General features: G+C 45.0%; 2 protein-coding genes and 1 long non-coding RNA gene across 9 annotated transcripts; 1 reads left to right on the top strand and 2 right to left on the bottom strand.

The window, feature by feature from the left end:
* Positions 1-39676: 39676 nt before the first annotated feature.
* Positions 39677-42199, bottom strand: NKX3-2 (NK3 homeobox 2). The gene is made up of 2 exons (XM_035004432.1): positions 41734-42199; positions 39677-40206 (listed from the first exon to the last, which is right to left on the bottom strand). Exons 1-2 carry the CDS (start codon positions 42197-42199, stop codon positions 39677-39679), a joined length of 996 nt encoding a protein of 331 aa, XP_034860323.1.
* A 21679-nt stretch (positions 42200-63878) lies between these two features.
* Positions 63879-117047, bottom strand: BOD1L1 (biorientation of chromosomes in cell division 1 like 1). The gene is made up of 26 exons (XM_035005292.1): positions 116714-117047; positions 110619-110743; positions 107191-107381; positions 105863-106477; positions 105097-105246; positions 102644-102810; positions 101248-101359; positions 100451-100589; positions 99426-99498; positions 90922-97045; positions 88795-88859; positions 87814-87898; positions 83372-83418; positions 81893-81953; positions 80327-80397; positions 79650-79722; positions 78334-78413; positions 76378-76462; positions 75936-76009; positions 74608-74683; positions 74380-74414; positions 73298-73343; positions 71188-71237; positions 71006-71090; positions 70439-70592; positions 63879-65163 (listed from the first exon to the last, which is right to left on the bottom strand). The coding sequence occupies exons 1-26, from the start codon at positions 116942-116944 to the stop codon at positions 65046-65048; spliced, it is 9132 nt and encodes a 3043-aa protein (XP_034861183.1). The 5' UTR covers positions 116945-117047; the 3' UTR covers positions 63879-65045.
* Positions 117048-117144: 97 nt separating this feature from the next.
* On the top strand, positions 117145-143651 carry LOC118010702. Of its 7 annotated transcripts, none has more exons than XR_004679305.1 (7): positions 117145-117519; positions 123758-123871; positions 137541-137732; positions 137821-138284; positions 139905-140026; positions 140836-141463; positions 143298-143651. It is a non-coding gene; the product is annotated as an uncharacterized LOC118010702 (long non-coding RNA). The 7 variants fall into 7 exon arrangements; XR_004679302.1 differs by adding an exon at positions 119798-119876 and having other exon boundaries at positions 137541-138284; XR_004679299.1 differs by having other exon boundaries at positions 137541-138284.
* The last annotated feature ends 528 nt before the right edge of the window (positions 143652-144179 follow it).

The raw sequence follows: 144179 nt of genomic DNA, 5'->3' as shown, positions 1-144179 counted from the left end.
TAATGATACATTTAATTGCTATTTTTAAAGCACTTGGAGTTTTTCTTGTGTTTCAGTTTTTTTTCTCTCTCTCTGTATCAGGCCAACTCATTACATGCTGGAACTCATACCACAAAGCATTTTTGCCAACTATTTATGTTCTTTTCTTACTTAGGTAAAGTAAATCCCATACTTTCTCAGTGGGGTTAAGGTCAAGACTCGGAGGGGAGCCACTCCTTCCTAATTAGTTCCCCAGACTCCTCTCTTTTTTTTTCCCCCCTTTAAATGGCCACAACAGTTTAGAAAAATGTTTGGAGTCATAATCCTCCTGATAAATGAATCCTTGATCAAGCAGCTGGTTTCCAGAAGGGACTCCTTGCTGTGCAGCAATTATGTTGAATCTGAGCTCTGGTAGTTCAGGTCACAGCTGAAGTACTTGAGGGAAAAATACCTGTCTCGGAGCTCCACTGAATGATACACTAAACTAAGAGACTCCAACTTCTCCTCTCCAAAGCCCTCACTCAAAATACCAATTTTTCTTGTGAGCAAATGAGAAAAATACCTTACTAATATGAGTGCATGTGAAGATCCTCTACTGGTGACCCAAGGTGGAGGGACGATCCATGCTTTTACAGATAATGGCAATGCAATACCTTATCCTGAAAATCTTGAAAATAATTTACTATGTAGATAATGCACTTAATTCTTGAGCTATTGAATAGTGATCTATGGATAGTGGTGGCGTAATAACTATTAGCAGCACCGTATTATCTCCTGAGACTTTCTAGGTTTAAGTCATTCTAAAGGGAAGTATTTATAAAAACAAAGTTATATCTCAGACTAAGAAAAGAAGGTCCAGGAAATTACAAAAGGCTACATCTTAAATACTATAAACAATGACACACACGCACACACACAAACACACGCGTGCACACACACAAAAAAGCACACCGAATTTTTACCTGAGTACATGCTGAATGAATAGATTTCAGCTACTTTTCCATAAATCTTACAGATTTATTTTCCCTCTCTGATTCTCCTAGAATAACAAAAATACCGTCTTCATGTTCCATGTGAAAGTACAATCCTACCTTATTTTGGTACCGTCAAAAATAACAACTTCAGAGTTGATTTGTTTTCGCCAAGAAACTACTCTGCTGTCAGTGCCTCTAATAAGAAACATACATTTCCATGAGACCGCTATGACTCCGCCTTTACCTTAATTACAAATAAATAAATAAATAAATAAATAAATAAATAAATAAATAAATAAATAAATCTTTCTGGGAAAAAACCTCAGAGGCATTTGAGAAGACAATGGATTCACTGTGTGAAAAGAGATGATGATCACCCATATTCATTTAAAAAAACAAGAGGTTCGGGCGCCTGGGTGGCTCAGTTGGGTAAGCAACTGCCTTCGGCTCAGGTCATGATCCTGGAGTCCCGGGATCGAGTCCCGCATCGGGCTCCCTGCTCGGCAGGGAGTCTGCTTCTCCCTCTGACCCTCCTCCCTCTCATGCTCTCTCTCTCTCATTCTCTCTCTCAAATAAATAAAATTTTAAAAAAATAAAATAAAATAAAATAAAAAACAAGAGGTTCATGGAAGTGGTTTGCAACATACAAAAAAGAGAAAGAATTAATAATAAGAATAAATAAAGAATCCCTACTCTATTAGTTTCCTAGGAATGTCATAACAAATTGTCCCAAGAGAAATTTATTGTCTCACAGTTCTGAAAGCCAGAAGTCCAAAACTAAATTGTCCATAGAGCTGCACCCCCTCTAAAGACTCTAGTGGAAAAAATTTTCTGCTTCTTTTGTTTCTGATGGCTCCAGGCAGTCCTTGACTTGTGGCTGCATGATACAGAGAGAAGCAGAAGAAGGCCATGTAGAGAATCCACCTTCCTCCTCTGTATGTCTCTTAGAATGACACTTGTCATTAGATTTGGAGCTTACCTAGATAATCTAGAATGATCTCATCTTGAGATCCTTAACTTAATAACATCTGTAAAGACACATTTCAAACAAGGTCACATTTATGGGTCCCAGAGGTTAGAATCTGGACATATTTTTTTAGGAGCCACCTACTACACCTATCAATCAGACTTCTAGTTAAAATAGTTCTATAAACTTTCACTTTCAGGCAATTTCCTATACTGTGTACATATAAAATTGAATAAAGCATGAAAATAGAATTCAAGATACAACCCGTGTTGCATCAGAAGATTAAAGCCATAGACAGAACTGAAACTATGGGCATAAGTGACTTCAGGTCTCGAAAAGATAAAAGAATTTATATCTTTCAATATTAGAGAGACCAGGGGCGCCTGGGTGGCTCAGTCGTTAAGCATCTGCCTTCGGCTCAGGTCATGATCCCAGAGTCCTGGGATCGAGCCCCGCATCAGGCTCCCTGCTCGGTGGGAAGGCTGCTTCTCCCTCTCCCACTCCCCCTGCTTGTGTTCCCTATCTTGCTGTGTCTCTCTCTGTCAAATAAATAAATAAAATCTTTAAAAAAAAATAAAAAAATAAAAATATTAGAGAGACCAAAAGTGCATTCAGCAAGAGTCCATATTAATGATTTTTTAAAAGAAACTCTTAGAAAATGAGGAATAGAAGGGAACTTACATAATCTGATAAAAAAATAACTCTCAAGGGGCGCCTGGGTGGCTCAGTCGTTAAGCGTCTGCCTTCGGCTCAGGTCATGATCATAGGGACCTGGGACCGAGCCCCGCATCAGGCACCCTGCTCCGCGGGAGGCATGCTTCTCCCTCTCCCACTCCCCCTGCTCGTGTTCCCTCTCTCATTATCTCTCTCTCTGTCAAATAAATAAATAAAATCTTTAAAAAAGAAAAAAATAACTCTCAAAATCTTCAAAACTCTTACAACCTTCATCACACTGAATGGCAAAACTATTGAAGCATTCCTAAGTTGGGAATAAGCAAGAATGCTTACTATTCAATACTTCAGGTGTAATAAACATTGAAAAGGAAAAGGCAAAACTGTCTCTGTAGATGATATGATCAACTATATAGAAAAGTCAAGGAAACATTCTGATAAACTTCTAGTACTAAAAAACTTCTAGTACTTAAGCATTCTAACAAACTTATAGTTCATTAAGGTTGCTGGATACAAGATCAACATACAAAAACTAATGGTATTTTTTTTTTTAAAAAAAGATTTATTTGTTTGTTTTAGAGAGAGAGTGTGTGTGGGAGCAGGGGGGAGCAGCAGGGAAGGGAGAGTGAAAACAGACTCCCTGTGGAATGCAGAGCCTGACCTCCCACCCCAGAGATCAAGACCTGAGCCACAACCAAGAGTCAGATGCTTAACCAACTGAACCACCCAGTCGCCCCTACTAATGATATTTCTAAAGACCAGCTAAATCAAGTAGAAAGTATAAATTTAAAAAAACACCATTCATAAGCAAACACAAAAACTATAAAGGTAATGAGGAACAGAGGGTGTTCAACAATTTTGTTGAGAATATTATAACAGATATAAAAAAATCAGTATCATTGAAGAAATAAATGAAGATATATACTATATTCATAGGTAGAAAGACTCATACATTTTAAAAATTTGTTACTGTAAAATAGACCCAAATCTACATAAATTCTACCCAATCTCAATTAATTTTCAAACAGGTTTTAATGTGGTACTTGACAGGCTGATCCTAAAATTTGGTAGTCAAGTAATTTTGAAAAAGAAAAACAAGTTAAGCAGACCGTGTGGAGGGAAAGGCACAAATGGGACAGAATAGAGAACCCAGAAACAGACTCATACATACACTAAAACATGTTACTTTAAATCAGCAAGGAAAGGATGAACTATCTAGTAATTGGCACTTGGACTATTGGATATTTATTAGGAAAAAAAAAGGTTCTACCTTACACTATAAATAAAAATAATTTACAGATAGAAAAATCAAATTTTATAGTATTTTAGATAAAAAATATATAGAACATATGACTTAGAGTAGGGAAGGACCTCTTAGGAGTAAAAACAAAATGACAAAGGAAAATTTTAACGCTCTCCTTAAAATTAAAAAAAAAAATCTTTAGTTCAATAAAAAGACACTGTAAACAGGGGTGTCTGGGTGGCTCAGTTGATTGAGCATCTGGATCTTGATTTTGTCTCAGGTCATGATCTTGGAGTCCTGGGATCAAGTCCCACATCAGGTCCCTGCTCAGCGAGGAGTCTTCTTATCTTCCTCTGCCCCTCCTCCCACTCATACTCTCTCTCTCTCCCTCTCTCAAATAAATCTTTTTTTTTTTTAAGATTTTATTTATTTATTTGACAGAGAGAGACACAGTGAGAGAGGGAACACAAGCAGGGGGAGTGGGAGAGGGAGAAGCAGGCTTCCTGCGGAGCAGGGAGCCCGATGTGGGGGCTCAATCCCAGGACCTGGAATCATGACCTGAGCGGAAGGCAGACGCTTAACGACTGAAGCCACCCAGGCGCCCCTAAATAAATCTTTTTTAAAAAAAACACTGTGAACAGCCCCGCATCGGGCTCCCTGCTCTGCGGGGAGCCTGCTTCTCCCTCTCCCACTCCCCCAGCTTGTGTTCCCTCTCTCGCTGTCTCTCTCTGTCAAATAAATAAATAAAAATCTTTAAAAAAAAAACAACAACACTGTAAACAAAGTTGAAAGGCAAGCTATGAGGGAAGGTGTATGCCACTTATATAACTGGTAAAATTCAAGCCATGAATTTAGCTTAAAGTGGATCTCCAACCTTAGTGCTCTTAGGCACATGGAAAAAACAAAAACAAGTCATTTCTGGAGGTAGACACCCATACCCTATGCCACAAAGCATCCCCACAACTAGTTTTCCAAGAAAAATAAACAAATCATAAAGATATCTTGCAACACAAAGAAAGAAGCCACTTTAAATGACAATCAGCTGAAATAACAGACAGCAAAAACAGACATACATGACTAATATAATGGAATTATTGATACAGATTATGAAGAAAATCTGCTTGGTATGTTTAAAGAGCTAAAAGGTAAGCTTGAAAGCTGGAATATATTTGCAGGAAAGAGAACTTTATTAAAAACAGCATAGCAGATATAAAAAAATCAAATAGTATTTCTTAACATGAGAAGTAAAATAATTGAGATTAAAAACACAACAAAGAGATTTGACACAGATGATAAAAATTTGTGAATTAGAAAACAGTCCAGAGCGCCTGGGTGGCTCAGTCGTTAAGCGTCTGCCTTCGGCTTAGGTCATGATCCCAGGGTCCTGGGATCGAGCCCCGCATCGGGCTCCCTGCTCGGCGGGGAGCCTGCTTCTTCCTCTCCCACTCCCCCTGCTTGTGTTCCCTCTCTTGCTGTGTCTCTCTCTGTCAAATAAATAATAAATTAAATATTAAAAAAAAAAAGTGATAAATATGTGGGTAAACAAATGAACGTTGAATATATAATCATAATAATCATCATCATATCTTATAGAATTTAAAAGGGTAGGATTAAAATACATGACAATAATAGCATATAAACCTGGGAATGAAAGGCATAAATAGAGTAAAGTGGTGTCAAGTCATGATGAAGTAGCACTTATCACAGAAATATAAGGTTGGTTTGACACAATAAAATTAAATAATATCATATATTACATTTAAAGATTAAAGGAAACAAATTATGACCATCTCAATAGATGGAGGAAAAGATTTTAATTCAGTAGAATTCAACATCCTTTCATGATTTAAAAAAAATCCTTTTAGGGGTACCTGGCTGGCTCAGATGGAAGAGCATGTGACTCTGGATCTCAGGGTCGTAAGTTTGAGCCCCACATTGGGTGTAGAAATTACTAAAAAAAATAAATAAATAAACTTAAAAAAAAAATAAAAACAAAAGATTAAAAAAATCCTTTAAGCAAACCAGAAATAAAAAGGACTCTCCTATTTTGTTAAAGGGATTTACAGAGAGCCTACAGCAAATTTTTTTTTTAATTTTTTATTAACATATAATGTATTATTTGTTTCAGGGGAAGTCTACAGCAAATATTGCACTTTGTGCTAAAATATTGAAAGTTTCTATTTGAGGTTGGGAAGAGGATTCCCACTATCATTGGTATTATTCATTGATATACTGGCAATCTTACTTAAGAAACTTTTTTTTTAAAGATTTTTTTTAAATTTATTTATTTGAGAGAGAGAGAAAGAGAGAGAGCACACAGTGGGGAGGAGCAGAGAGTGAGAAGCAGACACAGGGTGCTGTCCCAGGACCTGAGCTAAAGGTAAAGACTTAACTGGCTGAGCCACCCAGGCGCCCCTTACTTAAGAAAATTAACTATGAAATTTAACAACAAATATGTGCTCTTTATATTTTTATGTAAAATCTTAAGATACAAAATACAAAATTTTTAATTCTTAGCTTAAATTTTAGTGCCCCACCACATTCATATTATAACCCATTAATGAGTTGGGACCCAGCATTCCAGCTACTGTTGCTGCATAACCAATCACCTCAAACTAGTGGCAGGAAACAAGCACCATTTTATTATATTCAAGGTTTCCGTTGGTCAGGAATTTGGGCAGAGCACAGCAGGGGTGGTTTGTCTCTGTTTTGCAATGCCTAGGGCTACAGCTGGGAAGAATCAAAGGGCAGAGAATGACAGAAAGGCCTTGGGTCTGGAGTAATCTGCAGGCTTCTTCATTCAATGCCTCGATCCTACGCAAGGGTGACTTGAAGACTTGGCTCAGCTGAGGCTGTCACGGGAGCATCTACTTGCAGCCTCTCACTGCGTCTTGGGCTCCTCACAGGATGGTGGCTGTGTCCCCAACGGGGAGCATCTTGAGAAGGTGTGACCAGAAAGCATGCATTCCCAAACACCTAGACAGAAGCTGCAAAGCTTCTTCTGGCGAAGCCTCAGAAGTCATAGGATGCAATGTACTGTATGGTGACTAGCATAGCATAATAAAAATAAAAAATAAAAAAAAGGAAGTCATAGGATGTCACTTTTGCTGCATTCAACTGGTTGCAGCAAGTCACTAAGGCAGGCCTGTATTACAGGGAGGGGGATTACACTCCATCTATCCATGGAGGAGTGACAGGCACAGACTGCAGGAGAGTACCTAGAAAAGGAGACATTGTTGCTGCCCTTTTGGGAAGATACCAATATCCACAGTTTGAAAAATATTTGTCTACTGAATAATGAAACATGTATTTACACACAACCCATTTGGGGTTGAGCGGTTTCCCTCCACCACCAAAAAGAAAAAAAAAAAAAAAATGAAGTCCTAACCATCCAGCTCCCTGCCTCCTCCCCACCCCCTGCTGCACCTGTTAATGTGATCTTATTTGGAGATAGGATCTTTGCAGATGTCAACAAGTTAAAATGAGGTCATTGGTATGGGCCTTTAGTCTAATAAAACAGTGGGTAACTTCTTATAAGAAGAGGAGAGAGCAAAGAGAGAACGCCATGTGAAGACACTGAGAAAAGAGACAGGAGGAGGCCACTTGAAGACAGAAGCAGAGACTGGAGTGATCTTGCTATAAACCAGGGAACGTCTGGAGCCACCAGAAGCTGGAAGAGGCAAAGGAAGGTTCTCCCCTAGAGCCTCCAGAGAGAGCGTGGCCCTGGGGACACCTTGGTTTTGGACTTCTCACCTCCAGAACCTTGGGAGAATAAAATCCTTTTGTTTTAAGCCACTCCGTTTGTGCTACTTTGTTACAGCAGCCCTGGGAAACTAACACACAACCCCTCCATTTTTTGACACAAATATGGTATACCATTCTACATTTTACTTTTTTCATTTGTAAGTGCTCATATGTAGTCAAATTTAAATGTAAAATCGGCTTTGCTTCTTCCTAACGTTTTCTTCATCTAAAGACATAAATATTGTTATCAACTCACTTCCTGAACACTTTTACCTGATAAACACTTGATTTTCCTTTCCATGCTCATTTCTTTTCTCTAGTGATCTCTAAGGGAATGTGTGAAATGGTTTTCCCTTGGCATTTTTCCTCTTCCCACCGCAATCATTAGCCAAATTTGTACGGTTGCATGTAACAAAATCAAGCTACCTTCCCCTCCCACTCTAGAGAAATCTTCATTATTTACCTCATTTTATATCACTTCAGCCAATTCTACATGTTCCCTAAAGGACTATTGTTTGCAACCCAACTTCTGGCACCAACATCTTTAGTTAAGATTTTTTTATTGAGGGTGCCTGGGTGGCTCAGTCATTAAGCGTCTGCCTTCAGCTCAGGTCATGATCCCAGGGTCCTGGGATCGAGCCCCACATCGGGCTCCCTGCTCAGCAGGGAGTATTCTTCTCCCTCTCCCACTCCCCCTGTTTGTGTTCCTTCTCTTGCTGTGTCTCTCTCTGTCAGATAAATAAATAAAATCCTTAAAAAAAAAGATTTTTTTATCGATATATAATTGACACATAACATCATATTAATATCAGGTGTAAAAGAAGATAGCCACCACAATAAGTCTCGTTATCATCCATCACCTCACATAGCTGCAATTATTTTTCTTGTGATGAAAACTTCTAAGATCTACTCTCTTAGCAACTTTCAAATACACAATACAGTATCATTAACTATAGTCACCATGCTGTCCATTGCATCCCCAGGACTTATTCATCATCTAACTGGAAATTTGTACCTTTTAACCCCCTTTACCCATTTCATCCACCCCCACCCCCCACTTTGGGCGACCACCAATCTGTTCTCTGTATCTATGAGCTCTGTTTCTTTTTTCTTTCTTTTGTTTAACTTTAGATTCCATATTCCACATATAAGTGTGAGAGCACACAATATTTTTCTTTCTCTGTCTGACTTATTTCACTTGGCATAATGCCCTCCAGGTCCATCCATGTTGCCACAGTGGCAAGATTTCCTTCATTTATATGGCTGAGTAATATTCCATTGTGTATATATATACCACATTTTCTTTATCCATTCATTCATCAACAGACACTTGGTTGCTCCCATGTCTTAGTTATGGTAAATAATTCTGCAATGAACATGGGGGTGCATTTATTTTTTGAGTTAGTGTTTCCATTTTCTTCACATAAAAAACCCAGAAGTGGAAAACTTTTTTTTTTTTTAAGATTTTATTTATTTATTTGAGAGAGAGAGAATGAAAGACAGAGAGCATGAGAGGGAGGAGGGTCAGAGGGAGAAGCAGACTCCCCGCTGAGCAGGGAGCCCGATGCGGGACTCGATCCCGGGACTCCAGGATCGTGACCTGAGCCGAAGGCAGTCGCTTAACCAACTGAGCCACCCAGGTGCCCCTGGAAAACTCTTTCGATTAATGTAGTAAAATGTGACTTGAACTAGACTTAATTTGTTATCAGGATACAGGAGTGTCTTATAGAAGAACCAAAGGACAAGAATGGAGCTGAGCCTTCCAGAACACTTTAAGCAAGACCTAGAAATCCATAAGGAAGACAGAATATTCTGCCTATCTCTCATATTTATTTCTCTCTATGCATATAATGTATTTCCCTCTAGTTAGCCTGGTATTCTTTTCTTCCTTGTCTGGAAGACAGCCATGCCTCGGCTCCTGAGCTTACATTATTGTAATTCCAATTGCATGCAGAGATGAATTCTCTGTCTCTGAATCCCAATTCCAAATTTCTTTTTTTTTTTTTTAAGATTTTATTTATTTATTTGACAGAGAGAGACACAGCGAGAGAGGGAACATGAGCAGGGGGAGTGGGAGAGGGAGAAGCAGGCTTCCCGCAGAGCAGGGAGCCCGATGCGGGGCTCGATCCCAGGACCCTGGGATCATGACCTGAGCCGAAGGCAGACGCTTAACCGGCTGAGCCACCCAGGCGCCCCTACCAATTCCAAATTTCTGACTGGCCCATTTGGGTTAGGGGATCTATTACAAGTCTAATCAATGGAAGCTGGGGAGCAGGGTCACTAGACAGAGTCCCTGATAGGGGAGGACACTTACCTGAGAAAGGGTGAGAGGAAGCTGTCTTGAATTGCATAATCCATAGGGAACAACTTCACAGAAATCCCTTCAGACTTTCTTATCCTTCAAAGTTATATTTCAGCCTCCTTTCTGCCCAGGTCCCTCCTGTTTGTCTTTTCTAGGCAGCACCAGGGACCCTCTCTTCATTTGCCTTCTTCCTGATTTCCCTTAGAACTTTAGTTGTCTCCTTCTCTATCCTCTGAGCTCTTGGCACCAGCCTATGTCTGCATATTCGGGTTGAGTGGGTTGTGGGCAAGGTTGGGAAATGGGAGAGCATCACACGAATCTCTGCATTATCCTAAAAGATAGTCCTATCCCTAAACATGGTACGCCGGTGAACAAAATTTCTCCATCCTATTATGTCTATTTATTAATGTTTATCCTCTCTCTTCCCAAAAATGACTTAAAGAAGCTCCTCTCAGCTCTGCATCTCCCCCTTCATTCCTCTTTTTGCACCTTTCCTTCTAGAACGATTTCTGTGCAATGCTTAGCCTTAAATGCTTACACTTAGTCTTAAAAATTACAGGAATCCCAGATCCTGTTGACACTCCCTAGTTCTGAACATTATTTCTCGTCCTGCTTCTGAACTTCCACATTCATATTTTGGGAAGTCAGGATTAGGCAGCATGAGAAGCTGACCCTGAATACGGTTGTGACTGAGGCCTCAGCCCACTCCACACGGTGCTCTGGAGCTGGTGTGGCTCCTCAGAGTTGTCTCAGATTGAAAGAGGAGAGCCAGATTTTTGTATTCTCAAATCAGCCAATCGCTCACCATGAGACACTCTCTGGGAGGGGGCATAACCTTGGCCAGAGCAGTCTCCTGCAGCCAAGGGCAGTCCTCTGTGAGGAATGCAGCTGTGAGCTGCAAGAAGCCGCTGCCCCAGCCTCTGAGGAGGGGAGCATTTGCAGTGAACAGAGGATTCGGCAGAGCCTCCGAGGACTCCATATATGGTGTCACAGAAAAGTCATTGAACACTAATCAGGAGACCTGGGCTTCGGGCCTGGCTTTGCCAAAACTGTGGGTCCTTTGGCAAATGAATCCATCTCTATGGACCCTGGGGGCCACAATTATAAAATAAGAGGATTTTGACACAGTCCATACTTATTTACTCCAGAGCAATAATCCCGCATGTATGTAAAGAGGGGCAAAGGACATGGTTATAATAATGAAACACTGGGAGGTGCTTAATAGGATGGATTTACAAGCCTCAATCAAAGAGAATTAGATATATCTATATGTACTAACATGGAAAGCTTTTTAAGTAATATTACAGGGTGAAGGGTTGCATAAAGAAGTATGGTATGATTCCGTTTATGTCTGAAATAAATCACATAAAACAAAATGATATATGAAAATACACTTGTGCCTGGAAGGACCGATGCCAAAGTAACATCAGTAATCACCCCTGGGAAGGTTCTAGGATTGAGAGGGATGAAGGGAGAGTAAATTATTTTACTTTATATAACTCATGTATTTTTAATGGCATATATTACTTATGTAATTTGAAATAAAAAAGAAAAAAACATGAAATAGGTTAAAATAAGGCAGCTGAATGTGAGCCTTGAAATTCCAACTCTGACATTCCATGATTTTAAGGCCACTTGTCCGTGTTCATTCCATCTCCTTCCCTTGGACAGCGATCTACCCAAATATCGGTAATCCTAACAAGACACAGTTGACCTTGGCAGTAGATCCAGCAAGAAGTAATAAGGCAAGATGAGAAACCAGAAATAGAAATACTCTCAAAAGTAACTGCTTCTCAAATTTAAACATATTAGCTAAGGAAAACTTAAGAACCATCTGACTGATAGGTACTCCATACTTAACTCTAGTCTTGATTCAGTAGATGAAGCAATAGCAAGAATTACTAAAATTGGAACAGCTTCACGTAGGATGTTAGCTGATCCACACCGGTCTTGAAGAAAGGATTTTGACTTTTAATACAGAAAGGACAGTTAGCCTCCCAAGATGTGATTACTATCTTGGTAATCGCAATCTTCAAATATGACTAAATTATTATCATAAAGCATTCTTGATTTCCACCACTTTAAAAATGAGCTATTGAAACTCCGAGATTAAAATAACTGCTTTACGTCATCCCTTAAAGTACCCTAAAAGCAAAATCTTTTGAAGAAAGATTCTATGCACTCACCAAATAATGTTTATAATTTAGAAACGCTTAAATGTCTTCTAATACTTACACATGCACAGTGTTGAAATTCACCCTTCACTACTTTGATCATGTACAGAACATCCTAATACTCTCAGAAATTTAGTCGAAGAAGGGATGACTGTCTTCCCTCTTTCTGCCAGGATGGGAATGTTTGGGGGGCAGGGGGGGAGGCTCCCTAAAGTGAAGAAAAGGGTCAGACCCAATTAAAACTGCAAAGGAAACTTCGAAAGGACGAACGCCATTAGCCCAAACTGGAATGTGGCCAAAACACGGGGTAATACTTCAACTCTTAGAAAAAGTACCAGGGGGATATTTAACAACCCCAGGTGGCCCAACGCCTTCTCATAAGTCTCATCAGAAAAGTCACTTATGGCAACACTATTCACCAAGGTAAAATAATATTATTTGACAAACTGCATATTCAAGTACTATGTTTAAATTGTGACATTTGTCAGGTTATCAATTGAAACTATTTCTCTATAGAACAACAACCAGAGAAACAAAATGTTTCTGTTAAATAGTGGGGTTAGAACATAAACAATTGTTATTTAAATCTAGCATCAGACTTCCTTAAATCAAACACCAATCATCATTTTGTCCAGTAAACTGAGCCTTGATGCATGCATGTTTTTGATTTTCCTTCCAGGTTTTAGAAGTCCTCAGGACATTTTAACCAAGATTATATTCCCCACAATATTTTCTCACTGTATGTTTATTTTATATGACTTCAATCGGGTTTATATTTTCCATAATGTCCATGAGAAGGAGCTTGGCTAGTTTTTAAAAAACGCATCAATTCACATTGTGAAACATTAATATGATGCACTTTCTTATATCCTTCTTAATTTATCTTTCTTTTTCTTTCTTTAATTTCTTTATTTCCTTGTAAGCACCCACCCCCTCTTTTCCTCTCTTATCTCCCTCCCTCTCTCCTAAGGTTGCCAGGGAAACATTTTGTGAACTGTGATATAAAAGCGGTGGAAAATGCAAGCCTGTTAAGTGACATAACACATCCATTCTTGAATCCTGCAAAGGATATTATGTGAGCAAATGCACATAGTGAAACCTGAAAGAGTTTCCCGTTTTAAAATGCTGAATGCTTGAGAGCTCTGCTTTTACCTGCTGTGATTTAAAAGGCTAGAGGCCTCATTTTGAGCCACTAAAATTCAAAGTGACAGAAACCTACAAATTTTTATTGCTGTGCATTTAATAAAATTTACATTTACAAGCTGTCAGTTTGAAATGTTGGATAACTGGTACTTTCGCATTCAGAAGAGCAGATTTGGTTGTACTGGGGGTTCATTACTACCTACTTACACGTTCTTGAAATGCTCAGAATAATCCTTCAATCTATGACTTTTGATATCTCTTAATTCAACACTGCACAAAAACACCATTGAGCTTGCAGTAAGGTCAACAAAAGGAATTTATTGTGCTCCCATAAAGCAAGGCGTAATTAAGAGCCCCCTTTCTGCTTGTTTTAATGTGCTAATACGAGAACATTAGAACCAAGGAACAGCCAATTGCTAGGTCTCTGCAACAGCTGCCTAGGTTTTTAGTAATTTACTTACTCAATTATGTCGACTCTCTTAAATCCACAACACTGGTGGGTGGTAAGGTAGAGGGATAATAAAAAAACATGGAGTAGGAAACGCCTTTAATGCATGTTTTATGTGCATCTTGGGTAACATTTTTTGTTTGTTTGCTTTTGAGAACAAGAATTAAAGATTGTAACTTTAGGAAACCCAGCACAGGAATAACCATGCATGGGTTTAAGACACCTCTAAAAATTATGACATGTCTAATAATCCTATGATTATGTGGTCTGTTCTGAAAAAGAATATTAAACCAAATGTTTGACTCAGTATTACAAAAACAGATTATCTAATGGCTTCCAAGGGGGAAATATGAGAAAGACCATTCATAAAGTTCCTTAATAGTAATAAATTACACACACTTCCTTATTCTCCACGTAAATGGAAAGACAAAGAGAGACTCTGAGAGAGAGGATGTGTTCTCACACTTTTACAAGAGCCACACTGTAATAAAGTCTCTTAAAATTGTTTGTTATTGATATGAATCTGATATTCTTTCGAAGTGAACACCAGAAAAATGCACATTACACTTGTAAAGTATCTCATTTTTTTAACATTCAAAGAAGCCTTGAATGCCAACCTCAAAGTCTTCTTTTCTTTTTTTTTTTTTTTAGAATGCATTTCTGTTATATGCAAATCAAAACACAAACGGGGCGGGGGGGGGGGGGGAAGGCCCAAAGTGTAAAATTCATCCTGATTTACCCTGGCATTATTCAAATACAAAAAAATTAGTGAACTAAATTCAAATCACTGACAACAATGTAAATTCAAATGACCTCATTTTAAATTCTCTTTAAATTATCTCTTTGTGTCATTCATGAAAAAGGACATATCCCTACATGTCGGTATAAATTGATGCTTGGAGGAAAAAAGTAATTTTCTTCAAATGTCAAAATTTACCTAGCATGCATCACCTATTTTCTTTTCAATTTAAGTTCCACAAAATGTCTTTGATAAATCAAATAATCTCCATGTTACAGCTCAAAAACTGCAAAAGAATTTCCAAATAGCCACCTACTAGTTTTGATTGCATATTAGATATCCTTAAGCTTTCCTCCCTGGAACTTTGCCTTCTCTCTTAGACAAGGAGACATAATTTTAAAAGAAGAAAGAAGAAAAAATACCGTATTTTAGTCATTGTGTTTAAAATCATTTTTATCTTTTGCCTCAAAGAGAACATTTTTTCATTTTGGTCTCAAAGGAATTGAAGGTATAAGATATTATACTCAATTAAGTCCTATACAATATTATGTTCAGTAATGCAGGTAACTTGCTAAGGTTTCAAAAGCAATTTATGCTTCATTTTTCTTTTTAGTTGCCAGCAGTGAATTAAACAGTTTGGAAGGGAGCCTATGAAACTTTGTTTTTAAAATGAAAAGTGAAACCCGAAAATGGCTGGGAGGCTATAAAATGACAGAAGAATGTATAAAGGTCATCTTTTCTCTTTTTTATTTTCCTAATAATGAAGTCACTGAGCTAGAGGGACCCACTGAGTTTTCACTGTGCAAAGATCACTGAACTAGCCTCTGTCTGAATTCTGTATGTCCAATTGAGCCACTCGATTCTGTGCTGATAAGTCTGTTCTGAAAGATTACACCCTGTTCAGAAAATATAAACAAATATCGTATCTCTAACAGAGCAAAACAATTTCACCTCTCAAAAAAAAACCACCTGACAATATAATAATTTCACGGTAAACACACCAGTGACACATCTAAGATAACACATGCCAAATAACCCACCTATTACACTTTAGAGTTTTAAAAAAAAAGGATCTTTTGCCCGCATTCATCAGCTCAGAGCAAGCTCAGGCTGAACATGAATACTTACATGCTCTCTCTTCCTCAGACACTTAGTTTCAATGTCTGCTAAAATGCTAGGGTTATTGGTGTAACGTATGGATTGAATATATTGGGTCTATATTAGTTTACTGGTTGCCTTCAGATAACTGAGCTCTTAGTAACTAAAATAACACCAATATTAATATAATTGTATTTACTAACCTCTTGCTCCACCCTCCTGCCTGGCATAAGTGTTGGAATTACAAGTCAGACGGCGCTCAGCAGCAATCTTCAAGAAAATTGCTTTAAATTGACCTTCATTAGCGCTCATAGCACTGAAAAACAAATCCAAGTGCATGCCTTATGGAAGGTAAGCCAGTAGCAACAGCTCCCTATGAAAATGGCAGCACGTTAACCTGCTCAGCCAGCATGCACCACATTCTATAAATATGATAAAATAAAGAATCTCTAACCACAAAATAATTCTGCTATTTCTAAGTATTGGGACAATTAGGACCAAATTTAAAATTCCAGCCTTCGATGGTGTGTATGTTAATTCCAGTTTACTCTTTCTCCATTTTAGAGAATTGGATATTGCAACTGAAATGTTAAATTTCCTTTACATGGTATTGTTGCTGGTTTATAAAAAATCAATACCACGCAGTAGCAAAGAATAAAGAAACTAAACCTTTCAGAAGACATTCAAACTTATTTAGATACCAACAGCAAGAAAATAGGTTTCAAAGTGAAGAAAAATTCTTCTGTTTCATAGCTTTGCTTTGAAGAGCATGCTCTTTCTTGACATCTGCATAGTAAAAGGGAGTGTAATTTCCTTGGTCGACTATCCTTTCTGAAAATCCTGCATTGGCAGACTTGGAAATGGAAGGAATTTTTCCTGGGGATTAATTCCCAACTCTTCTTAACACTCAAAATGCTGAATATCTTCAGTACACAAGCCAGGGAATTTGGCACTTGGAGTTACACTTTTTAGCAAACAAATGTTAAAGAAAAATGTTTTCAACAGAAAGAGGCCATGTGAAGTCTGTCAGATATATGAAATGGTCAGATATGAAATTGATATACATATTAACTCTGCCACTTGAGCTCCCTCTGGGAAGGAGGGTGGAGCAAGAGGTTAGTAAGTACAATTATATTAATATTGGTGTTATTTTAGTTACTAAGAGTTCAGTTATCTGAAGGCAACCAGTAAACTAATATAGACCCAATATATTCAATCCATACGTTACACCAATAACCCTAGCATTTTAGCAGACATTGAAACTAAGTGTCTGAGGAAGAGAGAGCATGTAAGTATTCATGTTCAGCCTGAGCTTGCTCTGAGCTGATGAATGCGGGCAAAAGATCCTTTTTTTTAAAACTCTAAACTGTAATAGGTGAGTTATTTGGCATGTGTTCAAGTTTTCAACTTGAAAAGATTCTACCATTTCATCCTTTATTGGCATTTCCATTTCTGAACCTTACCACTGGTTTTGTTCCAAAAAATAACATTTCAAAACAGAACAGTAAAGTAAAACACTGTAGGCCTAGCAAATAAGACCACCTTCTGGAAAGCCAGGTAATATTTCTCAAAGCCTAAGTTCATAGCCAATTCTTTCATTTCAACTTGAACCATTTAATTTAGTAAACATTTTTTTTTTAATACAAGTTTCTGTGAATTCATGTCTGTTCAGTGAAACATGGCTACTCCTATCAATGGAGGAAGTAGCTTAGAGTAGTGGCTAAAATTTGGATCTTAAAGTCAACTGATCCCCCTTCCACTTTTTACTATCCATACCACTATAAGGAAGTTAATTATACTCTCAAAGGCTAGACCTTCTCATCTGCTAAGTGGGGATAATATCAAAGATTTTCATAAGCAGGAAATGAAATAATGTTTGCAAGGCATCAAGCATAGTGCCAAGCACATGGGAGGCTCTCCAAAATGGTAGTTAGCTCCATGCTCAGCTTGATCATTTTTAAAAATTAAATAGAATAGTTTTAGACCAAAATGGTCAGTCACATCTTTTAAAACCTTATTGGGCGCCTGGGTGGCTCAGTTGGTTAAGCGACTGCCTTCAGCTCAGGTCATGATCCTGGAGTCCCTGGATAGAGTCCCACATCGGGCTCCCTGCTCGGCAGGGAGCCTGCTTCTCCCTCTGACCCTCCCCCCTCTCATGTGCTCTCTGTCTCTCTCAATCTCTCTGTCTCAAATAAATAAATAAAATCTTTAAAAAAAATAAAACCTTATCAATGCTCAGCTCAGATTTCAATTGACCTATCACAGACTGCATATATCTACCAGATAAAATGTGAAAACTTGGATCATTCATAAAATATTCCTGCCCCCTCCACACACACACATAAATGTCAAGTTTTTCCATCCAAAATATCTGGCTGTTTCTGTAAATAGGACTTAAAGAGACAAATAACATTTTTCACTTTTCTCCAAAGCCTTTTGCCATTTTAAAAACAACTGTGTTGTTTCCCTTCTCATGTCATTTGCATGTAAACCAAATTGTATTTTAAACATTCATTTCAAGATTTATCTTGAAGCTGAGTTGAAATTTCTTCCCATTGTCCACTGTCAAGTAGAATTCTCAAGCCTTGTTCTTTATTCTAATTCCAGATTCAAACAAGCTACTGTTTTTGCTAGAGTCTTGATTTTTAAAAAACGTACGTGTGTGTGTGTGTGTGTGTGTATTTGGAAACTAGGGGTATATAGTTGTTGTTTTTTTTTTTCCTTCTCTTACAGACACAAATAATTCTTTTTCAAAATGGGTAATATAAATTGACTCTCTTACATTGCAACACCTACCTATCAGGACCCAAGATTCTTTATTTTTATGCCAATCTACCTGTTCTTTACTGGGCAACCCATTTCTAGAGCTCTAAGTATCTTATGAAAATTATTTTCAGTTTTATGATTACAAATAAAGGAGTAGAGAAACCCACAATAAAAGCCGTAGGTGGTTCACTGTCTACACGGGATGTGACAATTATTTCAAACTCATTTGCTCTAAAGAAAGGAACTGGGTATCCTGTTAAGGGGGCAGGGAAGCTTCAATTTAGGCTTCCTATCTGTAAGGTAAAGTTGGGAGGACAGCCTCGGCAAACCAATGGCAAAACAGAACAAACCAAAACAAAACCCCAAACACCACCTCCAGTATAATGATGCACTTGCCACATGGTCTCTGAGGAGAGGACTGACTTCAGAAAGGTGCCCAGGCCCAGTTTCCGGAGGAATCAAGAGCTTTCTCCTGTCCCGGGGCCTGGGCCACTGTGGGGGTGGCAGCTTTTAGGCATCTAGGACATCACAGATTTCGCCAGCTTACACCTAACCAGGCCATTTTCTACTTGCCTCCCTCTGTCCGTGGAGGTGGGGACGAGAGAAGTCAATGGGAGTTCAGGGCATGTGAGCCTATGTAAAGCAAGCCCATACAGCCCAAGCAGGCCCATAAAAGCCAGGAAATGAACAAGTTCAAGTTCTCATAGTGTGTTAATGTGCCCACAAATGTACCTACTTTATACATTTAACAGCTCATGTAGTAATGAAAAATGCCATGTAGAACATATAGCTGCATGTGCAAGGTGGGGTAATTAATATGCCTATATGTGCTCCCTAATTGTTTCATTCCCTGTATTTTTGGTTAATGTAACACTCTGCAAACTTTTATATAAATAGTTTGTGTTTTATATGGAATTCCAAGTAAAAGAAACCAAGGGGGAATGACGAATAAGGAAAATTCTAATGGTATTCTTACTGAATTTCATTAGCTCAATATTCTACCTTATTTTTTTTCCCTATAAACTGCCAATACATTGACACAAAATTTTCAGTGACTAGCATGGTCACTCAGCAAGGCCATGGCCGGCTTAGGAAAAGAAAAAGGAGAGGCCCTTATCTGTCTGAATTAACATTTCACGTTTTCTGCCATTTCTCAGCCAAACCATCTTTGTAAAACAGCCAAATATCAAGTTTGACATTTGAAGTCCAAACATGTTTGAGTTGTCAGTTGAAAACTGGGGAAGTATGGGATAAAGGGCTGAATTTTAAGGTTTTCACTATTACTAGTGAGGTCTGGGTTTGGGTTGTTTTTCTAGGAGAACCCAGAGGCCACTGAAGATGTTTTTCCATCAATTTTTTCATAAGCATTTAAGCTAAAAGGGAAAAAAAAAGGTGGAAAGATGGGAGGGCACGGTTTTCTTTGGGGGAAGGAAATTAGAAGTCACCGCAAATAATTCACCTGGATAGGTAAAGGGGAGCAAACACTGTTTGCTTGTGAATCCCTGACAACTTCATTGCCTTGTACCCAAGGGAGGAGGCAGAGCCTCTCGCTTCATTTCAGACCAGCCGGGAAAGGGCTTTGAGAAGGGAACTGGGGAGGGGCACGTTCCAGGTGTGGGCTGAGCTCGGCGCTCGCCAGCGGCCTCCGCAGGTGGCTCTCCTTGGCAGCAAGGCCAGGCGCAAACCGGCTTTCTTGGGAAGCCTGACATGACCCCCGCCCAGGCTGGCAGGAAGCGACGCTCCTGTCTTCTGCAAGGAGAATGGGCCTCCGCGAGTCGTTTGCAGCGGGGCCCAGTCTGCTGGTGTGTTTCGGAGCAAACCGCTGCAAGACCCGAGTTAGGAAAAACTCGACGCCACACTCACCAGCTGGTGACTGCCTCCCACCTCCTCACCCCGCAAGTTGGCAAAGCCCTCGTCTCCGGATTGACTGTCGGCCAGGACGCTCGCCAAAGCGCTCGGGGCTCCAGCAAAGCGGCAGCGCGTGGCCTCTCCCTCCCCTGCCGGGACCTGGGGACGCCCGTGCTGCCCCGGCCCCGCACAGCGTGCACCACGAGACCCAACCGCGCGACAGCTGCTCGGAGGCAGAAGGGGGCCGGGGAAACTGGGGCTGGTGGCGGCGCACTGACGCTGCAGATGGAGCGGCCTCGCTGAAGAAGTGGCCTCTAAATGCACAGTCCTGGTCCCAGGTCCGACTCTCGACTGCTAAACTGTCACCTCCCCGAGGGCGGATCTCTGGCTGTCCCTGTGTCCCCATGCCCCCGGCACCGTGGCTCCCAGGACAGGCTGACCGACCTAGGCCGGACTGCACTGCACGCGCCTACCGGCCCGGCAGCATGCGGCGTCTCCCTGTGAGGTCCCCGAAACCACGTGCACCAGGACCACCCGTGGGCTAAAAGTGCGGATTCTGGGCCCCACCCTCACCCAGGGAAACCAAGCAAAGTGTGGATTCTGGGCCCCACCCTCACCCAGGGAAACCAAGCAAAGTGCGGATTCTGGGCCCCACCCTCACCCAGGGAAACCAAGCACACTCTCCGGGGAATTTTTACTCGCGCTGAAGTTGGGGGCTTGCTGGACCCTGACGGACCTCAGCCTTTTCCTTTCGGAAGCGCCCGTAGCCTCGCAACCAGCGAGATACTATCAGCCCCATCTTACCGAAGAAGGACCTGCAGCACAAAGGGGGTGGGGCGCCCAAGGCCCCATGTGGGCAGCGGCCCTGCGCGGCTGGGGCCGTGCCCGCTCTTGCGCTGTCCCGCGGAGCACTGGGCTGCTAGGATTTGGGAGATGCCCCGCTCCCGCTCCCGCTCCCGCTCCCGCGCCTGCCGACACTCCTCCACCTTCCCTCCACCTCGGCTGCTGGCGTTCCGGGGCGTTCCAGGGGCGGGGAAGGAGCGCCCAGCTTGAGGGCAGAGGCTGGTTCACCCAACTTCGTCCTGGGGAGTAGGGGAAGGACTGGCCTGGCCGGTGTCTTTGCTTGGGGGCCAGGTGACCTCCGTGAGAGCCGGGCTGCGTCCCTCAACCCCATCCCACCCAACTAAAACTGCGCCTGCGGCGCCTACCCGGTTCCATTCCACCCGCGCGGGGCCTCCGCCCCCCGCCGGGTTCCACTCCACTCACGCGGGGCTTACGCCCCTCACCATCCTACCCCACCCGCGCGGCTGCTCCAGACACCACCCTGGGACCGGATTCCAGGCCTAACCCGTTCAGCCTGCGGTGTTGGGGGAACACGGACAGGATCGCTGCAGCCGCTGGGCACCCCCCCACCACAGGCACACACAACACACGCACACCTACACCTATACACTCCCGGCTCTCGAGCCTCGGCCTCCAGCATCCTGGAGGGGCGCAGTGTTGGCAGGGGGGGCGAGGGAAGCGGTTAGTCGGTGTAATCGGGTGGCCTTCCGACTGGAGCTCTCAAAACTTAATCAGCGTCCTCTGCGCGCCCTAATTCACAGAAGCTCATGCTCCGCTTGGGACCGAAGGCCCCGGGTATTGCATCAGGCTAGTGGCCCTGTTCCAGATCCTGGAGTCCACCAGGGACGCAGAGGAGAAGACACATGTCAGGGTGGCCTCAGACCCCTTCCAGCAGGGGTGGGGGGGGGGTTGGGGGTGGGGGGGTGGGGAGGGGGGCTGGTAGCTCAGCAAGTCTGTCCCCTGCTCATCATGCCTAACGCGTGGGTAACAATGCCTTCCTCTCGGGGCGCCTGGGTGGCTCAGTCGGTTAAGCGGCTGCCTTCGGCTCGGGTCATGATCCCAGGACCCTGGGATCGAGCCCCGCATCGGGCTCCTTGCTCAGCTCCGGAGAGCCTGCTTCTCCCTCTCCCTCTGCCTGCCTCTCTGCCTACTTGTGCTCTCTGTCTCTCTATCAAATAAATAAATAAAATCTTTAAAAACAAACAAACAAACAAACAATGCCTTCCTCTCTCCACAAATATTCAGAGAAGACTATCAGATGGCAGGCAACGTTCTGGGCCCAAGGCACACAAGCAGAAAGCAGCATAGAGGCGTGGTTAAAGACAGAGCCGTCAAGGTTCAAATCCAGGTTCTATTGCTTGGTTAACTATAGGACCAGAGAAAAATTCAGCTCTTTGTACTTCAGTCCTCATAGCTGTAAGTTGGGGATGACAGCAGTACCTCCCTCATGGAATGGATGTGACAAATTATCGAATGGGCATAGACAGTTTGCCAGGGTGACTGGCCCCTGTGGGAAGCTCAACAAATCGTGAGCTGTCATTCCCGTGATCCCGCTTCAGAGTGCAGCGTGATACCCATCAGTCTTGACAATAACCTTTCCATAAGGATCAAAAGGAAGGGATGCAGAGGGGAAGAACACAGGGAGGAGCCTGCGCGCTGGGCGCTAGCCAGGAGAATGCCAACCCTCGGCCCCTGCCAACAGGACCGGAAAGCCCAAAGCACAGAGATCCTGCTCGCTTTCCCATATCTCAGGGTTCTGGTTCGCACAAGCCGGGCACGCGGCCCGGACGAGGTGCCCCGGAACTAACCGTGGCGCCCACGCAGAGCCGCCCAGAGGAGCTGCAGGTGCTGTGCCCACACAGTTCATCCCGGCCTCCTGGAGCACAGCGCCGGGCACCGCGGAGCCGAGCCGGACAGTTGGAGCAAGTGCCACGAGGCCCCGGCTTCACTTCTTCCGAAATGAGTTGCTAGATAGCCTCAGACCTTAGGGAATTCCAGTGGAAAAATTCTCTCAGCCTCAGGATGTCCTTCAGTGAAATGGACAGAAGTTGCACCACAAGCCTCTTAAAGGCTCACTTGGGAAGGCTTAAAAATGCACCGTGAGCCTTCCTGTGAACAAGTCCCCAAAGGTCCTGCTTAGGCCTTTTTACTTCAGGCATTTATGATCTAACTTAATAATAGGGGCTCCCATTTTCCAGGACTGGGTGCTAGGCAATACATTGCCACACATTTTACTTGCTCTAATTCTAAATCTACAAAATAGGTGCTGAAGCTTTGTGGACCTTTTCAAACCTGCAGGCATATTGAAAGTGATTCCTAAGATCTAGTAAGTAATGAGGATTTCTGATCAATTTTCCTGCAGAAAACCAGTCCGTGAATACCAGATGAATTCTGACCTTCCACTGGAGTTTTGTGAAGGATTAAGTAGCAAGTGCCCCTCTCTATCAGACTTTACCCATCCTGCCTGCCCCACCCACAGACCTGAGGGACTACAATAGGGATATTAGCCTAGCATTTTTCTCTTTAAGAGTGGACTGGGCAGCCAGGGGCAGCTAGCACCATGGCCTCAGTGTCTCTTCCAGTGATCCCAGCACCCAATCTAAGTCAAGAGCCTGCTTGTTCTGACAGAACACCTTTAAGACAAACTTCCAACTGATCCCAAGCCTCCACAGCCCTTCCTGTTGGGAAATTCGGGAGTCTCTGCTGCTAAGTGGAAGTTATTATCCTTCTGAGAGAGGTGGCAAGCTGGCTCAAAGAGGCTGTAATGGGTACAAAAGCCACACGACTGTGAGTGGTCATGTCAGCCTTGAACTCAGGTCCTCTCTAAAGCCCTTGTCCCTGAGCAGTCACACCCAGTTACCAGAGCATTGAACAATTACGTCACCTCCCTCTATACTAGGAGTATAAGTGTCTGTAAGGGCACTTCATAAGAGCTAACAATATTGAATTCTTACTGAGTGTTAGGCAGTGAGAGAAATGTTTTACATCTATCTTTTAAAAATCATTTTACACAACAAGAAACCAAGGCACAAACAGGTTAAGTATCTATTAGTTTAAGGTCACCTGGCTAGGAAGTGGCAGGGCTGAAATTTGACATCCAGGCTACCCTACAAACCGCCAAGCTCCAGGCAACACTTAAAGAATCTCTTTGCAGGGCTCCTTAAGCTCTCAGTGAATGGTAGCCTCTATATTTGTTTGTTTAAATCCAAGCAAAGACCTGAGATTCCTTCACATGTGAGCCATGGTGTCTTTGAAAATAGCTAACATGTATTGATTGCTTATCATACCCTAGGCACCAGGAACTGAGCACTTATATACCAGGCACTATTCTAAGTTTTAACACATTTAATGCTAAGCAAACCCCTATGAGGTAGGTTCTATTCCTATCCCCAATTTACGGATGAGCAAACTGAGGCCCACTGTCATACAACCAGTAAAAGGCAGAGTTAGGTTTGACTCCCAGGTACTCTGACTATAAATGACTCTATACTGGATGTGAAAGTGTAAGATCCCTCTGCTTAGAAGCTTCTGCACCACTACGTACCATCTCTTTTCTTTTTAATTAGAGGGATGTCCTCTCTGATGGAGTTTCTCTACTGAGCTAAAGCTCTACCAGCCCAAAGGAAAGGGGAGGGCCACCACCCCCAACTTGGTCTCAGCCTCTAAATTGGTAAAATGAGCAGTAGATGCAGTTTTTGTAGGTTTGAGGCTTTCAGGTTGTTCCTGGAACCTGAAGGACAGGATGGCTGGAGGGGCTCTCTACACCCTCCAGGCACGTCTTTATAGGTAAGGGTGGGTCAGCTACATCCCAGGGCTCTTTGCATACTCTGGGGGTTACCAAGTGCTTTCAAACCCACACTTCCATTTGTGCCTTCCATTCAGGAAGGTGAAGGGAGAGCTGTTACTTTTTTTTTTTTTTTAAGATTTTATTTATTTTTTAGAGAGCGAGCGAGAGAGAAACAGCATGAGAGGGGAGAGGGTCAGAGGGAGAAGCAGGCCCCCCGCCGAGCCGGGAGCCCAACGCGGGACTCGATCCCAGGACCCTGGGATCATGACCTGAGCCAAAGGCAGACGCTTAACCATCCGAGCCACCCAGGCGCCCATGTTACTCTTTAACTTTTAATAAGAAACCAAAACCCAGAAATCACAGTGGACAACACCCACTTTGCCTTCAGGCTGGCCTGAGGCATGAACAAACAAGCTCCCGATTGTAGTGATAGCTAATTACCTTCAGCCTTCCTGCAGGGAAGCCTCAAACTTATTCATGTCTAAAAAAATGTATTTTTTTTTTTTTTAAGATTTGATTTATTTATCTGACAGAGAGACACAGCAAGAGAGAGAACACAGACAGGGGGAGGGGGAGAGGGAGAAGCAGGCTCTCCACTGAGCAGGGAGCCCCAAGCGGGGCTCCATCCCAGGACCCTGGGATCATGACCTGAGCTTAAGGCAGACGCTTAATGACTGAGCCACCCAGGCGCCCCTAAAAAAACGTATTCTTAATACCTTTCTTTTTCATCACAAAGGCTGACTTTGGGGATGGGGTGGGGCAGGTGTGACGGAGAAGGCAGCTGCTTCAGCTTTTACACTGTTTGGTGCACCTGGGCCACATCCTCTTCCCACTCCCTCCCTGGGCATCCCCAAAGTCGTTGGGTCGGAAACAGTGGAGCTTCGGCAGTGACGGAGTGTGGTCCACAGCAGACCTTGGAAGGGGGGGGGGAGGTGCTCGGTGTGATGAGACCCGCGGGATCCGTGGGGCAGACGCCAGGCGGTAGGCAGAGTTGGGAGCCAAGTGCACCAGGGCAGGAGCACGAGTGGCTGGGATGGGGCAAGGTGGAGGTGGAGAACTGCACCCTGCTTTCAGACCTTGGCGTGTTGGGTAGTTTTGTTTTGTTTTCTCTTCCCCAGTTGTTTCCGGAGTGGGTGCGTGGTATGGTTGACCCTGCTGGGTCTACGCAGCTGCTGCGCGCTTAACCCGAGCGGTGTCTGCAAACTCAGGAGGTTCCTCCCAGAGGAGACTTCGCAGAGACCAGCCAGGGCTTGTCCTCTTCTGGGCCCTCGCGCCACCCTTGGCTCAGGACTCTGCGTGGATGACAGATAACCTCTGGGATTCACCTGCACCCCCCAGGAAGCTCAGGGCTTCCTTTCACGACTGGGTTGCGTTCCTTAGCAACAGTAGCGTCCCCTCCCACCCCCGCGGAAGTGGCACAGCGGCTTCTCAGGATTGCTGGAGTGGAGCCCCTGCCAAGGTTGGCACCTTCCCAGTGCCTGGACAAGAGGCCTCTACCAATCTCCCATTCGTTTTCGTAGGTGGGTATTTTCACCCCCCGTCTTACAGAGAATGGATCTGAGGTTCTGTGACATACGTCGAAGGCCTGGCTAGTCCGTTCTGAGCAGACGCTCCTCTCCTCCCTTGGACCTTCGTGCTTCCCTAGAACGAAGTGCGTCGGTCAATATCAGGCTCCTCAGGCCTGTGTGATGAGCTATTGTTACTGCTGAACCTCTGCAGGAGGGGCTGTATCTCTTCTTTACCCTCAGGGTCTCCCTCAGACCCACGCTCGAAACGGGGGAGATGAGAGAAGCGCAAGGGAAGCTACTCTTGAAGCAAACTGGAGAGTGCTGGCCGATAGCGGGGTACGCTGGGTCCACCGGGCCTCTAAAGTGAGCAACACCTGAGACGCGGACAGGAGAATCTTGGTTTCCGCTTTCTGCCTCCTGGCCTCAATTTCTTCACAACCCGAGGTGGGAATAATAATCTGCACCCGGCTGGTATGAGCGATGAATGTGAGGGGTCAAGGTGAATTGCATCAGCCTGGAAAGCGGTCCAGAGCACGGGTTCTGGGCGCGACTCCGTCTCTACCAGCCCGGTCTTCTTGGACAAATTACTTAACCTCTCTGTGCCTCAACGTCTCCCTCTGCATCAAGCTTACCACAAGGGTCCCTAGAAAGATTTGCCTCACTGGTTTTGAGGCTTGCAAATAAAGGAACAAGCCAGGTCTCCCTTTCTCGGGCTGAGGGACACAACAATGTCCCTGCTCCAGACTCCAGAGACGGTCTTGAGAAAAACTTACCCTCCAATTACCAGCCCTGACATCTTGGACAAGATGCACTCCCCTCTCTTCTCCTCCGTGTCCCCATTTGTAAAGTGGGTCCCTAAAATGCATCAGTCTCTGAGGCCCCTGCCAAGTTCCGGTTTTTGTCGTTGGTACTGGGGGACCTCATGTCGGAGGGAGAGGCCGGAAGACTGAGGAGCCAGCAAAGACGGATCCATCCCTAGGGCCCCTCCAGCTCCACCCCTTTGGGTGCGGCTGAGCGGGTGGGTGGAAGCACCAGCCACAAGATCTCTTTGCCCCAGCGGGGAGGGAGAACCGTGGGGCCCAGAGTTCCCGCTGCCACATATGGTCTGTGGATTTAGGTGTCAAAAACCGGAGAATTAGAAATGGTAATTTTCCGTCATTATGGCTGAAACGCGATCTGTCACAACAACTGGAACATGTCTCCGCGCTAGCGAAAATAATGTTCGTGATTAGGAATCATTACGCATGTCAAGCCGAGTCCATTAAGTTGTAGGGAGAAATTAGGCTTGACGGGCGGAATCAAACTACAAATATACAGCCCTCGCCTTCAGGCGGCCGAGCAGCAGCCCTGGGGAGGAGGCGGGCCAGAGCCGGGTGTTTTCTTAATAGGAAACTGCCCAGAGAATTAATACCCCCTTTGTCGGTCCCCATGGGATTCCTCCGCCTCTTCCCACCGCCCAGACCCCACCCCAAGGGAGGGAGTGGGGCGCGGAGGTGTCGCCGCAGTAGCTGAAAGCTTTGAAGTCCCACAGGCCGCCTGGGTGAGCGCCCTGCTCACTGCTTGCAAGCTGTGTGACCCTGCCCTAGTCACTTGACCTCCCCCCTGAACTTGGCTCCCTCGTCTGTAAAGGAGAGATAATCCCATCCACTTCATGGGGTTCTCCCGAGGCTTACATGAGAGCAAATATGGTCACTGGAGCGCACTAGAAATCCTCAGACCCGGGAGATGCCGTTTCCCTTCCTTTGCGCTGCCCCCCCCCACCCACATGCGCTGCTGGGGGTGTTGGGGGGGGGTTGGTGGCGGGAGCTGAGAGGCTCGTGCCAATGAGGCACTGAGAAAAGAATCTAGAATCTCTGAAAATGGCAGAGGGGTAACCTCACAGCAACCCCCCTGCCTTGGGTAGCCCATGTACTCCCTTCCCTATCACCCTACCAAAGAAAAGGGTCACTGAGTCCTCCACCCTGCCTCCCTGGGCCTGCCCCAGCCACCAGCACAGAAGGATCGATGGTGTCACCAGGAACCGCACTGTTAGAAAAAGAAAAGGTCAATGGTAAAGGGAGCCAGGAGTAAGAAACCTTCCTTCTCAGGTCTCCTAAGACGAAAGGGCACTTTACTATCTATCCCCTGATATCCTCTGTACGGAGTTTGGGGAAAATTCTCCCCCTCCTGCAGATGAGGGATAGACCAGTGTGAGCCTAGGTAGGCTGGTTCCTGTTCTGCCACGGACCCACATCACCTCTGAGAGCCCGCCCTGCGCCAGCCACCAACTCCACATCTCGATACTTCCTTCCTGTGGGGAAACTGAGGGTCAGAGGATAGGAAAGTCAACCAAGGGCCTGTAAGCTGGGAGAAGTGGGAGCCAAGCCTGCTCCTCCTCCAAAGCCTTAACACCACGCTGCCATTTCCACATACACCCCCATGGCCCACCACCCCTCCCTTCTCTGGTTCTCTTTCCTCCTTGCTACTGGTTGGGGAAATCCCGCCTCTCAGAAAAGTGGTGAAAACGAAATGAGCTAAGGAGGTAAAACATTTAGTTTGGGCCCTGACAGAGCATACTCTTTCCGGGGCCTCATTCTTCTCCTCTGTGAATGGGATCCGCGCAGCCGCAGCTCTGCGGTGGGGAGCAGAACAGAAATCTGGCCAGCGCGCGTACTGTGGAGCCACAGTCTGGTTCGAACCCCATCTCCGCCAGAAAGAGCCACAGCGAACGGTCGATCCCCAAAGTGGGATGATAGTAATGGAGCTGCCAGGAGGAATGAATGAAATAATTCAAGGAAAGCACTTAGGGAAACAGATTAAGCGCTAAATAAAGCCCTGATTGCCAGAGCGGCCATTGGCCCGCGCAGCCTTGGAGGGCTGCTGCCTGGCCGAGGAGAAGCTGCCCCAGCCCCCTCCGGAAACTTCTCAGCATTTCAGCAGCTCCCGGCGCTAGGGATTGGGAACTGGGGCACCAATTCCCCAGGGCTCCTGGGTCCTGGGGATTCGCCTCCTGGAGGGACCCTCCCGCGGGCCAGGGGTTGTTCAAAAGGGAGGATGGGCAGGAGTGCCCGGCACTGGGAGCTCCCGGCCTATTTGGCCTATTCTCCGCCTAGAAGCACATTCAGAATAGGGCGGACTCAGAGAGGGAATTGAACCAAGGGACACGGCATGACAGAGACTTAGCCCGAATAGAGAGACTTTCTGATGGAGTTGGGCAAAGACACGGCCCTAGTGATCAGCACACACCAAAAGCGCTCTTATAAATATTTAACCCCCTTGGGGCTCCTGGGGGGCTCAGTCGGTTAAGCAGCTGACTCTTGATTTCTGCTCAGGTCAAGATCTCAGAGTGGTGAGATGGAGCCCCAGAGCCCCACATTGGGCTCCTATGTAGGAGTCTCTCTCTCCTTCTCCCCCCTTAAAAAAATTAACATTCCAGTGACCTTCCTTGACTGACCTCTCAAATGATACCCCTGCTTGCCCCGCACTAACCCACACTTACTTTGTTTTCCTTTTGGCACTTCTATCCCTGTCTCCCACTAGATGGTAAACTCCACCAGGGTGGGGCCTTTTTCCTCTGTACCCCTCACACAGAGTAGCAGCCCAACAAATATGCTGAATATTTGGATGAATGAATGAAAGAGGAAAGAGAGAATGTCAGCAGTTCCACACAAAGATTTTTCTCTTAAAAAAACCCCTCCCTTTTTATAATTCCCCTCCCAGCTTTTTGAGGCTTCCCTTTGGCCCTACACCTATGAAGGGTGAGACCCCAGTTCTCCTCCCTGTGTATCCTGTGGTTGTCTTTCTGAGTGTGTTCTGCAGTTCCTTCTCCAGACTGTCTCATAAAGCAGGACACTAGCCTCTCACAAACACAAGGACCAGCACGCGGGGGAGGGCCTTCCCTTAGGCAGCACTGCAGAGAACAATTAGTGTAAATCAAATAAATAATACACATCTTATAAAATAATTATTTTAAGAAACTTTTCTGCAGTTATTGTAAACAGAAGAAATCAACTGGAGGGGGCCTGGCTGGCTCAGTCCTAGATCATGAGACTCTTGATCTTGGGGTTGTAGGTTCAAGCCCCATATTGGGTGCAGAGACAACTTTAAAAAATAAAATCTTGGGGCACCTGGTGGCTCAGTGGGTGAAGCGTCTGCCTTTGGCTCAGGTCATGATCCTGGAGTCCCAGGATCAAGCCCCAGTCCCCCAGGCTCCCTGCTCAGTGGGGAGTCTGCTTCTCCCTCTCCTCCTCCTCCTCCCTCTCATGCTCTCTTGCACTCACACACTCTCTCTATCTCAAATAAATAAAATCTTTTTAAAAATAAAATATTTTTAAAAAAAGAAGGAATCAACTGGAAAGCAGTTGGTGTACTTTTTTTTAAACCTTAAAAGTCTATATGCTGCATTTATTTTAAAAGCACAATTGCAGTTGCAAAAAAGCACAGAACATGTTGCAGCCAAGGTTTCCAATGAGGGTTAACTGTTCTTACTGTTTTGGTTGTTTTTATAATCACTCAACACTTCTTGTCTACCCCTTACCATGTCCACAGATAAGTTTCTTTAAATGGTAAATGTCTTTGTTTAACTTGGCAAAAAATATTATCAATTAGGCTGTGAGCATTTCATGGTGCCTAGTGCTCAGGAAGCACTCCATTCTTAGAGGACCCTGTCTTTGTGGGGGTGGGGGTAATTTTCCATATTTTCAGCAGAGCAACTCCTTTTGGGTCTTCATCAACTGTCTGGTTCCAAATCCATGCTCTGTTCCCAGGGGGTTTTTCAGGAGGAAGCTTTTAATGCCTTCCCTCCTGGAGAATCAAAAAGACCTCCTGATTGAATGCCTGGGTTCAACTTCTCCAGCTGAGCTCTCCTGCAACACCAGCTTCTCCCTCTTTGGGGCTACTCATGGAACCAGAACTACTAGCCAGTAGATTCAAAGGAAATGGGCTGGAAAATCCATTCATGAAACATAAGACACTATACAGTAGGAATTTTTCATCTAAAAACATGTGAAGTGGTGCCTGGGTGGCTCAGATGGTTAAGCATCTACCTTCGGCTCAGGTCATGATCTCCAGGTCTTGGGATGGAGCCCCACATCGGGTTCTCAGCTCAGCAGGGAGTCTAATTCTCCCTCTCCTTCTGCCTCTCCCCCTGCTTGTGCACTCTCTGTCTCTCTCTCCCAAATGAATAAAGAATCTTTTAAAAAAATTTAAAAAATGAAAACATGTGAGTGCCAGACCCTCAGTTGGGAATCCAGAGACCTTGAGCCCTTTGTCCAAAGCAGCTATCCCAACTAGCAGCACTGTGTTTAGGTGGTGATCATAAGCCCACATGGGGAGGGGGTGGGTAGGACCCTGAGTTCACCTCAAGGTCTATAGGTGAAGCAGTTCTGCCCAGGGCCACTGAGGCCCAGCACCCCTTAGCTCAATCCCACCACCAGATCCACCACAAATACCCCTCCAAGGGTATCCCCATCCACCAGGCCTGGCTCTGGTCTCTGTGGGGCAGCTGACGCTCTCCACACCACAGCCGATGTCCAATTTCCAAACTGGATCATGCTCCCACCCCACCCCAGCTCCCACTCCCATATAAACCAGAAGCACAACGTTCATTCAGGACCATGTTTTTTTTGAGTCCTCAGCTGGTCAGGTATGATGTACATTTTAATAGGATCAAATATGAGATGATGAGATGATTTGGCAAGTTTGCTCAAAGCTAAGGTGGCACCAGGAAGAATTTGAGCCCGAGGCCTGAGAGCTTGACCCCGAGACATAAGGGGCTCTCCCGCTCAGCCACCCAGGACTGGTGCCCAGCAGGCCAGGAGAAGAAGAAGACCTTGATGAGGTTTGAAAAGGCTCCCCTGGCCCTTCTGCCCTCTGCTGGCTTCTCAACAGGGCCTGTGGATACCACTTGGAGCCTGGAGGGGGGGATGTGGTGGGGGCTGACAAGGACAAAGCTGAAGGATTCTGATCCTCATTCATGAGTGCTTCCAATATGTATTCAACATAGAAGAACAACAGGCTCCGTGCTAGGCACTTGGGGCCGCCGTGGGGGCTAGCCATCCGGGCCTGTCTTCCCAGAGGTTGCAAGGCCAGGTCAGACAGCTCTAGAGCAGGGCACTGAACCCAATATTACTTATCACTGCAGCAAGTAGGTGGGACAGCTTCAGGAGGGACGTTTAACTGAAACTTGTCAGGAGGGTTGACTCAGGGAAGGCCTGAGATGTGTAAGTTGAGATTTGAAGGGATATGGGAACTTGGGCAGGCTAAGTCTTCCCATTAGCCCAGTTTTTCTCTCACCTGCCCTGTGTCTACTCTTTGTCACCACCTTATATGTGTGTGTGTAGCTTCCTTTCCCACAGTTGGGGGTGGGGCACAAGGGCGTGCTCAAGTTCCCCCAGAGGGGCAGCATCCTGGGCCTCCTCAGGGAGGGATTCCCAGAAGTCAGTCACCCTAGTGACACTCCTGCTCCAGGTCTAGGACGCGTGTGGACCAAACCCATGTCGGCCCCGCGCCCGCAGAAATACCTGAGACACCTGCACAGGAGTGGAGATTTTACTATTTCAATCCTCAGAGGAGTGTCAATTTCACTGACGACCATTGCAAAAACACGAGCAAAAAATGTAGTAGGGCGGGACAAAACCCCTGACCCGAGGGTTCCCTGGGGACACTTCGGTGCCGCATTGGGTCACTCGAGCTCTTTGGCGACCTCTGACCCTATGTAGCCCTGCATCCTTCGATGGCCGATGGCCGCAGACTCTCGGGCTGAGCGCAGCAAAGCATGGACCAGCGGGGGACAGCGAGGCCCTAAGAGAACATTGTGGGCACAGCCCGGCAGCCCCAGCCCGGCCAGGGCCCTTTGCGCGGAGGGCCGAAGCCCCCGCACGGCAGCGTGTTTGTCCTTGCGTAAAAAACCCCGAAAACCCCGCCGAAGAGCTCCACTGCTCCACGGAGGGAGGCCTTGGCGCGCACAAGGGGAGCCATTCAAAATGTTAATAAGCTTATTAAAATAATCGGCTTTACTGGCTCTTGTTTTACAGCCTGCTGCCCACCCTTGGTGGACCATGGGAGAGAAAGTACTAGTGGCATTTTTTTTTTTTTCTTAACGCGTTTTCCGTCCAAGGTCAGGGGACTCTCCGAGGGCTCAGTGCGGACACCGATGCGGAATAGCCTCAGGTCTCTCCCCTCCGGAGCGCGGTGAGTGGGGAGACATCCGAGCCGAGGACCACAGCTGCCCACCCAGGCTCAGGAAGTGGACAGAGGAGGCTCAGAGATAATAGTCTTGGAGAGACCTACGCTGAGGCAACTGGGGGACCCAGCTCCTTTTAAAAAATAAAGCAAAACAACCCTCCCTCCAAAATCTGCTCACGAAGGGCACGGCTCATTATTTAAAATAGAAAGGCTTTGTCTTTTACCTCGACTCCAAGCCAGAGGTCAGTGTGGACTCCAAACATTACTAGGGTTAAGGAGCATCTCACACTTTTTTTTTTTGATATAGGTGCAGAGAAGAGAAGTTCATTGCCTAGGATTCGTCAAGACAGTGGGAGAGCTGCCTCCAGCCGGTAGACTGAGGCCCCAGGTAGAATCACTTAATGATCTTGGAGACCGTTGAGCCCGATTTGACCACTTCCCGCCCTCAGATGTGCCGGCTGCGGGGAGTAGCTCTCACCTGGATCTCCCAGACGTCCAGGACCGCACCCCGCGAAGGGACAGGGCGCACGCCCAAGTCGCAGGAGCGCTGCTCAGCCGGGTGGCCTGAGTGTGACGACCAGAATCGGGCCAGGCCGGGAGGAGAAGGACTCACCGAGAAGCCCCCAGAAGCCCCCCAAAGTCCCCCTCACGCCAGAAGCTCTTGTTGCAATTGCGGAAACAGTAAGGAGTGACGTCGGCACTCGCTGAAGACCGTGAGGCCTGGGCAGAGACCACGCGCTCTGGGCTCCGCCGGCGCACTAACCCCTGAGCTGCGGGGCCTCACCGCGCCTGTGGGCGGGGCACCCAGGGACAAAACGCGGGTGCTTATGGGAGGCACCGTGGAGTGAGCGGGCTCCAGGCGGCTGGGAGAGGGAAGGAGGCAGCTTGTCACGCACACTCCCGGCAGCATGCGGGAAAGGATGAGCGTAGGAGCGAGCTCACCTTGCCAAAGGTTCCTGGCAAGGTGATGCCTCCGCTCCCGCAGCTACTGTGTATTCCCTTTGAACTTGACCTTCCAACAGGAACCGGTAAGTGCTATTCGCTTGTGCAGCGGATTCCGGGTCAGCCTCGGATCCGCCAGAAGCCAGGCGCCCCGTCTTTCCCTTCCCCGCCTCAAAGCAAAAAGTAACAGTAACAACAGCGCTCCGGGCGGGGTGCGGGGCGGCAGGGCCGTTTGCCAGTTCTCACGCCCGCAAATTGCCCCAAATTTGGACGTTTGACTTCTCCTTCGTAGGTGGCATAACCTCATATACACCCAACATGTTTGAAAGAAGTTCATCGTTCTGCTTAACCTGGACTCCATATCGGACCACCCCTGCTTGCAAGGCCCTGGGAATCAATCTCCTTTTATAAATGTTTTAATGATTTGAGCACCCCGGTTTATGTTGAATAACTTCTATGTGTAACTACAGAAAAAAATTAATTTATTACATGATGTAACCATTTACAATATAACACAATTTTTTTGCAACCTATTTTGGCATTTCTTCATTTTAAAAAACATATTTTTCAGGAGACTTGAAAACTGGCCGAGGCCCCGCGTCTCTACCCCTCTAAGGGACCCTTCGCTGAGCACACCGCAGGTCACTTGGAAACTCCTGAAGGGTGCAGGAGTTCAAGAAAGATTGTTTCAGATCAGCCTACTAAGCATTGCCCAGAAATTAATAATAATAATAATAATAGTGGCAACCGTAGTAGTAAGTCCATACCAGCTAGCTGTGCAGTGCTTAACGGTTTTCAAACACACCCACCCTTAGTAATCCAACCACCCCAAAGCCAAACCTGGAGATGCTAGTTCTAAAGGACCGTCTATCCGCACTGCCGGCCTCAAATCCTAAAATATGCTTCTGAGCATGTTGTTGTTGTGTATTGTTTGGCTGCTCGTCCGGGCCGCCCTCGGATTAGGAGCCTCAGCTCCCGCTTCCTTCGAGGTTCTGGGCGCGGCCTTCCCTGGCGGCCAGGGCTGCGCAGTAGCCACGCGCCGCGAGCGTGTGTGACTACCCGCTCTCAGCGCTTTCCGACTTACAAAGCGCTTTCCAGCATCTGCTGGGTCCTGCAGTCCCCGCGCAGCTCGGTATGATTCCCAACTAAGATTGTTAGCCGGGTGAGGCGGTGGCCCGCAAGTCGAGCCCTGCGGGGCCTGGGCAGCGGGGCCCCAGCGCGGGCCTGCCTCGCTTCCCTCCTCGTCCTTTGAGGACCAGGAGCTCCTCCGCCAGTATTCAGGTTTCGGGGAGATGTCCAAACTTCTCCGCTGCCTAGCCTCCGTTGGCGGCGGCGGCTTTCCCCCGACGCAGAAGCCTTTTCCGTCCACCTAGTTGAATTCCGTGTGCTCGCGCGAGGCTGGATTCTACCTTCTCCTGCCAACACCGATGAAACCTGAACGGAGTGGCCGCCTGGCCAGGACAGAGGTCCGGCGGCCGGCTGGGGAGTTAGAGTCAAAGGATCCCCGTCCCGAGGGATGTTTGCCGGCTTTGGAGGATGTCTTGCTTCTGTGGGATGCTCGGTATGGTGCTTCCAGGCTTGCCAGTTTCCGGGTCTGCAAAAGCTCCCCATTCCCGGGAAGCCCTCAGACACCGCCCCTGTAGGGGCCCAGCCCCTCTGGGATCCGGGATCCGGGCCAGACTCTCAGAAGCAAGGGGACATCTTGAATGAAGTCAGATTCACTGTCAACCTCTTCCCTTGGGCTAGTGCGGAGGAGTGGCGAGAGCACGGGGTTTCTCTGTGGCCCGGAAGCCATCTATTTCCTGAAATGGAACCCATTCCCAAACTCCCACTGCTTGGCCCAGCTCTTCCGAGATGCTCCTTCTGTCCGTGAGCCCTTCCAACCTAGTCGCTTGGAGTTAGATGCAGCTTGGGAGAGTCAAGGCCAACAGGCCATGGATTTGAGTTACAAACACACACACACACACACACACACACACACCAGCGATATTTGGTAGCCGATGGATCTCAAATTTGCTGCCCAGAGCAAGATTCGTGGGCTGAGCCTGAATCCTTGGGACTGATTTCAGTGCAGGTCACAGCGTGTCCCCTTCGCAGCTATTCCTCCTGCCATGGTTTACCCATCTAAGTGTGTGGGTCGTACCCAACTATCCCAAAGGCCAGCTCGGAGATTTGCTAAGGGCCCAAAAGTACTGAGAAAGATGAATATAGGTCCAAAGGCTCCCCTGGAAGCTACTCTGGGAAATCAGGCTCCGAGGAAGCGGACAAGGAGCACTGCGCCCCAGTGGCGCAGATCATGGGTGGACGAAGGTCCCCTCCGTCAGGAAGCAAGGCGGGCAAAGACCCGGACGCTTTCTAGTCTTTTTTTTTTTTTTTTTAAGAGGCAGGGGTAGTAGTGGGAAGGAAGAGGAAATTCAGAAAGTAGTACCGCAGATTTCCAACAGGAGCCATGTCTACAGCCGGGGGCCCAGGTAAAGATACTTGTCTCAGGTCTCCAAATGCAGGGGGAAATCTTCCGAAGCCCAGCTGGCCCTGCAGGCTGACTCCGACTCCCGGGATCGGCTCTCAAGGCGCTGGTTGCCAGCACCAGCCGTGGGGCAGCTCAGAGTGAAACTGCAACAATCTGGGGCAAACTGAATTCGTTTGGGTCATTTTTCCCAGGCTTCTGGAGCCAGCTCAGGATAACTGGCCCAGGCGGGGAGCGCAGAGGGGGCGAGAAAGGGAAGGGGCGCCGCTCGGCCTCCTGGAAAGAAAATCCCTAGTTCCCTCAACTCCAAATCCGCAAGGATGGAGGACAAACTTACCTCTTAGGCCGCAGTCACAATCAAATGCCATTTCAGAAGGGGGAAAAAAAAATCGAGCCTCCTTCCCCAAAACCCCTCAGTAGTGGCGATCTCTGCAGAGAGGAAGGGAGCGAATTCTAGCATTATTGGAAATGTTCTAACTTTCTACAAGGAAAATGCATTCATGATTAATTATGAAGTTTAAGTGGAATTTTTTAAACATGCCAAAAAGCAACAAAATGATTGCAGGAACCATTTAGAAGGTGGTTGGACTTGGGGGCAAGGGTGTGCATATCCTGAGGGCCTTTGCCTTTCCTCACGCTTTGCTATTTCCACAAAGCAGGAATCGTTCTCGAAAAGGGCTTGTCGCAACTCTCTGCCCCACCAGGCGGAGGGGCCGCAGATCCCTGGCCACGGACTTTGGGATACAAAGGACTGGGGGTCCTGAGGCTGGAAAAGGTCGCTGGCCAGGGAAAAGGGTGGGTAGGGCTTTCTGGTCAGGGTAAAACTGAAAGTAGCTGGGGCCTGGGTTTGGCATCTCCCAGCTCCGGCCGGCAGCGACCCGAGGCCTCAGAGCCTGCAATGTGGCATTAACTCTTCCTTGCTCGACCCGGACCCTGTGGGAGGGGAGTGAAGCATTTTGCTCTGGCGAACCCATGACATTCTGGGGAGTTCGTGGAATGGGGGCGGGTTGCGTTCGTCTCTAAAATGTAAATAATAATTAACCCTCGCCCTACTCATCCTCTACTTCCACCTTAGGCTTCTGTGTGGATCAAATGAGACCATGTCACAGAGAGAGTGAGTGGAATCGCTCTGGAACAACGTAGAAGGCCATTTGCCCCCTGCCGGGGTCAAAGCTCAGTTGACCCTCCCCAAGAGACCTCTTATTATAGGCCTGCTTATTATAGCCTTCAGAACTTCAGCAAGTTTTGGCTAGCCTATTCTCCAAACAAAATGAAGACAGGGTCACTTACAGAAACTCTGGGAAAATCAAAAGCAGAGAGAACTTAGGGCAGGTGGAGGAGACAGCAGGTTAAGTAGGGGTTGAAACTGGCTGTGGGTTCAGCTATGGACGCTTTCCAGACTCTCAAACCAATCCCACGAGGAAAAAATAAAAGAGCGAGTGAGAGACAGAATCCTAGGCATTTGCTCCTGAATCAGTGGGATTCAGCTGTGACTTTTGCAAAGTCCCCTACATCACAGTTCCCTGAGCTGCGCAGATTTAAACACTTTCTGTCGGGTGGGCAGCCCGGCCGCTCTTTAGAGGGAGGAGGCATCCTTGGTCCAGGACTGAAAAAGTGGTTGGAAAACCAGCCCTAGACATTTTTACAGTACTGGATTCCCCAAAGCCGGACGGAAAGAGGCTCAGAGAAAACACGGCGTCCAGGAGGGCATATTAAACTAAAAGTTTATAAATTAAAGGAAAAAGAAAGATAAAGCGAACAGAGCTTCCAAACTTCACAAATCTTTTTAAAGTTAATATTCTAGTTGAGTGCACAGTGCCCTTAAGGAGGCAAAAAGCAACGAGGTTGACAGGATCATCTGTCTTAGGGGCAGGGGCAGGGATGGGAGAATCCTGGGTCAGAACGCAGGAGCCACGGAGAATGATCCGTAGAGACAGAGGGCCCGCGGCGCCGGAACTGTGGGGGACGCCCGGGAAAGGCTGGGCAGGGATATTCACATTGAATACAAAAATAACCGTTATTTGAATACAAACAACCGAAAAGTGCTACACGTTTTAACCTCCTTTACAAAAATAAAAAGAAATAAAAGAAAGTTTCTGCCAAAGGCCGCTGGGTTTGCTCTTTCCCGGTTTGGGGTTCCCAGGAAGCTCCCCAGTTGGAAGCGGCCCTGGACTTCGGAGAGGAAAGATTCGGGGGGAGGGGGCTCTGCCCTGCCCTGTGCTCAGAGGCTCCCTTCTTTACATTCAGCATCCAACAGGGCGTCCCCACCCCCGGCTCTGACACGGGGAGGGGTGGGGTCAGAGGGCCCCAAAAGCAAACCTTTCACGGTTCAAATCAACGCCCATCGCTCGGGGCTCCTTGGGGCTGTCAAGGTTCCGCACCCTTTTGTTACAAATGCAAGTTCCAAAAAAATAGATATGTAGATAAACATAGATTGGTAGCATGGATACCATGAACTATTGTGGCCTAGTGCACGAAGCTCCCAGCCGGCCTGAAATTCTGGGGATTCAGGCTACGTGGATCCAGGAGTTCTCTGCGCTCCAGGGAAACGCCGTCTCCTGGCAGATACAATCCAAATCCAACTTTGTTGTGATAATAAATAATGTCCAAGAGCTTCCAGGCAGGCAACTGGGGAGCAAGGCCCCTAGGCCATAGGGTGCCTCCATTCAAATGAGAAAAAGGCGCCCTCTCTGGACAGCCTCAGTCCCGCTGCCCGGGCGCGCTCTTGGATTTTGAGCCCGGGCTGGATTTCGTCCTCCACTCGCCCCCTCGGCGGGGCGCCCTCGTACGGAGCACAACCTGCACAGCGGTCTGCGGCCGTCCGGAGCTGGGGCGCGGGGATCGTCTGCTGCCTCGCCCCGCGCCGGCTCACTGGGTGCCCGCGGCGGCTGCACACGTGGACAGCGCCCAGCCGGGGAGGCAGTAGTAAGGGTAATAGTAGGGGGGCTGCAGTGGCAGCAGCGAGGGTGGCCGCAGCACCTCGCCGGGCAAGTACTGTCTCTGGTCGTCGCGCACCAGCACTTTCACCGCCACCTTCTTGGCGGCGGGCGCTGACGCCAGCAGGTCGGCGGCCATCTGCCGGCGTTTGGTCTTGTAGCGACGGTTCTGGAACCAGATCTTCACCTGCGTCTCGGTGAGCTTCAGCGACGCGGCCAGGTCGGCGCGCTCCGGCCCGGACAGGTAGCGCTGGTGGTTGAAGCGGCGCTCCAGCTCGAAGACCTGCGCGTGGGAGAAGGCGGCCCGCGAGCGTTTCTTGCGCGGCTTGGGCGCGGCGGGCTCCTCCTCCTCCTCCGCGCCGCCCGCCGGCGCGCCGCCGCCGCCGGTTCCGCTGCACAGCGCCGGCACGCGTGCACTTCCCGGGCCAACAGCGTCGTCTTCGGCCCTAGGGCTGCGGTCGCCTGCGGACCCCATTGGGACAGAAACAACAGACTGTCAGCGTCGCAGAGAAGCGAGGTCTGGCCTCAACTGCGGGGGTGGGGGTGGGGTACGGAAATACACTTCGATCCCAGCAGAGCGCTTGGGGAGGGTCTGCACATCAGTCTCGGAACCCCGTTCCACTAGCTTCTTGCATCTAGGCCTGCCCCGCTCGGGAAGGGGACTCGGCCGCTGTATCAATGCTGTGTGGCCAAGATCCAGCTCCCTGCCCTCACTGGGCCCCCGGCTCCCCTCAGTAATGTGGGGGCACCGGGCCTGAGCATCCTCACAAGCCTTCTCAGTTCTCAGCGCTGAGCCCTGGGGTTCTACATTGCTCCCTCCCTGGGTTTACCGGCCTCTGGCACACTCACACTCATACACGCTCATTGTCGCAGCACACACGTGTCGACTGCCTATAACGGGAAGGTGGGGGGCCGAATCCTCAGACAGATGGATTCGGAGTCTTACCCCCACTCCCCAACCACCCGGAATTGTGTGAGGTCTATGGCAATAGTCTGCTCCAAAGCCTTGGTGGGCTTCTCTCTCTCTCTCTTTGCAAGGAAATGAGAAGCGGGCTAAGGATTGAGGGTGAAGAGAGGGAGGTGCCCCTGCTTCGAGTCTTTGAACCCTGATCTGACGCCAGCTCCTCAGCCTCTTCCTGGATCTCCCCACAGGACCCTAGCAGAGAGGTTCAGAGCTCTGGGCTCTGGCAAATACTATTTACTTGTAGCCAGCGTGAGGCCTACAGCAGCGACCAGCCGACAGGGGGGTGGGCGTGGGGGTGGGGGTCTTTCCCACCCAGTGACCTGCCAGCCCTGGCAGAGGATGTTCCTCTCCCTGCTACTTGTGGGATGACCCACATCAAGCCCCTCTGCCTTCAGCCGGCTGCAGGGTGTGCCGCCAGGTCTTGGGTCCTCAGCCCATCCCAGCTCCCCTGACCCTGAGGTCTGGGAAAGCTAAATAAGCCCTCCCCCCAAAGCCCAGGCTTGGCAGATGCACGCCTCCCTACCACTTAGAGGTATCCCTCACCACCAATCCTTGAGCGGAGACCTCGGAGCCTTGGGACCTCGAAGCCTTGGGACCTCGAGCTGGGAGCGTTTCTGTTCTGTGGGCCAGGGGCCAGGGCACTGGCCACTCGAGGTCTCTGGGCCCCTGGCTCTTCCCTGTCGATGATTTGAGGGATTTGGACGCAGACAGGGCCGAAGCACCGGCGATGGACTTAAAGCCAGGGTGCAGTGGTTTTCTCTTAGCCCGGTCTAGGGCACAATTGCCCCAGGACGTCTCAGGCCTCACCCCAGGACGCAGGGTTCTGAGGAGTTTCCTGGTTCCCTCTCGGGCTCAGTTCCCGAAGGATTAGAGCCGCCTGCGCCAGCGCGAAGAGCTTAGGGTCCCGGCCAGCCACGGGGCCCCACGGCGCAGGGTACTCCCAGCAGGCCCCCCCCACTCGGCGTGTTTGCCCTCCTTGCCCAGCCCCTCAGCCCGGCCCCCTTCCCCGCCAAGCCTCGGCAGACCTGAGACGCTGGCCGACATCTCGCTGTCGCTCCGGCCTGCGGCTTCCTCCTCCAGGTCCTTGGCGGCGGGCAGCTCGCAGACCGGCTGGCCGAGGCCCAGCGTCCCCCTTGCACGGCCGGCCCCGCTGGCCCCCGGCGCGTCCGCACAGCGCCGCCCGCCCTCGTTCTCCTCGCTCAGCGCCGAGTCCGAGTCCCAACAAACCAGGCTCTCCGCGGTCCGCCCCGCAGCCGTTCTGGTCCCGGCAGGCGACGCCAGCAGAGAGTCCTCCGCGCCCCCCAGAGCGCCCGCGTCGGTCTCCCCGAAGAGTCGCCAGCAGCAGACAGCGGGCGCCTCAGACACTGCCACCGCCGTGCCCCCGGGTACCGGGCGCCCCTCTGGCGCGGGCAGCCCGCCGCGCTCTTCTTTCTTGTTGAGGATTGCCTGGATGGAGAAGGGCGTCAAGGTGTTGGCGCCGCGCACAGCCATCTGCGCCGTGGGCCAGGGCGGCCGACCGGCCGGGCGGCTGGGGCGCAGGGCAGCTCGGAGCTGGACGCAGCGCGCGGGCCGCCGCAGTGCGAGTGAGCCGGGCGCGCGAGGCCCCTGCAGCCCACTCCTGCGCGGCCCAGCAGCCCCCGCCCCCCTCTGGCCCGGGATCAGCGCCGACCCTCACCCGCACTTCCGAGGCCCAGCCCTCCCAGAGACCCCCTCCCCCGAATCCAGAGCCAGACGCTCTCCTTTCGCAGCTCAGCTGGATTATCTCATCGCCTCGCGCCCTTAGGGGCGGGCGGGGGTCTGCCCCCTCGGAGGATGTTGGGGGCGGATCGGCAGGGCCCCCACCGCGGCTGCAGTGCCCTCCTGAGCGCCTCCGGGGCGCACGGCCCGAGTCACTTTTTCTTTGCGCCTCGGTCTCTTCCCTGGCTGCCCGATTTCGCTCCCGGTTCTTCCTTTCCCTCCCAGTTGGTCCGGCTCTTCCGGAGCCCACCCCCAGCGGCGGCGGCGGCGGCGGCGGCGGCGACGGCGGCGACCTCTGGATTCCGAGAGGCGCGGGGCACCTTTTTACCCCCTGCTCTGGTTTTATCTGTTTCTTCTCTCTTTCCTTCCCCGGCGTTCCACCGTGTCCCCCCTCCCGCGCGGGTGTCATTCCTCACCCCTGAGTGACAGCTTCAGGCCACGCCCCTTCACTGGGTTGTCCGGGGGCCCTCCAGGCCGCCTATTGGCTGGTTCCAGCTGGGCGACGTTGACTTTAACAGACAAAACTGGGCACGTTGTGCGGAGAAAGTCAGGGTCTGACTTAACCCCTTTCCTCCCAAGCCTGGTCCTCGAAGCATCCTCCAGCAACCGGGAGGCTTACCCACCCACACGCGGTGTCCGAGAATTCGCGTTTCTTATCTCTGCAGATGTATCCACCCATTCCTGCGCTTTTGTGGAACACGATATTTAATAGTCGAGGCGAAATCTAAACGTGGGAGTGTGGGCAGGGGGGAAATCCAAGATAACGCAGTTCGGTAAATCGCGCAGTTTTCTGTTTTCTAGGAAGGCTCAAAGATAAGAACAAAATGCTTTTTTTTAACCTTTATAGTTTCGCGGCTTCCTCACTGCTAATTCTTTTCACTGATATAATCAATTAATTAAAATCACTAGAAATATTTTTTTTCCTTCGCCATATTCTATTTGATTCGATTCCTATGGAGGAATTAAAAAGAAAAAGATGGTACAGTTAGAGAACTAAAGGCAGGCGAGAAATGAGAAGTCGTCTTTGGGAGAGTTTCTGGAAATTGCGCGGTCATTTCCCTGGACGGTTAATACTGAATTTAATTGGAGTTTGTTAAATTTTACACCAGAAAGAAGGGGAAAAGATATTTCAATTTGCTCTTTAAATATTCTGTTACTTGTGAGTGGAATCAGATTAGAAAAGATAGTGTTTGTTTAAAGGACTATATGGGAATTACCGTAGTCATGCTCCTGAACTGACGACATTAAATTCTCTTAAAAAATAAGTGATGGATTGTTTTATGTAATAGAAGGAACCAAGCTAGGAAACACAAATATTGTGGTATGAAAACATTTGTTACTTATTTATGTTATTTATTTTTAAATAAAAAATTTGCTCAAGTAACATACTTTACTGTCTTCCATAATTCTTACCAAAGGTTTAGCTTAACACCAAAGACACAACCTGAACCATTAAGTAAGTTTAAAGAACTGTGATTTTAGTTTAGTAAATTGGTGTTTTTGGTGTCACTAAAATAAACAGCATTTTCCCCTGTTGCTTTCTTTTTGGTGGTTCTTGTTGTGCACCGCAGTACGAAATACACACACTTTTCATAGTTTTCAGCTCAGTATGTGTGTGGGAAAGGGCTTTGCAGCATGTGTACTTTCCAGCATTTTAGCTACATGATGCTTTTTTGCATCCCCAATACACTACAGTGCAGATTCGGTAATGAGCTTGGGTTAAAAATTCGCACTTGAAGAGATCATTGCCGTTTATAGCTCTTTAGGGTTACATCACTTTTGAGGGAAAGGTGCTTAAATTTGGTGTCAGTATCCGGCAAAGATAAGACACGGAGGCTCTTCAGGCCGGGAGGGAAACAGAATACTCCTGAGTTTCAAGAGAAAGCGTGTCTTTCCTTCCTCCCGATGACCTATATTTACTCTTTAAATTTCCTCCCTCCCCCACCATCCTGTTATTCTCTGGGGAGCGCGTCCAGAAGGAGATTGACACAAGCGCCCCAAAGGTGAGAGATGGGCAGGTGTGAACTGTGTGTCTCAGACAGCTATGCCTTTGTGGGGTGAGGGCTTGGTGTGGACAAATAATAGAGTGAGTTCCGCACACACAGGCAACGGAGATGTTCTGGCGGTTGAATGACCTCGCATGAGAGTAAGTTGGGGGCTATACAAAGACTTACTTGAAAATAGTAACTACTCTTTAGTTGCCCAACCCCAAAGTATACTTTTTAAAAAGAAACCCGAATCACAGTAGGATATGCCCTTTGCCACAGGCTTCGGCAGAAGTTGTCAAAGCATTAAAGATGCAGTTCCGAGGTTCTGAGCTGTCCGTTTCCTGTGCCCAGAGTGCAAGAGAGTCTTCAGCAGGCACAAAGTGGGAGACCCGTGTCATCTCTGGGCAACCGCAGCGGCTGTCGACCCGTCGGTCGGATGAGAGGCTGCAGGCAGGGCCAGGAGGTGTGTAAGTACCCTGGTCTGGAACTCCGGCTAGAAGCTGCTAGTAAGGGGCTGGGTGGGGATGAAAAGGCTTTGGGGGACGGTGAGCAGAGGTGGTCGTAGGCAGAGATCGGCCCGGACACGCGCAGAATCAAGGCCGGGGAGTTGGGATGTGTGGCGAGGGCTTGGCTGGTCAGCGCGGGCTGGAGGGCCGGGGGCCGGCGGGGAAGGGGCGCGTCCGCGCGGGCGCAGCAGGGCCCGGCTCGCAGCCCACCGAGGGCCATCTACCCCCGGCGTGGCCGCGAGCTCCTGGAACCCCGCGGCTGCTTGCCCGCGCCTGACCTTCCGTCGGCGCCGCGCTTCGGCCTGGGCCCGCCCCGGGAATCGGCGGAGCCGGGGAGCCCCGGCAGCCGGCTAGCCTTCGAGGAGGCGGCCGGGGAGCTCCGCGCCCGAGCCTTCCTCCTCGGCCCCTCGGCCCGCTCTTTCCTAGTCTTCTCCGTCTCCTCCCTTCCTCTCGCCTCCCACGCCTCTCTCTCCTTTCTCCTCCGCAGTTCGGTTCCTGCGCGCCCCTGGCGTGCGGCGCCCTCCCGCCCCGGGAACAGCCCCGGGCCGAAGCGCTGCGGGGCGGCGAAGCTTGGGGCGCAGGATGGGAGGGCGGTGGGAGGGACCAGGGGGCCAGGAGGGGGAAAACCCCGGCCCTCCGGCGCGCGCCAAAAGCTGCTGCGCACGCGCCCGCGCCCTCCACCTGCGCCCTCGGCGGGCCTGGGTCTCCCGGCCGAGGGGCGGGTTGGGGGGGAGGCCGCCTTCTGTGCTGGGAGAGACCCCAGGGAGTGAGAGGCCACTCCGCAGCGGCTGTGCAGTGGAAGGCCACGCGGGACTTGGCCCTCAGACGCCGATGACCTTGACTGAAGTCACCTGCTTTCTCAAGGTCAAGTTTCGCAGTCCTTTAAAAGGAGGGCTTGTATCTGGTGTCCTCCGAGACGCTGCTGAACAGCGCTCACTGGCGCGCGGGCGGGAGGAGGGAGGCAGTGCGGGCTCGCCAGAGCCAGGTCTAGGTAGAGGCCGCGCCCGGGACTGACTGTCTGTCCCCATCCGCAGGCTCCTGAGGGCACTCCCAGCATCCGCAGCACCCCAGACTTCAAGCTACATGCCACTTCCCCGCCAGCAGACAGCGGCTCATGGGTTCCTAAGTCATCCGTTTCCCGACCCCCACCAGGGTTTTTCATGAAATGGTCCAGGTGTATCAGACGGAAGAGAAGGATTATTACGGGCCAAGGAGGTTTTGTATTTAAACAAATGTTGTTTACCAACAATGTGCCAGGAGCCACAGCCTATTGTTTTATTTAATCTACACAACCCTTGGGGTGTGGTTAGTAGAAAACATGATTATCCCCATTTTATAGATGAGCAAACTGAGACTCACGGAGTTTAAATGACCTGACCATCAGTAAGTGGCTAAATCTGGATTTAAATCTGACTTTGGCTAATGCCAGTCTAGTTGGGTTTTCTACTCTAATCGGTTTTTTCTCAAACTTCTTCACATTTATTCTTGTTAAACGTTTCCCATAGTCTTCCATACCCATTTCTATCTACTCATTCATCAGAAAAGGAGCTCGGAACTTAAAGAAATCAAAGAAAAGATCCAGGCAGGCAAATATGACGATTTTTTTCTGTTCCAAGCATTTGAAAATAAAGGACTCTAAGGCCTGCAGAACTGAACCCAAACCTTGTTACATACAAAGAAAGAAACACCATTATTATTATTATTATTTTTTAAAGATTTTATTTATTTATTTGACAGATACATAGCTAGAGGGAACACAAGCAGGGGGAGTGGGAGAGGGAGAAGCAGGTTTCCTGCTGAGCAGGGAGCCGGATGCGGGGCTCGATCCCAGGACCCTGGGATCATGACCTGAGCCGAAGGCAGACACTTAACGACTGAGCCACCGAGGCGCCCCAACACCATTATTATTTTAATCAATAAACTAAACCGTGTGTAGAGGGAGACAGACAGCCAGGTGATGGAAGTTAGTTGGGTTCAGAAATATGGGGACCTGAGTTTGCTCAAGGCTCTAAAATGCAGATACGACCTCACGGAAGACACTTTGGAGCTTCGTTTTCTTACCTGTAAAAGGCCAGGAATGAAGATCACCTCTCAGGTTTAAAAAAGGAATTGAACGGAGTCCTGAACCCGCCTGGGTACAGTGGAGGACGAGCGCCACCTAGCGGGCACCCCTGAGGGATGTGTGGCGTTCCCATCTAGAGAAGAACCGTGAAAAGCAGCTTAGGCAGAAAGAACACGTTGGTTTCACAAAACGAAATGTTTTTACTCCTAGTTCTATATTTCCACAGTCTCACGTTGTCAGTGATGTAATAGCGGAGGTGATCCATTTAAAAAACTCACGCAGACGCAGTCCGGACCCCCACTGGAGACTCCCCGCACTCAAGGCCAAGGGAAGATGGGAGCCCCCTCGGACATGTAGGGACCAGTTTTAGAATCGAAGTGGTTGCAGTGGGGAGAGCCCAGAGACCTCCTGACCTAACAGCTCCTCGATTCCTGTATGCTGGCTCTGTAGCAAGCTGAGTGCTCCACCAGGCTCCTGATGGGTGGTGATTTAGGGAACGTGCTGTCTGTGTGTTTACTGGGGTGGTAGGAAGATTTTTTTGTTTCTTCAGAAACTAATTTATTTATGAGACTAATAGGGGTATTTCATCGCAAACATCAGGAAGTTCAGGCATTACAAACAAACCCATTTGTCCCTCAGGTTTTATTTTCTCATTTGGGTTGTCTATTGGACAGTGGGCAGGTGATGGTGCTAACTGAGGGGAGGGTGGGTAAGTCTGAGAAGCAGGTTTGAGTAGATAAAGAGGAAGATGTTATGCGCTGTTCCTTGTGTCGAGTGTGAGATGCTTATAAAATACAAGCGCAGTCTTCTGATTTTATCCTATTCCTGTCTCTAAGTAACTGTCCTGGGGGCCCTCAAAGCGTTATGCCAGTTTCTCCTTGCAAAAACTTCCAACTTACTTCCCTTTCTCTAGTTTCTTCCCTTCATTCATTTCCTATTCACCGAATATTCCCTGAGCGCTTACAGTGTTTCAGGTGTGGTTCTAGGCTCTGGAGTTGAAGGCGCCGTAAGGCACTGCTCCCCATAGGCTAACATTCTAGTGGAGGAATGCCATCCAGAAACAAATGTCTAATTAAAGCAGTGAAACAAACATCAGATGGTGTTAGTGCTGTGAAGAGAAAGAAGCAGAGTGATGTGGCAGAGGGTGATCTGGGGCTGCTTTAGATGGAGTGGGATTCGAAGCAGAAAGAGATACGGAGGATAAGATTTTCCAAGGGAAAAAGTAGTGCACAGGGCATATGGTGGGGAGAGTCTGTGTGCTTGGGGCTGGGGAACAGGACACTCCTGTGGCCAGAGTGAAGTGGGAGGGGCAGCGTGGTCAGGGACGAGGCAGCATGCACGGGGCTTTATAAACCACAGTCAGGGGCGTGAACTTTATTCTAAGTATGATGGGAAGCCACAGGACGATGATAAGCACAGAGCCGACTGAATATGAGTTTCATCTGGCTGTTCTGCAACAAAAAGATTCTGGCGGTGACAAGTGGGGAATCGGGGAGACCCACTACAAGCTTGTGAGTCCCAGAGAGATAGTGGCTTGGGTTAGGTGGTCCTGGAGATGGAAGGGATAGGCAGATTTGGCATCTATGTTGGTAGTGTTCTTTTTTTTTTTTTAAGATTTTATATTATTTATTTTTTAAGGATTTATTTTAGAGAGAGAGAGAGAGAGGGGGAAGGGGCAGAGGGAGAAGGAGAGAGAATTTCAAGCAGATGCCTTGCTGAACTCAGAGTCTGAGGTGGGGTTTGGTCTCACAACCCTGAGATCATGACCCGAGCGGAAACCAAGAGTTGGTCATTTAGGTGACTGAGCCACCCAAGTGCCCCTTAAAGATTTCATTTTTAAGTAACCTCTACACCCAACATGAGACTCAAACTTACAACAGGGAGATCAAGAATTGCATACTCCACTGACTGAGCCAGCCAGGGGCCCCAGGAGTGGTTTTTAAAAAATAATTTCTTTTAAAAAATCGTGGTAAAATGTACATAACATAAAATTTACCACTTTACCCATTTTTAAGTATGCAGTTCATTGGCATTAAGTACATTCACATTGCTGGGCAACCATCCCGGCCATCCATTGCCAGAACATTTTCTTCTTGCAAAACTGAAACTCATAGAACTGTACTCATGAAACAAGCCCCCATTCCTTGGCAGCCTCCATTCTAGTTTTTGTCTCTATGCATTTGACTACTCTAAGTTTTGCATGTAAATGAAATCACTCTGTATTTGTCCTTTGGCGACTGGCTTATTTCACTTAGCATCATGTCCTCATGTTTCATCCATGTTGTAGCATATGTCAGAATTTCCTTTCTATGTTAGGACTGAATAATATCCCATTGTATGTGTATATACTACATATTAAACAATTCATTCATCCAGCAATGGACACTTGGTTGCTTATATACATTTTCACTATTGTGAATACTGCTGTTGTAAACATGGGTGTACGAACATCTTTTCAAGACCCTGGTTTCTGGGGCGCCTGGGTGGCTCAGTCATTAAGAGTCTGCCTTCGGCTCGGGTCATGATCCCAGAGTCCTGGGATCGAGCCCCACATCGGGCTCCCTGCTCAGCAGGAAGCCTGCTTCTCCCTCTCCCTCTCCGCCTGCTCGTGTTCCCTCTCTCGCTGTCTGTCTCTGTCAAATAAATAAATAAAATCTTAAAAAAAAAAAAAAGACCCTGGTTTCAGTTCTTTTGGGTGTGTACCCAGAAAAGAAATTGCTGGATCACATGGTAATTTACGTTTACTTTTTTGAGGAATCCCAATATTATTTTGCATAATGGCTGCACCATTTTACGTTCCCATCTACGGTGAGCAAGGGTTCCAACTTCTCCACAGTCTTGCCAACACTTATTATTTTTTGTTGTGTTGTGTTTTTGACAGTAACCATGCTAATGGGTATGAAGTGATATTTCACTGTGGTTTTGGTTCTCGTTTCCCCAGTGATCAGTGATGTTGAGCTTGTTTTCATGTGCTTATTAACCATCTTAGTATCTTTGGAGACAGTTTAGTTCATGTTATCGGAGTGGTTGTTTTTGTGGTAGTGGTGGCTGAGTTTTAGTCCTCTGCGTATTTTCGATATTGATCTCTTATCAGATATATAATTTGGAAATATTTCTACCATTCTGTGGACTGTCTGGCAGTATTCTTTTTTTTTTTTTTTTAAAGATTTTATTTAATTGACAGAGAGAGACACACACAGCGAGAGAGGGAACATAAGCAGGGGGAGTGGGAGAGGGAGAAGCAGACTCCCCGCTGAGCAGGGAGCCCGATGCGGGGCTCGATCCCAGGACCCTGGGATCATGACCTGAGCTGAAGGCAGCCGCGTAACCGACTGAGCCACCCAGGCGCCCCTGTCTGGCAGTATTCTTAAAGCATGCAGTCAATCGGATAGGGAGGCGAGGGAAAGGGTGACCCAAACTACCTCCTGGACTTGGGCTCAGTGACTAGGGCTGCTGCTTACCTAGGCGGGACAGACTTCAGAGACTCGGTGGGGGCGAGGGTGGGAGGAAAGCGTTCCGCTGGGACGTATTATGTCTGAGGCGCTTCGTAGGCATCCACGTGGAGGCACAAAGGCAGCCAGTGAATATAACATTTCAAGAAGAGGTCAGTCAGTACCAGAAACAGAAAGTTGAGTATTTTCAGACAGTAGGTAGCATGGATAGAACTGGATGAGGTCACCTAGGAAATGATTGTAGACCGATGAGAGAGAACTCCAACGTGGGTTCTCCAACAGGTTCAGCAGTGGAGGGAGACCCACCAAAAGAGACTGAGAAAGAGCCACCAGCGCAGTAGAAAGATCCAGGAGAGTTCGGTATTTGAGGAAGCCAAGAGAAGATTGTGTTGGCACAATGAGGGAGATTGACTATGTAGTATGCTGCATTCAAGTAGCATGAGACAGAGATATGGCCATTGGGTTTGGCGAATGGAAGTCATTGGCCACCTTGATAGGCACTGTCTTGCAGGGTGTTGGGAATGAGTTGAAAGAAGACTAGATTGGAATGAGTTCAGGAGAGGAAGAGTGAAGAAAGTGGATACAGACAACGTTTTAAAGAAGTTTGACCATGAAGGGGAACAGAGCAGTGAGATGGGAATGGAGGGGATCCTGCATCTGGAGTGTCAGTTTTAGTTAGAAGATGCTAGAATATGCTTATATATTGGTGTAAAGAATCTAATAAAGAGGGACAGTTGATAGTGCAGGAGAGAAGAGAAAATTGCAGAAGCAAAGCCCTTGAGAAAGTGAGAGGGGCTGGTCTTTGGTAAAGAGAATGTTGGAAGGTGTTAAAATAATCGTGGCTGGCATTTACTGAGCACATACTATGAGCCAGGCGCTGTTCAAGTGCTTTATGCTTTTTTTAACAAAAATTTTATTTATTTGACAGAGCGAGCAAGAGAGAGCACAAGCAGGTGGAGCGGCAGAAGGAGAGGGAGAAGGAGACTCCCTGCTGAGCAGGGATACCTAGGTGGGGCTCCATCCCAGGACCCTGGGATCATGACCTGAGCTGAAGGCAGATGCTTAACTGACTGGGCTACCCAGGCGCCCCTAGTGCTTTATGCTCTCTCAACCAGTATGGGCAAGATGAGCGTGGACAGTGCGGCAGAGAGGACTGGGTGGGTGCAGTGAGGAGGTGAGAAGTAGTCCCTTGGACAATGGGGAAAGAAGATACCAGGGTAAAGTAGAACAGCTGAGCAGGATTGAGGGCGTGTTTTAGATTCACATGCATGAACTTAAAGTGTGACCAGTTAGCACAGATGTGTGCTTCTGTCCCGCAACATTCCCCTGCTCTGGGTAAAACAAAACAAACCAAACCCAAAAGCCAAACACCAAAAAAACCGGTGTAGAGTGGACAGACAGTTGGGCTTGCCGAGGTTAGGGTATTGTGGGGCCACTAAGAGAGAACAAGAACAGCCAGGGGCTTCAGGCTGTCTGCAGGGGAGGGTTTATAATCAGCAAACCAAGGAATCTAAGCTGGATCAGGGCAATAATAATAAGAGGAAGGTGATGGAGAGATTCAGGATGGATGGCTTAGAAGTCTTTAAGATACTTGCTGGAGGCTGAGTGTCAGGGATATGAGTTGGAAAGAGCTGTGGCCAGAGATTTGGGGACTTTGTCAAGATTTCAGAGGTGCTCAGGTTGTCAGTGACACTGAGGTCAAGGGTGACAGCGATGGGTGGAGGTATTGATGAGCACCAGGGGTGCTCTCCTGCCTTATTTCCCCAATTCCTAACACAGCCATGTGACGCCGTGATGTTCCTATGAAACCCTTCAACCTGGGCTCCTCTTTCTCCCACCTACACGCCAGTCTGCCCTGTTCCTCATTGTGGAGATGCCACTCACCCACAAAGTCTGGCAAAGAACACAGAAGCAGGAAAAGGTTTTTGTTGTTGTTGTTGTTGTTGTTGTTTTAGATACTGTTCTCCATCTGCCGGGCTCAGCTTACATATTGCTTTAGTTCCGAGTCCTGCTGGGACCCTCCCACCTGTACCTGTTGTGATCTTTTCCCTCCTGGAAATGAGGACACCCAGTGCTTTAGAATGATTTGCTGGGGCACCTGACCTAAACACTTTGTCTTTAATTAAACCAACTCATCTGGGCGAGTTTCGCCCCAGTGATGATAAACAAAGATAATTAACTCGAAGGCATGGCTTTTTTTAGAATAGTGTTTCCAAAATCATGGTCGTTTGATACCCATTTTCACATTTTCTGCCATCTGTAGCCACCTATAATCATTAGTTGCTTAACATCTTTATTTAAATGACGTACTTTTTAAACTTGAAAAAAGGTTTGTTTTCAAAAGAACCTTTGTATAAATAAACATATATTTATATATATGTGTATAAATAAATGGAGCACCAGGAACCGCTTGCCAAATATAATCTGAAAAAATATTGAATGCTGATGAAACAGTGTTAGTAAAATAGCTAGATGTAATGGGATGCTAAAGATTGGGGGCCTGAGGTTGGCTCTCCATTCTTTCTTTCTTTTTTTTCTTTTCTTTTTTTTTTTTTTCTAATGAGAGACAGAGAGCATGAGAGGGAGGAGGGTCAGAGGGAGAAGCAGACTCCCCGCCGAGCAGGGAGCCTGATGCGGGACTCGATCCAGGGACTCCAGGATCATGACCTGAGCTGAAGGCAGTCGCCTAACCAACTGAGCCACCCAGGCGCCCCGGCTCTCCATTCTAAGGGACAGCTTGTCATGTGCCGGAGAGATGTTGCAACATGCTAGGACCAACCTGAGACTTTCTCTCTGACCTAATGAAAGAGACCAAAAGGGAACCGACCCAACAGAAATGTGTACATAAGTTTGCCAGAGGCATATACCAGAATGTCCATAGCCCTGTTTTCTAGTTTCCAAAAACTGGGAAACCACTCAAATGCTAATTAAGAATAGGATGGATAGGGGCGCCTGGGTGGCTCAGTCGATTAAGCATCCCACTCTTGGTTTTGGCTCAGGTCATGATCTCAGGGTTGTGAGATTGAGCCCTGCTTTGGGCTCCATGCTCAGTGCAGAGGCTGCTTGAGATTCTTTCCCCCCTCCCTCTCCCTCCCCCTCTGCTCCTCCCTTGGCTCACGCTCTCTCTCTCTCTCTCAAATAAATAAATGAGTAAAATCTTAAAATCTTAAAATGCGCCTGGAACCTCATAGGCCCTTAGTAAATATTGATTGCGTGGATGGTCTCATTTTATCTTCACACAATGCAAGAGACCGGTGGGACAGGTATCAGAGTTTCTAGCTGCAGATGAGGAACCTGAGACTCAGGGGGGCCAAGTGGTCTTATTCAAGGTCATGCAGAACACGGCCACTGCATTAGGATGCCTGCTCTGTGAAACATGTTAGTCCTCCATCATCCTCGGTTACATAGCCGTTCCCCTAGGTTTTTAGCACAAATAACATATTTCAGTTTCTTCTGTTGTTGTTAAATCATCTTCTGAGGCCTAACTTGGAGATGTTTATTTCCATTATGAGATATTTTGGACTGGGCTTCGAAAGGGAAAGGACCAGAAGGCTGTGCTTTCAGAGAAAGGGGTGTAGGGTGGGGGAGAAAGCTCACCGGGGAGATTTATGTCAAGGAATTACAGCAAACTGTCATTCTGTCTGAGTAAGTGTGGCTAGAAACAGGAAGGGAAACACAGGATATTGTGGTAGCACGTGGACTTAATGGAAAGTCAGATGAACAGATGGGACCGAGCTGTCCTGGGAACTGTCAGAGGAAGAAGCTCAAGGCGGCTTTGGGAGAAATCCCTGCACAAATGCAGGTGAACTGAGCTGGAGACAAGTGCTTCTTGTAGGTTCAGAAAGGATTCTTGGTGAAGTACACAAAAGAAAAGCAAAGGCACCTTCTGTCCAAACTATGGCCCTACAATCCGTCCAGATTCAAGGAAGTAGGATTCCGGGAGAGGGAGGGTGGACACATTCATTGAGACATGGATTTCACTTAAAGGTTAGACTTACTTTTTTAATTTTAAGAACCTGAAATGACCAACTTTATCCTTTAATTTTAATTTTTTAAAGGATTTATTTGAGAGAGAGAGAGAGGGAGAGGGAGAGGGAATGCGAGCAGAGGGAGAGAGAGAATCTTAAGCAGACTCCCTGCTGAGCTCGGAGCCTGCAGTAGGGCTCAATCCTGCGACCCTGAGATCATGACCTGAGCTGAAATCAAGAGTTGGACGCTTAACCGACTGAGCCACCCAGGTGCCCCCCCCGCCCAAGTATATCCTTTTAAACTCCAATAGTGTTTACTGGGGAAAGGACCAGAGGACTTCAAACTGACAGTGATGAAATGGACAACAATGTTTGGGGGTAAACAGGGACACATGAGCCAAAAATAGGAAAAGGCAAGCTCTTGTTGAGTACTTCCTTTTGGTTGAAAAAAAATGTTGACTGTTTCAAGTAAGACTTGCTGAAGACTGACAGATTGGTCTCGGCAAATAAAAACAACTCTGCGTTTTGATGATACACTACACTCATTTTGAAAAGATGGTGTTTTAAAAAAGGCATTGCATGGATTCCTCTAGTGGTCATAGAGAACACATTTATTAAAAGCTAGCAGAGAGGCTGATCCTTCAGGAGATATAAACTGAGTGAATGAGGACACAAACGATTTCTTTTTTTTTTTTTTTTAAAGATTTTATTTATTTATTTGACAGATTGATAGCGAGAGCAGGAACACAAGCAGGGGGAGTGGGAGAGGGAGAAGAGGGCTTCCTGCCGAGCAGGGAGCCCGATGTGGGGCTCGATCCCAGGACCCTGGGATCATGACCTGAGCTGAAGGCAGACGCTTAATGACTGAGCCACCCAGGCGCCCGAGGACACAAACGATTTCTGCGAGTCACCACTTTAGAAAGCATGCTGTGGTAGGAATTTACCAAGGCTCTACCTACTGCAACAAAACACCAGATGCTAGATGAATTACACGCTTGGACTGCAGGCTTAAGTGCATTGCTGAGCTTGTTGGAGAATGAGGGCAATGCACAAGCCACCCGTTGTTCCTGTACGGAAATTTCAGTATGTATAGCAGGGTGTGGGGGGTGAGTAGTCAGAACTGTGGTGTGTGCCGATTATTAAGCTATTGTGTGTTTTTTTTTAATATTTATTTATTTATTCAAATTTTACTTAGTTAATATACAGTGCAATATTGGTTTCTGGAGGAGAATTCAGTGATTCATCACTTATATGCAACACCCAGTGCTCATCATATCAAGTGCCCCCCTTAGTGCCCATCCCCCATCTAGCCCATCCCCCACCCTTCTCCCTCCATCGACCCAACAGTTTGTTCTCTATTGTTAAGAATCTCTTATGGTTTGCTTCCTTCTCTCCTTCTTGCCCCCCATATGTTCATCTGCTTTCTTTCTCAAATTCCACATATGAGTGAGATCATATGGTATTTGTCTTTCTTTGACTGACTTATTTCCCTTAGCATGATACTCTCTAGGTCCATCCACGTCATTGCAAATGGCAAGATTTCATTCTTTTTGATGGCTGAGTAATATTCCATTGTGTATATATACACCACATCTTTATCCATTCATCTGTTGACAGACATGTGGGCTCTCTCCATAGTTTGGGTATTGTTTTTTGTTTTTTTTAAAAAGATTTTACTTATAAGTTTGAGAGAGAAAGAGAAAGAGAGAGAGAGAGCATGAGGTGGGGTGAGGGGCAGAGGGAGAGAGAGAGAGCATGAGGTGGGGTGAGGGGCAGAGGGAGAGAGAGAGAAGCAGGCTCCCCTCTGAGCAGGGAGCCTGATGCAGGGCTCGATCCCAGGACCCTGAGATCATGACCTGAGTTGAAGGCAGACACTTAATGACCGAGCCACCCAGGCGCCCCTGGCTATTGCTGATAATGCTTAAGCTATGATTTCTTAGCTCCTGAGCCATGTGTCTCGAGTCTGCTTGGTGGTGCCAGGACCACTCTCTGCAGCCTGGGCTCCTCCCCGGCCGCTGGCTCTCCATGGTCTGTCATTGGAGGCACTAAAAAGAGACAAAGGCTGAAGCTGGGGGAGGGTTAGCTGCTTCTTGTTGGCTCACTCTTTTGTTAGCGTCACCCCTGCAGCATTTCTTCGCCCCAGGGGTGGCAGCTGATGGGTCACACTTGGCTTCAGTTTCCAGTTCGCCCACTTCCCTGGGACGGGTCTCCTTGTTCTGTGTCGGAAGGATCAGTGCCCCGTGGGCAGCACTCCTCCGAATCTGAGGCCCTGAGCTCTTCTCCTTCTATCTCCTGCCAGACTCAACCTTGCCTTTGCGTCCCCCAAGCCGTGCCGTGGTGATGGTTACTTTCCGAAGTTACTCTGCATTCTGTCTGTGTCACCCTTGTGCTTGATAAGCAAAGCCAGTTCCCTAGATTGAATTATTCATTACAATAACTGGTGTGGTTTCTCATAGCTGACTGGACCATGATGAAACAGGTCTCAAATGGTTTGCTATAATGTAATAGGAAGAATATGAAGAACGTCAGGCCTTTCATCCAACACTGAGAGATGCCCTGAGAAAGAAATAAGGTGACCTGGAGCTAGAAATTCTTGTAAACCCGCTAACGAGGGGTCCCCAGACAGAGAAGTGATGGTGCTTGGTCGTGGGAGACTTGATACTTGTGGAATGCTTTTGGCAGTATGTACCTGGTCCCTCCAGGATCGCTTATAGCAACAACACAACAAACAATCCCAGCGTGGAATCTATGATTTATGGGCATAGCTCCCTGGAAAATGTCACACAAGCTATGTAACCATCTGAAGAGGGCTGTTCCATGACTGAAACATCTTCCTTCTGTGTAAGGAATGGAGCTGCAGGTGGTTTTCAGACCTGCGCTCATCAGGGCACATGCATGTCCTGATGAGAAAGGGCTGAGGAAGTAGGATCTGGCCCAGACCTCCATGCTGTCTTGGTGCCCAGCAACTACGTGTGTTCTTGACCTTATCAGTAACACTTGATGCTGGGTAAAAGCTCCGACGTAGATGAGTCTGATTTGACAGTTGGTCCTTCATGTCATTAGAGAGGCCATTTCTCAGAACGCTACCCGTGCTTTGTCAACATAGGGGAGTAAACAACAGGTGAAGATGTTCGATACAGGCCCTAGGGGATCCAAGAGATGAGTGAAGGGCATCCCGGGGCAGTGGTTGGAGGACCCCAGGATGAGGGGCTGGCCAGTCGGCACTGGAGAAGCATGACCCAAGAGACGGTAGGTGGAGAGCTGATTTCAGCAAGATGCCTTCTGGGTTTCGGCTGGGAGAACTTGGCTAGATTTCTTCATAGACTTGGCTGGCCCAGATGTCACGTGAATACAGCGCTTTCCTCTCCATACCCTAAAGGAGAGAGGCAAACATCAAAACTTGGAGAATATCTATTTGATCTCGATCTTAAGACACAACAAGAGCTAACTACAAAATGAAATTTAAATTCAATTACATTAAAATTAAAAACCGTTCACCAAAAGTACCACAAAGAAAGTGAAAGATAAACCACGCAATATATGTATTGTGTGCACGTGTGTGGTGTGTGCGTGTTTGAGGGGGTGGTATTTGTGACACATATACACAAAGGATATTGCCCTGAATACCAGACATATGTATTTATATACATATACAAATATATCTATATTTGAGTGGGGAGAGGGGCAGAGGGAGAGGGAGAGAGAAACCCAAGCAGGCTGGGCGCTGAGCCTGACATAGGGCTCGATCCCACAACGCTAAGATCGGACCCCAGCCAAAACCAAGAGTCAGATATTTAACCGACTGCACCACCCAGGCGCCCCTATATTTATATCTTTATATAAAAATATATAAAGAACTCTCATAAATCAATAAGAAAAACACAAAGAACCAAATGGGAAAATGAGCACAAGTCAAGAACAGGCATTTCACAGAAGAGGAAATAAGATGGAAAATAAATACATGAAAACATACTCAACCTTTCTTGAAACCCATGCAAATAAAAATCCCAAATAGGCAGGGGCGCCTGGGTGACTCGGTCGTTAAGCGTCCGCCTTCAGCTCAAGTCATGATCCCAGGGTCCTGGGATCGAGCCCCGCATCGGGCTCTCTGCTCACTCCCCCTGCTTGTGTTTCCTCTCTCGCTATGTCTCTCTCCGTCAAATACTTAAATAAAATCTTTAAAAAAAAAAATCCCAAATAGCCAAAAATTGAGAAGTCCTAAACTTACAAAGTGTCAAGCAAGAGAAGTATCCAGCTGGTAGGAGTACACAGTGGTAAAAACATTTGGGGGACACTTTGACGTTTCCTTGCAAAGCTGAAAACATTCTTACTCTAGACATTAGTAGTTTTAACCCTGGAGCAGAAAGCTGGGTGTGTCTTGGTGTGGAAAATGGGGACATATTGATTTTCTAGTCGTCAGAGTGGCTGGCTGACCCGGTCCTCTGGTTCACAGGCTGATGGTCTCCTCAGGCAGCAACCAGTCTGGTCCTTCTGCTTACTTCTGTGTGCCTACAAATATAATTTTCTGTATGTACAATGATATTAATAACTTTGGGAAGGTCTGCCTACAACATATTCATAGAATACTCATAGCACCATTGTTTAACCCTGGGAATAGCACAAAGACCAGGACCAGGCAATTAAATGGCTTTACTATATTGCGATACCGGCTTTCAGTGGAATACTAGACAGCAGTGAAAGTGAACTAACTACTCCATCACTGGAGATGAATTTCAAAACACAGTGTAAAAGAAAAAAGCATGTCTCAAATGATCCTTCAAATATGATTTATGTAAAGTGTAAAAACATTCACAACTTAAAATGTGTAGGGTTGTATACCTATGTAGTAAAATGAAGTATTTAGAATGTTGGTAGCCTTGGGGACGTGCGGAAGCATCCAAGGTATTGCTATTATTCTCTGTCTCGGGCTGAAGGGTGGGTAAATGGGATTTTTAAAAACCAGTTGTTTATATCATGTGTTGCACATATATAAGTACATTATATGTATGTACATATATACATTATATATAATCTTTTATCACGTGCATATACACATGATATATCCATACTTACATGTCATATATATTAGACATATAATATTTTTTTTATTTGTATAAGTAGACACTTTTAATTCTAATTTATTTATTTATTTATTTTATTCTTATGTTAATCCCCATACATTACATCATTAGTTTTAGATGAAGTGTTCCATGATTCATTGTTTGTGCACAACACCCAGTGCTCCATGCAGAATGTGCCCTCCTCAATACCCACCACCAGGCTAACCCATCCTCCCACCTCCCTCCCCTCTAGAACCCTCAGTTTGTTCTTCAGAGTCCATCGTCTCTCATGGTTCGTCTACCCCTCCGATTTCCCCCGCTTCATTCTTCCCCTCCCGCTACCTTCTTCTTCTTTTTTTTTTCTTAACATATATTGCATTATTTGTTTCAGAGGTACAGATCTGAGATTCAACAGTCTTGCACAATTCACAGCGCTTACCAGAGCACATACCCTCCCCAGTGTCTATCACTCAGTCGCTCCATCCCTCCCACCCCACCCCCCACTCCAGCAACCCTCAGTTTGTTTCCTGCGATTAAGAATTCCTCATATCAGTGAGATCATAGACATATAATATTCTTATTACGTACTTGCATATATATCATATGTATGTACATATATTTTATATATATATGTAAAAGCTCTCTATCCTTTTGATTATAAGAAATAATCCATAAAGTTGTATATTTTTTTTTATTTTTTATTTTTTAAAGATTTTATTTCTCTATTTGAGAGAGAATGAGAGACAGAGAGCATGAGAGGGAGGAGGGTCAGTGGGAGAAGCAGACTCCCTGCTGAGCAGGGAGCCCGATGCGGGACTCGATCCTGGGACTCCAGGATCATGACCTGAGCCGAAGGCAGTCGCTTAACCAGCTGAGCCACCCAGGCGCCCAAGTTGTATAATATTTTTAAAAGGGCATAAAAAGGTAGATACATAAAATCTCATTTTTGTAAAAAATGTATCTACATATTTCACTGATTTGAAGGTACACTTTTCCCTCCCACAGTTTAACACCTGTGAAATCAGAAAGTATCTTAAAATTGCTACTGAACAAGCAGCACTTAGGCTATAGTTGTTGTCACGTGTGTTCTTGTTTCTGTTGATCCTGCTGTCACTTAATTATGTGCATCATTGATTCTATGCGCTTTGATTTTAAACACCACTTAAAATGTCTTTAAAAAGATTCCATTATGATTTGACATCAAAACAGAAGTCCTGTGGACTCAGAAAGTCACAGGAACCTGGTGGCTAAGAAATACATTTTATGTCAGGGAGGTAAATAGTGTTGGAGAAATACCTGGGATCTCACCTTTTCTTGCAAAGGAACCAGGTGCCAGAATCTGGTGAGACTGTGATTAATTTTTGTGTCATACTTTTAGGTTTTTTTTTTTTTTTTTTCTTAGTAGTATATAAAGTAATGATACATTTTATAGTCAACAGCATCTTAGATGAGATGAAATATAGTATATGAGTTTTCCACATATATAAATAGAAAAGTCTGGAGGAATTGGCTATCAAAGAAATAGTATATCTGACTTGTGGGTTTATAAGTGATTTTTTGACATCTTTGCCTACTGTTTTTTTTTTTTTTTAATTTTTCTACAACAAAGGCATTACTTTGAGAGCAAAAATACTATTATTTAGCAACATTCAGATTTTATATCATTTGTTAAAAAAAAAGTCAAGCATACAACTAAGAGAATGTGACGGAACTGTAGCCGACGTGCGCCCACAGGTCACCTGGGTCCTGCCACGGCAGGCACTGGCGGGGCCGCTCTGTGGAGAAAACTCTGATGAGACTCATGGCATCCCGGTTCCAGTCCTAGCAACGTGTAATGCGTGTGTTCTTAAAAGTGAGTTCTGTAACCTCTGAGCTTCACCTCTCCCAACTGTAAAGTAGGGGGTCTGATACTCCTTCACAGCCTTCACAGGGCTGTTCACAACTGAGTGAATAGTTTTCAAAGTTTTGTGTATCATCAATTTCCATGGATGTTGAATTAAGTTTGCGTGTGCACGAATGTGTGTTGGGGTGAAGGAAACGGGTTTTAGGTTTCATAACAATGGAAAAAGTTAACCCGATTTCTTGGAAATTTATGTGTACTAGTAATGTGTCCCATGAATTTCTCAGAAGGGCTGCAGTGTGAGGAGTAGCTCTTGGGACTAGTGTTCTGTGTGATGTAGAGCTATATTGTGATTATCTGTATGGATCTTCTCCAGGAAGTTTCTGGAAGGTTGACTTGGTGGTAAAAATAGCACCTGTCATCACCGCCAGTTCTCCCCGATGCTCAGCTTTCAAAATGTTCTCTTCTCTAGGTTCTAACTTTTCTTAAAGCTCTATTTTAGGGGCGCCTGGGTGGCTCAGTCTGTTAAGCGTCATGGTCCCAGGGTCCTGGGATCGAGCCTTCAGCTCAGGTCATGATCCCAGGGTCCTGGGATCGAGCCCCGCATCGGGCTCCCTGCTCGGCGGGAAGCCTGCCTCTCCCTCTCCCGCTCCCCCTGCTTGTGTTCCCTCTCTCGCCGTGTCTCTCTCTGTCAAATAAATAAAATCTTAAAAAACAAAACAAAAAAACCCCGTCTATTTTGTACTTTAAAACCAAACCAAACCAAACGCAAAACCCCACTCTTCCTCTTGTCTGTCAGGAGTTAGTCCTTCATCTGGCTTCCCTTAGGAAGGAAATTTTCTTCCCTTGCCGTGTCCCGTGACTGGACACAAATCCCAGTGCAGCAGAGCTGTCTGCTTCGTGGGGTCGTCACCCCTCGAGACTTGCATCCCTGGTGCTGGGCGAGGCGCAGGAGCTCACCAGTGGGCAGATGCGGCTTTAAAACCATTTCCTTCCCCAGAGAGAAGCGTCTGTCCGTGGATAATGAAAACCACCTTGTTCTCGATTTAATCATACGATGATAGCTAAGCAGTCATTTGGGGAAATGTAAAGTGCTCTTGCACATAGGATCAATAAGAGACATGAAAATAAAATACAGAAAGCAATCCTTTTCAGCATTTCTGAATTCGAATCAACCCCCCAATCTCAAATCGGTTAGGTTTATCAGTTGCAAGGTATTTGGGGTAAACCTCCACTAGATGACGGTCCTCAGGTTGGTGGGCCTGCTGCTGAGGGGCGTCAGTGCCCCTCCCGTGGGGCCTCGCACAAGGAACCCTGACCTGGGGGTTAGAAGCGCTCAGTCCCAACTTTGCCACCGACCACTCTGAGCGTGAGATCCTGTCAGGCAGAGGAACGCCACAGGATGGCCATTTCTAATTGGGGTGCTTAGGACAAGCCATAGTTAGCAGGTTCTAGTCTTTAAACAGTCTAGGTGGTGGTGGTGGCCGAGGGTCGTGATGCTGAGAGGCCTGAAGGAGGGAGGGGACTGTGGCTGTGGGCTACCAGCTTCCGCTGAAGAGGAATTAGCCCCATCACTTTCCATCAGGGGCACTCTTGCTGGCTTGTCCCAGCCCCGTCTCAGTCCGAGAGGGGGAAAGCAGACATGCTGCTGTCCGGGTTGTTCGTGGAGGAGCCGTGAGCCGAGACCAGGCAGCGGCGAGGATGGCGATGGCCTGGTGTTCCTGTGCGTCTGCAGGGGAGGCTACGGGCTTTTGGCATACACGTCTGCGTGGAGGCGAGGGCCGTTCTGTGCACTGCACAAGGTGCAGCATTGCCAACCTTCCTTCTGCTACAACTTCCTTCAACTTCCTTCTACTACAGGACCACGTCATCATGATGACCAAGGACTGCAGCAGTGCCCGGGCCCCCAGGACGGCATCTCCTTCCTACCTGGGTTTCAGAACAACTGGAAGCCAAATGGTCTAGTTAACGCCAGGCAGTTCCGTATGCCAGGGCCAAGTATTTAGTTCCAACCTTATTAGGAGGCAGCATTTCCTCACAACCCAGCTGCTTAGTCCCTGTGAGGTCAGGCCCAGAGCAGGCGTGACGAAACTGAACACGCTGCTCTCACGCTGGGAACACATCTTCAGGTGTGCACTTCTGGTGAACCAACCTCAAACTCACAGTCCAAAGATTGTTGGTCAAGGACTTTGGAGCCTGGAACCTACCCTGGCTTCTCTTGACTAACTTTAAGAAAAATCACTTTAGCTTTTTGGGCTTTGGTTAAATTCATCTTGTTCCTTGTCTCCAAGGTCCCTTCCAGATCCAACATTCAATTCTACCAAGAGGCCATCACGGACTCGTATTTGAACGTGAAAATGGAACAACATATCTAAGACCAAGTATTTGGAGAGAAGAAATGGTTTCCACAGGGAGAAAATTTAAAATACAGAAAAAAAAATTCTTACCACTCAAGTTTTGGAAACATTTTATAATTTATATATAAAATCTTGTAAGAAACCATGTAAAATGACAGAAATATCCACCTTACATTAAGAGTCAAAAAAAAATACACACACACTGGATGTAAATTTTAATTATAAAACAATATGAACAAAACATTTTAAAATAATCTCAATTATTTGGCAACTCATCACATCATTGCTAGAGACAAATTTGATCTTAAGAAAAATTTAATTTTATGAAAAACTTAAGCTGGACAGTTTGTTCATATGGGAGTTAAAACATGTTTAAAAAAGAATCTGGCAATAAAGCCAGTTTCTGTCTGAAAATAACTGCGTATAAAACAACATAAAATCCTGAAGCTTGATAAGACAGGAGTGACCTAATCTCGATGTGTTTCCCTTCACTGAAAAGGACAGTATGGAAGGAGAACAGGCAGAAGCCTCGGAAGAGCACAGAGGGGAGGAACGAACAGTGACAGAGGCATGTTTGCTGCAGGTGACAGGATGTAACTTTACCTGAACCAGAACCTCTCACGCCAGTGGGGCTGGAAGTAAAGTCACAGATGCGAGCATATCTAAAAACAAGTTACATTCTTAAAAACAGTCACAAATGTGAACAGAGAAGCAATGCAGACCCTTTCTTGAGCTAAACTACTTCACTTGGATACATGCGAGAAGGTTCTGTATTTCCTGCCAGATCATATTCAGAGAGTTACAAGGCAGGCAGCATCCTAAAACATTTCTACTAATGACTGCATAGCATTTAAAACCCCTTTTTTATAAAAAAAAAATAATAAAATAAAATAAACAGATATATAGTAAAGTTCACAGATAAGTTTTCTCTGTAAAATAAATAAAGTGTTCATTGATTAGCATCATACATAGAGTAAAATACAACCTATTTTTACATGTTTATATACTGTACACAGATTACCAGTAGGCAGCCTGGTGTCTGATGGGCTGGAAGGGTTTGCATTAGTGATGTGTCACATCGGGAAATCCCGATTTCAAATGTTAAAATATACAACTACTTTGTTTTGAGTTCAGATACAAAGTAAACTTATTTTCCTTTATCTGAAATAAATGTACATAATATCTTCTATGAACAATAGTTTATAAAGCTGTTTAAACAGAACAAGAAAAAGCTTGCACCTAGGAACTTAAGAGCACATGCATGTCCTTTCCCTGGTTAAAAGAAAAAAAAAAAGCTTATGGCCCCAAGGCTTGATTCTCTTCTCTCGGCTGTGTCCCCGACAAGCCAGGGGCAGTGGAGGCCAGGATTACCGCTTGGCCTTCTTTGAAGGGGCTTCTTCCACCCTCTGCTGGCCTCTGGTTCGGGCTCCGGGGGGGCTGGCTTCCCTCTTGCGTTTGCTAGAAGGGGACAGCTGGGCCTTCGATCTGCAGTGAACAAAAGTCAAGGCAGTGGTGAGAGCTGAAAGGAGCAGCTTCGGTAATTTGGGAGTTTTTTAAAACAGGGAAGGTTTTTGCAGCACCTGAGAGCCAGGAGGAGAAAACCCGGGTCACGTTTATATGGGAAGAGGAGACTCTAGAAGAACAGTGCCAACTGGTCATCTGCTGACCGGCTCATGCCCAAACGGCACAGAGGAGGAGCTCAGAGGCCCGTGCTCCAGTTCCAGCTCGGTCACACTCCCGGTGCGGACCTGGGTCAATCTACCTTCTTCTCTGGGTCCTGGTTCTTTCATTTACAAAACAATCAGCAGCCAGTCCTCCCCGTGCTGTCCCAAGCTGAGGCGAACAGCAGGAGCACAGGGCCGTGGACCACGGCTGGCCGGTGCCCAATCATGTCTTACGGGACAATGTCACGGAGAAGAGCTGGCAGTGTTAGAAAAGGTATGGCAATTCCAGAGCAGCCTTCTGGCCAATCTCCCTGCCACCAGCCTATCCCCGCTCTCCCATCTGCCAGAATTATCTGGAAATCCCAATGAATCAAGTTACTGTCCTGTTTGTCTATTACATGTATATTCCTCTTGACTATCTGATGCTCTCAGGATAAAGTCATCCCGAGAATTCACAAAGTCCTTTATAATTTGCCCTGACCTCTGCAGCACCCTGGCTATAAGTCCTGCCAAAATACGGCCATTCCCAAGCACAGGACATTCTGTCACATTTTCATGCTTTGGCATGTGAGTTTTTAAGAGAATCACCCCACACCTCCCACCTAGCAAACGTCCTTGTCTTTAGCCCCAGTTCAAAAGCAAGTCCTTCGGGAAAGCCTTCCTCATCACAGAGCAAGCTGCTCTTTGGAAATCCCACGGCACTTTGTGTCTTCACCAGAGTGCTTACCACTGTGATGTACCTGCTGGTTTTTTCCAACTGTAGGCTACAGTCCTTATTTTAAAACAACATGCAAATAGACCACAGTAGAAAATACCACTGGTGTGACGTCTATTAAATCTGGTTCATGAGAACTTTGTTGCAGAGACAGGGGCAGAATGTGAGCACTCTGCAAGTATACTGCAACAGTTTTAGTGTGGCTGGTGCCAAAAAATCTTGCAAGTCACGGACACATGTCTCCCCGGCTAGGATGCTTCTCCACGGCAGCTGCTGGGCCTTACTCCTTTTCCTCTCCCCAGCACCTCGCACAGAGGCACATGTCAGCAAGCGGCCATGGTTCTATCCATGAAGGAAAAGGCCTGGAAAACCAAAACTGCAGGAGATGGACCATTGGGGCTGCACGGATAGAAAGGCAGGTCTTGCTCATGGGTCTTTGGACGGCCCAAGGAAATAAACTCAAACCGAGTCACGTACTGCTGTACAGGACGCAGAGTCTGCAGACACGCACGCGTGGGGAAGGGCTGACGAGCAGTGTTTGCTGCTCTCCTGTTCGGGCCGTGGCAGGGAGAGCCGCTGGCCACCCACTCGGCACCTACCCGGCGAGTAGCTGGGCGCCAGCGCTGGGCTGGACGCCACGCAGCAGGGACAACAGCGGGGAGTCGGGGGGCCTCTTCCGGGCCGCGCGAGCTCGGGGGGTCAGCCAGGCCCCGCCCCGCACCCGACGTGGCGTGGTCTGTGACCAGGGGCACCAGCACCACCCGGGCGCTGTTAGAAATGCAGACGCTCAGGCCCAACCCAGACCTACAGAACCAGAACCTTAGCACGGAGTCTCCCCAACTGGTCTGCAAGTCCATTTTGAGAAATACGGACCAGACCTTCCTGAGATTCCTTCCCTCACTTATAAAACAAGGATAAATAGAACATTTCACTTAATGAGGATAAAACGGAAGAATCCATATGAAAGATGCCTGGCACTTTAGTGCGCTTCCCTTTCTAGAACACGGGGCTGATAACACGTACCTACATTACCGTGTGCCAGGAAGATCAACGGTTGTAAGAGATGTCACAACAGTTTTTATACACTGTGAAGAGTCTTTTTATCTGTTGCTGCTATAATGTACAGAAAGTAAGTCAAGACCTGCATCTCAAGGAAGAAGCTTGGAGTTCAGAGAGGGCATACACCACCATCCTGTGCACAGCAGGCCGGAAGCGCCGGGGAAGGACAGAGAGGAACTGAAGCAGCGGGGGCCTCCTGAGGAGGGAGTGTGAAGGATGGCAGTGCCTGGCTTGCTGGTGGCCGGCAGCAAGGGCACTCCAGAACCAGCACAAGCCAAAAGGAGGGCTGGCGCAGCCTGCGGAAGCTCGTAAGATGAATGAGGCTGCGGACCGTGGGAGCCGGCCAGGGGCTGAGCCGGAAGGGGCTGTTTTACTGTTACCCCATCGCCTCTCCAACACTCTGGCTAAAGCAGAAACCATTCTGGGCTGTGACGCGGCTGGCCATGCTGTGCCGGTTTAGCCAAGTACTCGGACCTGCAACCACTCGGAAAGAAACACGCCTCGCCTTTGGTCTTGGTGGACAGGAGTCAGTGCATAAGGCTCACAAAGCTCAAAGGCAAGTCTGGAGGAGGCCATGAAGTGAGGCCTGAGGTTCCTTTTGCAGCCCTTGCAATACCTTCTGGAGTAGGTTTCCATTTGGAAAACCAATGATGCCCAAAAGACAGTTATCTGGCAAGAGAAAAATCTTAAAGGAACTTGGGAAGAAAACATTACCATACAAAAACAGTCTCTGGGGATTAAAAATGACTTCAAGTGTAAGCAGGGACTTACCTTCCTAATAGGGGAGATTTACTAACTTTTTCGCAGGTAGATAACTTCTCTTTTGCTAACATTTGGCGATTTCTAGCAGAAATGGTTTCTGGGCTGCCAAGCGTGGATGCTGCACATGCTGATGGCTTGCTATGATGCTTTCTGAAACAGATGACAGAAACACCGGGCAGCGGTACCCTGAACACGCCAGGCCCGGGGCCTCTGCAGGAAGGACGACGCTCCTCGAGGGTGAGTCAGAGAATGGGGACGAAAAGCAAAAAATGGTTGGTTTTCTGTACTGTTGGTAAAAAGTGGGTCTGATGTCACCCACAACTAATTGCCTGCATGATGGTGTCTTTGCTTTTACTCTGCGGGGTATTTTGTCATGATTTAGAGAAAGATGACTCTGTGATAATAAACAATACCCTGGCCAACAAGGTAACAATCCCTCAAGTGCTCATCAGAGTAGAACAAGGGGCCAGGACAGTACAAGGCAGTACAATTCACAAGGCCAGCTGGTCAGGCCCTGCGACTGGTCCAAGGAGACAACTGCATAAGGACCAGGGCACAGAAGAGCAGGCTTGCCAGCGAAACTGCAAGAGAAGGGACTTGCTGAGCTGGTGTGTGGGTCCAGCTGAGGGAACGGAGGCTGGGCGCCTGCGGAAGCACGTCCCCCCAGGATAAGGTGGGGCAACCCTCTTATGAGTTCATCAGCTCACGCTCTGCAGAACCTGTGCTTCCATAGGAGAGCAGATAAATTCCAGTACAAACAGGGGTGAGGAGGGGGATCAAAATAAGAGAAGACCTGGAAGTTGCCCTCCAATGTTTTGGGAAAAGCTATAGAGAAGCCCCAAGAGAAGAACTAGAACATGAGCAGACACCTCAGGGAGGCCAGCTTCTACCGGACGCAAGGAAGAGAACGCCGAGGAGGCAGCTTCCCTGCCCGTGGAGCCTGCGAGCAGAAGGACCTGTGCAGAGGAGATGCTGGTCTAGACACGGAGGCACTGATCGGTCAGCAGGACTAACCCACGAAGACCCCAGCCAACCTCAAGAATCTGCAATTACGAAGATGCCAGAGCCCAGGAACCCATCGACTGGTGCCAAGGAACCTAAACTAAGAGAAAAGGATCCATTTGTAAATCAAAAGTTCTTAAGGCACATTAAGGAAGAGCACTGACAGTCTAAGTGATTACAGAATCCTAAGTCAAGTAAGACTTGTTTTCAAAGAATGAATTTTAAAAGGCAAAGCTGACTGCTACTTTTAGACACTCAAAGACAGCAAGAAGGCCTACAGACTGTCCTGGATGATCTCTGCTACGTGTTTAAGGAGGTGGTGGTGCTGGGGTGGAGTGCTCCAGCGCACCCACCCCCTCCCATCAGCAGGAAACTTGATTCTGTCTCTTCTATTTATTTGAGTTGTTCCATCTAAAAAACAAATATGAGACCCCCACCTTACCTTCAGCCATGGGAGCTCTTAAAGTCTTGTGGCTCTAAAATCTGATTCTTTTGAGAAATCAAACCGTGGCATGAGTGGTTAGTAATGTACAAGTATGAAGTGAATAGAAATAGGCTGAATATAAGCCTTCATATAAACACATTATTACTGTAACACTATGGTGACAGGTTTAGTAAGTGATACTCTTGAAGTAAATGTCCCTGAACTTTTTGATTAATGTTGGCTAATGAAATGACAGAAGATGATACCAAATTAACAGCCTGTGAACCACCCTGAAAGTGAAAAATATTCTTGCTTTAGTAAAGTTAATAAACTGTACACGGATGCAACTTGTCTCAAAATGTGCAGTGGGGAAAAAACATTGATTGATATTAATGGGTGTGGTGGGGGAATAATTGGCAAATAATGTTTGTTTGGACAAAGTTAAATAGGTTTTTTTCCTTTAGGACTATGCTGAGCCCTTAATATTTTAATTTGTGCTGTGACTTACGAAGGAGAAGGAATTGACCGGCATTCCCAAAACTCATTTGACCATGGCATCTTTTTTCCAGGGGCTTCTGGCTATACTGGGGTTTGGGAGAATAAACTTTGGGAAACATGAAGTTAAGTTATGTTAATAAAAAATGGTCGCATATGGGCAATTTTACATGGTCAACCTATTCCACAGCACTGTGGAATTACATGAGTCCTACGATGGTGACGGGTACGCCTGCCTTCCCTCTCGCACTGGGGCTGAGCGAGCTACATGTTGGGACTGTGTTGGACACAGGCTCTGCTTTCACCCATGGGCCCAGCACAGTATCTGAGACACCTACTGAGGCTTAATAAATATCTGCACAGGAACTGAATGGGTTCCACCAAACAGGCATTTAGAACCTGGCAGACTTTGCTGTGATCCTCAACAGTGGTTTAAGATGGGAGGCGGGTTTCTCCAAGAAGAACTGCAGTGTCCGAGGGCTAAGAGCATGTGCTCTCTGCTGAAGATACAAAAGAAAGGAAACGGCTTACACCGTGGCTTGAGTGAGTCAAGGACAAGAGAATCCCCTGAACGCCAAAGCTGCTGTCTGACGGAGAAGCTGGTGAAGGCCTTTGGAAGCTCTCTGCTGTCCCCGTTACCTCTGAGCCTCTGATCTGGTGGTGGACCTTGTAGTGGCTCCCGAGGGCTCCTCCTCTTCCTCCTCTTCCTCTTCCTCCTCAGACTCCTGGTCTTTCTTGTCCTCAGGGGCTTCAGAAACTGATTTCTGGCGTTTTCTTTCCGGCTCTGAAGATTCTGTTCAAATAGAAGAGTAACACCTGGATTGTACAATTCCCCAAGACACTTCCAGAGGAGAGTCATGGAGTTCAGAATGTAGGATATTAGGGACTTGGAGGCAGAAGAAGTGGTTTTCCATTTCCTTTTGTTTCAGCACTTGCAATTCACAACTGTTTAACTTAATCTCAAACACATTTGGGATAGTTTACTTAGGCAGTTCACAGCCAGCATTCATGAAAAATTCACATGTACTCAGAAAAGCATCTGGGATGTACCATTTCTGACATGGGATTAGAGCCATTTCACACATATTTATGTAATATTAATACTGGCTGTGCCCCACTGGATTTTTCCTCATCCAGAGAAAAACCCTTAAAAAGGTGATTTTAAAATGGTAAGACCCCACAATTAAGAATGTGTCAGAAACATACCAGCATCATCTGACAGAGTGAGTGAACGCTTGGGCTTTCTTCCTCTCCGCCGCACACTTGCTACTGTTTTTTCTTCACCATCATCCTAGAAGCAATAAAATTAAAGTTGAAAGGATGGTTAACTGCACATATACTAAGTTGATTCCTAAAGGACATACCCTGATAAGAAAATTGACACTTACGTTGCTTATACTTCTTTCTTGTAGGGTAGTGGTTTCTTTATTGGACTCATCTTTAAGAAAAGGAAAATGTCTGCATTAACACTAGCTTAGTGTAAAATTAACTTTCAACAGTCTGGCTTGTTGTCTCTGAATGTACCAGTGCTGACTAATGCACTGTTTTACAATTTATCATTATTTTGTATCAGGAAAATAAAGTTTGTGTCAAAATACCTAGCAGAAAGTACATTTGAATGCAAGTCAGGACCTCCAAATTTGCACTTCAGACTTGTCACAAATAACCTCCGCAATCTGGGAAAATTACTTAAATTCCTCAAGCCTCAGTTTTTCATCTGTAAGATAAAGACCTGGGTTTGACCACCTGTATGGTCTGTTTTAGATCAAATATTCTGCACCCAGAAAGGGAGGAGGAAAGGGACATCTGGGGAGTCCTCAAAACACACCAGGACCCGCAGGTCAGAATTATAGATCTCACTGAGATCTCAACGTGGCTCCCGTTCTGTCACGACCCCACTTTGGTAGTTAGGAAAAACGAGACTTAAGTAACTTGATTTAAGCAATTTGTTCAGTCACAGAACTAATAAGTAGTGCGAAAGCTAGTTCTCTTGACTATAAACAGTTACATCAGAGCAATTAGAAAAGTACACATTTAAGCCTATTTTAGGTTGTGTATGCCTATTCTTTATATATTTGCTTTCTGTAGATGTTACAGTTTCCTGACAACATATCTTGGGAAAAAAAATGAAGTTTACTTTAATGCACTGTTTGAAGTTGAAGTTATGAGGATGTTCCCTAGACACTCGACAACCCAAAGGTACTTCTCACTGGTGGTGAGGTCCATGTATTACCCTTTTTGCAAGTTCAGTACACTGATGTAGACAGAAGAATTACACCAAGAAGGCTGACACCGAAGAAGCCTGTCTTAATGGGTCATCATTACCCAGACTCGGAAAATCACTGCCAAAACCCAAAACATTAATCCCACAGCTCAAATTAGAGTCCTTACAGGGCATTCAAATTATAAAGGTTTCTTGTTATATGGATTAAACATATTATAAAATTATGAATAAAAACTGGTTAAAAACCAAACAGAAGCAGAATCTTCCCTTGAAAAAAAAAAAATAAATCAACCTTAATTTTCCAAGAGACAAGAAAAACTGAAATACAATCACAAGATCACACACAGTTAACTATGTGGAAAGGTTTCTAAATTACATTATTTGTTTACCTTGATGGGAATATGCACTTTCCTGATCTAACCAGCTATTTATTTTATCCAAAACAGTTGTCACATTCATCTTTTTCACCTATGCCAACCCTTTAAAACCCACCAAAAGGCCTTGCTGCCTTTTTTAAAAAAAAAAGATTTTGAGAGCGAGAGAGCGAGCGAGCAGGTGTGCAGAGGGTAGCAGCAGAGGGAGAAGGAGAAAGAATCTCAAGCAGATTTCCTGATGAGCCTGGGATCGTGACCTGAGCCAAAATCAAGAGTTGGATGCTTAACCAACTGAACTACAGGCGCCCTGGTCTTCTTGTTTTTATGTAAAAAAATTTTAACCATGAAATTAATATATACACATTGTAAAAATTCTGGAAAATTCGGGGAATGGTAACAACATGGAATGTTCCTATTATCCCACCACCCAGAGCCAATCATTGTCAACATTCTGGATTATTTTTCTCCTTGGAATGAGGACAAAAATAACGGAAACAGTTTTATCTCTTGCACTCTGGCTTTAGAAGCTACACAGGCTGCTTTCAGAATTCTTCTCCTGAGAATAGGCTCTTGAGTAAACTCCCGTCTTCCTGGTAAGAGTGCCTAGTTCCCAGGCTGATCTACTTCCCCCTTAAACATATCCAGTAAATTATGATTTGGACACAGCAGCGTCATCCCTATTTTACTCTTTGTTGCCTTCACCCTCCTCTCTGGAGGCTTCCAAAACCAAGAAGGGCTCAGATCACAAGAAAAGCCAACAGCTGTAGTCTCCCATGGCTACAAGGACAACCGTTTTAACCAAGTTCATTGAGAAACAATGAAACTCTAAAACCGTCCCCACAGCCAGCCGCCCTCGCCCCTTCCTTAGATCCCACACAGAGCAATGCTCTAGGTACACACCTGTCTGTGTTAATTTTGGTTTGCCGCCAGGTGGAGACTGTTCTACCTAAATTTAAACCAACAAAAAACTGAAGTCAGCAGTTAGTCATCATCACAAAGAAAGTCATTCGTTCTGCAAGGCAGGTTTAGGACCTCTATTACGTAGGCAGAGTATTTGGAACCTACCTTTTGCCACTGATTAAGACTACCAAGTGAATATGGATGCCATGCTTCTGAACACATGGTCTCTCGACAGGAGAATTAGGGCTGCCACGAGCCCCTTCTCCAGCCACCCTGCCGTGACGCTGGGAGAGGACCATGGGAGGTGACGTGGTCCAGCCACTGTTCGTATCCCCCACACTGTCTTACATTCTGGCAAACGCGTTTGCCCATGGAGCTATGGTTTTGCTGTCTTGTAATAATTCTATTGAGATGAGTACTGTTATGCTACTTTACGTTCAAGGAAATCGGAGTCTCAAGAGGGTTACATGATCAGCCCAGTATCACAATTCTGGGAGTAAGGGGCAGAGCTGAGGCTGGAACCTCATTTGCTTTTGGTAGGACACTGGACACAAATTTGTCCTTCTAATAATGCTGTCATGCAATGAAGTCTTGATACAATGATTTTGTTGACTACACACTTCAGGGTCAAAGATAAAGAAAATTTAAAAAGATAAAGTGTCCCTGAGGACTTTTCTGCCTTGAAATCAGTGTACATTTTGTTATGAAAGGAACTCCACAGACAGTAGTAAGAGGTGAGACACACTGGAGGTTTCCATAAAGAAGCCATTATCTAAAAACCGTATAAAACAACTATTTTCTGTATTTTAATCAAGGATGACCACAAGAAGTTAAGTCCCTAATTTTTATATAAGAAAACTCACATGTGAGGATGGGATCAGACTGAAGAACAATATGTTTATGTAAAGACATTAATTGAAATCTTATTTAAATGGTTATTCAGTGTTTTATTTAAGGGATTATTTTAATGCTTTTCAAATATTTAAAAAAAAAAAAGTAGTGGGAAATACGAATACTGCAGTATACACTCTCCAGGTCAAGGGCCAATACCCCCAGAGTCCTCATCTGTCACAATTACTTACAGTGACAATGCTAGTATCCGTTTTGCAGTCTTCTTCTAAAAAATAAGAAATAAAATCTCACTTAGAAAGTCAGTTTGAAAATGTCTTTTTTAAAAAGCAGGCCCCAAACCCAACATGGAGCTTGAACTCACGACTCTGAGACCAACAGTGGCACGCTCTACCAATTGAGCCAGCCAGGCGCCCCTGAAAATGTCCTGCATGTGAACCGAAAACACAACAAATACCTACTTGTTTTTAACGTTGTTTCTAAGGGGTGTTTACGAGGTCTTCCTCTTTTCCTTTTAATAATTACTGGCTGATCTTCCTAAGGGGGAAAGGAAAAAAAAAAAGCAATGAAAGTTTTCAATATGAGATTTAGAGTTCCCTCCTCAGAGCTCTCCGATCCCAACTCTGTCACTTAAAAAAATACATGACCCTGTGCTTCATTTCTCTGCGTGCATTCCATCACCTGACAAACACTGAGAACTGTACTATGAATCCACGCAGTAGTGAGGAATGAGAGACGATGAGGTGACGGAAGTGAGCGCTTCGTGTCCACTTTGACTTCTGCAATCGGTATGCATGTACATTTAAATTTGGATTTAGTCCTAGTCACTGGTGACCAAATGCTACTCTTTATGAAAAATAAAGGAGGCTACTGAACTTCTCACACATAAGTGTGAGAAAACAAAAAGAACTATTAAGAAGTTGTATCGGGTGGAATTTAAGAAAAAAACTGATGGACATAGGGGAAGGGAAGGAAAAATAAAAACAGAGAAGGAGGCAAACCAGAAGAGATGCTTAGCTTATAACTCTAGGGAACAAACTGAGGGTTGCTGGAGGGGAGTTGGGGGAGGAGGGGGTAACTGGGGGGTGGGCACTAAGGAGTGCACTTGATGTAATGAGTGCTGGGTATTGTATGCAACTGATGAATCACTAAATTCTACCTCTGAAACTAGTAATACACTAAATGTTCACTAACTTGAATTTAAATAAAATCTAAAAAAAAGGTATCAGACAGGCAAACTTGGTAATGGTTATCTAGATGTGCCCGGTGGGTTCTGCCCCCCACTGGGCTCCCTGCAAATCCCGAGGCAGGAAGGCTGGAGGCTGGCCTGCTCGTGCAGCCTCCCAGGAATCCCCCACCTGGCCTCACGGAACTGGGTCCCATGGGCACCAGCTACAGGCCTTCCGCACACCCCCCTGCTGTACTGCTCCCGTTTCGTCCTGTGGAGACTCCAGGGCTCAGCAGCCCCGGTTCTCTGACCTAAACACTTGCCTGGCTTGGCCGTGCCCCGCTGCCAGGACAGGAACGTGACTTAAACACTGAGGTAAAGCTCTGGGCTGCTCCTAGGCGGTCCTGACAGAACTAGGTCTCATACAAATGTTTGGATGAAATGAAAATTAATCAAAGTGACACTGATGAAATGCACAGTATGAAAGGGTGTCCCACTGCACTAAATAAATGAACTCCTTTAAAGCATTTGACAAAAACTTTAGGGAACAGCATTTAATGCAGCTTATTTGTCGCCAGTACTTAAATATCTGAACAGGAAGATATGAAAGACATCCCCTACCTCCTGAGATTTCATGTTGTCATCGTCATTCTGCTCGGTCTTTTCGCCAGCAGCTTCACCACTGCTGTATTCGTCTGCAGAGACAGCAGAGCTCGGTTCAGGGCCGGGACCACAGTCAGCCGCATGGCCACCAGCCCTGCCCGGGTGGTCTGCACAGCCCCAGTCACACATGCACACACACACAAACACACACACACACACACACACACACACCCATCGCAGGCCTACACCACCCAAGTTAATAAGCAAGAGTCTGGCTAACTGATAAGAAGCACACTCTGGGTTGAGTTAGGATCCAAATTCAAAATGATTCCCAAGCCCCTTGAGTATGAAGTGTATTCTCAAGGGAGTGCAAACGAGTCAACCACAGCTGAGGCCATGAAGCCCGGTGAGAGATGAGTCTCATCTCACAGCAATTCATCTAAGTCTGTGTATTACTCACCCTTTTCGTCCGTGGCCCTTGAAGCAGCGCTGTTTGTCTTGGAACTTGCTTTAGAGAATTCTTCCAAATCTCCAGTGTTCTCCTCCTGTGGAGAAGTGGAACAATAGAAGCAGCTTCTAAACCCTGCCTCCACTTGTCCTCCCCTAAGTTTTCCTTTCTATTTAAAAAACAAATTTCGAGCAGTTTTTTATGTTTGTTGCAGAATTTTTAAAAAGTAACTATTTTTTCCAGCTAGTGAGGCTATACAAAGAGATACCAATTCTGAAGGCAGAACAGCATGAGATAAAGCTCAACCATAAAGCAACAAGGGCATTCTTTTTTCCCCTGCAAAATAGAATCAGTCTTTTCCTCCCTCATCCTGGATTTTATCTTTTTGAGAGAAACTCCGAAGAAGGAACTGATAGGAATTTGCAACAGATTTCTTTTCTTTATTGGGTGGTGGAGGAGGGGACTAGGGGGAAGGGATAAAGGGGGAAAGTACCGAAGAGAATTTCAGGGTATCCGGCTGGGCTGATTTAGAGCAATGATCTCTCAACAGTTGAGTCATTCAGCCTTAGTTGCAAAACAGTTTTCAGCATGAAATACCAAAATGTTGTACTGTAATACTAATATAGTATGTAAAAAACAAAAACAACAAACCCACACACAAATTAAAATATAAAATCAGAATTCTGTCTTATACACATTGAAAACATTATCTAGATGTGATTTTTTAGTGAAAATGGTTGGTATATTTTACTTAAATTCAGCATTAAAAAACTTACATGAAACTAAAGGGAAAATAAAAAGAGAACCCTTCAATATTGCTGCCTCTCTCCAAATTTAGGAGTACTGTCTCAGGATTCTTGTTCTAGATAGGGCAGGGGGAAGGATGGGGTTAAAATCCTGTTTCCTCCCTTCACCACGACCAACTGAAATTCATGACGATACACGACTCTCTCCTTGGTTGTTAAAATTCTTTTACTACTTTTTATTTAGTTCATCAGTCACTGGTGGAAAACAGAGACTTTGAACTGGTTTTAGTAAGCTAGAGTTCAACTGCATATATTTTTATAAGCTGACTTAAATACTTCTGGAACATGGTGGAAAAAATTAAATTAGGGAAAGAGAGAAAAAGAAGATGGAACTAGTTCGGAATAGACAATGAGCAGCACTGAGTCTCAGAAATGGAAGCACGCCTAAGAAGAGGTATCTACCAGGAAATGAAGAAATCTGGGCCTAGAGAGCAGGAGCAGAAATAAAAATTTATGAGCCACCTCCCTGAGTCATCAGATGAAAATAAGACCATATGGGGCGCCTGGGTGGCTCAGTTGGTTAAGCAACTGCCTTCGGCTCAGGTCATGATCCTGGAGTCCCGGGATCGAGTCCCGCATCGGGCTCCCTGCTCAGCAGGGAGTCTGCTTCTCCCTCTGACCTTCCTCCTTCTCATGCTCTCTGTCTCTCATTCTCTCTCTCTCAAATAAATAAATAAAATCTTTAAAAAAAAAAAAAAAGAAAGAAAATAAGACCATATGAAAAAAAGGCAGTGAGTGAGGCCAATCCTTGGACTACTTATCTTTTAGGGGCAGGAAGCAAAGTAGAGAGAAGGCAGGGTATTAAAACTTTAACATAATATGTATCACTGTATTTCAATGTTTTGGTGCAAGCACATCTGTGGTAAAGCATGTGACACTTTGGAAGGAAGCACCTAGAAGCCTGAAGTCAATGACATCACTGACCAGAAACCTGAGCAATGGTTATATATAAACTGTGACATTAATACACTCTTATAGTTTAAAACTATAAAGTGCAGCATTTTTTTTTTTTCAGGAAAGATACCTTTTATAATAAAGTAAATATTAGAGATACATAAAGTAAAAAGAATACTAGAAGGGAAAAAGAATATTATAGTAAGTGTTCACAGTGATGCAATTAGGTTACCCCCCCAAACTTAAAATTAATACAGGGAAAGAATACCTTTGTATCTTGTGGTTCAGTTTCAGAACACTGCCTCTGTGCTGTTTCTATTTTGGAATCTAGGACATCTGGATTATCATCTGTAAATCAGTTTGGACAGAATCACAAAGGAATAAAAGCTAAATGAAAAATGAAATGCATGGTTCTATTTTAAGACAGTTTAAGACTTCTTTTTTATAGTCTTGTGATACAGTGAAGCCAAAAAGTTATTCTAAATGTATTTACATCATGTGATTTAAGCACTGAACACTGACTGTGGCCCTGGCAAACCAAAAAAGTAAAAATATAAAAAATAAAATAAAAAATCCACAAATACTTAGCTGACACCAATAAACCAGCAGGTTCTATGGAAAAGGCTTAGGGCATACATAATTCCTAGAGATACTTTTAACTTCCTAAATGAGTTAACACCTAGGAGGTATAGCTTAGTGATTGAGACCATGGGCTTAGGAATCAGATTTACTTGGTGGGAGTCAAGTCACATCTAGCCGAATCTTAATTTCTTTATAAAATGGTGATAATGCCTTACTCACATAGTTATTATCAATGTGTATAAAATAACATGAATAGTACCTAAAATATGAACTGAAGAATTAAAAAATAATTACACACTCCTAACCAAAAAAGTAAAGTATTTATCCATTCTTTCTCACATATTACTTAATATTCATTACATTTGTACTTCATGTAAGGTATCAAAGTATGAGTCTCTGTACCATCTGATATGGTAGCCACTAGCTACATGTGGCTGTTGAAATTTAAATTAAAACTGAATGCAATTATATATCCAGTCTTTCATTCACACTGACCACATTTAATTGCTCAAGAATCACACATGGCTAGTGTCTACTGTACTAGACAAAACTATAAATACAGAACACTTCCATCATTGTGGCAAGTTCTATTGGATAGCACTGTTACAGACCATGGGAAAATCAATAGTATGAAGCACAGAAAGGCTATTACATGAACCTTTACTAAAGTGCTTCACTAGCTCTATGGGGCGTCTTGTTGATATAAAATAAGGAGCTCAGTGGCACCTGGCTGGGTCCCAGGCACAGGTTACAGAAGGAGCTTGGGTTTGTGTGAGTTCCAGGGGTTGGGTCATCTGCAGGTAACAATGTAGTTTCTAAATCAAGTTCAGAAAAAACCCTGGAGGTGCCAAGCCAGTCTGGATATAAACTGGACTCCAGAGTTGTAAAAGTAAGCAATTACCCCTCTCAAAAATTTTCTATGATATTGGCCCAGTATTTTGGATGTAAAAATAATATGATCTTCAAAGATGTCTGAAAAAGGAATATATATATTCTAAATACCCAGTTCATCATCTGAAGAGGGATAATGCTTCTTTCTTTTTCTTTTAGGCATCTGTCTTTCTTCCTCTTCAACCTGGAATCAAGAATGACTATATATTAAAGTCAATAGAATTTGGAACCAATCTACTGAAATGACAGCACATTTTATTAGCTTTAGTCTTTGAAATAAGTTTTTTAAAAATCTAGAATAACACTTTCGGCATCTAGATTTGGATGAGACTTATTTTGTTAAGGTTGAGTCTTTTTTTTTGGATTTGAATGTAAATCCATACAAAACATTTAAATCTGTTTCTGGTTAGTCACTGTATTCCAACCATTCCAAAATATGTTTAAAAAAAAAAAATTTCTCCTTTTCCCATCTCTGAAGTCAAGCTATGTCTCACAATCAGTCCTAAATTTAGGACAGCATGTCCTAAATTAATTGGTACTGTTCGTCTCCTCTTTCAGTGGCCCAGCAAAGAGCTGAGCAAAGGCAGTAAGAAATAACATTTACCCGTTCTGACAGTACAACGTGGACACATCCCAATAATTGCCTACACAAGAGCATAAACAGATAAAAGTGATACGGAGATCTGCTTAATTTTTAATACATACAAAGAAGTAAAGCCTTTCTTTGTGCACCACCGAAAGCACTCTGTACAGAACATGAAATACTTGAGTTTCTTATGAAAACCCACCTGTTTAGGATTTGCTTCAACGCTGTGATCTCTTAAGGCTTCTGTGTTGTCTTTTCTGCTCCTGGATATCTCTGATTAATAAATACAAAAAAGAAAAAAAAATATTAATATTTAGTCAGTCCAATACTTATTTTAGGGGTCTGCATGGCAGCGGGAAGGACACTCTATGAATCACTGTGATGGGGTCCTCGGAGCAATCAGGCAAGCTCCGTGATGCCCCTTTGTAGAATATAAGTAAACGGGTTCATGGAGGGATGAAGTCACTGGACTCTGCATAGAGACTTCAGGGCCATTTCCTTCCAGCTCATGTAGCAACACAGTGTGAAGACGTATCCAAGGAAAACAAGTAGGTATTATTTCATAGCTGTCAGATTAGCAAACGTTCACCAGGCTGGTAATACCAAACACAGGGCAAGGTGTGAAGTTACAATTGGTACACCACCTGGGGACAATTTGGCACATTCGGTAAAGCTGAAGAGGTGCCCACCAACTCAGCAATCCCATACCTAAGTTCCAGGTACACGACACTGGGAGACAGGTACAAGATCATGCACAGCCGCACTCTGCAATTGGGAAAAGTTGCAAAAAACCCAAATGTCCACCAACAAAAGCAAAAAAGAGTAACAGTAGTATATTCACACAATGTAACACCAAACAGCAATTGAAATAAAGTAACTAGAGTTATACATACCACCACGACAAAATTTCAGAGCATAAGGCCAAAGGAAAAAATAAGGCGGAGACAGTTTCTCTAATGTGCTACCCTTTTCCTAAAGCATGCAACATCGGGCTACATATTTTTTATGGAGATATATACAGCAATTGCAGAATAGTGGTTCCCTTTTGAGCAGGGTAAGAGATTGGGATCAGCGAGGCATATGTGATTTCAACTGTATCTCTAACATTTAAAAAAAAAATGAAGCACATATACTAAATTTTTAAAGATATGACAAAAGTAGGTGATGAGTACCTGAGTGTTTATAATTATTGCTGCTTTACTCTGATGTGAAATATGGTATAATATATTATTGTAAAAAGACTCTTTCCCCACTCTTGGAATAAGGTATCAACAACATTCTGTGTTCTGTTTGGGAGCAGAATTATCCCTCTGGAGTTGGCAGCCTCCACAGGTTTCATGGAATGAGGCCTGACTCCTAGGAGAAGACTCCTAAATGTGACACAGCTGATCTGCTGACTTGAGATGGCCCATCAGAAGTAAACACAAAGTGCTCAGCACGGACCTTCTCCTACAGCACAAACCTCAGGCAGCTCTACATTCTGTATCCACAATGGGTTAAGTCCAATGTGAAGTTACTGGCAAAGTTCTAGTAGCTATTTATGGCAAGACACCACTTATAAGCTCAGGGCCTTGAACAAGGCACTGGACCTCTTCCAGCCTTGGTTTCCCCAGCTAGAGAAGTAATGCTGTTAATACCTACCAAATGATATGAATTAAGTAAGAAAATTTGTGAAGTAATCAGCACAGGGCCCGGTGTATAAGAGGCACTCAACCAATGGGAACTACGATTAATGCCAACATTAATACTATGAAATTCATTAGCTTACCTTCCTTGTTAGGAGATCTGCTACGAATTTCTTCATTTGCTCTTGAGCCCGAATTTTTGACCTAAACATACCATAGAAAAGGTTATTTATGGATAATATCACCAAAGTCTTAAAGGCAGAAAAAATAAGTAAGAGAACTGACATAACCTGGTTGTCTGGCGGAAATGTGGAAATGGGCTGGAATATGTGCTCTTTTAAATTTCACCCAGAAGCTGAAGAGCACAGAGCATCTTCGTTTTGAAGAAGTTTCGGTTTAACAAATTATCATCCTACTATGTTTTATTCACCTTGTCTTTAAAATGGTTATGGCAAAAGTGTAAGAAGTAAAAAAAAAAAAAAAAAAAAAAATTCTGAATTCTATGAATTCTCTTCCCATCCAATGATCCCTCATGATTTTTTTTCTTTACTTAAAAATGCTGAAGGATTCTGTCATTCTGTCATCTGTCTTTGGCAAATCTTGTCAACTGTACTTTTATTTTTTTAACTGAGGGGAAGTCTTAGACTATCCTACAACATTCTCAATCCTAGCTACAGAATTTCATGCACACTTGGAAAGGCAGTGATACTCTTAGGCTAGGGAAAGGCAGCTGCCAGGGGCCTCAGGGAAGTGAGGTGAGGAGCAGCACTAGCTCTACATATGGAATCCTTTTGGAGAGTAAATCTAAACCAAACCAAGGGGGCTTTTCTTTTTCCTCTTACTTGGCTGACTGTGTATGAGTTTCTAACTATAAAACAGGATGTTTCAAAGGGGTGAGGATAGCCCTCTGATGTCTGGCAATGCGCAGAGCTCCCCCGAGTTCTCTCGAGACACTGGAAATAATGTGTCTCTTCGCAATTTGCGGCCGTTTTACAAAATGTTCTCTCCTGGTAAGGTATCAGGTCCCCTGTGCATTAAGAAAGACATACAATTTCTTTCAAGCACAAAAGAGATCATGACAGCCACAGCTGGGAAAGAATATGTATACGTGTCAATTACAGTTTAGTATCTTCAGAAAAGCTTTCCAGAAACACAAAATGAACTTTAGTTCTTAAAATAAAATGTTTTGTCTATAGCACCAGGATAATTTCAGATTTTGTAATCCAATTATCAAACTTGTTACAATAATAAAAAATAGAAAGTTCACAGTTCTTTGAAGGATTTCATTAGTAATTCCCAGGTGAGTTTCCTAGTCTGAGGTATCTGGGCTTTCTGTTTCCTTAAGTGTTTCAAGACACTGCCCTAAGGAGCCACTAGAATGCAGTGCTGCTGAATTCAGAGTGACCCCCCCCTTTTTTTTCCTGGGGAAATCAACTAAATTTCAGTTAAATGTTGGCCTGAATATCTCAGCTGGTATGTTGCAGTTGAGTGGAGAGCATACCACAAATATCCTCCTGTCTCCTAAAGAATGCACAGACAATCCCTTTGCTGGATGCCCCCTTCCCATTCGCTCTCAAAACACCAAGCCCCACAACTAAACCCAAAACATTATGGTGACTTACATTATTAAATGATTCATTCACCAAGAAAGGGTCCCTCTGTAGTTCGGCTGTTCAAAAACAAAAATGAGAAATAAGGAAACTGAACATTGTTTCTGAACCACAGAGAAACAAATTTAGAATTTTTTAAGGTAAAGTAGGACTATGTCGCTAACTGGCCTAACTGCCTTGTGAACTCTAAAATTCTGACCAATTATTTTCTACAATCTGTGCCTGCCATTATGCCAGAAAAACAACAGAAATTAATGCTGCGTGCATTTTTATAATAATGGCAGTGGTCCATTAAATCCCTGCACCTATTTAACTCTGTTGGTGATCTGAGGCTTAGGAGAAAGGTAGACCTTTGCTGTAACTGTTCAGCTACAAAGTGACACTGGTTCATTTAAAAATAATGCCATCAAGTGAAAAGTTAGATTCTATTCCTTCAAACAGCAATGGTCTATTTATATTCTCTGGAAACTTGAAGTACAAGGTCTACTGTTTCCACTCAACAATGACAGAACACACATTTTTCTTTAAACAACTTCCTTTTACGTAAGTAGATCTCTTACTGAATCGTACCTAAACACAGTGAAATCATCTGGAATATACTGTGGGAACAAAGGACTTCAGGATCCAAAAATGTTACCTTCTTGACAATAACAATGGGATGTTAATTATTTGCACCTTTTTAAAAAAAGGATTTTATTTATTTATTTGAGAGAGAGAAGAGCAAGAACGAGAACATGAGCAGGGGGAGGGGCAGAGAGAGAGGCAGACTCCCCACTGAGCAAGGGCTCGCTCCCAGGACCCTGGGGTCATGACCTGAGCTGAAGGCACACGCTTAACCAACTGAGCCACCCGGGCACCCAATTATTTGTACTTTAACACGGATATACAGGTTTTAACTGATACATTTAGGTTTTGGACAAATTAGTCATTGTTAAGGTTTTAACACGTCAGCATGAATGGCTTCTCACGCCTTGGGGTGATCTTGCAAGGACTGCTTGATACTTCTGTTTATAAGGCTCTTGAGATCACATACTTTGAAGGTAACCGTCCCTTCAGATGGTTTTGCCTTGGAAGGTCCCTGCCCTGACCACCCCAGATAGTCCTGGGTGAGGATTTACACACATTACTCCTTACACACTGCCCTTCATTTTTCCTTGTCCACATAATGCACACCTACTCATCCTTCAATATTTGGCTCCAACCTAGGGGGAGTGACAAGTGTTATGAAAATGCAAAACTTACATATTCTTTGACCCTTCAATTCTCTTTTATGGAAATACTTGGGGAAACACATAACTACACGCATATGAAAGTTCATTGCAGCTTTATTTATGATAGCAAATACTATAAAAACTGGAGACCACTAAAGATCTAACAAATGGGAAAATGCGTTACAGACTACTTTCAGCTGTTAAAACAAATGAAGTCAATCTGTATAAACTAACACCGAGTAAAACAAAGAAATTAAAAAATACTATAGATACCACGGTTTCATTTTTGTTTAACTATAGAATTGTACTTAAGGTGGGTATCATGAGGAGTGGGAAAACGATTATGCACTTCTTTGTGTCTTACTTTCTATAATTAAAGGGGACAGAGAGATTGGTTCAGCTTAAACCCAGGCCCTCCCCCAAAGCCCTCCCCAGCAAAGCTGACCCCACCAGACATGAATGTATCTTTATTACAGAGAGCACCTTCCTCACTGGCATGTTACTTCTATAAACTGCATGAGTGCAGATAAGGACTGCATTCTCTACCTCAATTTCCCTAGTACTCACAAGTGCCTCGCTTACCAATGTTTGTTGGGGGAATAATTTAAAGAGCCAATGCCATCACATAGTAAACATATAGTTGCTCTCCTAGCACCTTCCCCAAGAGCTTAGTTGTGGTCTGGGGCACAATGTGCTTCCAGGGACACCAACTCTACTCTCACCCCAGGAACAGAGCTCCTGATTTACTTTAAATCAACCAGCAAGTACATTCATCTGGCCACTGTAATTAGTTTAGGGTGGACAAAGGTACCTAAGCTGAATCAGAGTAAGTCTTGGGATTTTGGCCAGGAATGAGAGGACAAAGATATTTCTCTAGAGGTTTACAAATGAGAAAGCAATTACCTCTGTTGGGGGCTGAGGGAAAGGGAAGAAATTGGGTCTTTGCAAGATGGGTCTTTGGGGACATCACCATGCTCTTGGATCATGCTCTGCCTGAACTTTGCAGTCTTGTGAATACTATTATGGACTGGATGTTTGAGTCCCCCCAAAATTCATATATCAAAACCCTAAGTCTCCAGTGTGATAGTATTTGGAGGTGGGGCCTTTGGGACGTTTAAATATCATGAGGGTGGAACACTGCTGGGATGTGTCCTTATGGAAATAAGAAGAGAGAGATCTCTTTCTCTGCATGTATACATGCAAGAACATAACCAAAAAGAGAGCCCTTACCAAGAACTGGACCATGCTGGCGCCCTGAACTTGGACCTCCAGCCTCCAGAACCAAGGGAAATAAATATTTGGTGCTTAAGCACTCGTTCTATGGAATTCTGTTCTAAACAGCCTAAACTGCCTAAGACAGTGAGCTAATACATTTCCTATAAACATCTGTAGGGTTTTTTTGACTTGCAACTAAAATCACCCTAACTGCTCTATGCGGCTGGCGTGGACATTTCAACACTGGAAAAAAAAAAAAGAAAAAGAAATGGCATAAATTTGGTCATATGCTCTAGAGTTCCTATTACTTTTTCCCCTACTTAATGTGCAGATCAGAAGAGATGATACAATATTGACTAGAATATAAACCAGAAATAATTATCCATTGTCACAATTTTCATTTCTAGTTCCCTAACCCAGTGGTTCTCAAAGTGTGGTCCAAAGACCCCTGTGGCTCCTGAAATCTTCCATCAAGAGCTCCACAAGGTCCAAACTATTGTTAAAATACTAAGGTGTTGGGGCGCCTGGGTGGCTCAGTTGGTTAAGCAACTGCCTTCGGCTCAGATCATGATCCTGGAGTCCCGGGATCGAGTCCCGCATCGGACTCCCTGCTCAGCGGGGAGTCTGCTTCTCCCTCTGATCCTCCCCCTCTCATGCTCTCTGTCTCCCATCCTCTCTCAGATAAATTAAAAAAAAATCTTAAAAAAAAAAAATACTAAGGTGTTATTCACCTTTTAAATTCATGAGTACACATGCTATTTTCCAGAGGCCATGTGAAGTTCCCAGAATTATCTGAAAAGGCTATTAAAATCCAACCATGTTACACTACATCAAAAACTAATGATGTAATGTATGGTGATTAACAAAATAAAATAAAATTAAAAAAAAATCCAACCATGTTAAGTGTGATGCTTAATTTTCTTCATATACTTCAACCAAGATAACAACAGCAACATATTGAATACAGAAACAGCCCCAAGTAACCAGCTGCTTTCTATTATGCTAGACTTAAAGATATTTGCAAAAATGCAAAACCATGTCACTTTTCTTCCTACATTTTGTCATTTGGGAAAATTTGCTATTTTTCATGAAAAAACTGTTATTTATGTTAACCTATAGTGAATGAATACATTGAATGAATACATATAACCTTCTCAGTTTTAGTTTCTTATGTGGTAAATGTCAACAGGTATAATCCACATAACAAAAGTTCTCTGGGATCCTTGATAATTTTTAAAAAGTGTAAAGTGGTCCTGAGTTTGGGAGCTGCGGCCTTAAACCTTCCTGACGCTGAGGCTCTCTCCTACAGAACATGAAGAATACCCCGAAGACAGCACACGGAGACTGGGAAGAGCCTGTATGAGCCGGAAGCAGCATCAGTACTCACCAGGGCCCAGTCAGAGCACAAGGGCCAACAGGCAGAGGTTTGGGTGGGCGCATGGGCTGCAGGCTAGCTTTTGGAAAGCAGGTGCAAGAGCACCTGGAAGGGCAGGAAGGCACGTGGAGACACGTTTTGGGGAAAGAGCAAGAGTTTGCTCCAAAGCAACTTGCTTTCTGCCATATTTATTTGGAGATAAGAGATTTAAACAATTGCCTTACATAAAACTGACAACTGATGAGAAAAAGTATATGCTAAAAATGAAATAGTAAAGAATCCTCTCCAACCTCTTTTAAAAGGTGAGATGCAAATTCACAAAGCCTGTCAGTGTTTTATTATGAATCAGCTATTATATTGATTTTATTTTTTTTAAGATTTATTTGAGAGAGAGAGAGAGAGCAGAGCAAGTGAGAGAGAACATGAGTCAGGGAGAGGGGCAGAGGGAGAAGGAAAAGCAGACTCCCGGCTGAGCAGGGAGCCCGATGCGGGACTCGATCCCAGAACCCTGGGATCACGACTTGAGCTGAAGGCAGACGCTTAACAGACTGTGCCACCCAGGCGCCCCTCAGCTATTGATTTTAAGCTGTAACAAAAGGTAAAACCACAGGCCAGGAAAACAATAATGTGAACCACCGCTGAAAGCAGCTTACCTACTCCACTTGGCTTTCTCCCACATGGACTTGCTGGTGCTGCTAGAATTTCACGGTTTTTCTCTTCCTCTGATGGTACAAATATCTAAAAAGTCCAAAGCACCATAAAAAACTAAGTTAACTGAGGTTTTTACAAGAAGACACGACTAACCTCAACTTAATTAAAACATCTAGCATCTTGTAACAACATAAAAGACTACTTTCAAGTCTGTGTAAAATTGAAATGAATACATGCCCACTTTTAAAAACAACAAACGAACAAAATCAATCTCCTATTTCATCCATCAATGTTTCTCCCATTGCTTTAAAAGTAAAACTGCAAATTAGTGTGACACACATGGCCCTCACTGATCATGCCCCTCCCTCGTCAGGTCTGCATTTGTCCATAGCACACCCTGCATCACTGCAGTGCCCATGGTCACAACTGACCCTCCTGCTCCGTGTCCAGAACATGCGTCTTTGCCTGCAAGACTCTTGTTTCTTTTTCCTCTGGTAAACTTCTACGCTACTTGTAAAACCCCACTCCAATATCTTCTTGCAAGCCCTCCCGTCTGTGTACCCATTGCTCCTGCTGGTAAGTTGAGTCTCCTCTGTACTGTACATAGTCCCCATGTTTACTGCTACCTTGTCTCTCTTATACTCAGAGGGTGCCATGAGAGCAGGCTGCAAAGGGGGCGTGGAGATTCAAGTTCTACTTTGGAAATGGATCATATAAGAACGGACAATGGATTAAATGTGGGGTGACAGCAAGAGACTGAGGGCGACTCCTGGTGTCTGGTTTGAGTAAATGGAACTATGATGGCACTATTTACTGAGATTATTGAGGTTCTTAGCTTTCCTGCCTCGGGGTATGACAACAACGTCTAAGTGTCTCAAGTACACTGGGAACAGGTACTGATGCTGAAGGACACATACACCTGCATGTGGTGAAATGGTACTCACACCATCTGCAGCTCAGCGTAACTGAACTATCAGCCATACCTCAGTTTTCAAGGTGCCTTTCAGTGCCCGTCCTCCCAGAACATTCGACGGAGACTCTTCACTGCCTAATGAAATTCAGAGCATTAAACCAATTCAATAATTTGCTTACAAAACACATGCCAAATCAAAAGGTAACAGAATGTTATTATCTAGCATGCCATGACCCCTTCCTCTAATGTTTTATTTTGCTGTCAGTAGAAAACAATAAAAGGAATATGGATGAAAAATCTTGGATGAAAGGCAGGGGTCATTTACTCATTTTTGGGGAGTGAAATTGTTCCTTGCTGTTAAGACGGCTGCCCAGAAAGAATAACAAAAGATTATTTCTGGAGACATCACATTTCCAAATATTTTTCTACAGTGTTCTGTATCAAGTTTGGCCCTAAAAGAAAATGTTCTGGGGGCACCTGGGTGGCTCAGTCGTTAAGTGTCTGCCTTCGGCTCAGGTCATGATCTCAGGGTCCTGGGATCGAGCACCGCATCGGGCTCCCTGCTCAGTGGGAAGCCTGCTTCTCCCTCTCCCACTCCCCCTGTTTGTGTCCCCTCTCTTGCGTTCTCTCTTTCTGTCAAATAAATAAATAAAATATTATAAAAAAAAAAAAAGAAAGAAAAGAAAATATTCTGGGCCACTGAGATGTTCCCAACAAAGAAAATGTTTATGAACAGACTCACTTTGCTTGCTTCACCCTGACACAGCAAAGTCTAAAATCATGTTAGGAAGCTGTGAGGCAGACAAAGGAAAATGGCATTTTCTCTGGTGGAGACTCAATCCCATCCCTGTTGCAGTCCTTTCTTTCTCTCTTCCTTGTCCCTCTGTGACTGTGGCTTCTAGTTCTTTTACCCGCCCACACAGAAGCCTCCAAAGAAAATCCTTCCTTTCTCTAAGAGGCTGCAGGCTTTTCCTTGCTAAAACCTCTTCTGTTTCTGCTCCTTCAGGGAAACAAAGGTGGGGAGGAAGGAGTAACAGACTGTAGCAATGGTTAAGTCATAAAAATCTGCAGAGGATGCAATTTACCCAGGCTAAATTCAATGGAAAATTGTCAAGTTCCTTATTTCAACCCTTGGAATACTTCCTAACGACCCCTTTCTTAAGTCCCTTTAATGAACAGGACTCAATCTACTGGCCTCGGCTTCCTGAGGCTGTATGTGATGACATCCAAGGTCTGTTCCAGTTTAAAAGTCCAGGACACTAGAATTTATACAGCCAGAGTAGAAAAGTCAACGTCCCTAACCCCTTCAGGTCTAGCCCATGACGTCCCTCTGAGTTCTCACAGCATCTAAGCACCTGCCACTAGAGTGTCACTGCCTACTTAAAACACAAGGCTGGATTCACAGCTGCTCCCCATTTTGAAGAGTTATCTTTGCATTCCCAGGGCCTAGCACAGTAGAAGCTGACCCAGAGTGTCTCAGGTTGGATGGCACAGTGAATGACTGAGTCCAAAGCTTACCCCTTTGAAAGTTATCAAGTATTTCTAGCAAGATCAACACTCTGAAATCTGTCAGGAGGGAACATGTTTCTTTTCTCTTTCAAACAAATGCCAAACCAGAAACTCATTTTACCTGAACAAGAAACTCAGTTAAAAAAAAAGTGCTCCCCTGATCGTAAGTAGCTAGCCAGACTGAACTGACACATATCACAAGTCCATAGCACATCAGATGAGGGCGTGTTTGTTGTTGCATGATTATCCCCGTTTTATACAACAGAAAACTAAAGCTCAAAGGTAATTTTTTTCTAACGGGCCCCAAGTACTATCCAAGTTATTTAAACACTCAGAACCCATTTCCTCATTCGTAAAATGAGGGTGATAAAAAAAATACTCCTTTCACAGGTCTGTTGTAAGGTAGTGTTCATTTCTACTAACAAGAAACCCGAGGGTCAAAGGTTTAGCAACTTGCACATGGCTGGCTGACTTCCTGTCTGCCAGCCTCCTGCCTCTGCTCTCCTAGCATACGAGAAATGGGTCTAAGGTTTTCAGTTTTTAAACCCAAGCTTCTAAGTTCAACCTTCCCATTTGAGAAGTTATTTTATGACATTCTGGAACCAAAATCCTCTCGGAGGACGGTCTTAAATGTACTCTACATGCAATCATCTTTGTAAAATGCTACAATGTGCAATTAGATTCTCACCTATGTCATGCAAGTTTTCTTCAGGAGGGACAGTGACCTTGAGGTCCCCTTCCTCCTGGGATGGCTTCCTCATGCCATTACCATCTCCTGCTTTCTCACTGGACCCTTGAACCAGACGTCTGCCATTGTGATCACTCTTTCTAGTCAAGTCCTGCTCACAGTTTGGAGCAGACAGGGCTACACCGTAGGCAGCTGGAGGGACCGGCACGTGGGAAGGGCCAACTTCTGACCCCTGGCCATTAACACATTCAGTGGTGGTGGTGTTCACGGGGCCCGCGGGCCAGGACTGCTCAGGGCAGGACGGCTCTGCCGCAGCGTCTCTGGCAGGTGGCGCGTCTCCGGCTTTCTCAGCACCGGGACTTACTGCCGGCAAGCAGCGGATCCCGAGGGAGGAGCCCTCAGCCGTCGGGCCCGCCGTTTGCTCTGGTCCCGTCGGATCCGCAGGCGAGTCCGCTCCCCTCCGCACACCCCTCCCCGCCCGACAGGTGCCGTGCCCTGTGGTAGCTGCCTCCCGACTCCCCTGTCCAATCTGAACAGAGCTCAGCCACGCACTCCTCTCTGCTGCATTTACGAGGCGCACACTGCTCTCCCTCGGTCCCTTCCCCGCCAGCGGCACCTCGCGGGGGCCGTCCTGGCCGAGCCCCTCCCCCGGAGCTCGCGCAGCACGTGGCTGACCGCCCGCCGCAGAGGACGCGCTGACCGCCGCCCTGTGGCGCCCCTCCTCGGCGCCCGCCGCTCTGCCCCCTGCCGGCGGCCCGGGGCGCGGACGGCTGTTGGCGGCCAACAGGCTGGGCCCCGGGGCGTCGCCCTCGCTCATCCCGGCGGCCGACGGGGGCTCTTTGCCCTCCGTGTTGCTTGCAGTCTGGGGGTTCTCCTCCTGCTTGCTGAGGCCGGCGGGCGCCGGCACGCACTCGGCCGTGCTGGTGGAAATGACGGCTGCGTCGCCCAAGTCCTCCATCCTTTCCGAGCCAGGCGGCTCGTCGTCCTGTGCGACTGCACCCATCATGACTGCCTCGCGGCCCTCGGAGGTGCTGGTGGAAATCATGGCGGTGTCGCCGATCTCCTCCGCTCGCGTGACCGAGGGCTGGCCGTCCTGCCGAGGGGCGGCGCTAGACACGCGGCCCTCGCAGTCTTCTCCCGAGCTGGTGGAGATGATGGCGCTCCCGTCTTTCTCTTCCAGGACAGTGGCGGGTCGCGCCTTCTCACTTCCGGCACGGGCGCCGCCAACAGAAGCCTCGCACTCCTCTGCTATGCTGGTGGAGATGAGCGCGCACTCGTCTTTGTCCTCCTTGCTGGTGGAGGCGCGCGGGCTCTCCAGTGCTGTGGGTGCGCTGGGCGTGGGGCCCTCGAAGTCGTCGGGGCCCAGCAAGCCTGGGCCCTGAGCGCCGTCCTCCACGGTGGCCATCGGCTGCTGACTTTCCGCACACGTGTCGGTCGTGGCGCTGGAAATGGGCACTTCGAACTCCTCCCCTAGGCTCGTGGAAATCATGGCACACTCGTCTTTCTCCTCACTTCTCACAGCAGGGCCTGGGCTCCCACCTCCTGACACTGCACTGGGCATGGGGGCCTCAAATTCCTCCATGTTTATTCTGGTGCCTTCCATGTTTTCTCCCGCTCTCAGCATGCTGGAATGACCTCCGGCCACATCCGCAACGGTGCTCAACTGAGCGGCGTAGTCGTGCGTGCTACTGGTGGAAATCATCAAGCCCTTGCCTGGACTCTTAACCCCAGCTAAACAAGCGTGGGTGGTAACCCTGTCACTGGCTGTCCTGGCCCTAAGGCCATCGCATTCTTCATTGTCCACTGAGGTGATGACACCTTCATCTTCTTTTCCACCGGGCGACGTGTGACCAGCTTCACATTCTGGGACTGCCCTGGACGCAAGTACCTCGTAACTGCCCCCCACCAAGCCAGTGGAAATTGTGGTATCATCAACTTTTTCTTTTCTGGTTGGCAAACTGTCACTCTGACCTGAAGCCGCACTAGTCATGGGACCCTCGCAACCTCCGGGAACTGGTACTACTTCACCCTTCCCTGAAGCCGCACTGGTCACGCTGCTTTCGACGACCCCTTTCGCACTGGAGCAGATCTCCGCACGTTTCATGCCCTTCTCTGCACCACTCATGCTGTCAACGTTGCTCTCGTTGGCATTGGTGATGGTGGCTCCGGCCTCAGCTCCCACGTGCCCTGCCGCAGTGCCAATCTGACTGTCGCCTTCCTCGGCACTTCCACAAATCGATACCCCTTCATTCTCCTCCTCTGTCCCAGTGCAAGTGGATGCGTGCCCGATTTCATTTCCCCTTCCAGTACTGGTCACCACCCCTTCACCTTCCTCATCCTCCTCTTTTGCACCGGTGCTCGTTACAATTCCTTCGTCATCACATGGCCCAGCAGCGACTGATGGCACGTTAGGGGCTTCTTTGGCGACCGTGCTATCCATTGCACCCTCTGCACTGTCTTCTGATTCAGAACTTAGAGCAAAGCCCTCACTGCCCTCTTCTGAGCCTGTGCAGCTCGCCGGCCCCTCTCCGTCGTCTTCTGTTATCCCTGTGCTGGTGACAGCACTTTCGCCTTCCGCCCCGTCATTCACAGAAGCGTCTCCTTCCTGGGGGGCACCGGTTCCAGGTGGCGGGTCGTTACCGACAAGGGCCACGGCTGCCCCCGCAACCACGCGCTCCTCCTGTCGCTCGGCACCTGTTACTGAGCACATGACAGAGGTAGCGCTTCTCCTTTCTGCCCCGGTGCATGTCACAGTCCCCTCAGTTTCTTTTTTGGGGCCCATTCTCGTCGTATTTCTCTGGAACCCATCCACCTCTTCACTGCTTAAGGAACCCCCCCTTATTTCTGTCCCAGCACTTGTCACCGCGCCATCGCTTTCAACCTCACTAATAAAGGTAACAGTTCCTTCAGCCATTTCTGAGCCTCGACGTGAAGAACCGTCACATTTTTCTTCAGAGCCGGCACTGGTGACGGCATCATCCTTCTCTTCTGTCACACCACTGTTGACACTGTCTTCAACTGTACCTTCGTGAGCAGTCACAGGGTCCACTGCCCTTTCTTCAGATTCAGCCATAGCACACTCTCCACTCTCCCCCTCCTTGGTGCTTGTGAGGAAGGGTTCACTTTCGGCAAATCCTTCTGTGACAACGCCTCCACCTTCTTCAGCTGCAGCAAAAACAGTGCATTCGCTGGCTTCTGCCCCAGTGTGAAGAGGATTGTTTCTAGAGCATGCTCCTGTTATGAAGCCTTCGTCGGCCTCAATGCTCGTGCAGGGCACAGCCACCTCACCCTCTCCTGTTTCTGAGGAAGTGGTCGTGGCATGCCCTGCCTTTACTGCGTTTGGGGGAACACCTTCATCCTTCCCTGCAGTGCTAGTGGCGAAAGAAGTCTTTTCGGCTCTGCCAGACCCCGTTGTCCCATTGGCAGTTTTTCTGTTCCTTTGCTGTAAAACTGAAGAAGCAGTGTTACTTCCAGCGCTGGTGTCCACCTCACTACTTTCAGTCCTTCCTTCAACCACAATTGATGTGTTTTCCATTTCACCTGGGCCACTACTACATTTAGGTTCAACAGTCTCAGCACCTTTTTCTGTACTCATGCCTACCACAGGGTCAACAGTGATGCCATGTTTTTTGCCATTTTCTAGGACACCTCTCGCTGTCTGCTTTGAACTGGGCTCTGTGTTGAAGTCACTTTCTTTCCTGGCCATGTCCATCAAGCCGCCTTCTTTGTGAGCATTCCCATTTTCCGTATTCACGTCTATTAACTTGCTACCAACAGGCACATTTACTTTTCCTTGTTTAGTGTGCAGCAGAGCAGGCTGGAAACCTTCTGGAATGTGTCTTCTGCCATCCATGCTTGCTTTTGCCAGTGTATCTACTGTGGAAACTGCCCCACTTTCTTTGCTGTCTCTTGTCCCGGGGACTTCTGATTCCCTAACAGTCCAACTTTGGTTAGGAATATCAGAGTGCTCCACAAGGGAGGTGCTGGCTGTGCCACCTTCTAAAGCAGTCCTTTTGTCAATCAAAGGACTTACATCTGTATCACGAGATTGCTTCTGAGGCATCACAGTTACTGAACTTAAGGACGGTGAAAGATCTGAATTGAGGGAATGTTCATGACCAGCATCTCCTTGAGCTACATGTTCTTCAGTGGGTCGGGTTGTGTTTTTCAAATTCTTTTGTGCCCTATCATTTTCTGATGGGGCTCGAGACAATAGTCTAGGACTAGTTTCAGAGTCTGTATTGGTTTCATGAGCTCCCTGTTGAATGGGTTCTTTCTCCCCAGGGTTCAGTTTGGACACAGCACTTTGGATATGCACTTTCCTGGTCAGGGTGCCTTTATGGTTAGCGTGCTTTTCAGAATTACTAACAACTCCTGTTCCACGTCCTGATTTACAGGCTGGAGCTGCTGTTTTTGAATCTACTGTGGAAGTTCTTAATTCATCCTTTAGAACCATGATAGTGGTTTTTTGTTTCATAACATTTTCAGAGTCAGTGTCTTGCTGAGAACTACTGTTGCTGCTGTCTTGGGTTTTAGATACTTCAAATGCATTTTCAACAGCTGGCTCAGAATCAATTTCCATTGGCTCTTGTTCAGGCGTTAATGTGGTATCACTGCCCCTTTTTGGTTTCTGAACAGAGGAACTATTGGGAGTACTCAAGGAGTTTGCTGCTGATTTTTCTTCTCCTTTGGTCATTTCTTGGGATAAGCTTCCTCTTCGGTTTTCACACAACCTTCTACTTAATTTCTTTTCCACAACCGAACTACTCCCTCTGGTCTTTTCATGATTACCGTCAACTTCTTTACCATCCTTGTCATCTGATTTGTTTTCTTCCTTCTTTTTCACTTCCTTACTACCGTGCTTTAAGCTTCTGCTTTTGTGCCCATCTGATAACTTCCTCTCAGGTCTGGAGGAGCCTGACTCCTTATCAGCCTTATATTTCTCCTTTGCTAATGGTAACTTGGCTCTGTGACTAGAATCCTTCTGTGTACCATGTGCTGAGGAAGCGGCACTGTCCAATACAGCTTCAACCCCAGTTTCCTCAAAAGGTTTGTCTTCAGCTTTAGACTTTCGCTGTCTATCTGGGTCGATCTCTTCTGTGTTCTTCTCCTTATCTGATTTTGGAGTGGCTGCCTGTTTTGTGACACTTTCTTGTAATTCCATTTCAGCTGCTTTTAACTGTTTGCCTTGACTTTTTGGTTTAGACTTTAACGTAAGTTTCTCTTCTAGTAGGCTCTTTGTTCTTCGCTTCTCCTTGTGAACTACCTCTTCTGGTTTTGAATTACTATCTAAATTAGTTGAGTCTGTATCACACTTATCCTCTGAATAACTTTCACTTCTTCTCTGTAATGTGATTCCATGTTGCCTGGAACTCAGAGAATCTTTCTGAATTTTAGAATCACTTGATCTTCTTGATTTGTGCTCTGCCTTAGTCTTCTCAGCTGGTATGTGCCTCTCTTTTTTATTGTTTTCTTTACGAACATTCTCATCTGTTTTTATAATATATTCAGAAACTGGCTTTCCATCTTTGCCTAAAATTGATAATTTCCTTTCATTCTTATGTTTACTTTTTCGTTCAGTTTTATCATCTGAAGAAAGTTTTGTTTGCTGACTTTGCTTTTGAATATTTTCATCCACTTTTAAACCTTTCTCCGAAGAGTGAAGCTCAGTCTCATCACCTGTTTTATGCAGACAGTCACCTTTATATTTATGTTTTGTAGACAATTTGTCTTCTGACAGAGTCTTCTCTTTTTCAGGCTTCTCCTTGGAGGATTTTGCCTCTTTCTTAGGTAGGCTTTTCACATGTGGTATTTCAGAATCATCTTTTTTTAGATGCTTTTCATTTTTAAGTGTGTTTTTCTGTTTCTGGGGCTCTTCTGTGCCAATTTCTGACCGTTCCGCTTGCCTTTTCCCATCTCTTGTATCAGGCTCTTCCTGTGCCCCTTCCACCACAACAGGGGTAGATGTGCGTCTTTTATGTTCTCTTTCTATTTTGGGTTCATTTTTGTTTTCGTCAGCTGAATGCAAAGATTCTGAAAGTCTCCGGGCAGGTTTACTTAGTTCACTTTTTACATGAACATGCTTCAGATCCTTTGAAGAAGACACCTTTTCCTTTTCACAATGCTGTAAGAAAATAAAAGTTAAAATATGAGCAATACTAAAATCGATTTTTATATTCAAACTTAACATTTGGGAACACTGGATATGCTGAATGCTGTCATGTGTCACATGTTACTTAATCTCAGCCAGCAGCCTGTGGTAGGTACTGGTGACCTCATTTTATGCACCAGGAAACTGAAGCTCAGAGTGCCTTCATAACCTGATACCCACGCAATAAATTGAGGGGATTTCATTCTCAATTGAGTACTCTTCCCACTACATCACAGACATCTGTGCACAGACTAGTTATTATTCCTGAGACTTGTCCATGCATTTGGGAGGCCTTTAACTCCAAATTGTTAAAGCTCACTAATACCCAGTAGCCATTAATGCCATTAATAAATATAAGCTGCACGAAATGACAGTGTGATGTTCTTTTTAGTCCCAAAGCATAGTCTGTGATGATGAAGACAATTTAAAAATTTTATACTGAAATAAAGGTTTCCTAACGTTTTAATTTAGGAGTCTGAATTATTTATGGAAACCTCATGAATCCAGGCTACTTGTAGGACATTCTACTTAGAAGTTTCAAATGCACACAATAACTCACTCTAACAGTAACCATATCACATATAAAGCATGCGTATGTTTATGTAACCAAAGGAAGACAGTGATGGACCAGTGCATCTGGCCCTTCCTCCCTGTCCCACGATATGGCACTGAGGAGATTATTAATATTAATGAATGAATGCTGATCAAACACACTTTAGTACAGTCTCACTGACTACTACCAGTAATTACTCTTATTCAAATAATGGAATGAAGTTCTCAGAAGATCTCTGTGTCTCTGGGTCAGTTTATCACTGTACCTTCTTACCATTTAGCATAAAGACTAATGCAATTCTACTAACTCAGGGAGCAGGGCGCAGTGAAATCTTAAAAAATACTTTAAAATTCATCAAAGAAAGAACAAGGATTTTATCAACCCAATTTTACAATAAGTTTCAACCAATTAACGTGAATAAATATTGTAAAACATGCCATTAAAACATCAGGATCTACTCATAAATATATCTGTAATTTGTGAATAAAGAAATCAAGATTACTTATTGGATACGAATAAATAATCTCTAAATTATTAGTTTTCCCTTGGAAATGTTAATATAGTTTGGGAATAGGGGCGCCTGGCTGGCTCAGTTGGTAGAGAGCATATGACTCTTGGTTTCAGGGTTGTAATTTTGAGCCCCAGGTTTGGCGTGGAAGCCCACTAAAAAAAAAAAAAAAGTTTGGCTTCAGAATTATAAACATGGCAGAGAAAATAAGGATTTAAACCCAGTGAAAGTAAAAGTTTATCCCAAGAAAATAATCCAAACATTCATTGAACATAATTTTTACTATCTAAATTGATCAGATCTTGGAAGTAATCTAAGTGCTCAACTCTAAGGAAATGCTTAAATGATGGTATGTCTATTCGATATAACACTACACAATCATTAAATATAGTAATTACAAGCTTACAAGGTAACATGAGTAAGAGGGAATGTTAAAATCATTTTGCAAGATTACATCCACTCTACGAAATTATGTACATTTGTGGATGAGGAATTCAAGAGAATGAAATGGATGGTCTGCTATGCAGAGGGATTTTAGCCCCCCTCCCCTTTCTTTTTTATTTATTTATTTAAAAAAAATATTTTATTTATTTATCTGACAGAGAGACACTGAGAGAGGGAACACAAACAGGAGGAGTGGGAGAGGGAGAAGCAGGCTTCCTGCTGAGCAGGGAGCCCGACATGGGACTCGATCCCAGGACCCTGGGATCATGACCTGAGCCGAAGGCAGACACTTAACAACTGAGCCACCCAGGTGCCCTCTATTTTTTTTTTTTTAAAGATTTTATTTATTTATTTGAGAGAGAGAAAGAGAGAGCGTGAGAGAGAGGGAGCATGAGCAGGGGGAGGGGTAGAGGGAGAAGTAGACACCCCACTGAGCAGGAAGCCCAATGTGGGGCTTGATCCTGGGACTCTGGGATCATGACCTGAGCCAAAGGCAGACGTTTAACTCACTGAGCCACCCAGGCACCACCTCCCCTTTCTTTCTTATTATTATTACTAGCAATTTTGTTATTGCCAATATAAGAAACAGGGGTGGGGAGTTGGGGGGTGAGGGAAAGGAAAGTAGAAAAAAGTAGCTGTTACCTGGATAAATGATTACATGAATCAACTGGTCAAAATGAGGAATTCGGGCCATAATATAGGATGTGGGTTCAAGATGCTGAAAATGAGGGATTTTTAATTTAACTTGGAAAAGATAAAATTGAATTTCTAAGTTTTACTCCAAAGGACTGAATGACCTGTATCTAACAAAAGATCATTTAAAATGGGTTTTATTAATTAAGACACACCTCACTTGTCTTGAGAGTTTCTTTGGAATCTTCTTCAGATTGAGGTTTCTTTTTAGAATTCTCTTCAACATTCCTAAGTGGGAGGAAAGAGTCATACATGAACTTTATTTGAATCAAATGTTTCTCAGGAAGGTTAAAAAAAAAAAAAGCTTAGTTTTCCTTTATTATAAACACTTGATCCATAAATGAAGGCTCGTTACATTTCAATTTAACTCCTATCATAGTCAACAGAAGCAAACATAATCGCCAGTGTGACACAGATAACTTACTCTTGGCACTAAAGGAAAGTATACTTGAAAAAAAATTCCTAATTTGTTGCTTGAAGATGAATATTTTATGGGTTATAATTAGATTTTGAAAGTCTTACCATCTTTTGAGTAAATAGGGTAGTAGGATTTATTCAGATCAATAGGAATGAGGTACAGTAAGAAAACTGAGAGCAGACTCCTCTCACTGAGTTCTGCGAATTACTGATTCTGCTACCTTGAAGTCTATGACAAATGTCCATAATTGCATCCTGATCATAGCTTTTGGCTCCAAGGACTTCAGAGCCACTTCAGCTTTCTAATTCTATAGAATTAAATATAATGCAATGGTAAGTAAGAATTTGGTTCAGCCCTCTGGTTTATGGGGAGATACATGAGATATTGTTGAAGAGAATGCCTAGCAAGCCTGGAAAATGGATGCAGTCACTGTAGACGTTATTGAATGTCCACAGTGGAGATACTTCCTGAGTATTCTAGAGGGTCCACGAACTCTGAACTTCTAGAAACAACTGTGGGTTTATGCATGTGCGTTTTTCTGGGGATCCACTCTCCAAAAATGATTACGATACACTACTTTGAAATACAGATATCAACACAATGAATTATGCTACGGGAAGTGCAATCCAACAGTTTTCATAAACATGCAATAATGACACAAACGTTCAAAGTATGGCTCTTTACTGTCCCTGTCAATGCCTCTCTTCTGAAAGCATGCCAGGGGAATGTTACAATGGGAAAGCTGCCAGATAAAATACATACCTTGAATCTTTCTTTCTTTTTTTGCTTAAGGCTACTTTTTTCTCTAAAACTTTCCGTTCTTTAAGGACTTCTTTAATTCTGGGGGTTTTAGGTTCCACAATCTTTGTTGATGATTCTTCTAAATCTACACTATTTTTGCCTAGGAAAGAAACAATCAATAAACTGTATTTCAGAACAGAGTTTATAAACAGTGTTAGTACTTCTTTCTCATTAAGATTTTCTAATCACTGTAAAAATGCTAGATGACTTTAACACCCTTAAGTTGTGCTGGAATTAAAAATAATATTTTAGATGGAAGAGTCTTACCTTTTTTATTTCAAATGCATATATACATATGTATTTTTGTATATTACACAGGATCAGTGCCCAGACTAAGTTCAGTTTTGTTCAGTGAAATATTCCAGATAAATGTCTGACACTTTAGTTAACCTAAAGCATTGATTAATTCTACTAATATCACCAGCAAGGCTTGATTACTCACGGGTTAACAATTCATTTTCCAGTGATAATTCATTCCACAACCACTGGAAAATAAATTGCTAAAATGTGACTTGTATAAGCTGACACCTGACAGAATGTTTAGACACAGAAATATAATTAAAAAAGTGATTCAACACATCAGATTAAAAAGGAAATCTCCCATACCTGAAAACAGATTATTTTTTTAATACAGCAGTTTTCTGACATGCAATTTAGATCATTATATTTTATAATCATCTCATAAGTAATATACGAATATCTAGAAAATAATGAAGTATATAAGATATTTAAAATATTAACGTTAACACCTCCTATACCTTGAATCTTAGCTTTCGAAGACTTTGTCTTTTCAGCTTTCTGCTTTCGTTTTTCTTCAAGTTTCTCTCTATTAATTTGCCTTCTTAAAAGCCTCTCTTCTTTTTCTTTAGCCTAAAACCACAAAATATTCACAATTATCCTGACCGACTATCAGGAAAAAGCAAAAACACCAAAAAAAAAAGTTTGCCCTTCAAATGTTCTTACAAAATAATGGGCTTTGCAAAGGTGCATATTCATTACACAATTTGAAAGCTACCAGAAGAATAAGAGACAGATGTGCAAATTTTCTATTACTCTTTCAGATTGTCATGAGTTTAAAGAATGGGAAAGGTATCATTTTGAGAAATGGTGGTTTAATAAACCAGTTAGTTTAATTATAAGGAGAGCTGTGGGGGGCACCCGGGTGGCTCAGTCAGTTAAGCATCTGACTCCTGATTTTAGCTCAGGTCATGATCTCAGGGTTGTGAGACTGAGCCCCATGTGCGGCTCTGTGCTGGGCATGGAGCCTGCTTAAGATTCTCTCTCTCTGTCTCCCTCTGCCCCACTGCTCTCTTTCTCTCTCTCAAAAAAACAAAGGCAGCTGTGAAAATATGTATGAACATCAAGTATACATAGGCAAATCTCCATAATTTTTAAATTATTCTTAAAGGAGAAAGTTGTGCAGATTTAAGAGACAGCTAGTCCTACAACAAATACAACTTGCTGGTTATGCTCTCAGGACCCAGGTTTTGAATGTGGGACTTTTGCTTTCCTATTTAAAAAAAAACAAGAATCCAGTCATTGTGGGTTACTCCCACCACCCCTTTCCCGCTCAGAACTCAGTCTCAACGTGCCAAAAATCCTAAGTATAGGCGTAACTCCTGATGAAGCAAGTTTCTCAAGAGATAAGCCACTATCTATCAGCATTTCTATTTCCTTCAAATAATTTTCTGTGCAATAATATTTCCTCATTCTAAAATGTGCACTCCATATTTTAATGTTTCTAAAACTGTTAAGTCATCTTAAAACATGTACACATATGAGGTGGCAATTTTTTTCTGTAAGAAGCTGTTAATAATCCAAGGACCCATCTTGTAACTAGAAAATATGTAGACTGCACCCCCCTCTTCATATTATGTTGATGGCTGCATATCCTCTTTGTATGACTCAATCCACACTGGATTCAAACATGTCCATACTGTGAAGCATTCGTTACCAAGTTCTCGCTATTGATCATAATGACACGAACACCTATGTCCCCTGTTTATGTCTGTTCTGCCTCATTAAATGACAGGTTCCTGAAGGCAATACCAACATGTCCGTTTAGTGTGCTTCCCAGTACCTTGCACACAGACTAGCCAAGTTTGTCAACCCAGCTGAATAGGTTAAAAGAGCAACAGATCGAGTCTGACTTACAATTGACTGGCGCCGTTGTTCTACAGTAAGCTCATCGTCAGAGTCACTGTAATACTTTGAGTAAAGATATGGTTTGTGAACATAAGAGTGCCGTACACTTTTCGCTTTTCCTTCACTGGGATCACTGGTTTGAGTTTTTGTTTTGTTCTGCTTGTTCTTCTCCTCATCTGGAAGAAAGCCAATAGGAAAAGGAGTGCTTCGGTAAATGACCAATACAAGCCACACCATGCTTTATCAACATCAAGGGGCAAGAACAGCACCCATGGAGTTCAAGTGTATTTGTAGGTCCAATGGGAAATACCAGCAGGTAAAAAATCAGAAATAAACACTCTTAAAGGCTGTAATCCGTATCTTATTTCTTACCATTAGCTCCTCACACATAAAGAAAGCGAAGAAAGACCAGATCTTGTCGCCATTTACGGTTCCTTGCAAATAGTTAATTCTCACTTGTATGTCAGTGGACTTGGTATGAATGTTCCACCACTAAAACCATGAAAGTGAATAAATTTACTTGAAGCCTCACTTTAACGTGGGCTTGAGATTTTTCTTTGATTTGAGATTTTAATGACAGTAAGAGTCAAGAGTCGATAACTGGCCCTGCACCAAGTATACACTAAAACCCCTCTACCTTGGGGCGCCTGGTGGCTCAGCCAGTTACGCGTCTGCCTTCAGCGCAGGTCATGATCCCGGGGTCCTGGGATTCATTAAGCCCCCGAGTCAGGCTCCCTGCTCAGCGTGGAGCCTGCTTCTCCCTCTCCCTTTGCCCCTACCCCGCTCATGCTCTCGCTCTCAAATCAATAAATAAAACCTTAAAAAAAATTAACAAAACACCTCTATCCTAGGAAGGTGGGTATGTTGCCCCATGACACAGCTAAGTAGGAAACTTGTAAACAAGGTTTTCATTTCCTACCACTTAGGACTCTCAAAATAATCACCTTATTACTTTTTGGATCGCATACATAGAAAACCCAGTCCTGTCCAGGAAAATACTTGGAAAGCCCCATAAAAGCACCTAGAATGAGAATTTTCGTCAGCTTCAGAAAGTGGGGTGCTCACAGGATGAGTGGCATTCATCGTCCTACATAGAGCCTACAGAACTGACCTCATGAGGAGGTATGAAAAGCAGATGAGTACCTATGTTGCTTTTTGAAATGGTCATCCTGGGGCTACTAAGAATGCAAAATGGGAGACTGAAAAATATTTCCGTGGAATTAGAAGCATCTACTTATTCTCCTCTAGGTGTTCTATCCAAAAGCCAACAGCAAATTTACAAGATGCTACTTACAAGTAGTTGCAAATATTTGATTTTTAAAAAAAGGTCATAAGCAGAACTTAATCATGTGATACAGAGCAGCACAAAATGTTGGTTAGAAGCCCAGACTCAGGTCTGAAATAGGCACTGGAGCTCAACAGCTGCGTGACCCTGGACAGGAGCCCTCCTCTTGGTGACTTTGTTTCCTCACTTGGACCCACTTCCCAGGACTGTTGTGAGGATTACAGGAGCTAGTACACAGAGCAGTGTGATAACACAATGCCTGGAATACAGTACGTGTAAAGAGAAGTATGGTCTTGCCCTGGGACAAGGCAAGACTGTGGTCTAGCTCCTGGGAGGTAATCTCTAAGTCTCTGGGATGTCGTGTCTGACAGGTGTTTCTGTTTGCCTGGGGGTCTTGGGTCAAGCTAAATCATCTCACAGTATGATCTAGGTTGGAAGATCTGGGCCATGGGGTAGCCTGACCTTCGGAGGGGCTGGGGACTGAGATTAGACACTATGTCTCCATGATGGAGCCCCAACAAAAACTTTGGATATCAAGGCTTATGTGAGCTTCCCTGGTTGGCAATTAGCCATATGTATTGCCGGACATCAGGGGCAGGAAAATAATGCTCTCCGTGACTCCACAGGAAAAGGCCAACTGGAAGCTCCATGTTTGGAACTTTCTTGGACTCTGGCCAATGTGCCTGTTCACTTGGCTGATTTTAATGTGTGTCCCTCAGCTGTAATAAACCATAACCACAAATTTTAAAGCTTTCAGTGAGTTCTGTGAGTCCTTCTAGAGAATTATCAAAACTAAGGGTGGGCTTGGGGACCCCAAATTCGCAAATGGTATCAGAAGTAAGGGCAGTCCTGTCGACCATCTCCCTCAACATCAGCCATACAAACCCAGACACACACCCACACATACAGCACCTTCATATACACGGTCTCATCCGTTTCTTGTAATAAGCCTGAAGAATGGAGTTAAAAGATGGAGAACCAAGGCTTGTTGAGTAACTTACCAAGCTTGCTCAGACAGATAACCTCGGAGCTAGGACCCAGAAACAAATCTTCCAACTACAAAGTCCCACGCTCTTTTGCCACTAGACCAGACTGTCTTTCACGATATAGCCATCTGAATATACAAACAATGCTCGACGGAAGCTTCACAGAGGCATTATTAAGTAAAATGCTTTACCATCTGATGTAATCTCTCCTTCTTCCATGCTATCAGACATTACAACTTCCTCCTCGGTGTCTTCTTCAAAAGAGGAAAGGTCACTGGTATGGACAGAGCTAACTGTGATGTCTGTAAGTCCATCCACATCAGAATCTATCAAAGAGCAATCTTCAAGAAGGAAATAAAACACGAAGATCAATCATGTTGTTACAAGAACATATTCAGCACCCAACTCCTAAATTACATTTATAATTTTCTGCATTAAGTACATGTCAAAGATCTTCAACTGTAGAAATAAAAATCTCTCAAAAAAAAAAGAAAAGAAAAAAAAGAAAGAGAAATCTCTCATTTGTAACCAGCATCAAGGTAGAGCTGTTCCAAGAAAATACAAAGGCAAACTAGTATTCTGTAAAAATAACTACTAATATATGATGTAAATGACATACACAAAAGCAAATGTTAAGAAAGTATAATATTTACGAATATTTTAAAGATTAGGATATACAACTATGAATTAAGTTGCTTGGAATAATGTATGTGCATAAATTACAAGTTAAATTATAAGGTTTAGAGCTTCTGTCTTCATTTACTTTGTGAGTTGGTACATCGGCATAGAAAATATACAAATGTTTATTCTTCATTTTTTAGCAAAGGGGATATGAATTTTCAGGCTTTTGAAACACAAGTATCAAATAAAGCTATTAAAATTTGAAGGCAAATTTCACCCCCCTCCCCGACACTTTAATGTGCAAACAGTTGAAGATTTTTGTGAGTTTTTATATACCTTCTTTTGTCCCTTCAATGCTTTTAGCTTTATTACTGTTCTTTTCTGAAGGGAGTTTTGAACATTCTACTTCTTTTTCCTTTGCTTGCTTTTCCTCTTTCACTTTTTGTAGGTCCTCACTCCTTTTTGAGTGATCAAATTTCTTTTCGGTCTTTTCCTTCTTTTCTTTCTTCCTTTCTCCTTTGTCATTGCTCTCTGGCTTCTTTTCACCTTTGTCTGTTGATTTGTTTTTTTGGTCACTGCTTTCCTGTTGCACATCTTTATTTAGCAGAATTGAACTATTGCTCTCTTTTGTGTGGCTTTTAATTTCTTCAACTGGACAAGGGAGATCAGTAAATTCTTCAGACTTAGGGGCTGTCTCCTGTCCTTCCCCTGCAGAGTCAGGTGTAGATTTTTCTTTATCGGCTATGTCCTCTGAAGTTCTCTCTTTTTCAGTACTAGTGTCAATGCTTGGCTGAGAAGGGAGTTTTTTGGACGCTCTCTCACTGGTCTTGGCATTTGACGTTTCTGTCGAAGCCCTGGCCGCACTGGCTTCTTGGTTAAGAGAAGTTATGGTTTCCAAGATTGACATGGCATCATTGGCTACATTAGCGCCGGGTCCAGGAGCTGGGACACCTTCGAGGGAAAGATAAGTGTTAGAAAAAATTTATGCAGGGGCGCCTTGGTGGCTCAGTCGGTTGAGTGGCTGACTCTTGATTTTGGCTCAGGTCATGATCTCAGGGTCCTGGGAATGAGCCCCATGTGGGGCTCTGCACTCGGCGGGAAGTCTGCTTAAGGATTCTCTCCCTCTCCCTCTGCCCCTCCCTGTGCTTGTGCATGTACATGCGCTCTCTCTCTACAATAAATAAATCTTAAGGGAAAAAAAAAGAAAAAGAAAGAAAAAATGTATGCAGAAGGTAAGCCCCTCTGCTGAATTAAGCCCCTGTCATCTTTACAAGACACATATGCTGTACAGGCCATTCATATTCCTTTAGACTTTTGGATACCAGTACTAATACCTAGCACATTCTAAATTCTCTACTGTTCTAATACTGAATCATAGGAAGGCCACCATGCAAATCTGAGAATAGTCTAATTCTCTTTAGTTAATTATTCTCTCTACTGAAACACACACACACGCTTAATACATTAGTAAAATGTCTATTACTTTGCATTAATCTAAAAAAGAAATGCTCTATCAGTTGAGAAAAATAGGTGATATTTAAAATAAATATAATGTCACTAGAGTAGCCATGGAGGGAGATGTTTTAAGGAACTACACATCCCTAACTTGATACTCGGTTCAAGAAGCAAAGCAATGGGACTGACCAAGAGGAAAAGCAAGGCACCTTGTGTAATGAGGGAAGAGTCTGGTTTCTCGTCCTCGGGGGCTGTGCTGCTACTTGCTTCCTCTTTGTGATTTAGTGTGGCCAAAAACTCATGCACAGCTTTCTCCACTTGAGGTCTGAATGTGTGGTTGATCTTTGGATCCACAACCTGAGAAATAATTCGGTCAATACCAGACTCCAACATTCCTGATCTGAAACACAAGATAATTTTTACAGAAAGGTAAAAAACAATTTTGTATGACTTGCATTAATTACTTTTAGGTAAAACTGTATCTACTACGTATATGTTCAACCTTAATTTGCTCCAATCCACATCTCAGTATATGGAAAGAACAGGCGGTGGGAAATACACTACCACCCTACGACAAAGTCAGTATACTTTGTATCACTGGTATCACTAGTGGAAATACTAAAGCAGACAAAACAAAAACCAAAACACCCTTAAAACTGGACACAATACACTATCCAGAGCCCACACTTACAGGTGATGCCTACCTTACTCCAACCCTGGCAGGGCATATGGGAAGAAATGTTCACTAAAGCTGAGTTCTGGGTATAAAATAAACCTATGGACTCTACAACTTACTGTATGGAAAGAGTGGAATGAAGAGTGATTAGATATGTTTAAGATAATCTGGAGATGCTTCACAAAGAAGACATTTGCACTGAGCCTTGATTTCCACAGAAGCAAAGAGGAAGAAAGAGCTTAGAGAAATATACACAAGAGACAGAGGAGCAAAGGGGGCAACAAAGTCTGAAATGTGCAGAAAATCACAAAAGTGTGAGTAAAATACGAGGACAAGGATTTATTTAAGAAATGTACCTAAAACTTGTTTCTTCCTAAAACAAAACACAATAGACCACCTGAGGAGCCAAAGTTCCCAGGACAGCGCTGCAAGAGCCCGGTGCTAGTTCCTTCCAGCTTCTAGGCCTCACGCTCTCTCTGCAGAATGGGGGAGGTGTTTCTCCTTTTACATTACAATGCTATTTTTGAATGCAGCTCAGTCTGGAGTAGAGGATAGATTTGATTTCCATTTCCTGAGGCACCTTGCAGCCTTGTGATACTATAATTCTTCTTATGTGGGCCATAGAGAAAAATGAGTCAACACCACACAAAGTAGGTAACCTGCTTTTTAAAGTTCTAAGATAAAAAAAAAAACAAAACAAAAAACCCCACAAATCCTGCAAACATTGTTACATCTTAGAGGTGCCTTCAAAATGTAGCAGGTGGAAAAGAAAAGGACAAGCAATCTTAAAAATGTTTTAAGGCACAATGCAAAGGCATTAGATAAAAAATAAAACCCACCCACCCTAAAATTACTGCTGCAGCCTCTTCCTCTGCCTATATTCCGGGTCCTCATCTACTTCAGTCTAGTCTCCCACCGAGGTCAGCTCTGATCTGAAAGTGGAGGACGGTCCTACGACCACACTGATCCTTGTGGGCTTACTCGAGTGTGGTGTGGTCACAGCTGCCTCACCAGAGGGAGAAGCCACAGCCCTGTATCCATCCAAAGGTAAGGCCAAAATGCCAGCAGGTGGTATTTTCCTGATTAAAGCTACTTCCTCATCTTCCTTTTAAATTGTTCAGTTAAGATCATTATTTAGAGCTATCTAGCATTTTAGACTCTGTTGTTCAAATGATTGCATAAAAAGAATACTACTGAGTCAGAATATCAATGATTAAGCTCAACAATTCGAAACTGCTGATATTAGCCAGTTTTTGTTCTATAAAAATGGCAATTGTGTAGATGGTTCAAGCTAGTGGTCAAATGAATATTTCTCAATGTCTGTATGAAAAACTGTTTGAAATTGTATTTATAGGGGCAAGTCCCTCCCTACAACAGTAGTTAGACACAACTCTTTCTTTAAGAAAGCCTGAAAACGTTATAATCAGTAACATATAACTTTACTAATGGAATAAGAGAATATTTTATTTAAAAATAACATAGCTACAAGAAAATTTACAAATGTCCCAAGAAGAGCAATGACTAAGTTATCCAACTTTAGAACAAGTTTCCCCTGTTCTAAAATGTCTCTAGAAGCCAGTCCCCATCCCCCATAACTGCTAGTAATCACGAGAACCCCTTACTGATGGGGTACAGCAACCCATCACCAAACAAGATTCTGTGAGAATGTCTTATATTGGTCCCTAAGAATTGGAAGGGCTTGATTTTACAGGGGCAAGAAAAGAATAACTGCCAACTGCTTCCATCTTTCTAGGTTGCTTGGTAATGAGGAGTACTCTGTAGAAGCAGAAGTAGGTGGTGTGCTCTTGACATTGTCAGTAGGCTTCCCCCACCCCCAATCCGCATCTTTTGATCTCTCCTGAGCTCTTTTACAGGTTCCTCAAATATCCTCTAAAATGTAGACAACAAAGTGATTGTTAAATTTCCCTCCTCTATTCTGCGGTGCCCGAGCCCGCAGGCTCCTGGTTTCTAGTATTACCTGGGGCTAAATGTCTTTGAGTCAGAGTGGGAAGTTCTGCCTGTGGGGCTTCCCGCATGTAGAACTATCAATGGAGTATGCACACTATTAGGCTTGCGAGGTTCCTACAGGACAAGAGGGTATGAAAAGGTGGCAGGTAGAAGATGGATTTGTTTAATGGTTTAAAAGTCACATTTCATTCTAAAAGATGAGCTTGAACGTAAATATTTGTCAAGAGAGGAAGATTAGGCACTCTTTAAATAGCTTAGTTGCCCCTTCAGTGGGAATGGTGAAGCAGAGATATAGGGTCCAGGTCTTCTTGTCTTGGCAAATATTTATATTCAAGAACAAGACAGTATTGTAAATCTGTTTTGGGAACACTTTTTTTTTTTTTTTTTTTTTGGTCCCTCTAAACATTCCTGCTCTTCTCATTCTCTTTATCTTATGTTCACCCAAAAGTGGCTCTGACAGGTCCAAACACACTTTTTTTAGCCATATCATCACTAAAAAGCAGTTAAAAGTCACAGTAAAGTGCAAAAAAAGGGGGGGGGACTGTATTAGAAGATACAAGACACAGCCTCAAATCAGAGGCAATTATTTTAATTGCAATGATCTAGAATGTCTTTTTATTTGTCAAAGAGGAATAAAAAAGCCTGATCTTTCAGGGTCAAGAAAATAGTTGTGAATGAACGGTATAGGATATTCTGGCACTTACCATCTATTAATATTCTACCCTAGGGTTTTTTTTGTTTTTTTTTTTAAGTCACCTTGTCATTCTCTTCCTTCAGGTAGTTCCCCAGGTCTACAGGAGAAATCAGACTGCTAAAACTTATGGGGAAAGGTGAAGTGATTAGAGCCCACTCTAAAATGACACTGCATCACGTATGAAGCGGCCAACCAAACTAGATAAAACAACATCAGACTTCCATGTAACGTCCCTGCCTATCACTGAGTAGACGGACATCGTCAAGCTGGCCTAGGGGCCCTGTGCTTCTGAGACTTACTTGAGCACTTGCTGCCTAATGTTGTTTCTTAGCTGGTTCTTATTGAGGTGGGGACTCCATGTATGAGTTGCCAAGTGGTTCGCAACAAAGTTGTCAACCCTTTGCCTCAGGTTCTGGTAGGCAGGCTAGAGAGGAAAAAAAAACAACAAATGTTAAAAATCTTCAATGTTATACAATATCAATATTTATAGCCTCAGGAATTTGAGTATCTTTAAAGTATCAATGTGTTTTAGATTACAGATTCAATGTGGCAACTAAGTTTCTCAGCTTATGACCACGCTGCTTCAGGGAAAACAGGCATTCAAATACTGCTTATTTTGTCTAAGACAAGATGTTTGGAGATGGGAGGAACACAAAGAAGAAAGACATACCTCTTATTTGTAGACAAAGGACTAGAAAGTAAGACACAAATAAATATCAGTGTAAGGTGATTTGGAGGAAAGAGGGAGAGAAGCAGAGGAAGAAGTCTTTGTTGATAACGTGGCATTTGAGTTGGAACTTCAAGGTTCCAACTCAATTGGAAACGTGGGCCTTGCACACACAGCCCACAACAGAAGCAAGGAGCAACTGGATGAGAAAATGTGGGGTCAGGAGCATTTGGGGGCATCCAATTTGTTTGGGTAAGAGATTATAAAAAAGCAGAGATATGAGGTCAGAGACAGCTTGGGGCTGGGGGTTGGAGGGCTTTGGGTACCTGTATAAGAAGTCTGGGTTTATGGGGTTGAGAACAGGAACCCACTGCACATGAGCAGAGTGATATGTGATAGTTGAGTTTTCTGATGATTAATCTTCTGACAGTGAGACAGTAAAGAGACACAAAATATACTTAGGAAACCATGCAGTAACTCCAGTGATGAAGGTCTGTACCGAGGTGGTAGAAATGGGCTGAAAGGCACGGAACCAAGAGAAGTCACAGAGGGGCAACACTAGACCTGGGCATTAAATTTGATGTAAGGTAGCAGTTCTCAAATGGGAGTGATTTTGCCCTCCACTCCCACCCCAGGGGACATTAGATGATGTCTGGAGTCATAGTTGGTTGTCACGACTCAGGGAGCTGCTATTGGCATTTTGTGGGTAGAGGGTAGCGATGCTGCTGAATATCCGAGAGTGCAGGGGGGAGCCCAGAACAACAAAGAACTACCCAGCCTAAAATGTCAACAGTGCTGAGGCTGAGAACCCCTAAGGTAAGGGAAGCAGGAGAGAGGACACAGACTACGCCACTTCTTAAAAGGACACTGCCTAGAAGGAATGTTGGACCACTCCAGGAGGACCGCACACTCCATTCCTAAAGGCTGCCCCCCCAACTCATGTTCTTTGTGTCTTTCATGTGGCTTTTAATGTAGAGGTGTTTGGGCATCCCTGAATGACTTCCAGCAACACTGTACAGCTTCATCTTCTGCCATTTGCTGCTGCTCTCTTTACCCTTCAGAGCTCATTTTCCAGAGGAGATTAATTCTCCTGCCTTTCAATCTTCTGTCCTTACCATTCCCTCTGTTCTCCATTTGGCAAACTTCTCACCTTCGGAGCTCAAGGGTGAGCTCTGTGATGTTATCCCGACACCCACAGTAGGCTCCCCTGGCTTTCCCCCATGTTCCTTCTATATATACCACCTTTCCAACAATTCTTGCATACTGTATTTGGGGGGGGGGCATTTATCTCTCCATTGAGTGGGAAGCCTGCTCCTTCCACTCCCTTAATCTTACCTTTCACACAGCTTTTCACACTGGTTGGCAGATACGCAATTAAAAAGCAGTTGTTATATGAGATGGCTAGATAACTATCTCCAGCACAGATGATAAGGTTTCATCCCTTTGTGATGTCTGCTCATCCCTCCCAATTTCCAGACTTTTGCCGATACCTATTTTCTATCCTACAAGAGACACTTAAGATCATTTCTCACCCTGCCCCATTCATCCAAAATCAATGTGAACTAAAACTAATTCTTTCCCCCCAGTGACTCTAAAATATAATTCTTCTCCCCAGTATCCCCAAATCTCAGAACCACCGGGCTCAAACATCACAGTGTATTTAGCCCTCTAGTTGCTCCACAGCAAGCTCCAATTTGAACGACAAAAGGTAAATTCTGTCACCACATTCTCCTTCCAGTGAAAAGCGTAGTGACTCCAGCAGTATTTTGGATTCCAATGTTCCTCTCAGAAGCTCTCTCTTTCTCTTTTCTTCTTTTGCAATGCTCTGGGCAAAAGCCTTGGGAGTCATCCTTGACTCTTTGGTTTCTCTTTCACCCCAGCTTCACACCTCTGGCAAATTCTGTCAGCATTAGCATTAAAATATACTTGGAATCTGGCCAGTCCCACCCTCTTCACTGCTACCACTCTGGTCCAAGGCACTCCTCAATCTCTCGTCTACACATTTGTCATGGATCTCCCTGCTTCTACTCCTGACCAACTAAAGTCTATTTTTCATAGAGCAGTTAGGGTAAATCTTCCAAAATTAGGGTGATCATATAATTTATTATCTAAACCACATCAGGACTGAAGAGGACACTACTAATAATTACCTAAAGCCAACCCATCTAACATGGAAGTTGGATCATGTCCTTAGGCTCAAAACCTGCCCGTGGCTTCTCCGCTCCAGTAAAACCGCAACTCTTACAATGGCTTCCAAGGCCTGTCAGATCTGTGAAGGGAGGGCAGGAGGGCCACTCCTATCTTACCTTCTATCACTTTCCCCCCTCACCAGGTTCTGCCTCAGGCCTTCCACACTGGCTGTGGTCTCTGCTTAGAACGCTCAGCCCCATATAGCTAGACGGCTTCTGCAGTTCCTTAAGGGACGGCTCAAGTATCATCTTACTGAAATGTTTCCCGAACAACTTATTGAAAACAAATCAGCAACCCTTTCCATCCTCACCCTGCTTTATTTCTTCCATAGAACCTATTACACATTATTTCCTGTCTGTTTCTCTCTCCTGGGATGCAAGCTCCCCAACAGCAAGGATGTTTCATTCACTGCTGTATCCTGGCACCTAACACAATGCCTGGTACATAATAAATATTTGTTGGGTGAATAAATTTATATGCTGTCTTTGATATTCCTTTCAAATCTAAAAAGAAAAAGAAAGGCAATAATCACAGTGACCAGGAGCCATTTGTAACTGAGAAAGTATCCAAAAATTGGCCTTTATTACCTGGGGAGAAAGGTGTCACATTTATTTGGTTGGTGAGCGCCCTGCCTGGGACAGAATGATGGGCCTCTCTTGATCTTCCCTCTCATTACTCTCCAGTGTGACCTCAGAGCAAAAGAGTCAGAACAGCTTTGTAACCTCTCGGCTTGCTCCAGGGATCTGGTAACTAGTAATCTAAGCAGAGGAGCCTCAGCATCAGTTAGGGATGTCCAAGGTTCCAGTTCTTTGGGTAGGAGGGCTGATTTGGTCTACTATGGTCAGATCCCTCTCTTGGTTGGTTAAGGACCATCAGTGATCCCAGGATAGTTCGGAGGGTTTTATGGTCTTTGGGAGTGGCGGCAGACTTTGGTACTTCTCATCTTGCTTTAAACACACTGGGCTGGATGACAGTTTTGCTCTTGGAAAGCACCTGACAGGTATCAAATGTCTTGACTCTTAAATATGCATGTGACTGACACTCCAGTTACTGCTAACCTTACATAGTATATACTGCAGATTAGAGTTGGACACAAAGCAGGTCAGTCTTCAGGGTTCAATGATCAAAAGCATCATACCACAAGTGGTCTCAATTATAAGGTGTTCTTACAGCTGAGACTCAACAGTTGCATTAAAGTGATGCTCCTCTGCGTTAGGGGATCTTATGTCTACTCTGGCCCACTCATCACATTGGGAGGATGTTAAGCTCATACCAAAGAAAACCTTGGCTTCTGTATTTTTTTTTTGAGACTTTCAAACTTAAGTCTTTTTTTTTTTTTTAATAAGAAAAGGGAGTATAAAATGCTATAAAATAAGAAAAAATATTTTAAATTAAATTAAAATCTACATAATTGTTTATAAAGCTAAGGAAGAGGAAGAGGGAGACAGTCATGGGGGAGAAGCAAGATAACCAGAAACAGTAGGCACAGAGGTAGAAAGACAAAGAGAAAAAGAGAGGGGGGCAGGCATCAGGAGTGAAGAAAGAGAGAAAGGACATGAGGGGTGAGGAAAGAATTTCCACCATACCCAGGCATCCTCTTCTGCCAGGGGAGGGGTATCATTTCAGTTCTACTCTTCTCTAGTTTCAAACGTTAAAACAAGGGACTTTATTCTGTGGCCGCTGAACTCCTTGAAACTATGTATTAGGTTGAGCCACAAATTGCCTATAGGCGACCATTTCTGAATTACAAAACTGTATTTTAATATGTATATGTGCATTTTTCTTGGGAGAAGGTCCTAGCTTCATTAGATTGTCAAGGCAACTGTGCTTCCTTCCTTCCCCCCAGTAAAGGTCTTCAGACTCCACTTTGAGAGGATCTGGCAGGGACAGTACCGACACACAACAATAACATTTAGTGGGGAAGAAAAAGCTGAGCCTTAGCTATTGTATCACCTCCATCAGCATATTTAATTTTCCAATGTGGGTACACAAGGATAACATACAGATCTGTAAGTTTGTGAGAACAGCAAAGTGAGATCTCTACTTGCTGGATACAAATAACCAGCTTTATTTGGGTAACATCTACCTGGACTTGTCTAATCAACCATCGAAAAAAAAAAGGGGGGGGGGAATTAGGGATTATTTTCAAAATGATGGCTGTGCATATTCCCTATAACAAAGTGAGAAAACTATACACTGCCTAGGTAGAAGAACATACCCAAGTATACTGAATTCTCTGTGGTGTAAAAACCCCAACACTGTGAACAGGTGCATTCTACTCCTGGCCTACAAGGTGGACCAGAGTCCTTATAAGAGAAGATGTCCCCAGATTGTCCAGAGGCTTTTCCCAGAGGAGACAACAGAACTGTGTGCAGTTCTCATCAAATCCTGATGAACTTTGAGTCACAAGGAAGAATCTGCGGAAGCTGCAAACACCCCTTTCTCAAAGAAATGAGGTTCCTCAAAAAAAGTTGAATGTGCTGAGAAAACCCTCACTCCATCAAAACTCCAATCTGATGGACCCAACCAGATATAAGCCCAAACCCCCAATTTTCCAATTGTTTCCTTCAAGAATTTCCAGAATTCCAGACTCTGTTTTCCATCCGCCTCACTGATTGCTCTTTCCTGGTGTCCTCTGCTCATTCTTTGCAGAACCAGCTAAGCGTACCCAATCCTGCTACCAGCCCTTCCACTCTGACATTTGGTACAAAATCCTTCCCCTTCCAGCCCCGAACTCTTTCCATACAAGGAAGCACTTTGCTGACCTTTCCCCCCTTCCCATTATTCTCCAGAACTCACTCTTCTTTCCTGTCCTTTTTCCCCTTCAATACCCGCTGTCACCTCTCGTCCACCTTTCACCCTATCTCCAGCCCCTTGTCACTTCAGAGAAGTGACTTGACCTACCCTACCTTCATCAGGCAGTCACTGGTGGAAACAAGAGTCCCTATCTCCCTAAAGCACCTTTTCGCTGTCTAGGTCTGCCTCCTTACCGTTGCAACCCCCCCCCCGCCCCCCCCAGTGCCCAGCAAGGCACAGTGCAAATAAGTTGATTCATGATCACTTAAATTTTTTTCCCAAAGACAAAGACAGGACTCTTACCGCCCAGAAACCTTCAAGAGAGGACGCAAAAATAACTTGGATACAAAGTGAGCCGCGAAAACAAAAATTATCCGAGATGAAAGCCCTGTTCGCGTTAGTGTTTCAAACGAGTCTCCCTGGGAACAATGACTTAACGTTGCTCACCACGATATTCCACGCGCATAAGCAGTGCCTGCACGTAGTAGGCGATTAACACCAGTCGGTTAAACGCACGAAGGAGCGGCGAATGAATGAAAGCACCGCGCCTTGCACAGCGCCCGGTGCCTCGCAGCCGCTCCAAGCGGAAACGGCGGCAGGCGAAGCCGCAGAGAGGCGCGCTCAGGGGAGCCCCGGCTGGGGAAGGCAAAGCGCAGTCTGCCGACGGGCCAGGGCGGCAGAGTGCCCGACAGGACGGCCCTCGGGGTCTTCCCCTTCCCCCGCAGCCCCCGCGCCCCGAACCTTGGTGTCCACGTCGGCCAGGCAGTCCCTGCGGAACTGGTCGAAGAGCCCCTGGCTCTTGAGGTGGTTCACGATCATGGCCACGAGCTGCGGGTCTCCGGCGCCGGCCCCCGCGCCGCCCGCCGCCCCCGCGCCAGCCCCGGGGCCCGGCGGCGGCGGCGGCGGCTGCGGCTGCGGCGGGGGAGGTGGCGGCGCCGGAGGCGGCGGCTGCGGCTGCGGGTTGGTGGCCATGGAGGCCTGGGCCAGGGAAGGCGCGGGCCCGGCGGGCGGGCGGGCGCTCCTGGGAGGCGGCGGCTGCAGCGGTCCCGCCGCCCGAGGGAAGCCGACGGGATGTTGTTACGGAACCAGCGGACCCGGAGCAACCCCGGAAGTGAAAGGGAACCAGGGGAAGAGAGGAAAAGGCGGTGACAACAGCGAGGGAGGTGCGGCGACGGGGGCCGCGAGGGGCCAGTTCCGGCCGCCCGCGGGCGCCCTCGCGAGGCCGGGCTGCGGCGGAAGCGGCGGCGACGCAGCCCAGCGAGCCGCGGGGTCCGGGCCAGAAGCCAGAGCCCGCACTCCGCGGTGGTCGCGCGTGCGAGCCACGCGACTCCGCGAGCCGGGGCCGACTGGGCGCCCGCGCGGAGCTGGCCGGGGGCCTCACGGCGGCGTTTAGGCCTGACGCTCTTGCTTCTGTTTGGCGGAGCGGTCGCGACCCATAGGCATCCGTAGACGTTTATAGCGCGAAGCGTCGGTGGAGCTGCTCATCCCAACTGTCCTGCCCGTCTTAGCTCTCAGCCGGTGGCCCGGCCCGCTTCTCTTCCAGGCAGGTAGCTGCAGCGGCCTCCCGTGTCTCTCGCTCTCTCTCGCCATCCTTTTTCTCCGTGGGCGTCCCCCCTCACTCTCCGAGTGTGCCTGTGGTCCTTCCCCCCCTCCTGCACCTTCCTGCCCGTGAAGACAAACCCGCAGGCGTTTAGCTGTGAGCGTTTGCTGTCGATTACTTGGGTAGCAACAGGAAACGTTTATAAAGCTCGCACCGTGTGCCCGGCGTGGCGCTAAGCGCTTCTTACGGTAATGCGTCCACTCCTTCACTCTTCAGAGCAGCGCTGAGCTGCGTCTTAGTCCTGAGCTCAGTTTGCAAATCAGGAGACTGCGACGTTAGGTAAAATGCCCAAGGTTACACAGACAGCACGCAGATCGCCCGATTCTGGACTGAGTTATTTCTAAAATTACTGTGCGTGCACGATCGAAGTAAAATAAGCATTTTTCCTAATTATTCAGTAAAATGTAAAGTTCATTGGAAAGTGCATCTCTTGGTGAAGTGGATATTGTTGCTTTTACAGATGCGTATGTCTGTGGATGACTGTGTCTTATTGCTGGAGGGCTGAGAATCACTTCTATTTTTTTTTTTTAACTTTTATTCTTATTTCTAGTTTTTACAGCTGTATGCCCCGAAAAACCGTGTTCATATAACTAAGTACTATACCTGGGAATGGAGTTTTATTGTAGCAATGTCACTCAGTTCTTGATCTCAAAAAATTAGGTTTGATGACTTATGAGTTCACTGTTCAATGCAGCCCTCCTTCCTTTTTGTTGAAAGCAAAGAATTTGAAAACTACCTGACTTGCGGAAGGATTTGTTTATGTAGTCCTTATTGTTCCACTTTTTCAGTTACTGGGAAATATACCAAGTAGACTTTATTAAAGTATCAAATGACTATGAATGAGACTTTTTTTTTTCAGTGAGATGTACCTTGTTTAACCTGATATATTCAAAAGTTTGGGGGAAATCTAGACATTGTTCATTTTCTTAAATGGTTTCAGATAAAATGCTTTTTTAAATTTTGTTTTGCTATCCCATAGTTCAGTTTTGTTTTTGTCAAAACTTTGCAGCTGATGATACCGCTCATTCAAGTTGAAACTTTGTCAGGCATGGAAAATGTTTGTGGTATACCCTAATTAACAGAGCCTGTTTTCATCATCAAACTAGCCAGATCCAATTTACTTTCTGTGAGAAACAGTTTGCCTCATTGTTTCAATTCAAATAAAGTGTCAAGCGTTTTGAGGATTATAATGAAGACTGCAGAGAGAAAAAGTCAGAGATTACTAGGAGCAATGAAGATTAAAATAGTGTAAGACATAATTGTTTTATCCATTTTCAAAATTAATAGTGAAAATAAGATACGAATATGATGTTTCCCTTAATTATCAACAATGCAATACAGTATGTTGCTAAGTAGATGTTATTTACTACGCATGTAGTATGATAAAAGGCATGGCCTTTGGTATATATGGGTGCATGTATCAAATTTATTCAGCTTTTGGGGAATAACTAAGAATCATCCATAAAAATTCAGCAAAACTCCATAAATTTAGTTAGTCACAGTGATCTAACTTTTTAAAAATACAATGAAACAATAAGGCATTTGCTGCTAAAAATAAATTGGTTCAGTGGCTAGTGGCTTCTCCCTCTCCCTCTGCCCCTCCCCCCTACTTGAGCTTGCTCGCTTGCTCTTTCTCTCAAATAAATAAATAAATCTTAAAAAAAATAATTTTTTGTTTCGTGAATAACATTTAGAAAATCCTAAATATTTTCTAAAATGTAGTAAGTTGAGAACTGATTATAATGTAAATAGATGATTCACAATTGATTTTATAAAATGTGTGTTAACTGTCTTACTCAGTAACACACACTGAATCTAAAAGAAATAGCTATTTGTATCCATGGCTTCAAGTTACACTGGGTACGCACAGACTAGATACAATATAACTTGAACAATTTTGCAGCTTTATAAGCTAGTTACATTGAAAAGAATGAGGGTCACTGATCTGTACTGCTTTGACTGCTCAAAGGTACTTTTTATTCTTGAAGACAGATCTTAGAGATGAGTATTGTGAATACCTGGAGGGGAAATGGCATATATTTAAATCTTAAAAAAAAAAAAAAAGCCTGTTTTAGGCAGTCATCATTTCTTAACAATGACCTCTTTGCTTTAATCACTCCTGTGACTGTTTAGAAACAGTAATGTAATTTTTGCCGATAGTAAGGGTGTGAGGTCTTAAAAAAAAAATTGCCATTGTTCCCCTATCCCACTGTGTCTGATTTCAGAACATTCCAACAAGGATCAAATGCTTTTCTCGGTGACCGTGATTGAGCTCTCCTGTTGTTTCCTAAGTCTGATGCTAAGGTGACAGTTAACAAATTTTATGAATACTTTGGAAATGAGGGGAATGATACAGTATGTTGCTAAATACAGAAGTTATTTATTATGATAGCAACTTACTGGGACCCATTTGTATCCTTGGACACCACACTCCTGCCAAATGTCTGGGCCCTGTGATTTCCCCTCTTCTACAGACCAGCCTGCCTAAACCCCTCACCCCTACCCCATCCTCTAAACCCTGTCTCTGAGGGCTAATGCAGTGAAGGCCAGCCATTGGTTTATGACTATCTCCTAACCCCCAAGGAAGCCCATTGGCTTACTGGGCAGGTTCCTTCCCTCACCTCCCCAGGGCTTCCCCACTCCAAATCAGGCCCTAGGCCTTGCCTTTCATAATTAAAAGATTGACCAATATCATTTCCTAAATGACCCTCTGTCAACACAAAGCCCAGTTGAAACCTTGAAAGTTTCCGTTTCCAATGACAATAGAACACGTTTTCAGGTGGGGTTCAAGCACCCATTAAGTTCTTGTAACAGTTTTTGTAAGGTTGTGTGGGAGAGGACAAGTATTACTTGCCTTTTCACAGCAAACTCCCAGCTCACAGCTATCCCTCTATTTCTGCTGCAGTATAAAAGGAGATAGTAGTTGGGCAAAGCGTTATCAAATGTGAATGTGAGAAGTGGGATTGCTTTTTCTCTTGAAGGAACTTGAAAGAATTGCCACTTGCTCTGGGGTCAGGACATGGAGGTGGGTGGCACAGGGGGATGGTAAGGTAGAGAAGGGGAGGGGTCTTCCAGGGCAACATTTGGCACACTGGGAACCTCCTTATTCCTTGCCAGTCTGGGAGTGCTCAAGAGTGAGGGTGCTTTGGAAATGGGGGCTGTGTGAGCATGTTATCTGAAAGAGCTGCAGAATTCAGGAAGGCAGCTGAGACCTAGCTGGTAGGAAAATGAATAATGGGACTGGGACAGCAAGATAGTAGGAATGGCAGCAGAGAACCGGGTTGGGCTACATAAGCCCCCGGGATATTGGGGCAGGAATTCCAGAGGAGAGAAATCAGGAGGGGTGGGAGAGGGGTGGGAGACAGGTAAGGGACACTTTCTGGTGAAGTGGGACGTATCAGTCACCTTAGTTATTCATACTTTATTTGAGAGTCCTGTGTGGGTAATCAGGTAGATTAGCAGTGGTTCTCAAACTTTAGCATGAGTCAGAAATCTCCTGGAGGGCTGGTTAACACACAGTGCCGGCCCCATGCCCAGAGTCCAATTCGGTAGTTCTGGGACACGGCCTGAGACTCTGTTTTCAACAAATGCTGATGGATCACCATGGAGAAACATCAGACTAGACAAAACACACCCCACAGGCCTAATTCGGTTTACCTGTCTTTATAAATATTCACTGGAATGTAGCCACGCCCACTGGGTTTGCTTTGTTTCCATTGTCTGGCTGCTTTGGCGGCAAGGCTAGAGTTGAGATGGCAAAGGTGAGACTAGTTACCATACGGCCATTTATAGAAAAAGTTTGCCAACCCCTAGGCTGGAAGGAGGCAGGCAGCAAAGGTGTGGTTGTGAGACTTTCCAGCTGGGAAGCCTGTTCTCGAGAACTGCCATTCCCTAGATAACAAATTGCTACTTCTCTAAACAGAGGATAATGCCTAATTCACAGGGTAGCCAAGTCATATAAATGACAGTGGTTTGTAATATGCAGCCCAGATGAAGGGAATCATTAAGAATGGGTGGAGTTTGTGGGGTGCCTCTGTGGCTCAGTTGGTTAAGTATCTGACTTTTTTTTTTTTTTTAAGATTGTTTTTATTCTTTAGAGAGAGAGAGAGCGTGCACAAGCAGGGGGAGAAGCAGGCTCCCCGCTGAGCAGGGAACCTGACTTGGGCCTCAGTCCCAGGACCCTGGGATCATGACCTGAGCCAAAGGCAGATGCTTAACCGACTGAGCCACCCAGGCGCCCCTAAGCATCTGACTCTTGATTTCAGCTCAGGTCTTGAGATCAAGCCCAGCATCTGAGATTCTCTCCTCTCTCTGCTCCTCCCCACTAAGATAAATAAATAAATAAAGTCTTAAAAAAAAAAAAGAATGGGTGGAGTTCAGACAGAGAGAGAAAGGGAAAGCTCTGCATGTTGAGGAAAGATCAGGCTATAAAGGAAAAGGGTCAGAGTGTGCCATAAATGAGAATATAATCAAGGTAAAAAACCAGGTCTTTAGTATGGTACTGGGTACACACTTTGAGTATAATAGATGTTCATTTATTATGGGATATTTATTTCATCTGTGTTAGAAATATTCTGTGATATAGTCCATCAGTTAACATTAAACTGTCCATTAAGGGGCACCTGGGTGGCTCAGTCGTTAAGCGTCTGCCTTCGGCTCAGGTCATGATCCCAGGGTCCTGGGATCGAGCCCCACATCGGGCTCCCTGTTAGCGGGAGGCCTGCTTCTCCCTCTCCCACTCCCCCTGCTTGTGTTCCCTCTCTCGCTGTGTCTCTGTCAAATAAATAAATAAAATCTTTAAACAAAAACAAAAACTGTCCATTAAGATACATGCAGATTTGCTGCTACTTTGTGAAGAAATTGCTCTTGGCCTTGGGGGAGGGAGGTGGTGGGTATACCAAGATAGAATTCTAAAATATGAATTTTCTCATCTATTTTTGGGGAACCCTGATGGCCATTTATCTTTCTCTTAAATGATTGCCTTTTTGCCATATTTTTGTTCCATGTTTCCCAGTGTGAACATTTTTTTTCTTCACAAGAAGATACTCTTTTAATGCAGGTAACATCGCTTTTTTCATATTTCTCTGCTCTTAAGATTTAAACTGGTAATGATAGCAATCAGATTAGCAAAAGTAAGATTTATTGGGGTGCCTGGGTGGCTCAGTCGTTAAGCATCTGCCTTTGGCTCAGGTCATGATCCCAGGGTCCTGGGATCGAGCCCCGCATCAGGCTCCCCGCTCCGCGGGAAGCCTGCTTCTCCCTCTCCCACTCTCCCTGCTTGTGTTCCCTCTCTCGCTGTGTCTCTCTCTGTCAGATAAATAAATAAAATTTTTTTAAAAAAGTGAGATTTATTATAAAGTTAAGGAGCCAGTGTCTATAAATGTTACTGAGTTGCTGGCTATTTTGACAATTGTGGTGACATTATAGCAGATGGCTTGAAATAAAAGATATTCTTTATGTGCTTATAAAGACGGAAAGGAGCTTTGCATTTATAGTTTTCATGACGATTGTCTTTATTTTATTTATTTATTTTTAAAAGATTTTATTTATTTTTGAAAGAAAGAGAGAGACAGAGACAGAGCACAAGCAGGGGGGAGGGGCAGAGGGAGAAGCAGACTCCCTGCTGGGCAGGGAGCCCCATGCAATGCGGGACTCTGATGCTCCTGGGACTCCAATGCGGGACTCCATCCTAGGACCCTGGGATCATTTCTGGGATCATGACCTGAGCCAAAGGCAGATGCTTAACCAACTGAGCCACCCAGGTGCTGGATTGTCTTTATTTTAAAAATAGCTTTAGTGTGTGTATATGTTTCTTGAATATTCTAGATGGTAGATGGTGCCCTGAAAACTAAAAGTCACACCTCCAGGAAGGAAATTATGAAAAGGAGAAATGAAAGGAAGAGCCGTAGAAATTATGTGATATTATCTGAATACCTTAAATCCAGTGCAGGTCTAGGTGGAATCTAGGCAGAAATTCTGAGGAGGAGAAAATAGTGATTATAAGCAACAAATTGCATACTTAAATAAGAATATTTGACCTCGGAGTAAGGAATATTTTCAGAGGGGAGATGGCTGACAGGCATCTATGAAAGGGAGGGATCCAGAGTGTCTAGAATTGGCACTGTCTATGGAGAGGATGTATTTGCTATGTAGGGCCAGAATAATTTTCCCTTCTTCTCTGTTAGGTTATTTGGCTGGTCAAACAACTAAATGGACATGAGACAGACTTAAAGGAGAAAAACAAATGTAATTCCATGCATACAAGAGCTCCATGAACATGAGACCTGAAGGGCAGCCAGGTAACAGAAGCTTATATAACATCCTAGCTAAGAAAAGAGGTAGGGGTCAGGGGATAGGAAGGGAAAGAAGGCGAGACAGGTTTGGAGAACAAATCTTGCCCCGTTCGGCAGGTAAATTTCTTAGGGAAGAAGGGATCTTCTAGCCCCTTTCTTCAGTTGCCACTAAGGTGCTCAGTCCTTCAGAGGAAGGTGAGGCCACTTTGGGGTGAGGCCCTCCTTCATCAGCAACTAGCATGGTGCCTGGCAGCACCCACCCAGCAGTTGCCTGCAGTCTGGCCTCCCCCTGGAGCTCACCTGCAGCCTCTGAGCCCTTAATCTGCCAGACGATGAGGTGACAGTCATGGAGGGTAAGATCAATGCCCTCAGTAAAGCAGCCCGTGTAAACAGTGAAGCTTTCTGGCCAGGCTTGTTTGCAATGACCTTGGCCAATGTCAACATCCGGAGCTTCTGCTTCAGCATAGGGGCTGGTGGACCTGCCCCAGCAGGAGCTCCTGCCCCCTCCACCACTGCTGTCCCAGCTGAGGAGAAGAAAGTGGAAGTAAGGAAAGAAAAATCTGAGGAGTCTGATGATGACATGGGCTTTGGTCTTTTGGTAACATGTCCACTAAAAAGCTGAACTCTTTTTTTTTTTTATTCTTATGTTAATCCCCATACATTACATCATTCGTTTTAGATGTAGTGTTCCATGATTCATTGTTTGTGCGTAACACCCAGTGCTCCATGCAGAACGTGCCCTCCCTAATACCCATCACCAAGCTAACCCATCCTCCCAACCCTTTCCCCTCTAGAACCCTCAGTTTGTTTTTCAGAGTCCATCATCTCTCATGGTTCATCTACCCCTCCGATTTCTCCCGCTTCATTCTTCCCCTCCTGCTACCTTCTTCTTCTCCTTTTTTTTTTCTTAACATATATTGCGTTATTTGTTTCAGAGGTACAGATCTGAGATTCAACAGTCTTCCATGATTCACAGCGCTTACCAGAGCACATACCCTCCCCAGTGTCTATCACCCAGTCACCCCATCCCTCCCACCCCACCCCCCACTCCAGCAACCCTCAGTTTGTTTCCTGCGATTAAGAATTCCTCATATCAGTGAGATCATATGATACATGTCTTTCTCTGTTTGACTTATTTCGCTCAACATAATACCCTCCAGTTCCATCCACGTCGTTGCAAATGGCAAGATCTCATTCCTTTTGATGGCTGCATAATATTCCATTGTATATATATACCACATCTTCTTTATCCATTCATCTGTCGATGGACATCTTGGCTCTTTCCACAGTTTGGCTATTGTGGACATTGCTGCTATAAACATCAGGGTGCACGTACCCTTTCGGATCCCTACTTTTGTATCTTTGGGGTAAATACCCAGTAGTGCAATTGCTGGATCATATGGTAGCTCTATTTTCAACTGTTTGAGGAACCTCCATACTGTTTTCCAGAGTGGCTGCACCAGCTTGCATTCCCACCAACAGTGTAGGAGGGTTCCCCTTTCTCTGCATCCCCGCCAACATCTGTCGTTTCCTGACTTGTTAATTTTAGCCATTCTGACTGGTGTGAGGTGGAATCTCATTGAGGTTTTGATTTGGATTTCCCTGATGCCGAGCGATATTGAACACTTTTTCATGTGTCCGTTGGCCATTTGGATGTCTTCTTTGGAAAAATGTCTGTTCATGTCTTCTGCCCATTTCTTGATTAGATTCTTTGTTCTTTGGGTGTTGAGTTTGATGAGTTCTTTATAGATTTTGGATACTAGCCCTTTATCTGATATGTCATTTACAAATGTCTTCTCCCATTCTGTCGGTTGTCTTTTGGTTTTGTTGACTGTTTCCTTTGTCAATAAAAAGCTGAACTCAAAAAAAAAGTGTCTTCTGGTAATAGTTCTCTTCCTGTTATAGGCTTCCTTTCCCATGTAAACTTACGCAGCTGAGGTGGAGGTAAAGAGCTTTTCCTGAATCTGCTGGGTTTTGATTACCTTTGGTTCAAAATAATCCTCATGCTAAAGGAGCATATTTGGGATACACTTGTTCTGAACCCCTTCAGCTATTAGGTGCCAGCCATTAAGTTCAATTAGATGATCTTAGTTGTTCCTCTTATGACTCTGTGATCATTAGGTAACATTTGGGGCATATTTGGCTTCACATTTGGATTTTACTATGGAGGGGCACCTGGGTGGCTCAGTCGGTTGAATGTTCAAGTCTGTTGAAGTCATGATTCCAGAGTCCTGGGATTGAGCCCCACATTGGGCTCCCTGCTCAGTGGGGAGCCTGCTTCTCCCTTTCCCTCTGCCTGCTCCCCCTGCTTGTGCTCTCTCTCTCTCTGTCAAATAAATAAAATCTTAAAAAAAAAAAGTTTACTATAGGAAGAAAAGGTACTGTTCAACACATATAGGAATCTCTCCACTGGGTGGAAATACCTCTTCCCATGAATGATTTTAAGTTTTTATTTTAATTCCAGCCGCCAGAATGATTTTTATGCACAAAGCTCTAAGAGCTTGGTTAATTGTGAAATTACCTGGATTCAGATCCATTCTTTGTGTCCTGATACTCACCTTCTGGCCTTGCAAAACTGAAGGCTGGGCCCACACTGTGGTGACCCAGTTGAGCCATTGCCATGGGGAGCAGTCTGGGTGGCCAGCTGCCTGTCTCAGGTTGCATCCAATTTTGTTGGCTTTAAATTCAAATGGCACTGATTACACTGGTGACTCATGTTCTTTGTAGACAATGAGGACAATATAGAGGTTTATTGACAACAGCTAACAATCCAGGGTTAAGCCCTTGATCTGAGCTGCACCAATTAGAACTGTCTTTGGGACGTTTGAAGGTAATTGGTGTCCCTCTCTGGTGGCCATGCTGTAAACACATATCTGGAGAAGTCAACCACCAGATCCTGTTCCACATGGACAGAGCCAGTCTGTGGGAGGAAAAAAAAAAGAAAACAAAACTACCAACCCACAGAGTGAAGCGCAGATGAGAGATGGACAGCGAAGGCTCTACCTGCTTTCCACATATTCCTGCAGCCTGGTTACTTGTCCTAGTCATCATTTGGTTCTGTGAAACAAATTGCAAAAGACATCCTAACTGATGAAAGTCCCGTTATTTAATATGGAGTGTGCCTTGCTATGCTTATGGGAGGGGACTAAAATGGGAAGGGATGGTGGAAAGTGGTGGCAGGTGCGCAGGAGCCTAATGAACACCAGCGTTCGTCAGTGTCCACCCCTTTGTAAAACCACCTTGGCCTCACACTTCCTGCTAATTGATGCTGGTGTGCATCACAGCATCAGTACAAATGTGATATTCTTCAAGCCAGATGAACTGTTCTTTTCATATTAGTGCCTCAGTTACTCAGGGAGGCTATGGGTTGAGTGGGGACAACTCTTAAAATGCAGGAACTTTCTTGCAACAAAGATGTGACTCCAGAATGATTTCCATGGAGCTGAACCATATGCCTCAAGAGATATCAAAGTTAGTTGGAAAAAGACAAGATAAATGCTCACTTCTTGAAAGAAAGCTGAATAAAATATTCATCAGTAATTATTTTTGGCAATGAATACTAAACCAACAATGGTGCTTCTCTGGATTTAAGTCAGGAGCTTGTTCAAATGTTTTACACACTCTGTGACAAAGAGTGAGATCATAATTAACAGGTGAGATTCAGGTAACCATTAAAAAAAAAAATGATAATAAAACCCCGACTAGCTGGGGTGCCTTGGTGGCTCAGTAGGTTGAGTGTCGCTGACTCATTTTTTTTTTTTTTAAGATTTTATTTATTTATTTGAGACAGAGAGAATGAGAGAGAGCACATGAGAGGGGGGAGGGTCAGAGGGAGAAGCAGACTCCCTGCCGAGCAGGGAGCCCGATGCGGGACTCGATCCAGGGACTCCAGGATCATGACCTGAGCCGAAGGCAGTCGCTTAACCAACTGAGCCACCCAGGCGCCCTGTCGCTGACTCTTGATTGCAGCTCAGGTCTTGATCTCAGGGTCGTGAGATCAAGCCCTTTATTGGGCTCTGTGCTGGGCGTGCAGTCTGCTTAAGATTCTCTCTCTCCCTCTCCCTCTGTGCCTCCCTGACGACATTTCTAAAAAAAAAAAAGAAAAAATCCTGAATAGGTGTCAGAATTCTTTTTGATTGAATGTAAACTTGAATTTCTACTATTTTAGGTTATCAGAAATACACACTTTGATGTGGTAAATATGTTGAACAAGTTACAGTGGTGGTTAAACAGTGAGTTTTACAATAAAGAAAGTATCTGTGTTCCCCAAATCTAGACATTTCAACAAGGAAGGAAGAGAGAAGAAAGTGAATTTTTATTTATATATTCACATTTTCTGTTAATAGGCAACTGAACAGATGTTCTCTACTATCTTGTTGGTCCCATACAGATATTTGCCTAATACAGGAAGCCCAGTGGGCATGGGCCCCATTCTCAAGGAGCCAAAGTGCTCATTGTAAAGACAAAACATGCTTGGCAGGTACAAACCTGTTTGTACAAATACCTATTTTTTAAGCTGCAATTTAAATTATAATATATATTTGAAGTAAAATAAGTGCAGTCGGATCATGTAATAAATGAGGGAAAAATGGAAAAAAAAAATAAATGTGTACATATATGGAAGGGTGCTGGGGTGGGCTGAGTTCAGAGGTGAAGCAAGCACTCTGTAGGAAGGCAGGCTTGAACCTGGTTTTAAGAGAGATGACGGACACTGGATGGGCAGGGGGTGTGGAAGGCATGGGTAAGTAAGTAAGCAAGCTTAATTTTCAAGATCAGACATAGGAAATATATAGTCATACAAATATAGAATATTCACTCCTGAAGTGAGCATATTTCTTTATTTTGATTTACATAAAATAGTACATAGCCCTTTGACTAATGAATGCAGAAGAACAAATTTAAGTCTAAAGCAAAGGCAGATTTATTCCAATTTCCTAGACTAAATGTGTAATATATGAAATAGATTATATGAGTGAAGAAGTTTATTTTTACAGGCATGACTATGAAGGGGTAGAGCCTGGGGGCTTTGAAGTGACAACTGGGTTTGCATTTCAGCTTTGCTGTTTTCTAGCAGTATGACCATGGGCAAATTGTTCCATGTCTCTCTGTGCTGTTTTCTTATTAGTTAAATACAAAGAATAATATAGCAACCATAGGGTTTGGAAGAAGATATGATTGAGAGATTCATTCATTCCACAGGTATGTTTTGGGCTCCTACTACATGTCAGGAAATGTTCTTTTTTTTTTTTTTTTTAAGATTTTATTTATTTATTTGAGAGGGAGAGAAAGAGAAAGCACAAAGGGAGAGGAAAGAGGGAGAAGCAGACTCTCCGCAGAGCAGGGAGCCCAATGTGGGACTCGATCCCAGGACACTGAGATCATGACCTGAGCCAAAGGCAGAAGCTTAACTGACTGAGCCACCCAGGGGCCTGTCAGGAAATGTTCTAGATGTCAGAGAGAAAGGAGGTAAGCCAGACAGACAGATCCTTGTCATAACAGTGTTTCCATTCCAATGGAATTAGCTGGTCAACAACTAAATGCATGAATAACATATCAGACAGAGATAAGGGCCCTACAGAAGATTAAATAGAGCCATATGATCGAGGTGAGGGGATAGCAGCTTGTAGGTTAGGGATGGTCTTTCTGGGACCTGAATGTTCTAGGGAAGCCAGCCATGAGAAAATGAAGAGGAGCAGCCCTGGCAGGGAGAACAGCTAGTGTGAAGGTCCTGGGGCAGGAATCAGCTTTATTGTGTTTGAGGGCAGAAATAAAGTCATTGCAGCTGGAGGATATTGGGCAAGGGGTAAAGGGGTAGCAGATGGAATCAGATCATATAGGGCTTTGACATCAAGGATAGGAAATGTGTTTTGTCTTTTAAGTGCAGGGAAAAGCCCCTGGAGAATTTTAATCTGGTGAATGACATGATTTCATAATGGATGTCAAGTGCTCACCACTGGTCCTGGTGCAGGATAACATTCAGTAGATGTTAACTGCTGTTAGCACTTCATTTAATCCTCACACCAGCCCAATGTGATGGTTACCATGAAAGGAAATCATTCCAAATCTGATCCGGGGCAGAGATTTGTGGGCTGATGTGATTTTTAGCCCCCTTGGGAAGGATCTAGCCTTCCTGATAAAGCGCTGGTGTTTTTTTTCTGATGGAGTTTAATGGGATTTAGAGTCCTTCTGGGAAGTTAGATTGACTCTATTCTGCTAACTCTTGTTCTTTAGGTGCACCCAATAACTTTTAACCAGATATTCAAAGGTGCAATGCTCTTTTAAGCCTGATGCTATCCTAATAATCTGTAAACCACACATTCATCTTTTAAACCTCCAGTCAAGTAGTGTTCGTTAAATCACGTTTGTTTTCCTCCCCAAAGAAAACCTTTGCACTAGTGTTCTTGAAGTCTTTTCCCTTGCCAACAACTTGAAATAAAATGTGGATAAATATTCACACTCAGTTTACCTGAAAAGCTGGTTTGAAGGTATCATCAATACCACCATTCTACAGATGAGGAAACTGAGGCTTACAAATGTCACGTGACTTGATCAATGCCACAGATCACCACCCAAAAGCCTGTGAAGGTAGGCACTCCACTGTACTTCCTCTCAGGAAGACCAAACTTAACCTAGTGTTCTAAGAAGCAACAAAGCGAATCTGAACCCAAGGGAAAGCATCATCCCTGGTTACCATACTCCTCTTTCTTTTCTTTCTTTCTTTCTTTCTTTCTTTCTTTCTTTCTTTCTTTCTTTCTTTCTTTCTTTCTTTCTTCTTTCTTTCTTTTCTCCTTTCTTCCTGATTTTATTTATTTTAGAGAGAGAGAGAGTGTCAGCATGAGCAGGGGGAGGGACAGAGGGAGAGGGAGAGAGAATCTCAAGCAGACTCCACACAGAGTGTGGAGCCCCATGTGGGGCTCAGTCTCATGACTCCAGGATCATGACCTGAGCCGAAACCAAGAGCTGGCTGCTCAACTGACTAAGCGACCCAGGTGCCCCTACCATACTCCTTTTTCTTTTATAGAAATCCCATTATTATCTGTTTAAGTTCATATTGATTTTCAAAGACTAATATGCTGTGATTCATTGTGACCTCCTCTCCTCCACCAAGAGAGAGTGCATATATATAGAATATTATATATATATATATGTAATTCATCTCCACTCTCACTCTGCTTTTTCATTTTTAAGAGTTCTAATTTGTTCCTTCATTAATTGAACCCAGTCTTGATTTGGATGGACCTTTTCTCCAGTTGGATTCATGAAACCTATTCTTTTGGTCTAGGATGTCACTCACTTGAATTTTCAGCCCACGGAACCCAGATCTTTCATTCATTAGCATTCTGCGTGCAATGCCAATCTCACAACCAGGTTGTGTGGTCTGCCAAAATGAAGTAAATTACGCCTTAGCCCTTGTGAGAAGAAACCTAAATGAGATCACCGAGGGATGCTAAAACACTCTGGGTTATTTTGGACCGGGATAGGGGAGGTCCCTACTTCTGACTACCCAGTATTATTTTCTTAGGCTGGAATCGATTCCATAGGTGTATTGGAGACAGTTCAAACAACAAGCTTATGTTAAATTTTCAGGAAATTTGTGAAGTAGTTGATGCTAACTTGGTAGCTTGAAATTGGCCACAGTGGGAATATTTATACCACAGAAATTGGAAAATGCCACAAATGAGGGTTTGCCCCTCCCCAACAGAGTCCGTTTTTATTTTTTATTTTTATTTATTTATTTATTTTTAAAAAGATTTTATTTATTTATTTGACAGAGAGAGACACAGCAAGAGAGGGAACACAAGCAGGGGGAGTGGGAGAGGGAGAAGCAGGCTTCCCGCGGAGCAGCGAGCCGGATGCGGGGCTTGATCCCAGGACCCTGGGATCATGACCTGGGCCAAAGGCAGACGCTTAACGCAGAGTCAGTTTTTAAATACTTACCAGCACATCACTCAAGTGCCCCTCAGGTTCACCCTTTTTTTCTGCCCAGTTACAGACCAAGGAGAAGATATAGAAAGACAGTGGGACAGTTGTTAGGATAGGTTTTTGGCTGGCATTAATTTTCCTGCCTGTATTTTTCTCCATCACATACTCTGCCAAGAGTTCTGTAGTCAAATGGACCCCACATTCCTGATAGCAAATGAGGGTCACTATCATCCCCCACCTCCCGTCCTGAGCCCAGGGTTGAATCCCAGCTCATCGCTACTTGCTCTGTGACTTGAGCTAGTCAATTATCCACATCTCTAGGCCTGTCTCCTCATCACTGTCATGAAGAGAATACCGCCAATTCCATGGTTTGTGTGTGAACGTTTGGGGTTGGTGGGGGGTGGGTCGTGAAGGGTGCCCATGAACGGCTTTGCTTAGAACTTGGTGCATAGTAAGCTTTCAGTAAATGATAGCTCTGATTGAAATTCTAAATGAAGCTCTAACTGAAATTCACTGTGTATTCACAGACACTCGGACAGTGCCCAGAGGCCCCGCATCTCTGGCGATGTCTGAGGCCCAGGAAGCAGCCTCTCTTCCATTATTTCTCCCACAAGGTGGCGGTCTCTGTCTGAGCTCCTTGGGGCTGGGAGCCCAAGTGCAGGTGGGATTCCCTGGGTTCCAAGTCACACCAGCCACGTACTTTCTCCCTCTCATGGAATGCCTGCCTCCAGTGATACCTCGAGTGCTCTGAGCTTGACATTTTCAGCTACAAAGAAGTGGGGAGAAAGAAGCCTTTCTCGAAATATGTTGATTTGGCCTGGATGGCTTTTCACTGATATGCAGGAGTATTCTGTGTGGGGCAGTGCAAAACCCTCCCTTTACTCACTGCAAGGGTGTTTTTCATAGGTAGGAAGCTAAAGTTTTGGAGGGTGTTTCTGTTCTCTTTTGTCATCTTGGTTCCTTTTTTCTCATTCTTCAGTCGTGAAAGCAACATGATAGAGTAAAATCAACGTGGGGTCCGCAATCACACAGACCTAGATGTGACATATTTTTCTGCTACTGACTGGCTGAATGACCTGGGGCTGCTCATTTGAATTTCTAGCCCCCAGCTTCCTAATCCATAAAATGGGGGCATCTCTCTCTCATCTACGCATCTATCTTGAGTTAGTCCTATACTTCACAACCTGGCCACACATTAGATTCACGTAGGGAGCTGTTCAAAAGTTATTGATGCCTTAGCTCCACTCCAAAAGACTGATTTCAGTTGGACTGGGTTTCAGCCCCAGCATCAGCTTGTCTTAGAAGCTCCCTGGGTAATTCTGTGAGCAGTGAGGGTTAAGAATTGCTGAGATCCTCTTATTAAGCGTCTCTAAGCCTCAGTTGGCCTCTATGCTCATAACCTGGAAGTCCCTGGACCTCAACAGCTCATATAAATACAACAGTCTCTTTGTGCCCTTTGCTAACAGTCACTTTGTGCCCCGCAATCCTCCACCTGCTCAGATTAGCAGGCAGTGCAGTCTCTTCCCTGCTCCACCCTTTGTCTTCAGGGGCCTTTCATGAGATGCCCAGAACTGCCACTGGGGCTCTGCTGGGGAGAAGAACAATAATGTGGGAAACAAAGAAGGAAAATTATTAAATGTCCTTACTACTTATAGCCTACTGACAAGTCCTTGAAACAGGCAGAGTGACCTTCCTCTAGGAACTCAGCTGCCTCGATGTTAATACTTTGCTAAAGGCAACAGGTAATCTTAGCCCAACCCCCGGGATCCTGTAAGTCTACTTTAACATATAAAAATTCCTTTGGAAACTTCCTTTATCTCTATCCCCCAAGGTACATGTTGGCAATCATCCCCAATGCATATGGCTCACTGATATACATATCTGAAGGGTCTCATGACTAGGGTTTTACTAGGCAGTAATAAATGACCTTTTCTCAACAATAGCTAGCCCCCTCAAGGTCCTAGAAACCTTGCTTCCAAAATTCCTTAGAGACTTAGGCTATCCCTAACCCCCTCCCAACTTGAAAGCATATAAAGGGCCACTCCTCATGACCCCAGTGTGGCTCTTTCTGCCCAAGAGTCCTGTCTACGTTCTTTAATAAAACCACCTTTTTGCACCAAAGACATCTCAAGAATTCTTTCTTGGCCGTTGGCTTTGAACCCTAACGTCTTTCCCTACATCAAACAATACCTGCCATCCTTGTCCCCACACTGAAGCTGGGCTGTCTCTATGGTCAGCAGAAATGGTCCCTCAGAACAGTGCATGATGGGGGTGCCTGGGTGGTTCAGTTGGTTAAGCAACTGCCTTTGGCTCAGGTCATGATCCTGGGGTCCTGGGATCAAGCCCCCCATCAGGCTCCCTGCTCCTCAGGGAGCCTGCTTCTCCCTCTCCCTCTGACTGCTGCTCCCCCTACTTGTGCTCTCTCTGTCAAATAAATAAATAAAATCTTAAAAAAAAAAAAAAGAACAGTGCATGATAGTCCTTCTCTTGGTTTACCTTTGGCTAGGGATACCCCACTCTGATTGGCTTGGGTTGCCAGGCCCATGGCCCATCAGATGTCAGCTTTTCCACTTCACCCCAGAGCACCCATATTTCCTAGGTCACGGCCCAGTACCCAGAGAGCAGTGTCATGAGTTACAGCATCATCCACTCATGGCTCAGAACCAGCATTCTGCTCCAACAAACTATGCTTGGGGTGCTCAATCCATACTCTTCCCTCTTCATGAATTTCCTCTTGGAGACCCTTCTTTTTCTTCCCATTATCTGGCCTCATGTGGGTCCCCCCTTGTCCACCAGATGTGTTCTAATACATGTAATTAGTAGATAAACACCAAACCCTCTTCTTCCAGAAGGCTTCTTCGCCCATTGTGTAGATTCATACAGATTTAAAAATGTAAAAAAATAAATTAATTAACAAAAAATTTAAAGAAATGTATGAGAGAGGATCCATTATCACTACTTATCAGTCTCTCTCTTCTAAACACAATCTTTCCCCAAGCACCCTCTCCACTAAAACAACCCCTTTCCCAAAATCAGTGGGTAGGAATGAACTTACTTTGCATATGTGTAACCCAGAGGGATTACCGAAATGGTTATTTCCAAGACAAAGGACAACTTGCCCCAAAAGTAAGTTCAAGGTTTTAGCATGAGAAACCACACAAAACACTCCAGATGGTAGTTTCCTTAGTTTCAACCAATTTTAGGATTCAGTCTCTTCTGGGCAACCTGGTCCACATAAATGGGGTTGATATGAATGGCAACCTTGCAGGGCGGTTGAGAATAATAAATGAGATGTGGAATGAGCAACTTGCAATGTCTTATTATTATGTCTGTTACTAATTAGTTATGCTAATCAGCATCTAATCAGAGTTGCCCCTTTGGACAGCGAGTACCCCATGACCGAGTCATATTCCCTCCTCTTACAGCCCCCCCATGCAGTCGTCAGTGTGGTGGTCCTGACCCCCGACCAATACAAGCCCATGGTCACAGGTTCTCACAGGATCACCAGTGAGAGAAGTCACATTAGCTAGAGCGATGGGGCTCTTCACTGAAAGGCAGGCTATGGGCCCTGTGTTATTTGCTCTCTCTCCCTCTTGCTCTGGAAAACGACTGCTTATATTGAGCTAAAATCTGGTGGACAGAAAAAGATGGTTCAGGTTTCGTCATTTATGATCCCACCTCCAGCCTTCAGAAGAGGAAGACTCCGACGCCAGCAGGGTAGGCGGCCTGCCTGTGTTGCCTGGAGCAGCATGATGGGTGGGGAGATTGTAGAGGTTGGCGTGCTCTCCATGCGAAAAGATACTGGATGCCCTGAGAGAGAAAGATCCCAAGGAAGGGATGCCAAGCGGCATGGCCGGAGAGAGATGGGGTCAGAAGAAACGGGGAGGAGTTGAGGAAAGAGACAGAGATGTGGAAGCTGTCTCAAATTATTCTTCAGTGCTTCTGGAGTAGGATTTGGGTTTGTTGGTGGGTGTGTTTCTAGATGCTTCCACCAGCTGAAATGTCTGTCAGGGGGCCCAAATGGTCTGGGTTGTGCCTATTCCCCTGAAGCTCTCATGCATCAGTTGTACATTCTCAGTGCACAGAGCTTTCAGAACAGTAACACCCTGGCCATGGTTGTCCAAACCCCACCGTGCTGGCTTCCTTCCTGGCCCAGATTGCCTCTTCTCTCACTTCAAAGGTTGTTCCAGACCAGAAGGTGTGGAGGGAGCCAGAGGAGGAGGGAGACCACGGGCCATCTCCTTGGCCCAGGGGGAAAGCTTTAGCAGGGCACAGGGTAATACAGAGATCTCCAGATGTATGTCAGAGGCCTCGGGCTCAAGATATTTCCTGCCTTCAAGGTTCATCCATATTATCACAATTGGCAGGATTTTGTTCTTTTTCGTGACTGAATAATATTCCATTGTATATACATACCACATTGGCTTTATCCATTTGGCCATCAGTGGACACTTGGGTTATTTCCATGTCTTGGCTCTTATAAATAATGATGCAATGAAAATGAGGGTGCAAATATTTTGTTGAAATAGTGGTTTTGATTCCTTTGAATAAATGCTCAGATGTGGAATTGCTGGATAATATTATGGTTCTATATTTAATTTTTTTTGTTTCTTTTTTATTGAAGTATAATTAACATACGATGTTATATTAGTTTCATTTGTACAATATAATGATTCAACAATTCAATACATTACTCAGTGCTTATCACGATAAAAGTGTACTCTTACTATTCTTAATTTTTTGAGGAACCTTCATACTTTTTCCAGAGTGGGTGCACCAATTTACATTCCCACCAACAGTGCATCAGGGTTTCCTTTTCTCCACATCCTCACCAACACTTGTTGTTTCTGGTGTTTTTGATTTAGTCATTCTGACAGGTGTGAGGTGATACCTCATTGTGGTTTTGGATGAATATTTTTAACTTTCATAGTTACCATATTTATTTTAATATCTGTAAGGAAAAATACAACTAGCACATCAAGTGTATAATTTCACTGATCTATTGCCTAGGATGAGGGTCAATACAGTCAAGTAAGTGGACTTACTTAAAGGAAGAGAATAAGGAAGTGATAGTCCAGATGGTATAGGAATATGGCAGTCATGATTGGCATTTGGGGAAATGGGCAAAATGGCATCTTCAGGTCCTCCTGGCTCTAACATTCTGGCATTCTCACCCCTCCCTGTCTTTTCTCCTGTTTTCTCTGCCTCCTCAGAAGAGAGGGCATTACAACGTTATATTTCCAGATTCAAAATAGCACAGGGTCTGTGCCCACTGGGTCTTCTCAGTCTTCCCCAGCAAAGAGCTCTGTTTTGTCAGGGGCCAGCTCTGTTTTCCCACCTCTGGTCTCTGATGAGGTACATGAAATGGCAGGAAAGCAGACCAAACTGAAAGCAAGAAAAATAGGCAGGGCTTTGCAGAGAGTGTGTAGCTGGACTTCAGTTGGGATTAGCCAAGGGGCTCTCCGCTCCATTAGCAGAATACCTAATGTGCTCATGTTTGAAAAAGCAAATCTGCAGAATTAGCAGCCAATAAATTGTTACTGTTGCAGACTGTTGATTCTGTGTTCCTCCTTTGTAACCATCAGGGCTCACTTATTTTTATTTACTTCTTGGCATGAAATCATTTCCTATGTTTTCTTTTTAACTCACTCCTAATGGCATCATGCTTGTCTGTTTTCCTTGTCCTGGATTCTGAATGATTCTTCCATAATTATCTTTTGTCTAATGTTAGACATGCATTGGTTTTCCATAGTTGATGAAGCGTGGCATGCCATGGTGGACAGACCTCGGGTGTTGGGACAGACAGACCTGGATCTGAATCTGCCTTAGCCACCTGTGATCTGTGGATTGGTGCTCCTGACTTCAATAAGCCTGGGCATCATTTTCTTTGACTACTCAACAAGAATTACGCTTCTCTCACAAGATTTTTGTGAAGATTTAAGAGGTACCCTATATGTATATATAACCCTGGCCTGAGTCTGTTGAACTTTAGACGCTAAATAAATATCAGTTCTTTTATCATTTTTCACAAGCTCGACAAGTCTTTGAACCAGACGCTACAGACAAGGCCAAGATGAATATGACCTGGGTCAGGATGGTACATAGGTTTTATTTCATGTGCCAGCCCTCATGGAAGGTGCAGCTTCAGGGAGAACCTTGTGGAGATGGATGTTAGTGGTCAGCAGGGAAGAGGAGCGTCACTGATTAACCATATCCTCCGGCGCAGGAAGGGACAGTGGGGGACGCGCCCATCCCACGTTCACCATCATGGACACAAACCCTGCTTTGGGGAAGTCAAAGCTAAGGGAGTGTGAAATTCCTGGAGAAAGAATGAAGAGCTATCAAGCACAATAGCTGTTAAGTGTTAGGTGCTTTTACACGTGTTACGTCTAGAATCCTCTCTGCAAACTGAAGATGATTGAGTTATTATCCTCATTCTATAAATGAGGAGATCTCTGCTCAGACAGGCTAAGTAGATTTCTCAAGTTCTCACAAGGTAGGAAGTGGTGGAAATGAGACTTGAACCCAGAACTCTTATTCCAGAGGCCTTTTATTTGCAGTTACTAACTTGTTAAACTGGGGTGTTCAAATAGAGTCCATTAAAAAAAACTGAGGTAAAATTAAGAAATTTAACATTTGTCAAAGTGCACTAATTTTGTGTTCAGTTTGTGAACTTTTTAAATACACCAGGGTAATTTAAATACACCTGTATAACCATCAGTCAGATTAAGATACAGAACTTTCTCACCTTTCTAGAAGGTTCCCTTGTGTGCTTTCTCAGTCAATAACCTCTTCACCCAGAGATAACCACTATTCTGATACTTATCCTATATGATTAATTTTTACTGTTCTTTAACTTCACAAAAATGGCATTTTATAGTAATTTTGCTTTTGTGTCTTGCTTTTCGTTCAACATAATGTCTGTGAGATTTATCATGTCATATTAGTACTTTTTTTTTTTAACCATTGTTACAAATACATCACAATTTATTTATCTAATCTCCTCTTGGGGGACATTTGGATTATTTGCAGTTTTTGCTTATTATGAATAAAGCTGCTATCAACATTCTTGTAATGTCTTTGGGTGAATATATACCCTTATCCTCTTCAGTCTGTACTTACTACTATACCGAACCACAGGTTCGGTGACTATTTAACTTTACTAGACATGAGGCTTTGCCTTTTCCAGTGGAAGCTCCACAAAGTCAGGGGCTTAGGTCTCCATCTATGCTACATCCCCAGGACCCACAGCAGCTCCTGGCCCAGAGTCAGTGCTAATGAGCTCTTTGTGAGCTCATGAAAATATTTGCATATTGTGCGTTTTGGTTTTCAGCTTTGTATTGGGGCTGTCATGTTTCAGTGAATGGAGATCAGAATCTCTCTCCCTGTGCCCAGAACACCCATCTTAAAACAAATGGTTTAAGATTTGTTTATTTTATTTTACAGAGAGAGAAAGAGAGTGTGCACGTGCAAAGTGGGGGAGGGGAAGAGAGAGAGAGAATCTCAAGCAGACTCCCCGCTAAGCACAGAGCCCGAGGTAGGGCTCGATCTCATGACCTGGAGATCATGACCTGAGCCCAAACCAAGAGTCGGATGCTCCACTAACGGAGCCACCCAGGCGCCCCCCACCTTTAAAAAGATTTCTTTATTTTAAAAACAAATATTTTATAAAGCCTCCTTAAATATCCGGAAACAAAGGTCATTTGTAACATTTGAATGTTACAACCTGTCTACACAGGTATTTTCTTTTTAATCAATATGGCGTTCTAACTATTCTACAAAGGAAAAATTAAAGAAAGTAATTTATAGTAAGGTAATGAGGATTTCAATATACAAATGCCTGGGGATGACTGCATCAGAAGACACAATGAGATACACAGATACTTGCAACTCTATCTGTGATCCATACAAATGCAGAGTGAGGTGAGAGAGGTCTCATGATCTTGTCACTCCTGTCTTGAATTGCACTGTTGTTGGTAATGTAATTTTCCAAGTGGTGACAAACTCTTGGTAATATTTCTAATAAAAGAAAGTACAATCTTCCCTCAATTGGTTCTGGAAAATTAATTGTCTGTTAAAACTGTGTAAGGATGCTTTCTTTCTTTACGTAAAATAGAGTTGGGGTCTAGATTCACAAAACTTCTTCAACTACTGGAACATTCTGTGGGATATATGTGGCATGACACATATTCTTCATTGAACAGAATTATCTTCGTGGTCCTCAACCATGAAATGCCTGTGAGTACCCTCTTATCACAGTGCCAACTATCCCCCCAAATTTCCAAAATATCCTTGGTACCACCCCCATGAGGACCACGGTTCTAATTCAATACCTTCATTCTATGGATGGGGAAATCTTGGGAAAGGGAGAACTGCCCCCTGGATCGTTCAGGGACTTGGAGGTTATGCATGGACCACAGTCTCCTGACTTCTTGATCTAAATGAAGATTCTATCCACAATTGCAGTTGGAGCTGGGTCACTGAATCAAGTAGATTTGGGTTCAAATCCTAGCTCTGATCTTAGGCAAACTGATTAATCTTTCTGAGCTTTTGTTTCATCATTTGTGAAGTTGAGATGGAAAATAACATTTACCTTAAAGACTTGCTGGGAGGATTAAACAAGATTATGAATACAAATCCTTGGCACATGTAGCTATTATTATACCCCTTTAAGGCTCATTTATTTAAGTACCAACAGAAATTGGTGCATCACATTGCTGTAGAAATTCTTCCTTTGAACTTTTCTCTGCAGAGAAGCACTAGTTTAGCTTTATCTTTTGTTTCCAATGCTTCAGACAATCCTTTTCCAGGGCCAAGTGTCCTTCTAAACCCTTCCCCACCAAAGCTGTCCTGAGTCAGAGTCAAGACAAAATGTCTTATGCTGAGTAGCTCAGAGCATCCTGATACTAAGAAGAACTTTGGGGCTATAATTTGGGTTGAAAAGGGGGAAGACAGAAGATGACATTTAAAAAATGTTTTTAATTTAAATTCAATTTAATTAACGTATAGTGTGTCATTAGTAACGTGGCCCTTTTGCAACTTTGCAGCCTCCACAAAGGTGGTCATAACTTTCGTGCATCCCCTTCAACATGGAAACCAGAGCCTGCAGGACAGACACAGTCTCTGAAGGACTCCTGGCTCTGTTGACTCCCTGACTCCACACCCTAAGATCAGTTTCTGGTTGTCTGCTTTCTCGCATGCTCTCTGGAGGATGGCCTCTTGTACTCACAAGCACCTCTGGACCAGCCCCCAGCCTGGCCAAAGCAGCAGACTTCTCTGCTCCCTGGTGGGCAGAGCCACACCTTCTCCAAAGATGTCTGGACCCCTCCCAAGTCTGATTCTTCCATGGGTGTTCATCTGAAGCCATAGGGTGCCTTATGAAGTCTCCTTGTATCTTACGGTTACTCTAGCATAATGGTTCTTTGTACTCAACTTGCTCTGCGTGAGTTACTATGTGTTTCTGTCTCCTAATTGGACCTAGATTGTCTTAGGAGGTGATCCCAGGAAGAAAGCAAGAGAGTGGAGAAGGAGAAAAAGCCAATAAAGAATGTGTTAATGAGTGGCTCACTATTGTGAGCACTTGGGGCTCATTTGCGCTTGTGTCCCCCTGAAGGCCTGGATGCCACACACTTCAGCATCATTCCAGCAAGAGGCAAGGGGGCTGAATAGTATATGGTATGTATCTACCTATTTTCATCCCTCACTGCTTGAGCGTTGCTCTGTGGGGACCTTCATGTCCTGGCACTTCTGTTCTGCCTTGCATACTTCTGTAGCCAGGGAAAGCCCTTGGGTAGAGAGAAGCAATTCCTTGATGGTAAGATGTCTGTGTACTAGCACTGAAGATGTGGGTCCTCTAGGGTGGACCGTGGAAATGTGCGTGGGCACTCACGTATTTACTAGTGACATGTTGCAGGATGCTGGCTGACAAAAGGAAATTGATCAGCTGGATGCTGAGCAATGGCACAGACTGATTTGAGGGTGAATTTTCTGGAAAAGCCAGTTGCAGAGAATCAAACTTTTTTCTGACTGGTATAATTTAATTGTACAGTCAGTGTTTATTATAGATAATTTTTTTTTTTTTGATCTTGACAATCTCACTGGCTTGCTGTCTGCATTGGAAGCACCATTTTCTGTTTCAAATATAATAAGCCAAACCTGGCTCCCACTGCCACGTTCGGGAGGTGCTGATGGCTATCCAACCAGCAAAAAGGCAGCGGTGTTTGTATTTTCCATTTTGCCCTTTACGAGAGCATTTCAGCTGAAGCGAAAGGCTTTTTTCTTCACCCTGGGTTTTTAATAGAAATCTTGGTGGCATGAAGCCTTTTTAGTTCTGAGCGCCAGCTTGTAAAGTTCAGTGGTGACAAAGCTCTGTTCTGGCACGGAACGCAGTGGGTACCAAGGCGAGAGATGCTAATCCGCAGGAGCACCAGCTTAAAAATCTAAGCAGGAGACAAGTATATTACAAAGGGTCATGGACAGTGTTTGTCTGTGGGTGATGTGGGCCGAAGGTCATTTCCATACTAAAAATTTTAAATCACTCACATTTTGCAATTAAGTCAACCAATGTATATGGTTTCCCAACTGGCAATGTATTTTTTTCTGTATTTAAATGCTCGATGAAGAAAGAATAAGGAAGCTTAAATGAAACTTCTCTGAGATAGGGTGGTCAGTGACAAAAGCAATATGCAGAACAGTGTTGTACAGCTACCCATTGTTTGAGAAAGAAGGAAAAAAAATATTATAGAGCCGCATTTGCTGATATTTACATAAAAAAATCTAATAAAAGCATCAGAGTGTGGGTAAGGAAGACAGAAACAAGGGTGACATTTTTCAGTTTATAACTTTTATATGGTTTTGATTTTAAGATCATGTCAATGTATTTCCTGTTCAAGAAAAGAAGTAACAAAATGTCTAGTGAAGAACATAGTCATTGGAAAGCAGACCTCTGTTCTTTGATCACTTTTACAACCTTTGAAGGTAGCTTCAGATGGGAAAAATGCATTCCATAAAATTCAAATTCAAATGCACGTAGTGAATCCTTTGCAAACATTTAGGGCATGAGTGGAAATTTTTTACATCCACGCTCATGGAAATTTTTTTACATCTATGCTGCTATTTACCATCTTGCCAGCAGGGGGAAGTGTTTCTCTGTTTTTCTTTGTGCCTTCTTCCAGGTCCCCAGCTTCAGATGCAAAACCAACCAAGAATTCTCCAATTCAAATCTATGCACAAAATGCACCACATTTTCTAGATTCATGGTGTTACTCTCTCATCCCGAAAACCTTTTGGGGACTTGGAGCTTCCAGCAGGCTGCTAATGATTATTCAAAAGGGCTGATTATTGGGCTTGCTGGTGTAAAGTCTTTTTTCCCCCCTTTTCTTCTCCCTTGTCATTCCACTGGGCCTCCATACATCACTTTCCATAATCAGGTATTAGGAGAAAAGCCTTAAATTATGAAAATTCACAGCGCGTGCTCTCTGTCTCTCTCTCTCTTTGTTTTACTTTGCAGAAGAGACCCAGGATTTGGAAGGCAGAACAAACAAACAAATATGAAGAGGGCAGATTTTGGACCTTCATGGATGGTGCTAAAGTTAAGAAAAGCTAAAAGAGGAAGAGAATGAGTCTTGGGGTAGTGTTCATCTCTGTGCCTGACTGGCCCTGTACCTGCTGGGACTCCGGACATCCTCACAACAGGAACCATTTTGCAAAGGATGAGATGATAGCTCTGGGAGGATGAGCATCTCATCCCAAGTTTATGTTGCTGCAAAATGATGGAATTGGAAGTAGGTGCCAGACTGCGTCCAAGGAGGAGACACTGAAGTGTTTTTTCCCTACACCATGCTAAATAAACTGCGGCAGTGCCTCCCCTGTGCGCTCTTTCCTGACTCTACCCGCGCCCCCCCACCCCCCAAGTCTCTGTCCTGCTCTCTCGCCTTTCTTAGTGTCTCTGAAGAGAGGAAAGGGAGAAGGAGAAGCCGCCCCAGAGCTCCTCAGAGGTTCAGGGGAAGCTGTTCTTGGTTGTACACTGGGAGTGATTCCTTTCAAAAAGGCAGCAACATTGAACTGCCCAAGGTCAGAGAGTCCCAGAGCTGTGGACTTGGGGAAGAGCCAGGGAAGCATGACTGTAGCCACCGTTCAACACTAGGAGGTGCCATTTCAACAAGGAGGTGCAAGCAGCAGCCGGGCATCTTTGGGTGGGTAGTAGAACCCAGCTAGAATTTTCTTTGGTTGCTTTATTTTCCTTTAGTTATGATTCATTTACTACGAAAGATTATGATTTTCTGTTGATGGTGGTGATAAGTTGTTCCTTTTAAATACAGGCCTTTAAGCAAAAAAGTCAACTTAAAGGAAAATAGTTGAGTAAATAATAGGATAGGTGGTATGTAGATGT

The sequence above is a fragment of the Mirounga leonina genome, unplaced genomic scaffold (genome assembly GCF_011800145.1).
Source record: "Mirounga leonina isolate KUSES-001 unplaced genomic scaffold, KU_Mleo_1.0 Mir_129, whole genome shotgun sequence".
NCBI classification, from domain to species: Eukaryota; Metazoa; Chordata; class Mammalia; order Carnivora; family Phocidae; genus Mirounga; species Mirounga leonina.
The sequence above is the reverse complement of the archived record's forward strand: the minus strand, read 5'-3'. Positions and strand labels throughout refer to the sequence as shown.

Bases quoted from the DNA above. Each gene is read 5' to 3' on its own strand.
- BOD1L1 (XM_035005292.1), bottom strand. From the start codon at position 116,944: ATGGCCACCAACCCGCAGCCGCAGCCGCCGCCTCCGGCGCCGCCACCT. The intron at 97,046-99,425 runs GTGTGTCTTAAT...ATTTTCTTACAG, and splicing joins AAACTCTCAAGACAAGTGAG to CATTGTGAAAAGGAAAAGGT. The intron at 73,344-74,379 runs GTAAGTAATTGT...GTTTAAATTTAG, and splicing joins CGGATACTAGCATTGTCACT to GTAGAACAGTCTCCACCTGG.
- NKX3-2 (XM_035004432.1), bottom strand. From the start codon at position 42,199: ATGGCTGTGCGCGGCGCCAACACCTTGACGCCCTTCTCCATCCAGGCA. The intron at 40,207-41,733 runs GTCTGCCGAGGC...TGGGGTCCGCAG, and splicing joins GATGTCGGCCAGCGTCTCAG to GCGACCGCAGCCCTAGGGCC.